The sequence below is a fragment of the Nicotiana tomentosiformis genome, chromosome 6 (assembly GCF_000390325.3).
Source record: "Nicotiana tomentosiformis chromosome 6, ASM39032v3, whole genome shotgun sequence".
Classification (NCBI taxonomy): Eukaryota; Viridiplantae; Streptophyta; class Magnoliopsida; order Solanales; family Solanaceae; genus Nicotiana; species Nicotiana tomentosiformis.
The window spans coordinates 118,517,006-118,661,184 of record NC_090817.1 but is presented as its reverse complement, the minus strand read 5'-3'; the positions used below and the strand labels follow the sequence as shown (position 1 = coordinate 118,661,184).

The 144,179-nt window shown below is 37.0% G+C and overlaps 7 protein-coding genes across 11 annotated transcripts; 2 read left to right on the top strand and 5 right to left on the bottom strand.

Moving 5' to 3' along the window:
• Positions 1–31,097: 31,097 nt before the first annotated feature.
• On the top strand, positions 31,098–40,963 carry LOC104111347 (cyclin-A2-2-like). Its single transcript, XM_009621028.4, has 13 exons — positions 31,098–31,249; positions 32,529–32,610; positions 34,059–34,411; positions 34,604–34,880; positions 36,011–36,144; positions 36,479–36,571; positions 37,945–38,078; positions 38,513–38,588; positions 39,588–39,664; positions 39,755–39,788; positions 39,872–40,021; positions 40,112–40,246; positions 40,515–40,963. Exons 3-13 carry the CDS (start codon positions 34,097–34,099, stop codon positions 40,566–40,568), a joined length of 1,479 nt encoding a protein of 492 aa, XP_009619323.1. The 5' UTR covers positions 31,098–31,249; positions 32,529–32,610; positions 34,059–34,096; the 3' UTR covers positions 40,569–40,963.
• A 1,138-nt stretch (positions 40,964–42,101) lies between these two features.
• Positions 42,102–46,229, bottom strand: LOC104111346 (serine/threonine protein phosphatase 2A 57 kDa regulatory subunit B' kappa isoform). The gene is made up of 2 exons (XM_009621027.4): positions 44,200–46,229; positions 42,102–42,781 (listed from the first exon to the last, which is right to left on the bottom strand). The coding sequence occupies exons 1-2, from the start codon at positions 45,337–45,339 to the stop codon at positions 42,422–42,424; spliced, it is 1,500 nt and encodes a 499-aa protein (XP_009619322.1). The 5' UTR covers positions 45,340–46,229; the 3' UTR covers positions 42,102–42,421.
• A 41,894-nt stretch (positions 46,230–88,123) lies between these two features.
• On the top strand, positions 88,124–101,159 carry LOC104116802 (transcription initiation factor TFIID subunit 5). Of its 3 annotated transcripts, none has more exons than XM_033661456.2 (20): positions 88,124–88,424; positions 89,333–89,414; positions 90,899–90,977; positions 91,055–91,152; positions 91,237–91,293; positions 92,147–92,234; positions 92,768–92,874; positions 94,470–94,577; positions 94,765–94,913; positions 95,664–95,774; positions 95,863–95,932; positions 96,032–96,071; positions 97,775–97,939; positions 98,078–98,154; positions 98,632–98,748; positions 99,723–99,988; positions 100,108–100,203; positions 100,285–100,360; positions 100,439–100,551; positions 100,842–101,159. In XM_033661456.2, the coding sequence occupies exons 1-19, from the start codon at positions 88,267–88,269 to the stop codon at positions 100,490–100,492; spliced, it is 1,998 nt and encodes a 665-aa protein (XP_033517347.2). In that variant the 5' UTR covers positions 88,124–88,266; the 3' UTR covers positions 100,493–100,551; positions 100,842–101,159. The 3 variants fall into 3 exon arrangements, with proteins under 3 accessions (XP_033517347.2, XP_009626034.3, XP_070033840.1); XM_009627739.4 differs by having other exon boundaries at positions 88,125–88,424; positions 94,762–94,913; XM_070177739.1 differs by lacking the exon at positions 89,333–89,414 and having other exon boundaries at positions 88,126–88,424; positions 94,762–94,913.
• Positions 101,160–101,583: 424 nt separating this feature from the next.
• Positions 101,584–104,823, bottom strand: LOC104116800 (sister chromatid cohesion protein PDS5 homolog C-like). 2 transcript variants are annotated; one of them, XR_011408821.1, is made up of 7 exons: positions 104,696–104,823; positions 104,391–104,439; positions 104,217–104,303; positions 104,106–104,140; positions 102,746–102,817; positions 101,985–102,654; positions 101,584–101,836 (listed from the first exon to the last, which is right to left on the bottom strand). XR_011408821.1 is itself a non-coding variant. In XM_018777868.3 (6 exons), exons 1-6 carry the CDS (start codon positions 104,806–104,808, stop codon positions 102,174–102,176), a joined length of 837 nt encoding a protein of 278 aa, XP_018633384.3. In that variant the 5' UTR covers positions 104,809–104,823; the 3' UTR covers positions 101,584–102,173. The 2 variants fall into 2 exon arrangements, 1 of the variants encoding a protein (XP_018633384.3); XM_018777868.3 differs by having other exon boundaries at positions 101,584–102,654.
• Positions 104,824–109,634: 4,811 nt separating this feature from the next.
• On the bottom strand, positions 109,635–112,938 carry LOC138891378 (septin and tuftelin-interacting protein 1 homolog 1-like). Its single transcript, XM_070177738.1, has 2 exons — positions 112,772–112,938; positions 109,635–112,613 (listed from the first exon to the last, which is right to left on the bottom strand). The coding sequence occupies exon 2, from the start codon at positions 112,602–112,604 to the stop codon at positions 110,022–110,024; it is 2,583 nt and encodes an 860-aa protein (XP_070033839.1). The 5' UTR covers positions 112,605–112,613; positions 112,772–112,938; the 3' UTR covers positions 109,635–110,021.
• Positions 112,939–116,307: 3,369 nt separating this feature from the next.
• Positions 116,308–122,131, bottom strand: LOC138891421 (sister chromatid cohesion protein PDS5 homolog C-like). Its single transcript, XM_070179367.1, has 8 exons — positions 122,090–122,131; positions 121,312–121,425; positions 120,473–120,546; positions 119,880–119,928; positions 119,706–119,792; positions 119,595–119,629; positions 118,235–118,306; positions 116,308–118,143 (listed from the first exon to the last, which is right to left on the bottom strand). Exons 1-8 carry the CDS (start codon positions 122,129–122,131, stop codon positions 117,663–117,665), a joined length of 954 nt encoding a protein of 317 aa, XP_070035468.1. The 3' UTR covers positions 116,308–117,662.
• LOC104098550 (septin and tuftelin-interacting protein 1 homolog 1-like) lies at positions 119,705–128,417 on the bottom strand. 2 transcript variants are annotated; one of them, XM_070177736.1, is made up of 7 exons: positions 128,246–128,417; positions 124,244–128,087; positions 121,892–123,470; positions 121,312–121,425; positions 120,473–120,546; positions 119,876–119,928; positions 119,705–119,792 (listed from the first exon to the last, which is right to left on the bottom strand). In XM_070177736.1, the coding sequence occupies exon 2, from the start codon at positions 128,076–128,078 to the stop codon at positions 125,496–125,498; it is 2,583 nt and encodes an 860-aa protein (XP_070033837.1). In that variant the 5' UTR covers positions 128,079–128,087; positions 128,246–128,417; the 3' UTR covers positions 119,705–119,792; positions 119,876–119,928; positions 120,473–120,546; positions 121,312–121,425; positions 121,892–123,470; positions 124,244–125,495. The 2 variants fall into 2 exon arrangements, with proteins under 2 accessions (XP_070033837.1, XP_070033838.1); XM_070177737.1 differs by lacking the exon at positions 121,892–123,470 and having other exon boundaries at positions 125,324–128,087.
• Between the last annotated feature and the right edge of the window lie 15,762 nt (positions 128,418–144,179).

The window sequence follows — 144,179 nt, the reverse complement described above, 5'->3', positions numbered from 1 at the left end:
GTCTTCCTCTGTGAAAGTGATGTTGTCTTCAGCGACTTCTCGGAGCCTCTTGATGTGGGTTACTGTTACCTTCGCCTTTTTTGTTGCCAAGAAGGTAACCCCATTAATCTCGTTCCCCCAGAAAATCACGTTGATCTTCTGGCGCGGGGGATCTTCTCCTGCTGTTGAGGACTCCGTGTTATCACGGTTTCGACCATAATTATTTTTGGTCCAGTCCCTTAAAAATTCCCTGAGATAGCCATTTTTCAATAGTGTTGCCATGTCACAACCCAAAATATTACTTGTCATGATGGCGCCTATCTCAATACTAGGCAAGCCGACAACCTCAATAAAACACAATATCTTTTAAGTTTGAAAAACATAATACTTGAATTCAATAGAAAGCCTCACAATTATAGATACAAAACACTCTCAAAATCCGGTGTCACTGAGTACATGAGCATCTAAATGAATACAAAGTCTGACTGATATGAATACATGAGCATCTCCCAAAATGAATACAATAACTGAAAGAAAGAGAGTCAAAGTCAGTGCACACCAAGCAGCTACCTTGAAAGTCTCCACCGATAACACTCTAAGATCTAATAGTCGCCGTGTCCGGAAGCACCTGGATCTGCACACGAGGTGCAGAGTATAGTATGAGTACAACCAACTCAATAAGTAACAAGACTAACCTTTGGGCTGAAAGTAGTGACGAGCTCCGCAGGTACAGTCTAGTATATAAATAACGGTACAGAAATATAGGCATGCTTTCAAGTTCAACAGTTAAACTCAGTACAAGTAAGATAGATCAATACTGCATGATATGAGGAGTATGACATCTCAGTGGAAAACCTCGTGTACTCCTGATCACTAATCGCTCGTCACTCGGTACTGTTTATGGCCAATCCAACACATAGATATTTCATCCCATATATATATATATATATATATATATATATATATATATATATATATATATATATATATATATATATATATATAAATATATATATATATACGTATATAATATTCACACACACACACACACACACACACTGATAGTCAATCATTTAGTACCGTATAAGGCCAATCCAGCCCTGGGGTAATTTATCCCCAAATATAAATGTTTCGGACAAGATCCATGTCCGGGGAAATTCATCACAATTATAAATAAGTAAGGCAAGTCCATGCCCTCGAAAATTCATCCCGTATATATAAATCATCTACGCTCACTGTGGGGGGTGCAGACTCCGAAGGGGCTCCTTCAGACCAAGCGTGATATAAGCCTATATGGCCTGCTGTAGAGGGCAACCCCGATCCCATAAATATCCTCACAATGGATGAACATGACTAAGTATGAAATATATATTTTTAAAACAATTAAATTCAACAGCAACTCAATCCTAGGGTCCCAAAAATATCGGCACGTAGCCTAAACATGATCTTTAATAAGAGTCTCAGCTCAATTTCCTAACACGTGGAGAATATTCGGATAATAACATGATTCTTTAAATTTACAACTTCGCAGAATTTACTTAAGTCACAATTTCTATGGTGCACGCCCACACACTCGTCACCTAGCATGTGCGTCACCTTTTAACAATTGATATAACACCAAATTCGGGGATTCATACCCTCATAACCAAGTTTAGAAGTGTTACCTCAAACCGTGTAATTCTTTAACCCGTTATGCCTTTGCCTCGCGAATTGGTCTTCGAAAGCCTCGTATCTAGTCATAAATAATTCGATTCAGTCAATACAAATTATTGAAATTAATTCCATATGAAAATACTAATTTTCCAACAAAATTTAAAATTTAACTCAAAAATCGCATGTGGGACCCATATATCAGAACCCGATAAAAGTTATAAAATATGAACGCCCGTTCAACCACGAGTCTAACCATACAAATTTTACTAAATTCCGACATCAACTCAACCTCCAAATCATCAAATCTTATTTCCAAATCCCTTGGTCCAAATTCTTGATTTACACCTCTAAAACACGTAATCTAGTCGGATTATTCGATGATAATTCAATATTATGGAGTATAAATGATCACAAGTCACTTACCTCAAGTTTTCCGTAAATTCTCTTTGAGAATCGCCTCAAAAGTCGTGCTTGAAGGTCCAAAAATGGCAAAACTCGGAACCCTTTCGAAATGTATACTATCCAGGGGTTCCACACTTGCGACTCACTTAGCCGCTTCTGCGGTCTAGCAGGTGCGAGAAACCAACCGCGTCTGCGGACTCGTTTCTGCGGTTTTACCCAGCCTCCTTTGCCTCCTCGTATGCAACCTTGGTGTCGCTTCTGCGGACTTGCTTCTGCGAGATTATGTCCGCTTCTGCGGATTCCCCGATTCTTTGATGCCAAGCTCGCTTCTAAGAGCTCGCACCTGCGAGCAGGTGCGATTGCATCAGAAGACAGAAATTTTCAGATTTCTTCCAAGTCCAAAATTTAGTCTATTAACCAATAAAAACACACCCGATACCCCCGGAACCTCAACCAAATACACCAACAAGTCCTAAAACATCATACGAACTTAGTCGATTCCTCAAATCACATCAAAAACAACACTAAAACCACGAATCATACCCCAATTTAGGCTTAATGTAATTAAGAAATTTCAACTTCTACATTTGATGTCGAAACCTATCAAATCAAGTCCGATTGACTTCAAAATTTGCACACAAGTAATAAATGATACAACATACCTATTCTAATTTCCTAAATCGGATTTCAACCCCGATATCAAAAATTCAACTCCCCGGTCAAACGTCCAAACTTAAATTTCTATTTTAGCCATTTCAAGCCTAATTTAACTACGGATTTCCATATAATTTTTCGGACATACTCCTAAGTCCAAAATAACCATACTGAGCTACTGAAATCATCAAAACTCTATTCTGGGGTCGTTTATACATAAGTCAATATCCGGTCAACCTTTTCAATTTATGTTTTAAATCTTGGAACTAAGTGTTCCAATTTATTCCAAAACCTCACCGGACTCGAACCAATCACTCTGGCAAGTCACATAACAACTGTAAAGCATAATTTGAGCAGTAATTGGGGAAAACGGGGTTGTAATACTCAAAATGACCTGCCGGGTTGTTACACGCCACCTCTTCACGTATATGTTGGCAGTCCTAGTCCGGTGGTCGTTCGTCTCATGGTATTCGCACCACAAATTAGGATCCCTCTGGCTAGGATCGGACCTCATCGGCTTCGGGAACCGTTCTTCTTTAATATTCCTCATAGCCGACACCAACTCTGTTATACTAACATTAAAGTTGTATTTTGAAAGTCTGGGGTAGGAAGGATCTCGAGAACCTGATGCTTCATTGTCTTGTAGTGATCTGTTGTTTCGGCCACGATCATTTCTTCTATCGGTATCGAACCTATCTGCCGACCGAAAACCTCTGCCGCGTCCTTTGGCCCGTTCATAGGGCAAAAGCTGGCCCCTAGAAGATCGTCTATATGTGTCGAAATCGTCTTTTGATTTCTCTTTATTCTTCTCCCGACCTTTAGCTGATGCCGAGAAGCTAAGCTCATCATCCTCAATCCTTATCTTTGACTCATACCGGTTGTGAACATTCGCTCAAGTCATCGCTTGGAATTCGAGCAAGCTTTTCTTCAACTTCTAGGAAGCATCGGAACTTCTCAAATTCAAACCCTTGTTGAATAATTCAGCCGCCCATTCATCCGGAACAACCGGGAGCAACATCCTTTCCTTCTGGGACCGGGTTATGAATTCCCGCAGCAGCTCAGACTCTCCTTGTGCAATTCTGAATATGCGGCCTTCAGGGCATGCACCTTTCTGGTCCCGATATGAGCCTTAATGAAAGAATCCATGAGCATCTCAAAGGAATCTATGGACTGCTCAGGTAATAGTGAATACCATATCAAGTCTCCCCTCGTGAGAGCCTCTCCGAATTTTTTCAGCAAAACTGATTCGATCTCGTGGGGAGCTAAATCGTTCCCTTCACCGCCACTGTATAGGTGGTAGTATGCTCTTGAGGGTCCGAAGTCCCATCATATTTTGGCACGTCAGGCATTTTAAATCGCTTCGGGATCAATTCTGGTGTCGCGCTTGGTTTGTACGGCAATTGAGTATACTTCTTTGAGTCTGGCCCTTTCAGCACCGATGGTGTACCCGAGTTTTGGTCCATGCGGGCATTCAATTCCCTTATAAACCGTATGAGTTTGATTTTGAAGGGATAGCTCTCATTGTTATGATCAGATCTGCTCCCCTTGGCCTCATCAAAGCTGACCTTTCCCCTTGGGATGTTGTTGTCGACCCTCTGCGTTGTTTGATTTGCGGGAGCACCGGGAGGAACTGGACCTCGTCCATTCGCGTTATTGGAAGCATTCGATAACGCCTGCTTTAGTTCTGTCATAACATTATCATGTTGTGTGAGATGGCCTAGAATGACCTCTTGTTTCTTATACAGGACCCTCACCGCTTCAACAACATGCTCATCTTCAGCATCATCAGGAGTCGCCTCTCGAACATGTCACGAGTACCGCCTGCTGTGGACCGGCATGGCATCGTTCCCCTCATTGCGGGTATCACTGATTGAATCCTCATACTGAGGCTAGTTTCCTTGGGCCTCAAGATTGTGTGTATTGTTAACACCATTATCTGCCATTTTCTGTGATATTTTGCTAAAACAAATAATCAAAATACGCTAGTAAAATAGGCAAGGACCAACTTAATTACACGATTGTCCTTACCAATGAGGTCCTATCGATTAGTATTACACAGAAGTGGCCTCACCGCTGGCTGTCCCTCTATTAAAATGTTTGGTAGGTGGCGGGGAATTACCTGTATTCAGTACGAGCAGAGTGGAAACTGCTCATACCTTTTGGACTTTGGCATTCGCATGTCACCTGTAATCCAAAAAGACTGACCTCAATAATGTTCGCAATCATACCTTAGTTCAGTCCCCACGGTGGGCGCAAAACTGTTTACCCGTAAAACGGTACAATTAAATTTATACGTAATTTTTTTAGACAAGTGAATTAATTTGATCCTGAAATAATAGAAGAATGAGGTAAATATGCAATACTTACTCTTAAGATGGAGACGAAATAGCAGAAACAATAGTTCCGGGAGCAGGGCTTTCAGGCACAACAGCAATGAAATCAAAAAGCAAGAAGATAAAATTATATTAAGCTTTGAATAGAGTGTAGCGTAATTTTGTCAGAAAATTCGTGTCCTTTACAATAATAATAATAGAGCTCACTATTTATAGCTACATCTAGGGAACAAGGTCCTAGGATCAATCCCTTCTTTAATGTCAATTATGAGGGCCATTGAAGAATGTGTAACGGCGGACATGAATATCATATTCTTTGTAACGGACAGTGTACTAAATATTGTAGAATATTCTTCTTTAAATTATACCGGGTGGCAGGCATTTATTTCATCTTTTTGAGTGTCATTCTTTCCGGCAATAGACGAAATAATTGCCTTCGGTTTTAGCTATCCTCTACCTTCGGCTCCACGTGTTACTTCCTTATCTGATCATTTAATATAACATATTTTACGCTATACAGACGACGATGCGGAGAGTGGAAAGATGATTAGCAAAAGAATCATGTGGCTAATGTGAAATGTGGTGAAACTAAGTGGATTAGTGAATATCATAATAATTGAAATTTGACATACATCTTACAGCTTGTTTGGATATGGTTGTTACCTATTGTATGCATTGTATTTATTACTTTAAATACAAATATTTATTTTAATTGTTATTTATATTTTATTGTATCATATCATTAAATTCGTTGTTACGTAACGATGAAAAGTGCCATTTTATGTAACAACCGATTTGATGTGGTCGTGTCATTACTTTACTTTTTCCTCCCATCTTGCCTTTCCTTATTATTAAATAATCGTATTTTATCCTTTATCCTACCTTTTTATACAATAAATTTACCTCATACCTTACTTTTTCTTTGTAAAGTTACAAGTTTATTATTCATATTATTGGTGCATGATATTATCAAATGATGGCAAACAATACAATCTATCCAAATATTGTATACATCGAAATGATACAATACAATACAATACGATATGACTGTGGATTGGCTGAAAGAGAGAACCTTTTTACATTTACAAAAATTACAAGTGTGCATAATAGGCTTTGATAGATTATTAGAAAAATTACGGGACACGTCAAACATTTATATTGTATTTACTATTCGTTGCTTTACTTTTAGCAAATTTACCATTCATAGCTATATTTGAATTTTATAGTAAATCCATGAAATAAGAGATTAATTATTTTGAACTGAAACAAGAGAGTAACAAGCTCTCGTAACTTAGTTGGTTAGAGCGTTTGTTTAATTAGTAAAGGTCTTGAGTTTGACTCTCAATAAGAATATTTTATTTTTCTGTATTTCTGTATTTTACTTTAATTGTATTCGTTGCGCGAACAAATACAATCGATACATGTTGTATACTTTGTATACACCTGTGTATACAGTAGATACAAGTTGTATCCATTGTATACACCCTTGTATTTCGCATTGGTTATAGTTGATACATATTGTATTTGTTGCACGAATGAATACAATTGCGCGAATGAATACAGTTGATACATGTTTTATTCGTTGCGCGAACGAATACACTTGACACATGTTGTATTCGTTGCACGTTTGAATACAAATGATACAAATTAGTAACAATTGAATAGTAGCTACGAATGGCAATTAGGCAAATTATAGTTACTATACTCTAAATTATAGTGGTTTATGAAAATTTCTCTAGATTATTTAGGTAAAAATTGCACGGGCGCCCTATTTGGTCGCCCCCATTTAGCCTATACTAATTTTTTAAAAAGGTTTTAACTTGTACCCACTTTTTAAACAATTTCGGGCCTCTTTCTCCTTTCTCCTGCCTTCGTTTTCTTATTATTATTATTATTATTATTATTATTATTATTATTATTATTATTATTATTATTATTATTATTATTATTATTATTATTATTATTATTCGGTTGACAATAATTTTATATGGTGGTTGTGAACATATTTTAATGTAGTTTATGATATTTTATAATTGTGAGCTATTATGTAGCTTTATTTTTTACTATTGCTTAGTGTTTCTTCTTCTTCTTTTTCTTAATTGCACAATGAATTCATTAGATTTATTGTTGTTTTGACAAATTGATGATTAGGATTTGTTCCTGATGATATTTGGAGGTTATGTTTCTAATTTGAGCTCATTTGGAGTAGATTTAGATATTAAATCGTATATTGGATTGTTATAATTCGAAAAATAAATTTCTGTTGTTGGGCAATTTGCACTTCGGGCCTGTTTGGCCTAAAGTGCATAAAATGTTAGCTGCACTTCAGACCTTTTGGCCTTAAGTGCATCTGAAGTACAATTTTTCACTTCCGACTTATTGGTCTTAAGTGTAGCAAAACGTTTGTTGCACTTCAGACCTTTTGGCCTTAAGTGCATCTGAAGTGCAATTTTTCACTTCAGACTTATTGGCCTTAAGTGTAGCAAAACGTTTGTTGCACTTCAAACCTTTTGGGCTTAAGTGCATTTGAAGTGCAATTTTTCACTTCCAGACTTATTGGCCTTAAGTGCATGAAACCATTGGTTACACTCCAGACCCATTTGGCTTTAAGTGCATCTAAAGTGCAAATTTTCACTTCAGACTCATTGACCTTAAGTGAATGAAAATGTTTGTTGCATTTTAGACTTTTTGGCCTTAAGTGCATCTGAAGTGTAATTTTTTACTTCATACTTATTGGCCTTAACTGCATCTGAAGTGCACTTTTTCACTTCAGACATATTGGCCTTAAGTGAATGAAAATGTTTGTTGCACTTTAGACTTTTTGGCCTTAAGTGCATCTAAAGTATAATTTTTTACTTCATACTTATTGGCCTTAAGTGCATCTAAAGTGCAATTTTTCACTTCAGACTTATTAGCCTTAAGTGCATGAAACCATTGGTTGCACTTCAGACCTATTTGGCCTTAAGTGCATTTGAAGTGCAATTTTTTCACTTCACACTAATGTTTTTTAACTTCAGACCCGATAAGTCTGAAGTTGATCGTAAAATGGGTATGCTTGCAAATATTTTTTGCAAAATAGATATAGGTTCAATCGTAACCCCAAAACCGGGTATAGATTGAGTTTGGGCTGCACTACTTAACGATTCAGACTTGGGTCGGGCCAATAATTTATTTTGCTAACCAACTTATGAAGTATTGCACTTCAGCATGCAACAGCTACATGAACTATTGAATATCCTAAGAAGAAATCAACGAAATATATTGTATTATCTGTTGTTTAACAGGAAATATAATAATAAAAATAGATTAAGAAATCAGAAAAAACGCAAAGCTAACTAACCTATCTTCCCATTAGTCTCGTTTTTTTCCGCCACTTCCTTGAGCATTCAATGTTTGTTTTCGGTGGAGGAATCATTGTATTCATATTGGTCCAAGGGCGATATATTGATTAATCCCTTTTAGCAGAAAATTAATCTGTGCATAGACAAAAGTAAATGTGTGTGTATGTGTTGATTGTACAATTTCATTAAACCAGTTGAAAGCTTCCAATGGAGTTGATAAAATGGCATTTAAGAATGTCAAAATAATAATAATAATAATCAGTTCACGACAATGACATTTTAGCATTTTAAAAATCCCCTTGTCACAAATCTTGCTTCTGCCCCAGTATATTTTCAATTTATCGAAATAAATCATTGCAGTAATTTCCATCAAAATATGAGTCTAAAATCACATAAATCACAGATTATAAAAATAAAACAAGATAAGAGAGATAACCCGAACTTCGTTGAAAATTCATGGTTATAAGATTATATATAACCCAAAAAATATATCGACGTAATTCTAATTCCTCTATAAGGGAATTATTTTGTCAATATATAACCGTCCATGCCCATGTTTCTTTAGTCCGTTCCTTCTACCACGTACATAATTTCCCTCAATTCACCGTATGGTAAAAATTTAACTCGTGCCAAATATGTATATCAAATGAATAAATACATGTTAATATATATACTTGGCTCACTTAACCATGAGAAATATGTATTTTTACTCTATTTAATTACTTAATCATAGTAAATTGATATAGTTTATCGCGAACACTCGATAAAGATTTTTACCCACGATCCCTATGGCTTGTTTTTTTCTCAACATCCCCTATATTTTATAATGACTTGAATTGTCACGATCCAATTTCACATATAGGTCGTGATGGCGCCCAACATTACGGCTAGGCAAGCCAACTTAATAAATTAAGCATTCATTGATAAAATTTAAAACCAAGAGAAATAATAAAACCCAAATTCTACCAATGTGTGTGCCAAGACCTGATGTCACAAGTATATGAGCATCTAGTAAATTATACAAAAACTCAAATATTGTCTGAAATAAAAATAGACATAATAAAAAATACAAAAAGAGACACTAGTAGCTGCAGAACGGGTCAGAGAAACAGCTCACCACTATGCCCCTGGATAACGTGGGTGTAAGACGATAGGTCCCCCGCTAGTACTTGCCTCAGTTCCTGCACAAAAAGTGCAACAAGTGTAGTATGAGTACGTAAACAACGTGTACCCAGTAAGTATCAAGCCTAATCTCGAAGTGGTATAGACGAGATGACCGACTTTGACACTCACTATGAGTCAATAATAATAATTGAAATACAACTAGGATATTTAAATCAGCATGATTTACAGAATTTAAAATAATTTATTTAATCCGCGGAAATAATCAAATTCCTTCAAATGCAACAATTCTCAATATATTAATTAAATTTCTTCAATTCAAATAATTTTTAATTTATCAATTAAATATCATTTATAGGAATAACAATTAATTCTTTAACAAGCAAGAATAATAATTCATTAAATTCCAAGGATTTTTCAATTAATCAATTAGTTTCGCAAGCTGAAATAAATTATTAAAGTATCGTGTAATTATTATTATTAAGCACGATTTCTGCCGAGGATGTATGGCCCGATCCAGAGTGTTGTGTACACTGCCGAGGGACGTGCGGCGCGATCCATAGATGCATCTATCATGCCGAGGCGTTCGGCCCACTCCACAAGAAAGGAGGACATTTTCTTATGTACCTCCGGAAGGAGAGTATATTTGTTATAAGATAAATTCAGGAGGAAGAACAATTTCTCTTAACAATTAATTAATTTAAAAAGAAAATCAAGTATATGAGATTTACATCCTTTAATATTTTTAGCAAATAATATATATATATATATATATATATATATATATATATATATATATATATATATATATATATCAAGTAATATTAATTAAACAAGGAATATAATTTACACAATTAATTCATGCTTTGAGTCCTAAACTATCCGGACTTTAGCATTAATAGTAGCTACGCACGAACTCTCGTCACCTCGTGCGTACGTAGCCCCCCACAATTAGCAATAATTATTTAATTTTAATCACCTATGAGATAATTTCTCCCTCACAAGATTAGACAAGAGACTTACCCCGTCTTGCTCCAATTTAATCTACTAGAGGGCCTTTTCCACGATTATCCAACTCTGTCTGGCTCGAATCTAGCCAAAAATAATTCGATACAATAACTAAAAATTATAGGAATCAATTCTATAAGAAAATACTACATTTTCAATAAAAATTTCGAAATTAATTAAAAATTCGCCTGTGGGACCCACGTCTCGGAATCCGATGAAAGTTATGAAATATGAACACTCACTCAATCACGAGTCTACCCATACCAAAATTACTAAATTCCGATAATAATTCGGCCCTCAAATCCTCAAATCTATCCAAGAGGGTTTTCAAACTTTTCCAACTCAATTCACCAATTAAATGATAAAAATAGTGATGGATTCGGGTAATTTAATCAATATTATGTTAAGAACACTTATCCCGTTATTTTCTCTGAAAAATTACCTAAATTCGAGCTCCAAATCTTTAAAAATAAAAAATAGGACGAAGTCCCATTTTCATAACTTAAACTCTCTGCCCAGTGATTTCTTCTACGTGATGACGAACTCCTTCACGCGATCGCGTAGCATAAATTTTTCTGCCCAAATATTAACCCTACGCGATCGCATCAAGTCCCACGCGATCGCGATGCACCAGGTTCTGACTCTACGCGATCACATCCCTCTTCACGCGATTGCGTAGCACAAATGCGGGGCCCAGCTTTATCTCAAATTTTTCCTACACGATCGCAAACAATGACACGCGATCGTGATACACACACTGGCCAATCCTACGTGATCGCGGACGTGTCCACGCGATCGCAGTGAACAAATTTCCAGCTGCCCAAATTAACCTTACGCGATCGCAACCCCATTCACGCGATCACGTAGAACAAATCCACCTCTGCCTAAATTACTCTACGCGATCGCAGACCAACTTACGCAATCGCGTATAAAGATACCAGAAGAAAATACCAGCAGTTATAAGTAGTGTTCCAAAGGCCAAAGGTGATCCGTTAGTCGTCCGAAACTCACCCGAGCCCCTCGGGACCTCGACCGATTATACCAACAAGTCCCAAAACATCATACGAACTTAGTCGAACCCTCAAATCACACCAAACAATGCTAAAACCACAAATCATCCCCCAATTCAAGCTTAATGAAACTTAAAATTTCTAACGTCTTCATTCGGTACCGAAACCTATCAAATCAAGTCTGATTGACCTCAAATTTTGCACACGAGTCATAAATGACATAACGGAGCTATAAAAATTTTCAAAACTGGATTCCGACTCCGATATCAAAAAGTAAACTCCCCGGTCAAACTTCCAAACTTAAATTCCTATTTTAGTCTTTTCAAGCCTAATTTAACTACGGACTTCCAAATAAAATTTTGAACACGCTCCTAAGTCCAAAATCACCATACGGAGCTGTTGGAATCGTCAAAATTCTATTACGGGGTCGTTTTCTTAAAATGTTGACCGAAATCAAACTTAGCACTTTAAGGCCAACTTAAGGAACCAATTGTTCCGGTTTCAACCCAAAAACTTCCAACCCGAACCAACCATCCCCGCAAATCATAAATCATTAAAAGTAAATACATAAAGTTTTATTTTAGCGAATGGGGTTCTAAAAGTTAAAATGACCGGTTGAGTCATTACATGAATTTTAAGGTCAAAATATTTAAAGAAAAAAGAACGACGCAAGTGCAACCCCACATGGCCACATTCAACCTATGAGTCAAATTATCTAATGCCATTTATCTAAACCCCTCGTTATTATCCCATTGATCCAATCTAAATCTAATAATATAAAAAGACCCTATGATGTTTAAATAATGATTTGAACTCTTAAAAACGTAGAAATTGAAACGACATGAATATAAATAAAATAAATAAATCAAACTTTATAAAACCTAAGATTCTGACGGTTTAATTTAATGAATTTAAACAATGTATGGAATTCACTTAGTCTTAACTTAGGTTGGAATTGGATCCAAATACCCACACCTAAACAACACACCATGGCTATAAATGAAAATAGGAAAATGGTAATCTTTTGTTTGATGATAATAGAAATGACAGTTGAATGCAACAATTCTTCGATCTATTGGCAACTAGTTAGACGTAATTGTATGGAAGTCAATATTTCATTCCTACTTCGAGAATAAAAATCTGTTAGTCTGTTAAGTTTGGTGCACGAAATATTTCGGGTTCACGCAGTATTCGGAAAAGGGCAGTACTCCAAAGAGAGTGATGTAGGCAGTCAACTATAATATAAGTATCAATTATTAATTCTATGACTCGAACTCGTGACTTGTAGGTTATACGAAGACAATCTTACCATTACTATAGGTCCCAAAAATAATCAGCTAGTCTAGTTTAGGGGCAGAAGGGTGTTATCTACGGGTTCAGACGAACCCAGTAAATTTTTGCTTAGACTTTATATTTATACTAAAAAATCTATTAAATATATATAAATACTTAATTACGAATCTAGTAACTAACGAGCTATGGATTCAATTATAAATTCAAAAATCATAAATTTTAAATTATGGATCCGCTTCTATCTAGTTTAAACAAAAAATGTTAGTCGTGGGGCTGCTCTTTACTTTGTGTCCGAAGCAATTAATACGACTGACAGGATAAATTCAAATAAATAGACGATATCGTCAAAGAAAAAATTGATGAGTTGGAAGCAAATAAGCAATATCGAGCTAAGATCAGATGCCAAGTGTTAGAATTTAATGTGACCCTCACATTAAAAAGAAAATAAATTTCATGAAGAATGAGAACATCAGTTTTTTATCTAAAAAAATATGTCAGACTACCTATCCTTAACATTAGTTTAATGCAAGAGATAGAATTATAAATCTTTTAGCAGCCACCCTTAAGAACATGCAGTTCCAAAAACAATCACCTGGTAAAATTGCCTTTCCCCGAGATATTGATTTTAAGCTTCTGCGGGTGACATTTTATCTTACGACACGGTATGATAATTGATCGAGTGTGCTTTCCTTTCTTCTACTTCCACTTCGGGAAGGGAAGTGCTAAAGGGTGGGTCATGCTCGACCGGAAAAAAAGGAAAGCTTATTCACTTTTGGCACGAGCGCGGACTCCGCGATCTCTGGATCGCCGAGGTTCCTTTTCTTCCGCCTCTTAAGATCCGCTATCTCTATGATTTGATTATTCGCGTATCGATTTTATTCACATCGAATATTTTTATTAATCTAATAATATATGATATGTATTTTTATAAATATGATCATCACTGAATCATAATTAATTAATATATATTCTTACCTTATTTTATTACTTATAATCATAAATAAATAAAAGTCAGTCTGGTGTATAAAGTATCTCGTATTCACGCGGGATCTGAGGAAGGCCGTACACCCAAGGGGATATAAGGTAGGCAGTCTAACTTAATATAAGTATTAGTCGTTGCTTCCACAGCTCGAACTTATGACATATATATCTTGCGGAGACAACTTAACTATAGATTAATACAATTTGATGTAAATACCTATTACATGTAAATTTTCATCCACGACACTTTCCCTAACAAAGGCAAAAGAGAGGGAGAAAAAACAATAGAGAATTAGGGGAAAACATGTGACAATATGGTCAAAACCCTAGACTAGAAGATAATGTGGTACCACTGGTCAGATAAAGTAATACACTATTTTATTCTCTTCCAATACAAATTCCAATAGCTAACAAACCTTCACTGAAGAAAGGAATTCGACTTGTACTTAAACTATAAAGCTATGCTTTTGTTTATTCAATACTCCAGCCTAGCGAGACAGACTTTGTTTTAATTTTTCCTTTTGGGTCAACATCGTTTCGAGAAGTCCGCGCCTATGCCCCCTGCATTTTTCAAAAATTTGAAATCTGTCACAATAATATTGTTATTGACGTTTTTAGATCTTGTTGACTTCATTTGAATCTTTGAGGGAGTGAAAGTGAAGTAACTTCATCACTTTCTTTGCCAATTGTTTCAGTTTTGACCTCTTACTATCGACAAATTATATTGGGACCTTTTCTATTAATTACTTAAAGTGGAGACGGATTTGAAATTTCTAGAATATGGGTGCACTATTAAAAAATAAAGAAAAAAAGTACTAAGTGAAAATTGATACTTGTTCCTTGGGATAAATAATTAAGCATGCAACCAAGTGAATAGCTCAACCTTTTTATATTATTGGGTCAACATATAATATTAGATTAATTTTACGAAATATCTACATAAAATATCTAGTTTGATGGAAAGACTATGAGTTCGCATGGACCATAAATATAGCCTAAATCCGCCCCTGACTTAAAGGGCTTTTCTCTATGAAGTATTACAGGGTTGTTCTCGATAAAATTTATCTGCATCATATGTTTACATCAAATTAAGCAATTTAACTTTAATAGTTAAAAATTAAAGTGAAAGTACAACAACAACAACAACAACATATACAATGTGATTTCACGTGTGGGGTCTAGTGAGTAGAGTATACGCATACTTTACCTCTACCTTGTGTAAGGTAGAAATGTTATTTTCGATAAACCCTCGGTAGTGAAAGTACATATCACTTAATCATTAAGTGATACATATGTGTATGCATTCATTGGTTTAAAAATTAAGAAGGATTAACTTAAATAGCCATCAACTTAATCGTTTAAACTTAATTAAGTGATACATATGTGTATGCATTCATTGGTTTAAAAATTAAGAAGGATTAACTTAAATAGCCATCAACTTAATCGTTTAAACTTAAAATAACCGATGGATGTATAATATATGAATAATCTATATACTATATATATAACTATGTATAATCGGTGTATATCTATATATGTACAACGGCTAAGAAAAGTAATAACGAATATGATTGATTATTTGGATAAAGATCCTCTATCATCACAAGGTTGGGGTAAGGACAACATACATACTATCCTCCCCACACCCCACGATATGAGATAATACTTGGTATGTTGTTGTTGTATTTGTGCAAAGATCCCTTAAATTAAATACAATGCGGGTAAATTTTTATCATTATTCTCCATCGATACACGATAGTAAGGGGTATTTGCACATATGCCTACTTTTGGGACGTCGTTGAAGTAATACCTGCATTGCACAAAAATTTATAAATTTTACCCATCGAAATTTGAAGCAGTTTAATCTCTTCAATGCAACTTCAAAAATCAAATTTTAAGTTCTTCTATCTTTCAAATGCAGCTTCGAGAATTCAATCTCCTCAAAAGCAACTTCATATTTCAAATCTTAGGTTCTGAAACATAAACTTGTTCTTCGAATTTCAACAATCCAACACATGATTCAACGCCTGAATCTACTCTAAATGAACTCAAATTTGAAACATAACTTTCAAATATTATAAAGAACAAACCTCAATCATCAAATTATCATAATAATAACAAATCTAACAAACTCATTTTGCAACTAAGAAGAAGAAGAAGAAGAAGAAGAAGAAGAGAAGAAACTCTAAGCACAACCTACAATAGTGTTTTGCAACTAAGAAGAAGAAGAAGAAACCAATAGGCTCCTCGATACACAGGACATGAATACATAAGAGAAGAAAGCAATAGCAAAGCTCTTGGATACATGTGACATGAATACAAAAAAGAAGAAACAACAACAAAAAAATATGTATATGAAGTTACCAAAAAATTAGATATCAGTTAAACTTTTTTTTAAAAATGGGTACATGTTAGAGTTACCGAATAGGACGGCCCATGAAAATTTTACATTTATTACCTGCAAACTTAGTGACTAAAAACAAATGTTGGACATTATTATGGGCGTTTTGGCTATAAATAATATTTATTAGTAGTATTTAAATTTTAAACTTCGGTATTCATAAGTCTAGTGTGTCGTCAGTATTTGTACAATCGAACTTCAATATTTCAAATATTGAAATGCTAATTTTGAGGAGTATTTAAACGAAATAATAATTTTCACTTATAAATTATTTATTTTATTTTTCAGCTGAAGTTATGCCAAATACAACAACATGCCAATTTTCACGAACTTAATTTTTTTTCTAAATTCAACCGCAAATATTCCTTTTTTGCAACTTCAATCTAATATTTATTAAAACACCTTTAACATCTACCATTTCTTTCTAGTTACTGCAAAAAAAAAAAAAAAAAAAAACCTCTAATAAAGGGTTGACAGAGAACAACCTCGCAGTAGTTTAGGTCTTTTAAATGAAAAAGAAAAGGAGGCTCATAATTTCTCTTAAAGTTAGAGGTAAAAAACGCAAAAAGAAGTGACAAATTTCTTTTTCCTCTTCGACTTTCACTCTTAAAAATATTTTCACTTTCTCCCTTAAAAATTCAATTTTTAAGTCAACATGATCTGAAATTACTACAACAGTAATGTGACAAATTCAACTTTCGAAAATAAGGGGTCATTATGACCTTTACTTGAAAAGGATGTGTGAAAGTTAAAGATTTGAGAGTGCAAAGTGCAAACCATTATTTCACTAGAAAAATTCTTTTAACCAATATTTCAATATTTTACTAATACTGTTTTATATTTAGTTTATTAGTTTCAAATACTAATTCGTGCCATCAGTAATTAAAACACTGAAGTTCAGTGTTTGAAATACTGAAATATTGTTTTGATGGCCAACGGTAATGTGATGGCCAATACTAATTATTCAAATAAAAAGAAATTAATTAATAAACACCGTATACTCATTTTAAAGTATTAATAAAGAAAACTTCAGGACTGAAAATATAAGATTTTATATAAAAAATAATAATGACCAAAGAATTAGGATTAGATTTTAGATTGAATATTGGTCTGATTTCCATATTTAATGGCCTTCGATAGATATGGACCTTTCTATCAAATTCTATGCATAAAAAACTATTTCATGATTGCCACTTAAAATGCTCATTAATTCCCTTATTTCCTTTTTAAACATTTTCTTCTCGCTGGTTAGCTTGTAAAAAATTAATTCAGCTAATTACGAAATAACAGGATAGAGCAAAAAGGAAAAAAATGTTCAATGCATCTGGGTTGAATTTGAATAGATGAAATTATTAATTAAAAATTACTGTCCATATTTCAAATCCGAAAGTACGGAAGTACCTAAACACAATCAAATATCATATCTTTAATTCTTTACAATTGGAATAACAGCGGTGGTACAAAGTTTTTGAATTGAATAGTCGTTTCTAGATAGATTTTGAAATGTGAAATAACTGAGCTTCCCAAAACAAAACTGAAATTTCATTAAGAATAATTGAATTTTGGATGTGCTTTAAAAATCATATATTTGGTTTTATAAACCAAACAAACTTGATTCGTATTGATAAAATGTTCCATGCACTCCAACTTCAACTTCAAACACTTTTTTGCGTTAAAAAAATGACGACTAAAACTTCGAACTTGGTCGTAATATTTGATGTAAAATCTCCAATTTCGTTAGATATTTTTGCATGATTCATTTTTTCTTCCTCCTGTTTATTAGACTATATTTTATATCTTATTACTAATAGAATGTAAAGACCCAAGCCCATGTCATGTATTATTGAACTTGTCTAACAGCGTGCTTGGATTGTTGTTACGTGTCGTTTTATAATGTATCATATTGTATTGTATTGTTTCATGAATATAACGTTTGGATAGATTATACCGTTTGTCGTCGTTTCATGATGTCACGCACCAATAATATGAAGAATAAACTTGCAATATTACTAAGAAAAGATAGGATACGATGTAGAATTATTATATAAAAAAGTAGGGCATAAAATATAATTATTTAATAATAAGGAAGGGCAAGATGAGGGGAAAAAGCAAGGTAACGACGCCACCACACCGAATCTGTCGTTTCATAAAGTGACATTTTTCGTCGTTACGTAACGATGGATTTAACGATACGATACAATAAAATTTAAATAACAATCAAAATAGATATTGTATTTAAAGTAATAATACGATACAATACAATACAATAGCTAATAACCATCCAAACAAGTTGTAAGGTGACATGTACACTTATTCTTCAAATAGCTTGCTAGAAGCACGTTAGTCCTCCGTTGTACTATTCGCTTTGGCCTAATAGACCTCACAGATTTGTCCCTTGGTCTACACCATCATCAAGTTCAAAGCGCGCATATCATGTAAACTTGCATAATGCCTTATAAATTTATTTACTTTCCTCTCTCATTTCAATTTGAGATTCTAATAAGGTGACATATGCGCCCCTTCTCGAGAAGTTTGTCAGCCTAGAAGTCTGTCAGTCCTATTGACCCGTCCTTCAACATGAGTGTCACATAAAATTTCAAAACATTTTTACTAAATATGTATTCCCGACGGACAACTGAAAAAATAGATAACGCAAAAGAAAAACAATAGAAAAAAAAAAGTAATTATCACGCATTGCGAAAGGTAATGAAGTTATTGTTAATCAATCCATAAGGAGTTCCTTTTGAAATTGCAAGGAAAAATGAGTCAGGTCCCAACTAGCTATATATTTGAATACACGAAACCGAAATAATTGAATTAATTTAATTCAAAAGAAAATGAAGACAAAAAAATTCCAACAAATATTCAAGAACAAAAAAAGTCTAAGACCTTATTAGAACATCTACAATAATCGGTATATCAACCAATCACCTCGAATAGGCGTGTATATGTAATGACCCGACTTGTCGTTTTAAGAATTAACACCCCGTTCAGTGATTTAAGGTTTCGAACAGCTTCGCAATATGTATTATGACCCGCGGGTGTGGTCGAGTTTGATTTTCGGAAGATTCGGAATTTAATTAAAAGAACAATTCTTATTTAGAAGCTTAAAATGGAAAGAGTTGACCGGAGAGTTGACGTTTGAGCAAATGACCTTGGAATAGAATTTTGATGATGTCAACAGCTTCTTATGGTGATTTCGGATTTCGACGTATGTCCGGATTCGGATTTGGAAGTCCGTAGGACAATTCGACGCATTTTGGCGAAAGTTGAAAAATAGAAGATTTTGGAAAGTCCGACCGAATAGTGAACTTTTGATAACGAGGGCGGATTTCGATTCCAGAAATGAGAATAGCTCTATTTCGTTAATTATGACTTGTGTGCAAATTTTAAAGTCATTCCAGATTGATTTGATACATTTCGGCGCAAAATATAGAAGTTGGAAGATTTGAAAACTCAAATTTTGATTTAATGCACGATTCATAATTTTGACGTGGTTTAAAACCTCGACTAAGTTTGTTTTGTGTTTTAGGATGTGTTGGTATTTTTGGTTGAGGTCCCGAAGGGCTCGGGTGAGTTTTAGAGGACCTTTGGATCAATCAGAACAATTTGGCAAAAGCTGGTGTTGGGCAGTGTTCTGGTGTATCCGCATCTGCGTAGATTCAATCACAGATGCGGAGCCGCTTCTGCGAGGTTCAAGGTCGCTTCTGCGATGTATGCGGCAGTCATGTTGCGTCGCTTCTGCGAAAAGGGGAGCGCAGGTACGCAATCGCACCTGCGAAACATGGATCGCAGATGCGATGTCCAGCATTTTCGTCGTCCGCTTCTGCGGCATTGATGCCGCTTCTGCGAAAGCAGATGCAAAAGGCCCCTCGCAGGTGCGCAAACTGGGCAGGATGTTAAGGACCAAAAATGGTCATTTTGCCATTTTCGTTTTGGGATTTTTGGAGCTCGGATTTGGGCGATTCTAGAGGGATTCTTCACAAGCTTGGTTGGGGTAAGTGTTCTATATCCTGAAGTGATTATATTTCACGAATCTATGATTATATTCATCGTTTAATTCGGATTTAAATGGAAGAAATCAAGATTTTTACAAAATCTTCCCAAAACGAAAATTTAAGATTTAGAGGTCGAGTTGTTATTGGAATTCGATAAAATTGGTATGGTTGAACTCGTATCGGAATGGGTGTTCGAATTTCATAAAAATTATGTCGGGTACCGAGGGGCGGGTCCCGCATTGACTTTTGTTGACTTTTTGGAATAAAATTTTAAGTCGACGTATTATTATCCGGAATTATTTCCAATAAATTTTAATGAAGTTATGCAATTAATTTGGATAGATTTGAGTTATCCGGAGGTCAATTCAAGCAAGAAGGCTACTTTGGAATATCGGCCTAATTTCAAAAAGGTAAGTGTCTTGCTTAACCTCGAGTGAAAAAATTACCCCTTAGGCATTGAATCGTATGTGCAATTTGTGTAACTAAAAACTAAGTACGCGAGGTGACGAGTACGTACTTGGGTTATATGTGCAAATTACATTGGTTAAATTCCTTAGCCGCCTTATGTATAAAATTGAAAATTTTTGGCATTTATTAAATTCTCTACTTGTCATGCCTAGATCCTTATTTGTTGGAATTGTTTTTACATAATAATTTGGTGGGATTTCCACTTTGATTCTTATGTGAAATATTATTTGTTGAGTTGTTCATTCCCGGATATAATTGTTAAAATTTTGTGCACACTTTGGTCGAGCCATGGGCTCCTTATTATAGAAATTTATGGATTATTGAATGTTGTGGCAAATTATAATATTGAGCATTTGATGTGCAATCTGTGATAAATTGTAATAATTGAGCACTTGATGTGCAAATCAGTGATATGTTGTAATATTTGAGCACTTGAGGTGCAGTTTATGAGATGTGATATTGACACGTTATTTTGTTGGAAAGTTTTGTTTCGGGTGTTTGCACGAGGTTTCTGTCGTGCTATTATTACTATTGATTTATGCACATGCGGCGTGACAAGGCGGGCTATGTCGGTGACTGAATTGTGATGACTTGTGATGGCCTGGGGGCATTGTTGTTGTTGCATATTTACTTTTGGGACTACGAGACAGTATCTCGGGAGTGCCTTTGTTGACATTCTCTGTGGTTGCACTTGTCTTCGGTTATTTTTGTATTTCGGTGATAGGTAAATTGTTGTATTCTTCTGTGATGTAATATTCGATTTTATTATGTGTTTGTATCCCTTGTTGTAATATGTTATCTTTGGCTCTTGTACGAGACTCTGAGGATTTGTGGTTCTAGTCTTTATTAGTTTTCAAGGTTAAGTTGTTTTGAATAAAACAAATTGTTGTGTGCTTTAGTTCTTATAAGTTTTACATCCAAATCAGCAGTTATGGGGTGCTTCGTTTTAATTGAAATGTTATTTTCTTTACCCAAATGATTTCTAAAATAAATTCATTTCTTTGTTATTTTTTTACTTGATTTAAAAGATTTAAACCAACTTTATCGGAAATAAATTGATCGTGTGGATCTTATATGCATTGATAATGATATTTGGCATGTGAATTGTCCGTGCAGTTGTGATATGAAATGAGGGCACGAAGTGTCGGGGAAATATGATGATTTAATAATTGGCATGAGGTGCCGTAGAAATATGAAAATGGACTGAGACTCGTGTCTACGAATTATTTGGAAGGATTTTTATTTAGAAAGTATTATATGAAAGAATTGTATTTGAAAGATATTTATTTGAGAAAATTATATTTGAAAGAGAGTTATTTGGAAGAATTATATGTGAAATATATTTATTTGGAGGACTTGATTTAGTTGGGTGTAATTGTATTTATTAATTGTTGAGCGATATAAATGGTGTTCTTGTTGTCTGCTGTGCATATCACTGGTTGTTTTATGTTATCCTTGTTGTTGTTTGTTTCCTATTATTTTGTATATTATACTGCACATGCTATTAGATTAGTGAGTGTCTTGACTGTACCTCGTCTCTGCTCCACTGAGATTAGTCTTGATACTTACTAGGTACCGACCGTGGTGTACTCATACTATACTTATGCACATTTTTATGCAGAGTCAGGTATTGGAGATATCAGACTTGAGCAAAATTAAAGCGGGATCATAAAAATTCAAGGTAGAGTTGTTTGGTCGTCGCAGTCCCTTTGAGTCTTTTCATTTCATTGTACTGTTAATTTTTAATCAAATAGTATTATATGTTCGGTCCTCGCGATCATTCTATGTATTCAGTTAGATTTCGTGAGTCAGTACTACCAGTCTTGGGAGGTTGTATATTCATATTTATTCTGTTGTTAGTTTTGGTTACTTATTTAATAAAAAAATTAAAAAAAATTGGCTTCAAAATGTAATAGAAATCGGCTTACCTAGTGGTGAGATTTTGGGTCGTGACAAGTTGGTATCAGAGCTCTAGGTTCATAGGTTCTACGAGTCACGAACGAGTTTAGTAGAGTCTTGCGGATCGATACGGAGACGTCTGTACTTATCTTCGAGAGGCTATAGAGCTAGTAGGAAAAATTCTACTTCTTTCATTCCTTATCGTGCAACATTTATTCAACTTGAAGCATATATCTTATGTCCTTTTTGCATCCACTCGTGTATGAAATTGCGCACTCGGTATCAACTATGTGCCAACAGTTCGTGATACTATAAAGTTGACCAGGGTTGCTCAACCATTATTACAACATGTCATCCAGATCGAGGATGCAGAAGTATTGAGAGATCATTCAGTTGTGCACATGGGGGTGCAGCAGATTCTGACACCTAGTTGATAAGTACGATCTTAAGAAGGTTTAATTAGTTTCTTAATCATCACAATCGTGGTTGGGTCACGAAGTGGATGTAGATATGAAGATAGTTGGTGGTATTAGAGACTATGTAAGTCGTATGAGACTTCTATTTAGCGAAGGGTACATACTAGCAACCAAGACACTAGAGGAAGCGAGTTTAACTGTCACGAGGATGACATGCACCAAATAAATGGTTTGAGATGTCTTATGACCGGAGTCGTACGAGCGATGGAGGTTAGTATTGTGAATCATCAGAATGTGTCCTATGGCTTCACGCCAAGTGAGGGGAGTATACTATCAACGATCAGATTGTGGGGTCATGTATTATATCAGTTTTGGCCTGAGATGTATTTATGTGGTATTGAAAGGTTCTCCGAAATTTGTATATGATTAAGAGCTAAGATTGATATGGGATGATGCTGGGACTTGCGGTATTCCCGCTTCCTTAATAATTCTACATTTCAGTACCAGCGAGGGCATAGAAACAATTTCAGAATACTCGGGGTACTACAGTAAGTTCTTTTAATGCACCACCGACACCGGGTTCCTATAATGGTTATTCCAGTTATCCGACAGAGACTCGGTATGAGTAGCCGAACCCGCAGAGGGGTTGTTATCAGTGTGATTGTACTAGACACATCAAGAGGAATGTCCCAAACTTGGGAGAGACGGAGTTCATCAGAATATCTAGGCTACAAGCTTTATTCTAGTTAATACTCCACGTGCACAATCAGCTAGAGGTGGAGGAGAGGACATGCGGGTAGTGGGCACCTAAGAGGTAGAGACCCGACCCATTGATATAATCGCTATGATTTGGTTGAGGCCAATATACCATATGGTGACGTTACAGGTACGATCCTGATTTTGTTATAAAAGGATATTTTTCCCTTAATTTGATTTGGTTTTTAAATATTGAGGTGAGTCCTCCTATTATGCTCTGCTTATGGGTGAGCTTCGTAAATTTGTGACCCACTTATATGTTTATCCCTGTTGGGAGATTTGAAGATGTGAGCCTGTGTCTGTCATTTTATTTTTGTACACCATTGAGGGCTATAAGTCCAAATGTAATTGTTATTATTCATTACAGTGGTTTTAATGTGTTTCAGAATAATTGATTCTATTTTTTATGAATTATATGCCCTACCAGTATGAGGATTCATTATGTGTTGTGAAAACTGTTTATGAAATATATTGAAAAGAAGAAAGAAAGGAAATTGAAAATTTCAGTTGGCACAATGTGCAAAATACTTGTGATTCGGAGTTGAGGACGAGATCCTCATATTTTATATGATGTGAAATATTTAAACCGGGGTGCGAGCCGCGGTGAAAGTTATATAAGGACGAGGTCCTTGTGGTGAAATATTTATGAGTTTAAAATTTGCCCTTTGTGAAATTTAATTTGTACAATAATATTAATAGGGAGTCATGCATGTTAGGCTTATTTGATAATTCTTGTATATTTTCTGTGCATATTCACTCATTTTCGTAATGTAAACATTGAGTTTTAACCTATGAGATTAGTACTCAGGTGGCGTTAAATGTGACTCATTGACCCAAGTAAGTAATCATGAGGTTTTCATGCCTCACATTCTGTTGTCAGTGTTGTAAAAATTCGAAATGAGGTGGTGGTTAATATGAGATTAATTGATGATGCTGAAATTAATTATGAACAAATTTTAAGACCAGAGATGTGGTGATGAGCATACATATGATGTGCTTCATGTTCGGATATCATTGTGATAATGCAGTACTTGTAATGCTAAGATTTATGTTATTGATATATACATTGCGGTATTTTGTGGGGTTGTGGATGTGTTGTTAGGAGTTGTTTTGGTATTAGTCTGACAGGTGGATAGGCCCAATTACAGGGGAGACTCTGCCAAAATTTCTAAAAAATTTGAGAGTTAGTAAAAATTTGGGGGATTGAGACGTGCAAAAGAAGAGACAAATTATTTTATGTGTTTGAGGGCGAATCATCCTAAGCGGAAAAGAAATAATCTAAAAGGAGATGGTGTTGTCGAGCTTATCTCAAATACGGTAACGTGGGATCAACCGTGAGTATATGTGTAAAAGTAAAATCATCAATTTGGTAACCTCAGAATAATTCTTAGCACGTTCGATGACAAACGTTTGTTTAAGAGGTAGAGAATATAACGACCCGACTTGTCATTTTAAGAATTAATACCCCGTTCAGTGACTTAAGGTCTCGAGCAGCTTCGCAATATGTATTATGACCCGCGGGTGTGGGCGAGTTTGATTTTCGTAAGATTCAAAATTTAATTAAAAGAACAATTCTTATTTAGAAGCTTAAAATGGAAAGAGTTGACCGGAGAGTTGACTTTTGAGCAAATGACCTCGGAATAGAATTTTGATGATGTCAATGGCTTCGTATGGTGATTTCGGACTTCGACGTATGTTCGGATTCAGATTTGGAAGTTCGTAGGACAATTCGACGTATTTTGGCGAAAGTTGGAAAATAGAAAATTTTGGAAAGTCCGACCGAAGGGTGAACTTTTGATAACGAGGTCAGATTTCGATTTCGAAAATGAGAATAGCTCCATTTCGTCAATTATGACTTGTGTGCAAAATTTGAAGTCATTCCGGATTAATTTGATACGTTTCGGCGTAAAATATAGAAGTTGGAAGATTTGAAAACTCAAATTTTGATTCAATGCATGATTCATAATTTCAGCGTTGTTTGACGTGGTTTAAAGCCTCGACTAAGTTAGTTTTGTATTTTAGGATGTGTTGGTATTTTTGGTTGAGGTCCCGAAGGGCTCAGGTGAGTTTCGGAGGAGTTTTGGATCAATCGGAACAATTTGGCAAAAGCTGGTGTTAGGCAGTATTCTAGTGTATCCGCATCTGCGGAGATTTGATTGCAGATGCAGAGCCGTTTCTGCGAGGTTGAAGGCCGCTTCTGCGATGTATGGGACATTCCTGTTGCGTCGCTTCTGCGGAAAGGGGAGCGCATGTGCGCGATCGCACCTGCGAAACATGGATCGCAGATGCGATGCCCAGTATTTTCATCGCCCGCTTCTACGGCACTGATGCCGATTCTGCGAAAGCGCAGATGCGAAAGACCCCTCGCAGGTGCGCAAACTAGGCAGGATATTAAGGACCAAAAATGGTCATTTTGCCATTTTTGTTTTGGGATTTTTGGAGCTCGAATTTGAGCGATCCTGGAGGGATTCTTCACAAGCTTGGTTGGGGTAAGTGTTCTATATCCTAAAGTGAATATATTTCACGAATCTATAATTATATTCATCGTTTAATTCGGATTTAAATGGAAGAAATCAAGATTTTTACAAAATCTTCCAAAAACGAAAATTTAAGATTTGGAGGTCGAGTTGTTATTGGAATTCGATAAAATTGGTATGGTTGAACTCGTATCGGAATGGGTGTTCGAATTTCATGAAAATTATGTCGGGTTCCGAGGGCGGGTCACGCATTGACTTTTGTTGACTTTTTGGAATAAAATTTTAAGTCGACGTATTATTATCCGGAATTATTTTCGATGAATTTTAATGAAGTTATGCAATTAATTTGGATAGATTTGAGCTATCCGGAGGTCAATTCAAGCAAAAAGGCTATTTTGGAATATCGGCCTAACTTCAAAAAGGTAAGTATCTTGCTTAACCTCAAGTGGGGGAATTACCCCTTAGGCATTGACTCGTATGTGCAATTTGTGTAATTGAAAACCAAGGACGCGAGGTGACGAGTACGTACTTAGGTTATATGTGCAAATTACGTTGGTTAAGATCCTTAGACGCCTTATGTATTAAATTGAAAATTTTTGGCATTTATTAAATCCTCTACTTGTCATGCCTAGGTCCTTGTTTGCTGAAATTTTTTTTACATGATGATTTGGTGGGATTTCCACTTTGATTCTTATGTGAAATATTATTTGTTGAGTTGTTCACTCCCGAATATAATTGTTAAAATTTTGTGCATACTTTGGTCGAGTCATGAGCTCCTTATTATGGAAATTTATGGACTATTGAATGTTGTGGCAAATTGTAATATTGAGCACTTGATATGCAATATGTGATAAATTGTAATAATTGAGCACTTGATGTGCAAACCAGTGATATGTTGTAATATTTGAGCACTTGAGGTGCAGTTTATGAGATGTGATATTGGCACATTATTTTGTTGGGAAGTTTTGTTTCGGGTGTTTGCACGAGGTTTCTGTCGTGCTATTATTATTATTGATTTATATATATATAGGGGGGTGTTGCGCATGTGGCGAGATAAGGTGGGCTATGTCGGTGATTGAATTGTGATGACTTGTGATGGTCTAGGGGCATTGTTGTTGTTGCATATTTACTTTTGGGACTACGAGACAGTATCTCGAGAGTGCCTTTGTTGACATTCTCTGTGGTTGCACTTGTCTTCGGTTATTTTTGTATTTCCTTGATAGGTAAATTATTGAGTTCTTTTGTGATGTAATATTCGATTTTATTATGTGTTTGTATTCCTTGTTGTAATGTGTTGGCTTTGGCTCTTGTACGAGACTCTGAGGATTTGTGGTTCTTGTCTTTATTAGTTTTCAAGGTTAAGTTGTTTTGAATAAAAAAAATTATTGTGTGCTTTAATTCTTATAAGTTTTACATACAAATCAGCAACTATGGGGTACTTCATTTTAATTGAAATGTTATTTTCTTCACCCAAATGATTTTTAAAATAAATTCATTTCTTTGTTGACTTTCTTACTTGATTTAAAAATTTTAAACCTACTTTATCGGAAATAAATTGATTGTGTGGATCTTATATGCATTGATAATGATATTTGGCACGTGAATTGTCCGTGTAGTTGTGATATGAAATGAGGGCACGAGGTACCGGAAAAATATGATGATTTAATTATGGGCACGAGGTGCCGTAGAAATATGAAAATGGACTGAGACCCGTATTTACGAATTATTTGGAAGGATTTTTATTTAGAAAGTATTATATGAAAGAATTGTATTTGAAAGATTTATTTGAGAAAATTATATTTGAAAGAGAGTTATTTGGTAGAATTATATGTGAAATACATTTATTTGGAGGACTTGATTTAATTGGGTGTAATTATATTTATTAATTGTTGAGCGATATTAATGGTGTTCTTGTTGTGTGCTGTGCATATCACTGGTTGTTTTATATTATTCTTATTGTTATTTCTTTCCTATTATTTTGTATATTATACTTCACATGCTATTAGACTAGTGAGTGTCTTGATTGTACCTCGTCTCTACTCCAGTGAGGTCAGTCTTGATACTTACTGGGTACCGACCGTGGTGTACTCATACTACACTTCTGCACAATTTTGTGTAGAGCCAGGTATTGGAGATATCGGACTTGAGCAAAGTTAAAGCGGGATCGTAAAAATTCAAGGTAGAGCTGCTTGGTCGTCGCATTCCCTTAGAGTCTTTTCATTTCATTGTACTGTTAATTTCTAATCAAACAGTATTTTATATTCGGTACTCGTGATCATTCTATGTATTCAGTTATAGTTCGTGACTCAGCACTACTAGGAGGTTGTATATTCATATTTATTCCGTTGTTAATTTTGGTTACTTATTTAATAAAAAAATGGCTTCAAAATGTAATAGAAATCGGTTTACCTAGTCTTAGAGACTAGGTGCCATCACGACGTCTGTGGTGGGATTTTGGGTCGTGACAATATAAGTATAAGAACCAAAGATATAAAGATTAAGGAAGAAAATAATTACCGACAAAAATCATATCTGAAAGAAATTTTAAAGTTTAATTAAAATAATAAGATTTTCGGCGTCTCAAATATTTATCAATCTCAAAATATTCATGTGTGTGTATGTTTAAACGTTCATTGTTTGTAGAGTCTATACATCAACATTTTTCCATAATGAAAGATAACTTTGTCTCTGTATTTGTATAGAGTGTTGATTTTCAATTTTTATAATCATATGACACATTAGTAATTTCGTTACGAGAGGGAGCTCAAAATTAAAAACACATGTAACACACTCGGAGAAAATCAAGCTTGTAATTAGTTGTAACCTTTTGCTCTTATTCCCAACATTTAAAATTTGAATTAGACATTGATGATATAAATCTCTTCACATTTGACTATGTCATAGTTATTCGAACGAGGCCCGTTTTGAAATGTATATCTGCTAATCAATTACTAGACTAACTAAATTTTTTGCATATTACATTACCTATGTGGATTAATTTTAATTTGTTCACATTTAAATGTTTATTAAAATATTAGATTATTGAAAAATCAATTACGAGTGATAATATTAATAAAAAAGCAATTAACATACTACAAGCGATTAAATTATAGTTATCGTAAAAAAATACTTCGTGCTGTCAAAGGAATTAACTTAAATACTTAAAACAAATAGATTTTTTTTGAATCTCATGCTTTGACAATTTAAATGTGAAAATTAGCTCATGCTTAATCACTCTTTTGACTATCATATATTTTCCAATCTGTCAATGTAATAGGATCTGATTTTCCATCTTAACAAATCCCCGACCCCATCCAAAGAACCTTAATCCCCAAAATTGAAACAGAAAAGGAAAAATGATTATGATGATGAGACAGTTATTTTCCTACTAATACTCAAAATATATAACAAATCTTAACAATATATTTTGTTCAAGCATAAAATCGCAAAAAGGTTCATAATTATAAAGTGATAGTAAAAAACAGTAACTCTTTTCATTTCATTTTAATTTAACAATGTTTGATTTGGATACCAGATTTAAGATGTTAATGCTACTATATTAGTGGGAGTAGGAAAAAAACTCAAAATAATGGTTAAAAGTAAGTGTGATATTGAATATCATATCAAATTTTATAATGTAATAAGTTAAATATTGTAAAATCTTAAAAGTTGTGGAAGTGTAGAGATTTTAAAAAATTTAGAAGGACAAAATTTGAAAAAATGGAAAAACGACATGGTATAGTCTCTCTCAAAATAATAGCGAAAACAATAAATATTTTTTGTATATATATATATATATATATATATATATATTCTGTATGTTATATACAAATATTATATAAATTTTATACATTTTTTCGACTACCGAATGTAAATAATTTCTGACGCAGGCTAAAAGTGAAAAGAGCTCAAAAAATGCCATACAAGGCTCTTTTGGGTGAACTTCTAAAATATACTTATTTTTAGAAAGAAATTTTAAGAGAGTACTTTAGAATATTAGTACTTAGCTTGTATTTGGTTAAATCATTTGAGAAACAGTTTTGTTAATGTTAGAGTTATAATTTTGAGTTTGGTCAATTTTCAAAAAACGCTTTTGACTGTCAAATTATGATTAGATACTTTAGAGCCCGTTTGGACTTAAGAAATTTTTATTTTTTTTCGAAATCAACATTTGTTCATAAAATTTCTAATTTTTACTTGAAAATATATTTTGAAAATTTTTAAAAATTTGAAAAACTCCAAAAAGTCGTTTTTCAAAATTTTCACTCAAATCACTCACAAAACTTCAAAAACAATCCAAAATTATATTCATGTCCAAACACAATTCTAAATTTCAAATACCATTTTCACTTAAATTTTTTTTCCCCCTATTTTAAAATTTTATAATTCTTATGTCCAAACGCCCATTTAGTTAAGCATCTTAAATACGTATGAGACAAGAAAGGAGAGTGTGCGAGACGTATGAGATAAAATTAAAGAAAAATATTGTAGTAAACATAAATTTTTGGTAAGATTATTTTTGTCATGAAACAATTAATTATTTAATTTTGTCTCTTTCTCAAAGATAAACGTCAATTTTTTGGTGGTTTCAACTATTATTCAAAATCACTTATTTTTAAAAATTCGGTTAGACCCTTTTAACTCTCAAAAAATAAGATTTGTTTTTAGAAAAGAATAAGCAATTCTAATTTCTTAAAATCTTGACCAAAATAGTATAATAATGAAAAGATGGACCCGACGGAGTAGTTAGAAAAAATCTTTCATTTTCTTTTTTCTTTTTAGCATTTCAGAATCAGAAGTTTGAACTATGGACCATCCCGCTCTCACTCACCCCCCACCCACCCCACCTTCACTACCTACCCTACCCCTTCCACATCTACAGTGTTATATATGTATCATGACTCTCTCACTCTCACTCCCCCTCCCCCCACCCCGCCCCCCTGAAACCACACAGACGAGCTACATTGATTGATCGGAGAATATAGAAACCCTAGCTCTGCTATCGAGGCACCTCCATTTTAACGGTGTCGTTAGCTCATAAGCTATTAACAATGCAGAGTAAGCTCAACGTGTATATGTACAAATGGATATGTATATTGTACTAGTTGATTAGCTGCAATGTGCCATAACATCGCAGTATTTTGCGACGAATGATAAATTGATTTTGAATTTTTTAAAAATTTTGAGCTCTATTTGTGAAATCCTGGAGGATTTGCTTTCGGATCTGTGAGCTTAGCGTTTTTCCTGAATTTTCCTAATTATTCGGAGTTTTGGACTCTGGATTTATTTATTTGATATTTTTGGTTCTTGGTTGTAGTTTTTTTTTTAAAATAAAAAATTTATGGTGCATTTTGTTGGCTTTTGAGGTTGAAAAACTGTTTAATTTTCATTTTATGGTTACTTATAAAAATGATATAGATTATTATTTTCATTTTTTATTTTTGTTCTTAGTTGTAGTTTTTACTTTTTAAAAATTTTATGGTGTATTTTGGTTATCTTTTGAGGTTGGAAAGCTATTTAATTTATTTCTTTGGTTGCTAACGAAACAAATTTGATTTGAATTTTTTAATTTGTACTTTCCTATTTGTTGTTCTCAGTTGAAAAACAATTTAAAATTTCTGGTGCATATTTTGTTTTGAGATCTTAAAGCTATTTAATTCTATTTTTTCAGGTTGCTTTTGAAAAAAAAGAATCTTCTAATACTTTTGCTTTGCTTGTGGAACTAGAAGTTAGAAGGAAATAGAGTTTTGCAGTGGACTTGAATTTCCAATTGAAGAACATTGACGGATCTGTCGTGCCATTCTCAGAAAATTTAGGCTAACTTCTTATGTTTGAGTTTATTTGTGGATTTTTAGGAAAATCTTCTGAGTAGATCAAATTGAGTGATTTTTTAGAATTAAAAATTATCTGTTGCATTCAAAAGGGTAATTAAATTGAATAAACATTGACTGAGATGAATGATATCTCTTGATTATTTGCTTTCTGTTTAATATAATACTAATATTTTAAATTTAGCATCTCATTGGTTGTCATTATAAAAAAAAAAGTATCTCACTTGTTGTCACCCTACATGTATGTATGTTCCCTCAAACTTGTAGTGGACCATAGAGGTGGATTATACACATATAGAGTCAAAGTCCAGCATGCACCAATTGCTTATATGTAGGGTCTACCTTTGAATGGATAGGTGCTAAATTTTGAAACTGAATGACTTAATCCGCAGCAACAATGTATGAGTAGGTTACTTTGCATTTGTAGAACTTTCCGTGCGAATGCTATGTGCTATCTTTCCTTTTTAGACCGTAATGCTTAACTCATAAGTAAATGTTTGATGCAGGCTTGTTCCCTGGTTCAAGAGTACTATGACTGTTGCTTCTTATTTATATAAAACTCTAGAATTGTGGTGGAACGCAATGCAGGTGAATTTCACTCTTTAAGATATAGGTGTCTGTCCTACATATGGTGTCAATTTTAAGATATTCCGGTCCAGTTAGATCACACTTAGCAGGCGCCCTTTATTCTTTCCTTGTAACAAAAAGAAGAAGTTAGAATCACGCTTAACTAGAAGGTAAGAACATAAAAAGAATATGAGTCTCGGCAGTTTGTTGTCGAATAGAGCATTAGATAAGCTCTTATCAATGGTTAGATGTTAGCACAAAGATATTTCGGTTATTAAGTTTGTAGCACTTTTTCATCTTTTCTTCTCTCCAGATAATTTCCTTCTGCTTTAATTTAGAATATATGATTGTATATACGCTTGTTATAGTCAAAGGGGGGTTCTTTTGCCTGCTGCATTTGAAGATCTAGATTTCTGTTTTGAGCTCTCTTACAGTCTTGGACCTCTTTACTTTAAGTGTCTTTTAGTAGATTGTTAGTGGGTGCTGGTGGTCATGCGAAAATGTAATACCATCTTTCATGGAACAGTTTAAAGTGAATAAAGAAAGTCGGGAAAAAGATAGTCTGTATGAAAAGGTGGGTCTTTTACTGTTTGTCATGGGAAAATCTACAAAACATAGTAACAAAAATAGCATAGTTTGAAAATATTGACCGCACCTGACGAAAAGAAGAAAACAAAGTAATGACCGGCTTGTTCCTTTGTAGCTTATTACATTGTTTTGTTTTTGGTATGACTGACTTGCATTATCTAAGTTAATGAAAACTCCTCTAAATTTTTCACTTGTTCTTTACTTCCTTTTCCTAATCAATTTTATGCTTAAATGAATGCTACAATCAAACTAACATTATGAAGTTATATCAATAGTGTTGGCTATTCTGACTGTGTGTTTGTAGATGTTACTTGCTGCTTCTATATCAATAGCTCCATCTGGCATAAGATGAATCCAAGTTCAAGTTACTGTACCAGTTCATAGTAGTTTCATGTTTTTTGATGAAAAGCTTCTCAATTCCCATTAGATCACATGCTGGTCATGTCAAAAACTGATCATGCACTAGTCATCTTCTTATCATGGTACCTGGGCACGTTTATTTGCTTTACTTTAATGTACCCGAGCTTGCTGGTGAATGATATTGTCAAAGCCCTACATATTTATCTATATAACTGCCGTTCCTTTTTATTAGTTGTGTTTTCTTGCATTACATATATATTCTTTTTTCGTCTTGGGGCCCTTTGCTAAAGCCCCAAGACCTTCGACACTCTCTTGCTTTTCACCTTTGACAACACTTCTGAAGAACTGTTTATGCTGTTTTATAAAGTTCTATGATATGTCTTTTGAGATTAATGTTAAGTTCCCGCTTATAGGTCCATGTTAAGCATTTGTTTCTACAGAATCGTTTTCTTAACACTTTTATGTGCCATTTTTATCTTTGGCTATTGAAAGTTTATGATGATGTAATGTTGGCTGTGCAGTTGTAGCCCAGATAATAGGCATATCACCACCTGGATCAATGAGGAATGCAAATATGACAATTGGATCTTCTAATCTTAAAGAGCCCACTATGCGAATCACAAGATCACGGGCAAAAGCCTTGGGTTCATCAGGAGGATTACCACCTCGACACCCATCTGTCAGACAGGATAACAAACAGGGACTGGGAGCAAAGGGAACTAAGTACAAAAGATCTGCCTCGGATGAGAATAATCCAGTTACTAATGCTAGTACAGCCTGTCAACAGCCTAAGCGAAGGGCTGTTCTCAGGGATGTCACCAATGTGCTTTGTGAAAATTCATATATGAATTGCATCAATAGAAGCAAATTTCAGGCGAGTTGTTTTTTTCTAGATTCATTATATCATATTCGCTCTTTCGAAATGAAATCACTTTGCTGGACATAATATTGGTTATTGAACTAGTGCCTTTGTTTCATCGAATGGAGCTTCAGTGGTGAATCTATCTCTTTGTTTCAATATTTATCAAAATGTGGCCAATGATGTCAACTTGTCTAATGGTGATAGGTTAAGAAATTCTCTGATAAGAGGAATTCAAAGGTGACACCTGCTATTTTGGCAAAAAGACCGCATCATGAAGATACAAAAGAGAACACGATTGAAGAAGCAAAAAAAGTAAAGATCGAGAAATCACAAGAACACTGTTCACAAGCACGCTTCAAGGACCATACATTAACTCAGCCAAGTAAATATATCACTCCAGCACAGTGTGGTTTTGTTGATCTTATGCCTGTGAATAGGAGTTTACCTACAGCCATTGCAGTCCTGAATACAACAGAAAAAGGTACGATATTGTGTGCTATCATGCAAGATTTGAAACTTCCGAATATTCTGATTTATTCCCTCTTTTGAAGTAGTCTGAAGTGCAACTATCATGACTGAGCTATGTCTGCTCCTTTTAAGTTTGAAAAAAAATTCTGGTTTCTGTTCAAATCTGTGATAATTGTTGCCTGCTTGTTCATAGGGACCAACAACTAATATACTTGTTAAGTGTAACTTTTCTGGAAACTTTATCATTTTGAAGAGTTCTACCAAGATCGCTGGGACTGCCAAAAAGTTTATATTTATATGAAACACCGTTGAATCTGATCCTTATGTGAAAGGTTCTGATGGAACCACATGCAATTCTCTAAGAGCGCGAGAAGTTCTGTAATGATATATGTTTTCGTTAGTAGTACAAAACTGCTTATGTCCCTTTGTCTAACTCAGATATCTCATCATCATTACATTAGGTATCGATTTGAATTCAATGTTAAAATTTCGATCGCAATCTCTTGAGTAGAAGTTTGTAAAGACTTTATTCACTGCATTTTGCATTATATTAAATCTCAATTCAGTAAACTGTTTCTTTTCCCTGTTCCTCATGAGCCCTTGTTCTGTATGGCTGCAACCTTAATTGCTCTCACAGATAAATTCATAGAATTAAACTGTAATAATATAACTATGCAAAAAAGAATGAGTTTAAGATAATTAACTTGTAAAGAGAGATCTTGCTCACTTGAATGTGTAGTATCTGACACGTAGCACCATCAGAAGAAATGGATATCTTAGAATAACTGGAAGTAAGGAGACAATGTAATGCACACAACGGAAAGGGTGAAGAAACCAATTGAGCGCATACCTTACGAGTGACATGTGTTTGTGGTTTTAAGGGAATAGGTATTTTATGTATCCAATATAAAAGGCGTAATGTGTCAGTTCACAAATGGATAAACTGCAGAAACCTTTTTCCAGAAAGGTAAAAAGCAAATTGTTGGCAGGAAAACTTATTAATCTGGCTGATCATCTGTCATTGCTTGCAACATTTAATCATCTAATATTTGCATGAAAGCATTACTAGTTCTGAAAGGATATCTTTCTATTTGATATGTTTTTGCTGGAAGGGCCTTATTTTGTTTCTGTTCCATCGTGCAGATGAAACCAAGGTTTGCCAGAAACAAGAAGGCTCCGATTCTCTTGGTATAGCAGATATAGATTCAAAGCACAAGGATCCACTAATGTGTAGTCTATATGCTCCTGATATATATAGCAATTTGCATGCCATGGAGGTTTGTATGCTTTCCTGTCACTACTTTGAAAATGACTGACGCACTGCTGATAAGTCTAGTGATAGCATCAGCAACTGTAACCATCTAAACAACATCAACATAGTGTTGCCTTTAGTATTTGATTAAAAAAATATTATCATGGATAATAACAATGAAATAGTTTTATCTTTTAAGCACTTTTTTCTGGCAATGGAGTGAAATAGTTTTTTATACTTCTGAACAAGTTTAAGAGATGTACCCTTCCCCTTTCTTTGTCAACCTAAGGAGGACCACTTGTTAAGAAAAAAGCTTTCTATTTCTCAATTACTCAAAGACATTTTCTTCTCACGAACAGCTTGACCGGCGGCCTTCATTTAATTACATGGAAAAGCTGCAGCGGGACGTTAACAAGGGTATGCGAGGTATTCTAATTGATTGGCTTGTGGAGGTCAGTTAGCTTACTTGATGTTTTTACAATGCTTAATATTATGTGAAAAAGTATCTTAAGCAGTATTTTGTTGTTCTTAATAAACAAAATGTTCTCTCATCTTTTTCCCCTACTTAAGTTTGTGATAGTAGATAACCTTTTTGTTGATTTCTTTTACTTCGATCTTTTGATGAATGGTTCCTTTTCCAAATGCTTTTGGGATTTTACTGGGGTGTTGTTGTTGTTGGTTCCTTTTCCAAATGCATCATCAACTGAATATTTGCTTTACATTTGAGCATTATTATCTTGTTCAACTTTTATGTTTTACTTCTCCTTTTTTCTCTTTTGAGATATTTCCTGAAGATCACATGTTTTTTTCTTCCTGAAAGCATATCATTGGATGTTAGTTATGACAGGATCTTTCATATTTGGTTTGGTTCACTGATAAGTTGTGTTGCGATTGTAAGCGGTAAAAAGTAATAACTAAATTATTTAGTACATATATATATTTTGGATTTTTTCGTTTATTGAATCATAAATTAGATGCGAGATTGTAATATGAAACATGTGTATGGTTTTATACTTGATAAATGTTTGTTCCAGTAATACCCTTGGAGGTTGTTTGGTTGGAGGGTTAGGAAAAATAATTATAGCATATTATCACATAAAATAATACTCCCTCCGTTCACTTTTACTTGTCTAGTATTCTAAATATAGATTTTCACTTTTACTTGTCACTTTTAGCATATCAAGAGAAGACACTTTCTTTTTTCCTGTTATACCCACAATATTAATTACTAATTTCAAATCATTTTCTCAAATCCATTAAAAATATGCATCAATTAATATGGGTGTCATGGTAAATTATGCACTTCATTTATTATTACTTTAGGGACGTGAAAAGTCCAAAGTGGACAAGTAAAAGTGAACGGAGGGAGTACAATGTTTGGTTGGGGAGATTAGAATAAGTAATTTCTGCATAACAAATGTAGTGTTTGTTTGGCAGTATAATAATCCCTGCATAACTTATGTTTGATTGACGGTTTTAAATAAGAAATATAGATAGGTGTCTTTGGAACAAATTAAAAAGGAAATAGTGTCACATAAGATGGAATGGAGGCACTTTTGTTTATGCAAGAGACGAAAATGGCAACCAAAACATTCTATTAGTAATCAGAATTTAATGCTGGAATTATTTTTTTTACTGGGAATCAAACGAGCCTTTACACATATTGCCAGTCATCTATGCATATTGATAATAGCACTGGCCTATGGAATTCAGACTTACTTTTGATTAGCTCTTTTCCTACTTGTCAAGTGTTTGTATATGTTTTTTCTTGCATCACGGTGAAAATTGTATCTGTTGACCATCAATCTTGTTCCCTCTCTTGCAGGTTTCTGAAGAATATAGGCTGGTTCCGGACACACTTTACCTGACTGTACATCTCATTGATCGGTTCCTCTCTGAGAATTACATTGAAAAACAAAAGCTGCAGCTGCTCGGAGTTACCTGCATGCTAATTGCTTCGTAAGTAATTCTCGTTTGTGACAATCATATCAAGGATGACCATTGACCAATCATGAAGGCCTTTGCACTTCCTTTATTCATGTTTTCCTGTTGAATATTTTCTTAATGTAGTCTAGTTTTTGTATAATGAATGATTGGTAGATTTTAAGGTTACAGGGTAAACTAAAATGTTTTTACATATTTGAATTTGTCGATCACATAGATATCCCTATATTTTCCATGGGAACTTGTGGGAAATAGAGCCTTCTAACTTAGTTCTTTTATTCTTTTAACTTGTATGTGCATGTGCTTTACAATAAGGTGATGAGCTCTTCCGAATTTTAAGAAATTCTTTATAGCTTCAGAAAAGAGAAACTAGCTGAACTTCCATCTGTATTTTTTCATTGGATTTTTTCTGCAGCATATAATCTTTTATCTTGTTTTTGTGCTTCCAGCAAATATGAAGAAATTTGTGCCCCTCGTGTGGAAGAATTTTGCTTTATTACAGACAACACTTACTCAAAAGAAGAGGTATGCTCATTCAAATGCTGTAATATTTTTAGATTTATTTATCATTATGGAGAATGATGTACATGAAGATGGGCTATGTAATAAAGGCAGTTAAATAACCTTAGTTTTGATTAATGTACGAGGCATGTGTCAGTTTTTTTTTTTTTTTTTTTTTTTTGCTTATTTGAGTTTATTTTCCTGTTTGCATATAGGTCATTAGTAACCATCTCCAATGTTTGGTTACTCAATGTTGGGCTCTCATGTTATGTTATCCTGCTCCTGATGTCCATCACTGGGCGTGCTGGGAGTGTTAGAGGCCCATATTGGTTGAGAGTATAGGTTGTAGTCTCTTATGTTATCCTGCTCCTGATGTCCATCACTGGGCGTGCTGGGAGTGTTAGAGGCCCATATTGGTTGAGAGTATAGGTTGTAGGCCCATATAGGTCATTAGTAACCATCTCCAATGTTTGGTTACTCAATGTTGGGCTCTCATGTTATGTTATCCTGCTCCTGATGTCCATCACTGGGCGTGCTGGGAGTGTTAGAGGCCCATATTGGTTGAGAGTATAGGTTGTTGTCTCTTAATATGGTTTTGACAATCCTCAACTCATGAGTTAGTTCTTGGGGTTAAGCCCTAGGTCCGATATATTATTCTGTATCGTTATGAATCCCAACTATTCTTTCAGAATTTATCCTGGTAAATCAATAATAGTAAAAAACCTGCTCCTTCATACTCCTGCGCTAGTTCGTTTGACTGCCATTCCAGTAAAGTCACTCATCCTACAATTTTTTCTTTTGCTGGTTTGAACTAAATTGACTAGCCTATTCTGTTAGATGAACTAGCTAGATTGTGTCATCTAGCTCTTAGCTTTCCTTTTTTTCTTTTGACGATATATTGGATGCATACTTGTTCCTACTTGAGCAATTATCTGAACATTTTCCAGAATGTTTTTTTAGGTCTTCTGTGATATAACTTAAAGTTCCTTCTGGATGTGAAAAGGCTAATATATTGCATGTCAGGTAGTAAGAATGGAAAGTCTAGTATTGAATTTTTTGGGCTTTCAACTTGCTGCTCCGACCACTAAAAAGTTCCTGAGGTACCTCCTACAGCTAACATTATATGCAAATTTTACTCATGTTGCTCGTGAGAGCAGGCTCCTTATTTGTGCCATTGTCCTTTGTTTTAGGAGATTTGTTCAAGCAGCACAAGCTTCATATGAGGTAGATGAGATAGCATTCTTGCTTTGGTTGAGTCCTAGAAAATGATGCTTATATGACCAAGTAAATATTGCTCCAACCTGCAGGTTCCCTCTGTTGAACTGGAATTCATGGCAAACTATTTAGCAGAGCTAACACTTGTTGACTATAGTTTTCTTAAGTTTCTTCCGTCTATTACTGCTGCATCGGCTGTATTTCTAGCCAAATGGACACTTGATCAATCTAACCACCCATGGGTATGCAACTTTTTTGCTCCTTTGATCCTATGTGTCATTCTCTTTGCAATTGTAATGCAACCACGAAATGACTTTGGAAATGGTTTGCAGAATCCAACTTTGGAGCACTACACTAGGTATACAGCGCTAGAGCTGAAAACCATAGTTCTTTTGCTGCAAGATTTACAGCTGAACACCAGCGGAAGCACCCTGAATGCCATTCGTGAAAAGTATAGACAACCAAAGGTAACTGTATCACAATCTTTCTTATTCGTTTTGCTAAAATAGGATATGCAAAGATGTTCAAACAAATGGGGGAACAAAAAGGTCCACATTTTCAGCTTGAAACATAATAGAACCTCATTCTTTTCTCAATGAGTATGAGTTTAAAGAAAGCATCAACAATTCGTTTGTTATAACAAAAATACATATGATACACCTCTCCTTTTTGTACATTCCACATATATCAGCTGTTTATCATTTTAGTGTAATGAAGCTTTCGTTTGTATTTCAGTTCAAGTCCGTGGCAACTTTATCGTCTCCGCAGCCAGTCCAATCACTGTTCTAAGAAATGCTGAAATTAACTCCAGTTGGCCAGTTCAAGTTCAGCATATCCATTGTTGCTTTTCTCATGCGAAAAGACTGATCTTTAACATACAATAAACTACCATTCCTGGAAATTGACTCATTCTTCTGTTCATTCCTCTGTCAACTTTCAACCAGTATGTATCGTTCTACCATGTACGGGCACTAGCAGACTGCAGGTGCTACAGATACATGGAGACTTCAATGAAGCGAAGACAGTAAGTTAAAAGAAATGGCAATTGTAAGAAGTAACTTAACAGCATTTCAGGTTAGCTACTTGCTATCATGTATTTGGAGTTGTTTGAAAGCTCCTGTTGTTAAATGGTTCCACCTTTGACATTTCTATTCTTTCGGCTTAATAAATCCGTTTTCATACTAGATACAAGTTTTATTTTTGTTAACGTGGCTGTTAGGTGTTTAGGGGTAGTTTGCAACGGGGGTTGGGTTGGTGCTTTTAAAACTGCATGATTGGACCCTTTCGAGCAAACAAGAATGTGAATCCTGAGGGGTCATATTGGTTTGCTGACAGTTATGCATAGATTATAGTGCATGGCATGCAATACAAGGATTAATAATCACGGATTATTTAGCGCATATGCTTTTCTAATGAATGTTTAGTTCACTGCAATAAAAATTGAATATACATTAAATATAATGTAAAAGTTGACAATTATACCTTAGTTCTCACAGCAAATAAAAAATAGAAAGACAAAATCAAGGTTATTTTGGTTGTTTAGGTGTTTTATTCTTGTAAAACTAATCCATGTAGAAGTTGTCTCATGTTGGATTCGGTCTAAATTATATCAGAATTGCAGTATCAAGTAATATTGGTATTATTTATACAGAAAATGAGATGCCTATCAAACACGTGTAAAATGTTGAGAATGTGAAAAAAGCAAAAGCATTCTTTCTGTTTTTAGTAGTGAAAGAAGATTCGATGTCATTATCGTGGTTGTGGATTATGGTCGTATTCTTCCATGCTATTGTTGAAAGTTCAAATTTGTTTTGCTGTAAAGTACTCCTTTACAACACAGAATAGTATAAAGAGGACAAGCATGGTGTCATCTCTGCTCTGTTTTATTCTCTAATAAAAGGTCTGGAAACCCAATTGCAGCAGCTTCTTTTCTTTGTCTTTCTATTCTTGTAATTTAACCAATTCTCATTGGCGTTTATTTCAAAAACAGGTGCAAAAAAAATCCTCAATTTTTGGCAGAATATCACTACAACCATTTTTAATAGATGCAAACTTAGTACAAATATTTTGTTGGAGGCAAAATGAAATGGTAATATAGAAGCTTCAAAAATATACAAATGAGTCCATCTTTCTGGTAAGAACAAAAGAAAAGGAAATGGTGTCAAACAAATTTTCACAGTGGGAGTCAAAAAAGGCTACAATCCAGCTACTTTAAGAGAAACCTCTCCATTTTTCCTTTTTCTTCTTTTCCATATTAAAATGATATGAAAACACACTGATCCAACTAGCAAAGCTGAACAGTGAAGAAGCCAGCCAAGAAGGTGATGAAAATATCAGCCAAATTAGATAAAAATAGGCCATGACAAAATGTTCAAAAAGGAAAATAAAGAAACAGACGTTAGTTAGCCCATTACCAAGCCCCCTTCCCGTGCTCCTTCAGGGAAGAAATTTGATGAAACAAACACAGTTGTAGTACTAAGTTACAACAGTTAAGGCTGTCATCGGATTGATCTTCAAAAACCTTCTGCACCAATCAACAGCCATTTCCCATCCTATGATGACATTCTGGTTTCCCCGTCACTCCAAAACTGGGAGGAACATACACCGAGCAACATGGGGACAAGGATAGAGTGATGTGCCTCTTAGCAAGTGATTGAAGTTGCTAAAGGCATTACTAGAACACCGATGTTTCCAGCTATAGGTGGACGTAGACTTGCTGCACTCTCTAGCCGTTCCCATGCTTCCTTCCGTTTTTCAGCTTCCAAGTTTATTTTTTCCTGTTCTTCCTTGTAGTGAGAATGGCAAGCCATGAAAAACACATCATCCATTTCGGAGAACATCTTTCTTACATTTAGACTCAAGTTCTGCACAGCATGGTTCCAGTGGTTCTGAGCATTGTTTTCCACAGCTGGGAATATAATAGGGAGAATCACATGCCGGTTATGTGCAATCAGATTGATAATTTGGTCATTATTCCAAAGGAACAGAGCTCTTTCAGCTACCTGGACAATAAAGGTTCAGTTATTAAGATGACAAACAAGCGGCTTTGAAGTTCCAGAAGTGGTATAGTAGAAACCTTTTTGGAAATGCAATTACGACAGAGAGAGAGGGAGGGAGAGTAAGAAAATAGCCGAGGAAATTGAGACATATTAACATCATGGCTGTTAAGCATCACAACATGGACTAACAGATAATACTGAGCTAATGCAACATCAAAAAAACTCATCAAACACGGCAACCTTTCCAACAGAAGGGAATTCAATATACAGGCCTGAGGTGTATACCCATCACACCACCAGAGGCTTTCAGCGAAAATTTAAGAGTGAAGAGCGAAGCGAGAAAAAAGATAAAGGTTTTCAGAAATAAACCAACAACTAATTAAATTTTCTTTTGACCAATTAATCATTTTAATTCTTCTGTCTCCCTTCCCCTCCACCACAATCCACCCACCCACCCTCAACCACCCTCCAAATATGGCGTGGTGTCACTCAAGTGCAATGAATAATCTAGGTAGCAAAACTGGTCCAGAATTTCTAGGTTCTGTTAAATTAAATCCATAAAAGATCCAATTAAGTGTTCAGCTGGTCTCAGCCTCTGGAACTCCAATTTTTTAGTCTAAGAATGACCACAGATAAAAGGGCCACTTCAAACATCATCTTTTTCTTCTTACTGACAAGTTCTCTCGTTAAATTTTTTAACCTGATCCATAAAAATGCCCTTGCAAACAATATTAAAGTTTCTTCTTCAGCACTCTTCTATTTACTATCAATAGTGGTGAAACCAGAAATTTTACTCAAGAGTGTTCAAACTTGAAAGAGGTGAAAAAAATTCCCCGACGCAGTGTAATTCGACTTAGGGTGGTCAATTGACCAGCCTTTAAGACATGTAGCTTCGCCCCTGACTATCAGCCCTTTGAAACCACTTGTTAGTTCATTTAACAAGACTGCTGTTTCAAGTAGCCTAGAAAGACAAAAACTCATGAATACTTTCTTGGAGTTGGAACAAATCCTTCTGGCTCGTAGATCTTAAGCTTTCAAATCATTGCTCAAACCATCTCAAATTAAACGAAAAATCCCAGCCTGCGATCTAGAAATCTATTAGAGGCAGTTGAGATATCCGTTTTGAATTTTTTCATGTCACAAATCCTCACAACTAAAAAATGCATGTAAATCTGGAAGGATCCTGTCAAACAACTGGATGAAGAATATATGAATCAATCATTTTTTTTCATCCCAGTTTAGTTGGGATCACTGTAGGAATCCTCTGTATACATTAGAAAGAGAATTCTTTTCACAATATTTGCTAATAGATCCTTGAGCGAACCATATCTGACCAACTATTCAGATACAATAAACAAAGGTAAAGATATAATTTAGTACACACACACACACACACACACGTCTAGCGACATAATTGTTACCTGAAAATGGCAACTATTGATGCAGCAACCAATCCGCCAGAACAAAGGAACCATCAATCTTTGGAACTCAGCCATGTTAATAACTTCCAAAATTTCTTCCAACTCACTCAAGAACATCACCTCTTTTTGGGTATTTGTGATGGGCCAGTACTTCAACAAGCCCCTGATCACAGTGCTAGCCAACTTGGGATCCTTCTCTATAAACTGCATAACACAATATGATAACTGTTGAAAGTAAATACCCAATGATTTTGGCTTGTGCAAAGGAATCAAAGCCCTTGACAAAAAGATCTTATGCTCCTCTTTCAATGGCAGAGCAAACCCCGTAATCACACTTCCGAATATCTCCAACAGCTCAGCAATCCCATTATGTTTCTCAGTCTCAAATACAAATCTATAGAACAAATTGCTTATACTCTTCCTTATAAAGGGCCTGTGGACCATGAACTTGCCATAAATCCTATGCAAGATAGCTTTCAAACAGTCTCTTTCCCTTGGATCTTCAGAATCAAACAAGTCGAGCAGTTTCAATATGAAGTGATGATTTATATACTTTTTTGCAACCTTAGCTTCTAGAGAAGAAGATGTTACAAACTTAAGCAATAGATCATACACAATTTGCAAGTGAGGCCAGGCAGGGTCAAAAGTAGGCTCATCATCCTCGTTTTCACTGGCGTGGGAATTGCTAGACCGATAATTAGGAGGGAAAACCCGAAACAAATTAACAGCACAAGTTTTACACATTGCAAGAATTGCAGGTTCTGAAAATTTGGGTGGATTAGAAGATACAAAATCCAAAAGCTCAAACAATGTGGCTCTTTTAAGTTCCTTTTCTGCTACATTCTTAGTTGGGTCCCTGAAATCAAAGTCTACACAACAGAGGCTTAACTTACTGATAAAAAGATTCATTTTTTCAGAGCTGGGCACATCTTTGAAGGAAATTAGAGGCTCAATCCCTGCAATCACACTTGCTGGGAACACAACTGAGGAGGTCCTCCTTAGAGCACTACTATTAGGCCTTCCAGAACCCAAATTCGGGCTTGCATTCGGGCCGTGAGAGCCCGAATTGCCTCTTGCTGAATCTACTGACTCAGATTTCAGTGCTTTCTTAGGAAGCTTACTCAGGAAATGCTTCCACATGGTGATTTTCACAATCTATAACACAGCAATAGACTCAAAGAGATACAGGGGGGGAGGAACACACTCAAATCAAGATATTACTGGTAAAGGGCAACAACCCTAGAGCTGTACCATGTCTAGTACAGGTCCAAGATCTAAGCCAAAACCCCATTGACCAAAAAATCAGTAAACTTTGAGTTATATAACGAAAAGGGGTACTATATTCTTCATCAAGAAGGAAGAAAAATCAAATCTTTCCTCAAAATGAGCAAAAGGGTGTTCAGATCTTGATTACAAAGAGGCAAAAAAAGGTTGTAGAAAATGCAAGAATGATGTAAAGCTGTAACCTTTTTGCTCAATTCTACAGCCTTGGATTCTTTAGAGAGAGAGGCTGGATCTCATTCACATTCATTAGAAGAACTATTTATATAGACATATAAAAAAAGATTCAGATATTACAGAGAGAGGAGGTGGGTGGTTGTCAGAATTGTGAGGTGGGTGGGTGGTGGGGTGGTGGGGGTAGGGGAGGAAGGAGATTCAGATGCTGATAACAAGGCTCAAGAAAACAAAACAAAAATGCCATTCATCATTCATGTCTGCATGCACTTAGTACTATGTATATCTATACATGTGTAGATATAAATACATATAGAAAAACAAGCTGTAATAAAGCTTTCTTCTTCATTAGGAAATTTTTGGTTTGGGGTGGTGGGTGGTGGGGTAAAAGGGTAGGGGTGGGTAGGGAACAAGGTAAGGTAAGTGGGTTTCAGAGCTTAATTATGAAGCTTGGCGAAGATGCATGGTGGCAGAGGAGAAATGGTGAAAGTCCATCATTGTTTGTTTGTATCTTTTTGACATTAATTTTATTGTAATAAAAGTGAAAAAAATAAAGGCAGTAATTTGAATGACTGGCTTACTTTTTATTTCTTTCACAATAATGTTCTGCTTTTTCTTCTCGATTCGTGAGATAGTTTTATTGCTTACTTATTTATTCTGAGAGAATACAGGTGGGTCTCAGCCTCTCAGCTTTGGCCTTCTGGAAGAAAAAAGAAAAATGTAAATAGAGCAAAGTAACCACACAAATTTGAAAAATATCCTCTCTTTTTAAGCTTATTTTTTCTTAACTTTATTTCTTCTTCGATCTTGCCATTTTTCTTTTGTTGAAAAAAAAAAACGTACCAAATTTTATCCAAGAATTATTTGTTTAATTTTTTGAATAATAGATTCTAAATTATTTTTAAAAGTGGTTTGAGGGTGTTTTCCGAAAAAAATTAATACAAAAATATTCATCAATGTTAAAAGGAAAACTATAACGAACCAAAAAAATTATTTTTCACACAAACCTTTCCTTCAAAAACCTTTTTAAAAAATTCTCCTAGATGTTGTTCAAACTGCTAATGCTCTTTTTTTTTTAAAAAAAAAACATAATGATCAAGAAAAAGGAGAGAAACGGTAAAAAATAAACTCAAGTATATTTGTGAGGAAGAATATCATTGACACTAGACTATAACCTTAGGATTCGTTTGGTACGAAAGATAAGAAATAATTAATTTTGAGATTAAATTTAAGATGAGTTTATTTCATATTTGATTAGGACAAATTATGGTATAACTAATCCTGAAATTAATTATTCCGGGATTATAGTATTATTTTTATTTATATGGGAATGTGAGATAACAATATTGACTAACTAATCCCGCTATAATTAATTATGAAATAACGTGTTTCCAATCAAACGATCCCTTAGTTGTTTAATGCTTTCCTTTCTCAATTCATTTGTGTTTTTACGCAATGTTGTTTACTTTTTAAAAGAAAAAACTTTTAATATATGCATATGACTATACGAGACTGATGTTGCATATCCGAAAAATAAGTACAGACAATTTTTACATAGAAAAGGGTATCAAATGATGATAAAGCACAATATATTGATTTTAAAGTAGCTACAATTAGACCATCTACTATTTGTATGATGCAATTTGATTACAAGTGATATCAATAATTACTCCTGAAATGTGAAAATAACATACCATATCGTACAAATCGACGCACGTAACAAGACGTACAAATAATTCTTTATCTTTTGGCATAATAATAGTTCTCCCTCTTGTTGCATATAGTATACATACAGTTCACAAAAGATATAGCCAATCTAACTTTTTATTATGATATATTATTTTCAAAAGTAGCACATGTAATTCTGGTATTTTTTTAGTTTAGAATACTATTATGTTTATGACAGACAGTGTTCGGAGTAGTTTGCGTGTACCTCAATTATTTAATCAGTTATAAGACGAGTTGGAAGATGAATACATATTTCTTGCACGGATGACACTGATCACGCATGATAAATTTTGAAGTATCGATTATCTCTCGCCACTACATATAACGAATAACTCTGTTCACTAAAACCACCTCAGGAAAACCTACTTTTTTCAATCTGCTTATTTATTAATAGTTAAACGTATAATATTTACTATTTTAATTTCTTCTTCTTAAAATTGATTTATTGTTTAACCTTTCATTACTGGTATTGAGGGAAGAAGAATTTGAATGTTTAATGCGTTTCACACCTATTTAGGAGTAAAACAATTACAGAGAATTATGCTAAGGAGAATAAAAAGATTATAAATATATCGCTAACTTGCATGCATTTAGTCATTTACAAAAACGGCATTTTTAAACTTATCTCAAATTAGCACATTGTGTACGGTCAAAATCGATTAAGTCAGTCGTACGGACTGATCGAGGTGATAATACTTCGATCAAAGGGTATCTGCGTGATGACGGGTCGAAGTCCGAAGTAAGGGCGTCGAGCTTCGAGCTCTAAGATCGATCAACGACAAACTCGGTATCATTATCGAGCTCATATCCAAATCGAACTACGAGGCAAAGCGGAGATTATCGAAGATGCATAGACCAACCAACACTCACCCCGAATATCGAGACTCCGAGTGAGAGTCGAGCTCGAACCAAGGCCGATGGCTCGATCCAATACCGAGCTCGAGCCGGTATCGAGCTCACAGACAAGAGCCGTTGCAACCGCACTAGGGGAGAGAATTTTGGCAGGAATCGAGGAAAAGACAATTCATTATGCGTTCTCCACTATATATTTTTTATAGATAAAGTAGGATCCCTCTACTATAAAGGGGGAATTTTTGTAAGTATAATGAGGACAGATGGTAAAAAAGACAACTTCAGAGAGATTAACATTTTTGGGCTCATTTACTTTGCCTTGTTCATGAATATTTCCTTTTTTTCTGCTTTATATTTTATTCCATCTGTCAAAGAATATATATATTTCTATTTCACTCTGCAATTTGTATCAAGTTATATCACGTAACCTTAGAACCATATACAAATTTAACTCTATCTAATTTTTCGGGTAAACAGTTTGGAGCCCACCGTGGGGCTAAGGATAACAGTGGTTATTTGATACGAATCTGCAAAAACACACCGTTGTGTTTTGCGCTTGTTTCCGAAAATATCTTGGATTTCGAATTAGCAACGACTAACTATCGGTCAAATGGCCACGCCGATCGACAACGAAGCCGGTCTTCAAGATGAGAACAATAACTTGACACCCAATACCGAAAGACCACTTGTCAACGTTGTTGGAGCCTGAATCGGAGCACCGATATATATCAATTCGCATGTGGACATTGAGGCGAACCTACATTCTGAACCCGAAAATAGCATCCATGGAGGCACTCGATCTGCAGCTCGAGATACCCATAACGTCGAGGAAAACGGCATTAGCTTGCGTATGATTTTCGAAATGTTGCAAGCTCAATAGGCAGCAATAGCTCAGTTGCAGAGCCAAACCCCAAGTACAAATCAGGTCGGAGCCCAATCTATCTCGAGAAATCACCCACAGAACGGAGCCAGCCATAGTGAAGTCAAATGAGCAAGAATCGGGGACTGCTCCCGAATTTACTAAATTGCTCGAAGAACTCACAAAGTGAGTCGAAGCCAATGATAAAAAAGTAGAAACATATAACTCTAGGGTCGATCAGATCCCGGGAGCTCCACCAATGATAAAAGGGTTGGATTCAAAAGAAATCGTGCAAAAGCCTTTCCCCCCAAGCGCGGCTCCTAAACCGATCCCAAAGAAGTTTCGCATGCCCGATATTCTTAAATATAATGGAATGACCGATCCCAACGAACATGTCACCTCTTACACATGTGTCATCAAAGGGAACGATCTAGAGAACGATGAGATCGAATCTGTATTATTGAAAAAATCGGTGAAACCCTGACAAAGGGAGCAATGATATGGTATCATAATTTACCGTCTAACTCTATCGATTCTTTTGCTTTACTTGCAGATTCGTTCGTAAAAGCACATGCTGGGCCCATAAAGGTCGAGACCACGAAGTCGGACCTATTCAAGGTAAGACAAAAGGATAACGAAACGCTAAGAGAATTCGTATCTCATTTCCAAATGGAACGAATGGATCTACCTCAAGTCACAGACGATTGAGCTGTTCAAGCTTTCACTCAAAGACTAAACGAACGAAGCTCGACGGCTTCACGGCGGCTGAAGCATAACCTGATCGAGTACCCAGCTATTACGTGGGCCGATATGCATAATCGGTATCAATCCAAAATAAGAATCGAAGATGATCAGTTGGGTTCTGGGTCCGTTATTAAAAGGGTTGCCAACCGAGAACGGAGATCGATCAAAAATCGATACCGGCCCTATAATGGAAATCCTATGAGCTTGGTGTGATAAACGGCTAAAATGATACTACTACTACTAAGGTACGACTCCCTCCCCCCCCCCCCCCCCCCGCGTTCAATTATATTTCAAAACTAACCAATGCAGGTGTTCGACCAAAGACGAGGAATAATGAACTCGATCAGGAACAAAGATGGATTATTCAACACGAAGCCTTAGGTTTGAAAGCACGCGTTGCACTCTTTTTCCCCTTAGACCAGTTTTGTCCCAAATGGGTTTTTTGGCAAGGTTTTTTAATGAGGAAACTATTGATCGTGCTAACTCTGAAAAATTCAACAATATTCGAGGCCTCCTTACAATCAACCTCGAATACCGGGGGCATACCATCGTCATCAAACATATCAACGACAATTATCAAGTACGATGCAAAGGAAGTTACTTCATTATTTCATGACAAACAGTGTCTCGATAGAAAACATTGTAAGAGCCAAATGGTCAAAATGAACCATACTCATGTAATTGGCTCGAGCCCTGACGCAAAACATGAACACATGTATAATGACTTGCAAAGAAAGCTCTCTTCGTTCTTATATCCAAAATTTATTATGCAAACATGATCGAGTTCGAGTAAGCACTCACTCGACCATTACGCCTATGGGCTACATTATTTCGAGTTCAAATCATTCACTCGACTACTAATCCTACGGGCTACTTTTATTTTGAGTTCGAGCAAGCACTCACTCGACCATTACGCCTACAGGCTACATTATTTCGATTTCGAATCATTCACTCGACTACTAAGCCTATGGGCTACTTTTATTTCGAGTTCGAATAAGTACTCACTCGACCATTACGCCTACGGGCTACATTACTTCGAGTTCGAATCATTCGCTCGACTACTAAGCCTACGAGCTACTTTTATTTCGAGTTTGAGCAAGCACTCACTCGATCATTATGCCTACTGGCTACATTATTTCGAGTTCGAATCATTCACTCGACTACTAAGCCTACGGGCTACTTTTATTTTGAGTTCAAGCAAGCACTCACTTGACCATTATGCCTACGGGCTGTATTATTTTGAGTTCGAATCATTCACTCGACTACTAAGCCTACGGGCTACTTTTATTTCGAGTTAGAGCAAGCACTCACTCGACTATTACGTCTACGAGCTACATTACTTCGAGTTCGAATCATTCACTCGACTACTAAGCCTACGGGGCTACTTTTCTTTTGAGTTCGAGCAAGCACTCACTCTACCATTACGCCTACGGGCTACATTATTTCGAGTTCGAATCATTCACTCGACTACTAAGCCTATGGGCTACTTTTATTTCGAGTTCGAGCAAGCACTCACTCGATCATTATGCCTACGGGCTACATTACTTCGAGTAACATTACTCATTACTTCGAGTTCAAACGAACACTTAACCATTTAAAGGTTGAAGGTTGTTCGAGCCCGATAAAGCAAAGGGGACTACCCATAAGGACCGAAGGCAACAGAGATTAAAATTCAAACTATCTATTTAGCTTAAAAGGCTATTTTGCTTCAAAAGGAAGAAAGATTTTTATTTACAAATTTTTGTACAAAGGCGGCAACTCAGCCAAAAGGAAGTTCTTTATACAAAAACTAAAAGCGGTATCAAAAGAAAGCAGCAAACGAACTAAGGCCCTAAATGATTCAATCTTCATCAGAGGCCGTGTTCTCGGCATCTTCCTCATCTTCAAACTCCCCCGAGTCATCGGAATCCTACTCAGGAAAGGCCAACCTTCGAGCTTTGTTCTCCTCCGCCCTGGCGACTTCAATCTCGGCCCCAATATCGAAGCCCTAAGCTCTGACCTCCTCAAGAGCTTATCTTCGAGCTTGCCATTTTGCATGTTCGACCATGCTCTTAGCTTTGGCTTGGTTAACCTCAACATTGATCCTGAACTGAGTCACTTTTGCATCGGCCCTTTTATTGGCCCCGATCACCTCAGATCCGGCCACTCAAGTTCTTTAGCCAAATCTGCTTTATCTGAAGTGGACAAATCCAACCGATACTGAAGCTCTTTCATCTTTTCAATCAGCCCCAAAGCATTTTCTTTCGCAGATAAAAGTTGGGCATCAGACAGCTCCAACTAAGCTTGAACAACTTCCTTTTTTGAGGCAAGGATATCCATACACTTTTTAAATTCTTCTGCCTCGGCCAGTAGCGCATCTACCTGTGAGTTAAGTCATCCAATCTGCTCGATCCTCTGTTGAACCTGTAGAATTGGATCGTTAGTGTTTATCTCTTTTTCATCTTCACTATCATGGAACATTCGAAATACCTGCTCAACCATCTCTTCATTCTCCTCCCGAGCCGCTGTCAAATCTGCTCGAAGTTTTTCATCAAGGAGCTTGTACAAGTCACTCTTCTCAGTGAGGCTTCGAACCTTGGCATCATGCTCCTCCCGGATTTGAAGAAAGGCCTCGTGATACAACACTGAACCCTATAAACAGAAGGAGAAACATTAGAATTACCTACAATTCTAAAAAAAGTGGCAAAAATGCCATCAGAGTTACCCGATTTAAAGCATGTTGGGCCTCGTTAAAGAGACAGGCGGGCCCCACCACATTCATCACTGATTGATCTTCTGATTGATCTTCTTCGGTCACCAAGGACCGAAGGTAACTGGCAATCCCCACAGGGGGAAAAAATCTGGGTATCCTCAAGTACGGAGAGCACTATCTTCCGCCTTCGGTCGGGATCGATACTCGGGGCTGGGAATCGGTCCACCAGTTTGTGAATAGATGAAGGCTCGATAAAACCCGACCACGATGTTTTTTTGGGTACCGGCATTCCACCAAAACCGGTAACCTCCTCCGAGGCACTTGACTTAAGCCCCTCCAGAAAACCGTGGATATCGGCCGACTCCTGAATACCCTCATAAGACCGATCCTCCAACATGTTGGCTTCTCGAATCATGTCATCCGAAATCTGAGGGGATCCGTTAATGTCAACTATCCCGAACTCATCCCTTGAAATATCTTCTACTGCCGAGAAGACCCACTCTCGGTATACCTTTCAATCATCTTAGCTCGAGAAGGGATAATCTCGGCTTCTTCTTGTTATGAGATTATGTCCAGGGTTCCCTGATTTGCTTCCACCAAATTAGAAGACCGTTGAATCACAACATTAGCCCGTACGCGGGCTAAATTCTCCTCTCCTTCTTTGGGATCGTCCCTGTGATGACCCAAAATGTCATCTTTAAATTTAATAAGTAATTCTGTGTTCTAACTCTATCCTTGATTTCTCAATTGTAGAACTACAAACTCCAAGACACCATCCTTGAGTTCTCAATTATAGAACTACAAACTCTATGATGCTATACTTTAGTTCTCAATTGTAGAACCACAAATGCCATGATTCCATCATTGAGTTCTCAATTGTAAAAGCACAAGCTCAATGACTCTATCCTTGAGTTCTCAATTGCCGAACCATAAATTCTATGATGTTATTCTTGAGTTCTTAATTGTAAAATTTTGAAATCCATGACGCCTTTTTTGAGTTCTCAATTGTAGAACCAAACACTCCATGACTCTATCCTTTGAGTTTTGAATTGTCGAACCATAAAATCCTTGACTCTATCTTTAAGTGCTCAATTTTTGAACCATGAACTCCATTATACCATCCTTGAGTTCTCAATTTTAGAACTACAAATTTCATTATGGCAATCCGATAGATAGATTATGGCTTCATCACTATCAACAAGCTCCCATAGGCGATGAACTGCTTCCGACTTTTCATTGGGTTTGTAGCCATGTCGTATAGAGATAAAAGTTCCTTTTATTAGGAGTAGCTATATTCAAGCAAACATTCCAATGAACCGATCCTTTGACAATGGGGAACCACGAATTCTATGACACTATTCTTGAGCTCTCAATTGTAGAACCAGAAACTCCATGACTCTATGACTCCATCTTGAGTTCTCAATTGTGGATCCACAAACTTCATGATCATCCTTGAGTTCTCAATTATAGAACTATAAAATCTATTATTCTATCCTTGAGTTCCTAATTTTAGAACTACGAACTTCATAATCTTATCCTTGAGTTCTCAATTATAGAATCACGAACTCCTTGACTTCATCCTTGAGTTCTCGATTGTAGAACCACAGAATCAATGACGCTATCCTTGAGTTATCAATTGTAGAATTACGAACTCAATAACGTCATCCTTGAGTTCTCAATTGTAGAATCACGAACTCCATAAATCCATCTTTAAGTTCTCAATTGTCGAATCACGAACTCTATGACTACATCCTTGAGTTCTCAATTGTCGAATAACGAATTTCATGACACCATGCTTGAGTTCTCAATTGTAGAACCACGAACTCCATTATCCATCTTGAGTTATTAATTGTAGAATCAGAAATGCCATGACTCCATCCTTGAGTTCTTAATTGTAGAACCACGAACTCCATGATTTCATTCTTGAATTTTCAATTATAGAACCACAAACTCCATGACATCATCCTTGAGGTTTCAATTGTAGAATCACAAAATTCATGATGCCATCCTTGAGTTTTCAATTATAGAATCACGAACTCAATTATGACATCTTTGAGTTATCAATTGTCAAACCTCGGACTCTATGACTCCATCTTTGAGTTCTCAATTGTCAAACTGCGAACTCCATGATACCATCCTTGAGTTCCTAATTGTAGAACCATGAATTCTATGATGCCATCCTTGAGGTCTCGATTGTAGAACGACAAAACCCATGACGTCATCTTTGAGTTATTAGTTGTAGAACCACGAGCTCAATGACGCCACCCTTGAGTTCTCAATTATAGAACTAAAACTCAATAATTCCATTATGGACTTCTCAATCGTCAAACCACAAACTCCGCGAATCTATCCTTAAGTTCTCAATCGTCAAATCACGAACTCCGTGAATCTACCCTTAAGTTCTCAATCGTCAAATCACGAACTCCATGACTCCATCATTGAGTTCTTAAGTGTCAAACCACGAATTCCATGATGCCATTCTTGAGTTCTCAATTGTAGAACTACAAACTCTATGACTCCATCCTTGAGTTCTCAATCATAGAACCACGAAAATGACTTCATCCTTACGTTCACAATTGTCAAACTATGAACTCCATGATGCTATCCTTGAGTTCTAAATTGTAGAACCAGAAACTCTATGACTCCATTCGTAAGCTCTCAATCTTAGAATCATGAACTCCATGACTCCATCCTTTAGTTTTCAATTGTAGAACTACAAACTCCATGACATCATCATTGAGTTCTCAATTGTAAAATCACAAACTCCATGACATCATTCTTGACTTCTCAATTGTAGATCCACGAACCCAATGATGCCATTTTGGATTTTTAATTGTCAAATCACAAATTTCATGACTTATTGGATTGGACGAAATACATGTATCTAAACTAAAAAGTAGTCCTTTACGCTAGGAAACGCTAGACAGACTGACCTCTGCTAACTACGGTTTATATAAAATGTATTTTGAAAGCTCTAAAAGTAAAACAACTTAATTAATTATAACCAGTATTTTAAAAAGCGCACATGCGAGGCGAGGCATTTTACCTAATAAGGGGCGAGGCGTAAGCCTTGAGAAATTGTGCATAAGCCTCGTGGATCTTTCATTATAAATATTTTATAAACTAATACAATAAAAATAAATATTAAAAGAAGTCAAAACTATATAAAAATTATAGAAATTCTTAAAAAATATAAAATATAAAATAAATAAAAATATACATAAAATTGCTTCTTCTTAAAACGCTCTAATTGACTAAAGATCATAACTTCTTCGTCCAAAAAACCTAATTAGTTTTTTGTTTTTTTTTGAAATGATTAGAATTTGTAAACTAACTTGAAAGATCAAACGATTTTGAAAAGAAAGAAAAGCAAAGAAGAAATTTACAATCAAAAGCCGAATCACAGCAAGTGATGAAGAATGATGCGTTTTGGCGTTGTAGTTTGTGAATTGATTTTTTTTCCTTTACCTAGTGTAAGACGAAGAAAAAATTAGGGCTAAGAACATAAAAATATTTTGACTTTTAAGTTTTTTAACTTTTAAAAATCTAATAACAAGCTAAATTTTGTGATTTTTATATTAAATTAAGAATTTTCAATTGTTTAGTAATTTTAATTCTAATTTGGAGAGATTTTCTTGGCTTACTCCCCAAAAGAAAAAGAAACTCGCCCCAGAACAATGGGGCTTACGCCTTGCAATACTTTCATCTCACTCATCCGCAGGAGCATTCTTACTACGCCCCACCTCGGAGCTCGCCCCCAGAGGCGTATCTAGGGGAGGGGGGGTTCCATGGAGCACGTGAACCCAAGCTCCCCACCCTAAATCATGTATAGTAATGTTATATTTTTTTCAAAATATATTTAAATATATATGTGTGCACCCATGCTCAAAGTATAATTGTTATTGAGTGTACCTCTCTAGGTGAGGCTGTGAGTTCAAATCTTATGTCAATCTTGTTATTTTTTCCTATTTTTTCTAGAAGTAGACGCTCACGGGAGAAGGGCGTGTCTGGTGTTATTTTTTGCATATTAATTAAGTATATTTTCTTTTTATTTATTTATTTGTTTGGTTAATTCTTTCAAAATTTTCATACATTGAAATTTCTATTCTTCTTTTGTCGCTGTAAAATCTTATATGATTAAACAAAATGTGTATATTAAAACTAATAGCAGTGTATGATGTAGCATATAGTCAATGGGTTCAACTGATCTCAATATTTTCAACATGGAAAATGGATATTGAAAATTTGGCGTCATTATTTGTATAGGGTTCATTGTGAGATCTATACTGATCACCGAAGTCTGCAGCATCTGTTCAAGCAGAAGGATCTTAATTTGCGTCAGCGGAGATGATTAGAGCTTCTTAAGGACTATGGTATCACTATTTTGTACCATCCGGGGAAGGCCAATGTGGTGGCCAAAGCACCATTTATCATTTCTCGACTTGTGTGCGCAGTCCATAAAATTTTTCGGAAAGTTTTCATATGAAAAAATGGATTAAAATTGGAAATAGAGCTTTAAAACTCAACTAAGTTGACTTTGGTCAACATTTTAAGCAAACAGATCCGGATCAGTATTTTGAAAATTTCGATAGCTCCGTATCGTGATTTGGGACTTGGGTGTATGCTCGGAATTTAATTTGGAGGTCCCTAGCTCAAGTTATGACCATTTAACGGAACTAGCAATTTAAAGGCTAAATATTCCAAGTTTGACAACGGGGTTGACTTTTTTATATCAGAGCCGGAATCCAATTCTGGAAATTTGAATAGCTCTATTATATCATTTATGACTTGTGTGTCAAATTTGAAGTCATTCTGGATTCATTTAATATATTTTGGCACGAGATTTTAAATTAAAAGTTTAAAACTCAAAGTTCGAATCGGGGTGTGAATTGTAATTTCAGTGTTGTTTGATTTGATTTTACACCCAGAGTCAGTCCGTATTATGTTATGGGACTTGTTGGTATATTCGAGCGGGGTTCCGAGTACCCTGAGAGTGAAACGGATTGAAATCGGAACAAGAATTGAACTTAAGCAAAAATCTGAAATTTGGGTTCTAGTATAATCGCACCTGCGAAATTTTGACCGCAGGTGCGAGCTCGCAGAAGCGAGACATCCATCGCAGATGCGGCCTTCATAGGTGCGACATTTTGTCCGCAGATGCGGAACCTCGCCTGGCAGCCCCTTTTCGCAGATGCGAGATTTTTCTCGCAGATGCGAGCTCGCATGTGCGAGCCCAGGCACCGCAGATGCGAAAATGTTGGGCAGGATACATAAAATCGGGTCTTAGCTATTTTTACTCATTTTTGAGTTTTAAGTCTCGGATTTGGGCGATTTCAAGGGGAATTTTCATGACTTTGAACTGGTTAACTGTTCTTTATCATAAAGTGATTGTATTTCACAAATCTATGTATATATTCATCATTTATTTCGGATTTAGATGGAAGAAATTGAAATTTTTGTAAAACTTTCCAAAAATAAAAATTTAAGATTTGAAAGTCCATTTGATATCGGAATTAGACAAATTTGGTATGGTTGAACTCGTATCGGAACGAGTGTTCGAATTTCACGAGTTTTTCCGGGATTTGAGATGTGGATCCCACTGCCGAATATTTTAATGAATTTTAGATTTTTATCCGAAAAATTTATAAATTTATATGGAATTAATTCCTATGATTAGTATTGAATATATTAAATTATTTGTGAATATATTTGAAGCTTTCGGAAGCAAATTTAAAAGGAAAAGTTGTGGTTGAATAATTGATTGTAATTTGCAAAGCGAGGTAAGTGTCGGGGTTAACCTTGACTTGAGGGAATAGAATCCTTAAATTGTTTGTTATGTGAATTGCATGTAAACGACGTATAGGCAAGGTTGCGAGTGTCTATACGTCGTCAAATTAAATGTTTGCCTGCTTATTTAAAAAATCATAAATTATTTTTAATCATAAATCAATTATTATAATAATTATTTCTCTCTTATTCTTTGTCAAATATTAATTCTTGAATTTCTGCATTAATTGTTACATGTTATTTAAATTATGTGCCTTAATTGTTATTTGACATTTAATATATAAAATATTAAACTGCATATTTGCTCCCTGATTTTCATAATAATTTGCTATTTATCATTGTTTGCTTCATAATTAAATCATAATTATTGTATGTTTGTTGTCTTATGATTTTATATTAATTGTTACGTTTATTGGGGAATTTCTTCTATAAGAATTGATTGGTAAATAAATATGTTGGAGGAGCGGGTTGCACGCCGCAACAGGATTGATTATAATGAATATATTGGAGGATCGGGTTGCACGCCGCAACAGACTTATTAAAAGTCAATATTGGAGGATCGGGTTGCACGTCGCAATAGACTTATTAAAAAGTCAATATTGGAGGATCGGGTTGCACGCCGCAACAGACTTATTAAAAAGTCAATATTGGAGGATCGTGTTGCACGCCGCAACAAACTTATTAAAAGTCAATATTGGAGGACCGGGTTGCACGCCGTAACAGACTTATTAAAAGTCAATATTGGATGATCGGGTTGCACGCCGCAACAGACTTATTAAAAGTCAATATTGGAGGATCGGGCTGCACGCCGTAGCAGACTTATTAAAAAGTCAATATTAGAGAATCGGGTTGCACGCCACAACAGACTTATTAAAAGTCAATATTGGAGGATCGGGTTGTACGCCGCAACAGACTTGATTGAATGTGAATATATTTTGAGAGCGGGTTTCACGCTGCAACAGAATTGAATGTGAATATATTGTGAGAGCGGTTTGCATGCTGCAACTGAATTGATGGACTTGATAATTGGTTATGACTGCTGAGTTGGCTTCAATTATTCTAAATGAGTTGCTTGATTTATTTCTATTATTGTTATTGTATCTAATATTGCGTACATGTAATGTAAGTGACCCGCCTTAGCCTCGTCACTACTTCGTCGAGGTTAGGCTCAGCACTTACCAGTACATGGGGTTGGTTGTACTGATACTACACTCTGCACTTCTTGTGCAGATTTTGGAGTTGGTCCCAGCGGCGTACCATAATTTTGCTCGGATTTCAGCTACTCGGAGGAGACTTGAGGTATAACTGCATGGCGTCCGCAGTTCTGAAGTCCCCGTCTATTGTACTTTAGCTGTGTGTTTATTTTCAGACAGCTTTATATTATTCAGACCTTTATTTGTATTTATTCTAGAAGCTCGTGCACTTATGACACCAATTCTGGGATGGTATTTTGACACGTTATTATTACGGATTATTTCAAAATTTCTTCCGCATTTGCTTCCTTGTTATTGATAAATTTAAAAATTATTTTAAAAATGGATAATGTTATTCTAACATTGGCTTGCCTAGCAAGTAAAATGTTAGGCGCCATCACGGTCCGGAGGTGGGAATTTCGAGTCGTGACAGTTGGTATCAGAGCACTAGGTTACATAGGTCTCACGAGTCACGAGCAAGCTTAGTAGAGTCTGAAGGATCGGTACGGAGACGTTTGTACTTATCACTCAGAGGCTATGAAGTTTAGGAACAATATCACTTCTTTCTTATTCTGTCGTGCGATTTTATTCTATCATCGATGATTGAACCATTATATGCTTATTCTCTCGCAGATGGTGAGAACACGTGATACTTCTACCGATGGACAGGGACCAGAACCCCCGATGGCAACTATGGCCAGGGGTATAGGTCGAGGCCGAGGTCGTGCTAGAGGCCGAGGCAGAGGCCGAGGTAGAGCTCTGTCCAGAGCTCGAGCAGCTGCAGCTGTTGAAGAACCTCAGGTAGACCTTCAGGAGGAGGTCCCAGTTCAGAATGTACCAGTTGGACTAGTTCAGGTCCCGGAAGGATTCATAGCCACTCTAGTGCTTCAGGATGCTCTAGTCCGATTGGTAAGTCTTATGGAGGGTGTGGCCCAGAATGGTACATTTCTAGTGGCACCAGCCGTCTTACAGGCTGGGGGAGGAGCACAAACTTCCACTACTCCCGCCCCAGAGCATATGGCTCCCTAGAATCAGGCTCCAGCAGCCCCGCCAGTTGGGGTAGTTCAGCCAGTTGTTGCAGCACAGACCAGCGATAGGCCCGCCATGTCTTTTGAGGCCTTATTGAGCCTGGATAAGTTCACTAAGCTCTTTCCAGTTCACTTCAGTGGTACACCTTCTGAAGACCCACAGGATTATCTTGAACACTGCCATGAGGTGTTGCGGAACATGGGTATAGTTGAGACCAATAGGGTTGATTTTGCTGTATTTCAGATGATGGGTTCCGCCAAGAGGTGGTGGAGAGATTATACATTGACCCGACCAGTCGGATCACCTACACTTACCTGGGAGCAGTTCTCTCAGCTATTTCTGGAGAAGTTCCTCCCTATCACACTGGGAGAGGAATTCCGCAAGCAATTTGAGCGTCTACAGCAGGGCAGTATGACCGTTACTCAGTATGAGTCCCGTTTTGTGGATTTGGCTCGTCATGCTATCCTTTTACTACTTACGGAGGGAGAGAGGGTGAGGAGGTTTATTGAGGGACTCACTCACCCTATCAGACTTCAGATGACCAAGGAGACCGAAAGTGAGATTTCTTTTCAGGCGGCTGCTAATGTCGCAAGGAGGATTGAGATGGTTCTTACACAGGAAAGAGGGCATAGGTCTGATAAGAGGCCTCGTCAGTTCGGTGGTTACAATGGTGCCTCGTCTGGAGGCAGGGGTAATTTTGGTAGGGGTCATCCTCCCAGACCGTTTCATTCAGCACTTCATGTATCTCCTGGTGCTTCATGGAGTCACGGTCCTATTATGCCTTACTCTGGGCAGCCAGTATTTAGTGCACATTCAGCTCATATCAGTGCACCACCACTCCAGAGTTACTACAGTGGTTATCCGGCCTATCTGGGTCAGCTTCAGCTTCAGCAGCCACGATATCAGGATGGGTGTTATGAGTGTGGGAACATTGGTCACATCAGGAGGTATTGCCCTAGATTGGCAAGTAACAGATCTCGGCAAGATTCTCGTACCATTATACCGGCACCGGTTGCTTCACCGCCTGCTCAGCCAGCTAGAGGTAGGGGTCAGGCAGTTAGAGGTGGAGGTCATGCCATTAGAGGTGGAGGTCAGGCCATTAAAGTTGGAGGTCAGACCGTTAGAGGTGGAGGCCAGCCAGTTAGAGGTCGTCCCAGAGATACAGTTCAGAGTGGTAGGGCCCAGCCTCGATTTTATGCTTTTTTAGCTAGGCCTGAGGTCGAGTAATCTGATGCTGTGATCACAGGTATTATTCCAGTTTGCCATAGGGATGCTTCAGTTCTATTTGATCCAGGATCTACTTATTCCTATGTGTCCTCCTATTTAGCTTCATATTTGGTTATGCCTTGTGATTCTCTGAGTGCTTCTGTGTATATATCTACACCGGTGGGAGACTCTGTGGTAGTAGATCATGTCTACCATTCGTGTGTGGTTACTATTGGTAATCTTGAAACTATTGTGGATCTTCTACTTCTTGATATGGTAAATTTTGATGTCATCTTGGGTATGGATTGGCTGTCTCCTTATCATGCTATATTGGATTGTCATGCCAAGATAGTGACCCTAGTTATGCCGGGGTTACCTCGATTAGAGTGGAAATGAACTCCTGGCCATTCTGCCAGCAGGGTTATTTCTTATATGAAAGCTCGGCGTATGGTAGAGAAAGGGTGTCTAGCCTATTTGGCTTATATTCACGATACCAGTGCAGATGTCCCTTCTATGGACTCAGTACCAGTTGTTCGTGAATTTTCAAAAGTATTTTCCTGTAGATCTGCCAGGGATGCCACCCGACAGAGATATTGACTTATATATTGATTTGGCTCCGGTTACTCAGCCCATTTCTATTCCACCATACCGTATGGCCCCGCCAGAGTTGAAAGAATTGAAAGAGCAGTTACAAGACTTGCTTGATCAGGGATTCATTAGACCTAGTGTCTCGCCCTGGGGTGATCCAGTATTATTTGTAAAGAAGAAATATGGCTCGATGCAGATGTGTATAGATTATCGGTAGTTGAACAAGGCCACTATCAAAAACAAATATCCGTTGCCAAGAATTGATGACTTATTTGTTCAGCTTCAGGGTGCCAAGGTATTTTCGAAAATTGATTTGAGATCTGGTTACCATTAATTGAAGATTAGGGCATCTGATGTCCCTAAGACAGCTTTTCGGACTCGGTATGGGCATTACGAGTTCCTACTGATGTCATTTGGGTTGACAAATGCTTCAGCAGCATTTATGGATTTGATTAATCGGGTGTTCAAGCCTTATTTGGATTCTTTTGTAGTTGTATTCATTGATGATATCTTGCTTTACTCCACCAGTCGAGAGGAGCATGAGCAGCATCTCCGAAGTGTGTTTCACACCTTGAAGAATAATCAGTTATATGCCAAATTTTCAAAATGTGAGTTTTGGTTAGACTCAGTTGCCTTTTTGGGACATGTTGTATCGGCAGAAGGCATAAAGGTGGATCCTAAGAAGATTGAGGCTGTTCAGAATTGGCCTAGTCCTACTTCGGTTACAGAGATCCAAAATTTTCTGGGTTTGGAAGGTTATTATTGTTGGTTCGTGGAACGATTTTCATCTATAGCAAGCACATTGACCAGACTAACCCAGAAGGGTGTTCCATTCAGATGGTCAGACGAGTGTGAGTTGAGCTTTCAGAAGCTCAAGACCGCTTTGACTACGACGCTAGTATTGGTATTACCCACAGGCTCAGGATCGTATACGGTATATTGTGACGCATCTCACATTGGGCTTGGTGCAGTATTAATACAAAATGGCAAGGTAATTGCATATGCGTCGCGGCAGTTGAAAGTTCACGAGAAGAATTATCTTATTCATGACCTAGAATTGGCAGCCATTGTTCATGCGCTAAAGATTTGGAGGCATTACCTCTACGGTGTCTCGTGTGAGGTATTTACTGATCATCGTAGCCTCCAATACCTGTTCAAACAAAAGGATCTTAATTTGAGGCAAAGAAGATGGATGGAGTTGTTGAAAGACTATGATATCACCATTTTGTATCACCACGGAAAGGTCAATGTGGTGGCCGATGCTTTGAGTAGAAAGGTTGTGAGTATGGGCAGTCTTGCGTATATTCCGATTGGTGAGAGGCCATTAGCTACAGGTGTTCAGACTTTGGCTAATCAGTTCGTGAGGTTAGATGTTTCAGAACCCAGTCGGGTTCTAGCTTGTACAGTCGCTCGGTCTTCTTTATATGAGCGCATCAGAGAGAGGCAGTATGATGATCCTCACTTACTTGTCCTTAATGACACGGTGCGGCACGGTGATGCCAAACAGGTTGCTGTGGGGGAAGATGGAGTTCTGCGAATGCAGGGCCGTATTTGTGTGCCTAATGTGGATGGGCTTCGTGAATTAATTCTCGAAGAGGCACACAGTTCCAGGTATTCTATTCATCCAGGTACCGCTAAAATGTATCAAGATTTGCGGCAACATTATTGGTGGAGAAGAATGAAAAGGATATAGTTGCACATGTAGCTCGGTGTCTGAATTATCAGCAAGTTAAGTACAAGCATCAGAGACCGGGTGGTTTGCTTCAGAAGTTAGAAATTCCTGAGTGGAAGTGGGAGCGTATCACTATGAATTTTGTTGTTGGGCTCTCACGGACTCAGAGAAAATTTGACGCAGTTTGGGTCATTGTGGACAGGTTGACCAAGTCAGCCCATTTCATTCCAGTGGCAGTTACCTATTCTTCAGAGAGATTAGCTGAAATTTACATTCGTGAGATTGTCCGCCTTCACGGTGTGCCCGTGTCTATTATTTCAGATCGAGGTACGCAGTTTACCTCACATTTTTGGAGGGCTGTACAGCGTGAGTTAGGCACGCGGGTGGAGTTGAGTATAACATTTCATCCACAGACAGACGGACAGTCAGAGCGCACTATTCAGATATTGGAAGATATGATTCGCGCTTGTGTTATAGACTTTGGAGGTTCTTGGGATCATTTCTTGCCACTTGCGGAGTTTGCTTATAATAACAGCTACCAGTCGGGCATTCAGATGGCTCCATATGAGGCATTATACGGAAGGCGATGCCGATCGCCAGTTGGTTGGTTTGAACCGGGAGAGGCTCGGTTGTTGGGTACCGATTTGGTACAGGATGCCTTGGATAAGGTCAAGATTATTCAGGATCGACTTCGCACAGCTCAGTCTAGGCAAAAGAGTTATGCCGACCGTAAAGTTCGTGATATTGCATTCATGGTTGGAGAACGAATATTGCTTCGGGTTTCACCTATGAAAGGTGTAATGAGGTTCGGAAAGAAGGGCAAGTTGAGCCCTAGGTATATCGGACCCTTTGAAATTCTTGAAAGGGTGGGTGAAGTAGCCTACATGCTTGCATTACCACCTAGTTTATCAGCGGTTCATCCGGTGTTCCATGTGTCTATGCTCCGAAAATATCATGGTGATCCGTCCCATATGTTTAGATTTCAACTCAGTCCAATTGGACAAAGATTTGACTTACGAGGAGGAGCCGGTGGCTATTCTAGCCCGGCAGGTCCGACAGTTGAGGTCAAAGAGTTATCCTGCAGTAAGGGTGCAATGGAGAGGTCAGCCGGTAGAGGCATCTACCTGGGAGTCCGAGTCAGGCATGCGGAGTAAATATTCACACCTTTTCTCCAGCTCATGTACTTTTTCTAACTCCGTTCGAGGACGAACGTTTATTTTAGAGGTGGAGAATGTGATGACCCAAAATGTCATCTTTAAATTTAATAAGTAATTCTGTGTTTTAAGACCTCGAAATGCACCATTTATCATTCCTCGACTTGCGTGCGCAGTCCGTAAAATTTTTCGAAAAGTTTTCATGTGAAAAAATGGATTAAAATGGAAAATAGAGCTTTAAAACTTAACTAAGTTGACTTTGATCAATATTTTGAGCAAACAGATCCGTATCAGTATTTTAAAAATTTCGGTAGCTCCGTATCATGATTTAGGACTTAGGCGTATGCCCGGAATTTAATTTGGAGGTCCCTACCTCAAGTTATGACCATTTAACGGAACTAGCAATTTAAAGGCTAAATATTCCAAGTTTGACAACGGGGTTGACTTTTTGATATCGGAGTCGGAATCTAATTCTGGAAATTTGAATAGCTCTGTTATGTCATTTATGACTTGTGTGCCAAATTTGAAGTCATTCCGGATTCATTTAATATGTTTTGGCACGAGATTTATAAATTAAAAGTTTAAAACTCAAAGTTCGAATCCGGGTGTGAATTGTTATTTCAGTGTTGTTTGATGTGATTTTAGACCTCGAGTCAGTCCATATTATGTTACGGGACTTGTTGGTATATTCAAGCGGGGTTTCAAGTACCCCGAGAGTGAAACGAATTGAAATCGAAACAAGAATTGGACTTAAGCAAAAATCTGAAATTTAGGTTCTGGTATAATCGCACCTGCGGAATTTTGACCGCAGATGCGAGCTCGCAGAAGCGAGACATCCATCGCAGACACAGCCTTCGCAGGTGCGGCCCTTGTGCGCAGAAGCGGACGTCGCAGGTGCGACATTTTGTCCGCAGATGCGGAACCTCGCCTGGCAGCCCCTTTTCGCATATGCGAGATTTTTCTCACAGATGCGAGCTCGCATGTGCGAGCCCAGGTACCGCAGATGCGAAAATGCTGGGCAGAATACATAAAATCGGGTCTTAGCCATTTTTACTCATTTTTGAGTTTTTAGTCTCGGATTTGGGCGATTTCAAGGGGGATTTTCACGACTTTGAACTGGGTAACTGTTCTTTATCATAAAGTGATTGTATTTCACAAATCCATGTCTATATTCATCATTTATTTCGGATTTAGATGGAAGAAATTGGAATTTTTGTAAAACTTTCCAAAAACAAAAATTTAAGATTTGAAGGTCCATTTAATATCGGAATTGGACAAATTTGGTATGGTTGAACTCATATCGGAACGGGTGTTCGGATTTCGTGAGTTTTTCCGGGATTTGAGATGTGGGTCCCACTGCCGAATATTTTAATGAATTTTGGATTTTTATCCGAAAAATTTATAAATTCACATGGAATTAATTCCTATGATTAGTATTGAATATATTAAATTGTTTGTGAACAGATTTGAAGCTTTAGGAGACAAATTTAAAAGGAAAAGTTGTAGTTGAATAATTGATTGGAATTTACAAAGCGAGGTAAGTGTCGGGGTTAACCTTGACTTGAGGGAATAGAACCCTTAAATTGTTTATTATGTGAATTGCATGTAAATGACGTATAGGCGAGGTGACGAGTGTCTATACGTCGTCAAATTAAATGTTTGCCTGCTTATTTGAAAAATCATAAATTATTTTTAATCATAAATTAATTATTATAATAATTATTTCTCTCTTATTCTTTGTCAAATATTAATTCTTGAATTCCTGCATTAATTGTTACATGTTATTTGAATTATGTGCCTTAATTGTTATTTGACATTTAGCATATTAAATTTTAAACTTCCTATTTGCTCCCTGATTTCCATAATAATTTGCTATTTGTCATTGTTTGCTTCATAATTAAATCATAATTATTGTATGCTTGTTATCTTATGATTTTATATTAATTGTTACGTTTAGAATTACTTCTATAAGAATTGATTGGTAAATGAATATGTTGGAGGAGCGGGTTGCACGCCGCAACAGGATTGATTATAATGAATATATTGGAGGATCGGGTTGCACGACGCAACAGACTTATTAAAAAGTCCATATTGGAGGATCGGCTTGCACGCCGCAACAGACTTATTAAAAGTCAATATTGAAGGATCGGGTTACACGCCGCAACAGACTTATTAAAACTCAATATTGGAGGATCGGGTTGCACGCCGCAACAGACTTATTAAAAGTCAATATTAGAGGATCAGGTTGCACACCGCAACAGACTTATTAAAAAGTTAATATTGGAGGATCGGGTTGCTTGTCGCAACAGACTTATTAAAAGTCAATATTGGAGGATCGGGTTGCACGCCGCAACAGACTTGATTGAATGTGAATATATTGTGAGAGCGGATTTCACGCTGCAACAGAATTAAATGTGAATATATTGTGAGAGCGGATTGCACGCTGCAACTGAATTGATGGAAATGATAATTTGTTATGACTGCTGAGTTGGCTTCAATTATTATAAATGAGTTACTTGATTTATTTCTATTATTGTTGTTGTATCTAATATTGCGTACATGTAATGTAAGTGACCCGCCTTAGCCTCGTCACTACTTCGTCGAGGTTAGGCTCAGCACTTACTAGTACATGGGGTCGGTTGTATTGATACTATACTATGCACTTCTTGCGCAGATTTTGGAGTTGGCCCCAGCGGCGTGCCATAGTTTTGCTAGGATTTCAGCTACTCGGAGGAGACTTAAGGTATAACTGCTTGGCGTCCGCAGTTTTGAAGTCCCCGTCTATTGTACTTTAGCTGTGTGTTTATTTCCAGACAACTTTATATTATTCAGACCTTTATTTGTATTTATTCTAGAAGGTCGTGCACGTGTGACACCAATTCTGGGATGGTATTTAGACATCGTTATTATTATGGATTATTTCAAAATTGCTTCCGCATTTGCTTCCTTGTTATTGATAAATTTAAAAATTGTTTTAAAAATGGATAATGTTATTCTAACGTTGGCTTGCCTAGCAAGTGAAATGTTAGACGCCATTACGGTCCGGTGGTGGGAATTTCGGGTCGTGATAGTCCCTTAAATGGCGGGCCACTTCCGAAGACATAAAACCAGAGCCCCCCTTCGGCTTTCGAGATCTCTTGGCCGATTTCTTCTTTTCCGAGCTTGGGGAGCCCGATACGTCTTTTTTTCCCTTTCTTTTACCTGCCTCAGGGCAGGAACTTCTTCACCACCAGATGGAGGCCTCGTGACTACATCTTTCTCGAGTCCTACAAAGGGGGAAAAGGGAGATTTACCATACAAACCGATAAAGAGACAAATCGATAAAAAGATTTACCATCACTGTGGGCCTCCCATCGACCCTTTGATAATTCGACCCAAGCACGCTCAGAGTACGGTCTCTGCAACACCAGACCTTCGACCCATTGTTTAAGATCCGAGATCGGTTCCGGCATCCGAGCTACGGCTGTGATAAGAAAAGATAAATTGATCAACAAAATGAAAGGTAATCACAAAATCAAAATGGGCAAAAGGAAACGTTTACTCACGACTCATATTCCATTTCTCGGGAAATGGTAAGTCATCGGCATGGATCAGGTCAGAGGTTTTGATTCAAACAAAATGGCCCAACCAAACCGGATCCCGAGTCTCATCTATGCTCGAGATTAGAGCTTTGGTTGCTCGGCGAGTAAGCTTGATCAACCCTCCTCGATAAAGTTGGGGATTGTAGAGGCGCATAAGATGATCGAGGGTGAAGATACGCCCCTCGACTTTGCTCGAGAAAAATCGAAGAAGAATCACTATCCTCCAAAAGGAATGGTGGATCTGGCCGAAGGTCATATCGTACCTCTTACAGAAGGCAACGATGACAGGGTCTAGAGGGCCCAACGCAAAAGGATAAGTGTAAACACTTAAGAACCCTTTGACGTGGATAGTAATTGATTTATCATGCAATGGGATTACTACGAGTTTATTATCCCTGTTGCATTCTTGTATGACTTTATCGAAAACTTTCTCGGTAATTGAACATTAGTACCTCGACATCGGCTCACACCGACCCGATATCGGAGAAGGCTTTTCAATTTTAAAATCACCTACAGTCGAGCACCCTACCGGAACGAATTCCTCAGGGCGGGGCTCTTCTACATCCTCACCACCAGCAGGTCGAGATGAAGAAGCGGTCTCTTTTTGCGGAACTATTTTAGATGTTTTGGCCATTTAAAATTTCGTGAACAAAGAACGAGAGTATTTGGTGTTTTAAGAAAGAATTTGCAATAAAACTCACAGATTTACAGGCAGAAAACTCAAAAAAGACAAAAGGAAACTTAAAAAATTTGGAAGATTGAAGACGCAAAAGTGATGAGTGGTGGAAGGAAGTGTTATTTATAAATTGAAGCAATGAAGATTCAATATCAGCGGTGGCTGACCACCGTCTGACACACATTAAATGCCTTGGTAAAACTGAACCGATGGGACATTTATCACGTACGTCATGGTCGGGATCGATGCACACGTCAGCATATATCTGATCGAGCTGTTGGGAAATCATATCGTTTCTCACCACATCCTTTTTTGAGAAACGATGAGACTATCTGTGTACGGTCAAAACCGATTAAGTCAGTCATATGGACTGGTCGAAGTGATAATACTTCGATCTAAGGGTATCTGCATGACGACGGGTCGAGGTCCAAAGTAAGGGCGTCGAGCTTCGAGCTCTAAGACCGATTAATGACAAGCTCGGTATCATTATCTAGCTCATATCTAAATCGAACTACGAGGCAAATAGGAGATTATCGAAGATGCATAGACCGACCAACACTCACTCCGAATATCGAGACTCCAAGTCAGATTAGAGCTCAAACCAAGGCCGAGGGCTCGATCCAATACTGAGCTCGAGCCGGTATCGAGCTCACAGACAAGAGCCGTTACAACCGCACTAGTGGAGACAATCTTGGTAGGAATCCAGGAAAAGACAATTCATCATGGGTTCTCCACTATATATTTTTTATAGATAAAGTAGGATCACTCTAATATAAAGGGAGGGAGGGGAATCCTTGTAAGCATAAGGGGACATATGGTAAAAAAGACAACTTCGGAGAGATTAACATTTTTGGGCCCATTTACTTTGCCTTGTTCATCAATATTTTCTTTTTTTTCTGCTTTATATTTTATTCCATCTGTCAAAGAATATATATATTTTTATTTCACTCTGCAATTTGTATCAAGTTATATCATGTATCCTTAGAACCATATACAAATTTAACTCTATCCAATTTTTTGGGTAAACACACATATACTTGTTATAACCCGCATAATAAACTCCTTTGACCGTTCATCATGTGTATGTGTATATGGCAAAATATGTATGAATACCACAAATTAGAAGTTTGTGAATGTGTGAAAAAACTCTTATTCAAGTCTTCCTTCATCTCACCTTTCTAAGCCTTACACCATTGTTGATCTACGAACTGTGCGGATTCCATGCTGAATTAGTAAAAATATAGAACACAACAACAAAAAGATCTATACATGCGATATCTATTAGTCAAGAATATATTTTTAACATGCTAACACTTTTATTGTAAGTCATGTGGTTTCTATAAGTGATTTAGCCTTTTAGCGGTCGTTTGGTATGGTGTATTAGAATAATACCGAATAGGGTAATGTTGGAACTTGGAATTAGTAAAATTGAGATTAGTTTTGTGCGAAGATTAGTTATGCTGGAATTATATATTTCTTATCGACTGTTCGGTTTAGTATATTAAAGGTTTTTAAATGACAGTTAGGTCTTTATACATACTTATCCGTGTATTAAAATTATGAAATTGATAATGTAATGGTTTGTTATGTATAGAAATATTACTAAATATGGTGTACAATTAATACAAGTATTAATTATACATACGTAAAACACTACCAAGCTAGGGGTTATAAGAATAAGAGTAAAACACAAAAGCTTATATGTTAATTGAATCAAAGCAGCCTTTAAATACAAGAGTGAAAAATCAATTCCCTAAAATAACTCCTCTGGTAGAGGAGGACTAAACTACTTGCTGAACAAACTCCTTGAATAAGGAGATTTACTTAAGAAAATAAAGGACTAACAAAATTCTAACTACTAGCTAAAGAAGTGGTCAAAGCAGTAAACTAGTAGGCAGTTAACTTGTGCTCTAATACGCCCCCCCCCCCCAAGGCAGGCAGTGTGTAACAATGCGTGGCTTGAATAGTGTATGTCAAAGGTTGGCTTTGGAAGCGCTTTGGCAAGACTATCCGTGAGTTGATCTGCAATATGAATTTGAAGAATGTCAACTTGATTCTGCTGGAATTGCTTGCGAACAAAGTAAAAGTCCACCGCAATGTGTATCATACGGCTATGGAATACTGGATTTTCGCACATTATTTTGAAATTAAAATAACAAATAGATAGATATATTAGTGGAGAAACTAGTGGGAGCCAAGAGAAAAACTTATTTATAAGAGGTAGATCCAATAAGAAAAATTTAAGTAATAAGAGGCCTAAATCAAGGTCAAAATTCATATACAGAAATGTCATGTGCAAATAATTTCATAATAAAGGTCATATTATTTTGAATGCTTTAAGTTGAAAAATAAATAAAAGCATATAGAAAAGAAAAATGAGCACAAAAATATTGACACTGCCGAAGTAAGTGTAGTTGTTGATGAGACTAAGGGAACTATTTTTTTAGCAACTAATAATAGTTTTAAATCTAACAATGAGTCGATTTTAGATTCGGGTTGTTCTTATCATATGTGTCTCAAATGGGATTTATTTACCACATATGATCCATTGGAGGTGGGGTTGTCTTGATGGGCAATAATGCTGCCTTTTTTAAGTTATTGGAAAAGGTATTGTCTGAATCAAAATGCACGATGGTGTGGTGAGAACTATCACCAATGTTAGACACGTTCCTGACTTAAAGAAAAGTCTCATCTTTTTAGGCACTCTAGAATCTCTTGGGTGCAAGTACACATGTGAAGGCGGAGTTCTGGAAGTTTCTCATAATGCTCTTGTGATCATGAAAGTACGCAGATCTGGTACATTGTATTTTGATCTACTGTTACAGGTGTTGCTGCAGTTTCAACATCAGATAAATCTGATTCTGACATCACCAAATTGTGGCATATGTGATTAGGGCATATGAGTGAGAAAAGTCTTTCCATCCTTAACAAAAGAGGTCTCTTATGTGGCCAAAGTACCGAAAATATAGAGTTATGTAAACACTGTGTGTTTGGGATGAAGAAAAGAGTCAGCTTCAAATTTCCAGCAATTCATAGAACAAAAGGTACTTTGGATCACATTCATTTAGATCTTTGGGGTCCTTCATGTACCCCATCAAAAGGTGGTTCCAGGTATATGTTAACTTTCATCGATGATTATTCTAGGAAAGTTTGCGTTTATTTCTTGAAAAATAAAAGTGATGTTTTCTTAACTTTCAAACAATAGAAAGTTTTGATTGCGAAGCAAACAAGAAAACAAGTTAAGCGGCTTAGAACAAATAATGGTGTAAAATTATGTAATGATGAATTCAACGAATTTTGTAAAAATGAAGGAATTACTCGACATCGTAATGTGAGAATGACACCTCAACAAAATGGTGTGGTGGAAAGGATGAATATAACTCTTTTGGAAAGGGCTTGTTGCATGATTTCAAATGCTAGGTTGAGAAACGCCTTTTGGGCAGAAGCTATCTCTACAACTTGTTATATTGTCAACTGTGCTCGTTCTGCACCCTTGAACTTTAAGACTCCAGAGGAAATGTGGTCAGGTACTCTTGCTAATTATTCTGATTTAAAGATACTTGGTTGCCCTGCATATATGCATGTAAATTATGGAAAATTAGAGCCAAGGGATAAAAAGTGCATTTTTCTTGGTATGCATCTAGGGTAAAAGGATACCAACTATGGTATTCTGATCCCATGGCACCAAAATTTATAATTGGCACATATATAACCTTTGATGAATCCTCTATGTTACATCCCAGAAAAGAGTCTTCTAGTTCTTGTAATAATAATAAAGGGAAGAGTACACAGAAGCAGGTGGAGTATGAGATTGACATTCCTTCTAGGCCAAGCTTACCAACTTTGGAGCAAAATACAGTTGAAACTCCTAAAGTTGATCCAGAAGCTTAAATTCCTAAAGTTGAGACACCTAAAGTGGAACCGGAAGAAGAGAAGTATTCTATAGCCAAACATAGACCAAGAAGAGAAAGTAAATAACCATAAAGGTTTGGATATTATGTTGTATTTGCTTTTTCAGTTGCATAGGAAACTGAAGAAATTGGAGAACTATCAAAATATTCAGAAGCAATTTCTGATACTGATTCAGCCAAGTGGCTGATTGCAATGAATGAAGTAATTGAGTCTCTCCACAAGAATGGTACTTGGTCTCTTGTGAAGCCGCTATCAGTAAGAAAATTGTTGGTTGCAAATGGGTTTTCAAGAAAAAGGATGGCATTTAAGGGGTTGAAGGTGCGAGGTATAAGGCACGATTAATAGCAAAGGGCTATAGTCATGTACAATTACAAGGAGTTGATTTTAATGATATTTTCTCACCTGTTATTAGACATAGTTTTATTCGTGTCTTGCTTGCCTTAGTTGCCATGTATGATTTGGAATTAGAATAGGTTAATGTTAAGACAAATTTCTTACATGGCAAACTTGAGGAACAAATATACATGAATCACCTCGAAGGATTTGAAATTAAAGGAAAAGAAGATTATGTTTGCTTGTTGAAGAAATCCCTGTACGGATTAAAACAGTCTCCAAGACAATGGTGCAAAAGGTTTTATTCCTTTATGTTGGGTCATGGTTATTCGAAGAGCATGTATGATAGCTGTGTTTACTTCCGGAAGTTAAATGATAGTTTATTTGTGTATTACTATATATTGATGACACGCTCATTGCTGCTAAGGATTTTACAGAAATTCACAATTTGAAAAGTCAGCTTAAAAGTGAATTTGATATGAAAGATTTAGGAGCAGCTAAAAAAATCTTTGGCATGGAGATCAAAAGAGACCGAAGAGCCAACAAGCTATTCCCCAGAAAAATACTTGGAGAAAGTCTTGGAGAGGTTTGGCATGAAAGATGCTAAACTAGTTAGTACTTCTTTTGCTGCTTATTTTAAGTTATCAGCTGCTCGGTCACCGCATTCAGAGGAAGAAGAGAGGTATATGGAACATGTACCTTATTCCAGTGCAGTCGGCAGTATTATATATGCAATGGTGTGCACACGTCCAGATATTTCCCAGGAAGTAAATGTAGTGAGCTGATATATGGCTTGCCCTGGTAAAGCACATTGGCAGGCTGTGAAATGGATTCTCAGATACTTGCAAGATACTTCAAACACATGTTTGGAGTTTGGGTGATATACTAACTATTTGGTTGGTTTTGTAGACTCAGATTATGCAGGTGGTCTTAATAAATAAAGATTACTAACATGCTATGTATTTTGCATTGGTAGTTGCACTATAAGCTAGAAAGCTACATTACAACATATAGTAGCTTTATCTACTACTGAAGCAAAATATATAGCAGTGACCGAGGCTATCAAAGAAGCATTATGGTTGAAGGGTCTATTTGCTGAACTATTATATCCCGTACTTTTGTATGTTGGATTAGTCGTAAGATAATTGGCATACGTTCAAGGACAAGATTATTTTTGAGGTTATAAATATTTATGCTAGTTTTAACAAGTGATAAGTGTAGTGAAGGCCAGAGGGTAAACAAATCAAAGAAAGCTAGTTTCATTGATGTTTTGTATTTTGGGATAAAATACGATCCAAACTATAATACCCTGTATTTATGGACTAGTGCTATACTATATGATCATGATAGTATGGTATATAAAGTATGTTAAAAGTTATTAGTATTTAAGTGAAACGCGATCTAGGAAGGAATTATGTGTAACTAATTAAATTGGAGATTATAGTAGGAAGATGAGAAATAAATCAAGATTATTGAATAATTATTATATGGGCATGATTCACATGGGTTAGGAATAGGTGGTAGCCAAGGGATGGAGACATGAATGCATAAGGTAGATGGGATACTTATTTTGTCTATAAAAGTTGCATGTGATTTAAAAGGTGTATTGCATCTTATTAAAAGGATGACTTGTGATTGACACGTGTATAGATAAAGTTATTACTTAATAAATTTAGATGACTTTCTTAACTTTTCATTTAAGCAAGATACTTGCTCAAAACGTGAATGGAGATACATACCTCATTAACGTAATATTTCAAGGGATTAAGGCCATTCATGAGATTATAGAGGATTTGTGACTATGTTATTGTAAGACCCTGTAAGTTTAACAACCTTGATATCGTTAGATACATTTTGATATGGTATTTATTTTGAGTGGAATATTTTTTTGAAAAATATAATTTTATATAGTTATTAATATTACTACTTCTGAATATGCTTTAAATTATACACATAATATGAAAAAGTTTGTGAGATTTTTTTTATTGTAAAGATAGAAGTTATTTTCTCACAAGAAAAGAAGGTTATATTTTTACCATTTTAAGAATTAAATGTACGAAAAATTATACTCTTTATACGAGATTAGCAAAATTAGAAGTTGATAATATATATATTTTTTACATGGATATTTTAATAAAATAATAGTATATGTATTTATTTTATACGGTACCATAATTTATTAATATTTTACTATTTTAATAGTAGTACTTTAGGATGAGGACAAGATCTCTAAGTTTTCTTGATATTATCCATGCTAGCTCACGTGATAATTTCTATTCAATTAGACATCCATATATTAATAAAATTACTAGAGGAGTCAAATAACTATGTGAGTGGATATAAGAGGGGTTATCATCTTATATATATCATTATTTTATTTTATTAGATGACCATGTGTCATCAATTAAGGAAAGAGTGGGGGGTGGGGGGGATCCCACGTGTAAGAAGGAGGAAGTGATATATATATACATATGTATCTTATTTCACTTTAGGAGATGGAGGGCTTAAGGGACGCATATGTAGTACTTGGTATTAGGTAGTGGAAACGTGAGTTTATAGAGGCATCACCATTTAATTTAATCTTCTTCTATTCAATTCAATATTTTATGATTTGAGATATAGTAGCAACATTGTTTCCTTTCCAACATAATAGTAGCATTCTCTTTCCATTTATAGCAACAACATGAAGTCGTCCAAAGATTGATTTGAGGTATGTTAAGGCTATTCCTTATTTCCTTTTGGCATGATCCATATGATATAAACGAAGCGAGCAAACACACAACTTTTATAAATGACTCTATTCATAGAAGTACTAGGGGTCTCAGAAAAATATGTAGTTGATAAAGTTTATCCGAAGGTATAATGATCTTATGACATTCCGAGAGATCTTATTGACTTTCTTCTTATGCATTGCATTCATTTATACATGTACATTGACTCATGAACAAATGGAGTTATATACGCATATATTATATGTATATGGGGTACGGGAAAAGGTTATGGCATTATATATGCACCACCGCCTGATCAGTTGGTATACGTTGATGATTTCGCCCACAGAGGCCGAGATGATATAATGGGATGCCCTCAGAAGCTTGATGATGTTATGTACGCATATACATATGCATGATATGATATTTATACGCATATGCATGACATTATAAATATTTTATGATTTATAGAGCTATCCAGACTTATAGGTTGGGTCCTTTATTCCATGTTTCTTTCATGTCCTTTATATAGTAGTTTATATGCCTTACATACTCGGTACATTATTCGTACTGACGTCCTTTTATTGTAGATACTACATTCATGCCTGCATGTATAGATAATCAGTTTGACGAGTCCTTATAGTAGACGGGGTTAGCATTCAGCGAAGGATCGGTAAGGCTCCACTTCATTCGGAGTGCAGCCGAGTCTGTAAGTCATCATGTCACAGTTTTGCTACAGACTTATGGGTGGGCCAGGTCCCTGTCCCGACCATATTTTGATGTCAAATACTCTTAGAGGCTTTGTAGACACAGGTTCATTATGTACAGTATGTCAGAGGCCTTGAGGCCCATATGTATTCATATTTTAAGTACGATGGTTCATTGATACAACATTTGCCCACTTATAGTTACACATTTTTGAGTTGTGGCCATGTTGACCCATGATAATTACAAAAAAATGAGTTTATCCAACTCAACCTATGTATGCTCTAATTTTGGTCTAACGATCATGAGTTACATAGTGATTCGCTAGGACCAGCACGGCCCGGGTTCCAGCCACGCCCCCTAAGTTTGGGGCATGACATGAACTCAATTCACACCAAAGTGGTATTACTATTTTTTGTGATAGTCAAAGTGCCATTCATTTGACTAAAGACCAAATGTATCATGAGAGGACGAAGCATATTAACATCAAGTATCATTTTATCCGGAAAACCATTGTTGATGGAAAAGTTTCTGTTCAGAAGATCAACACCAAAGACAATCTGCTTGAACTTGATTGCTATTTATGAAGAATGCTTTAGCCCATATGGTCTTTTGCGGAGAGTGTGGAGTAAATTTACTATATCAGCCAAAATTAGGCCAAGGTAGAGATTTGTAATATGGCCAATAGTCTGGCTAGTAGAGTCCATCTCACATAAGCATAAGCCTATTTGCAAGTAGACTTTGCTCGCAATATTCTTTAGGGCCAAAGTATTGCATTGTGTGTTGGATACCATTTGCAAAAGTTGTATCTTTTCTTTTACAGCTTGGAGGCCAAGGCTTTTTTGCCTATAAAAGGAAAGGCCATTCATTCATTTTCAACACACCAACAAGATTTGAGTATTCATTTCTTGATTCTTCCTCTCCTCCTTTATTTATTGAGAGTTGTTTGTAAGAGAGTTGAGTGTTGGAAAACACTTGTGTGATCCCCTTTCTCTGGAGTGATCTTGAGAAGTTATTCTTTTAGGAGTATTTGGGATTAATTAGAGTATTTACTCTAATTCTGTACTCTTATTGCTATAGTGAATTTGTTCCTCTTTGCTCGTGGACGTAGGTCACTTTGGCTGAACCACGTTAAATTTGTGTCTTCTCTATATACTTTAATTGTCGTTGTTATCAACTTACATTGTCTTAGTTATTGTCATTATAACATTGTTCGACTAAATTTCACACTACCCAGGTTCCCGATCCTAACATAAACTAACTTCTCTGGAAGAGGAGGATTAAACTACTTGCTGAACAAACTCCTTGAATAAGGATATTTATTTGAGAAAATAAAGGACTAACAAAATCCTAACTACTAGCTAAAGAAGTGGCCAAAAATAATAAATTAGTAGGTAGTTAACTTGTGCTCTATAGGGATTACTAATACCAAAGCTAATATATATATATATATATATATATATATTATTTTTGTTATACACCCTACCAACTGACCCCTTAGAGGTTTATATGTTCGGACAATATATATATATATATATATATATATATATATATATATATATATATATATATTACTTCTTATTATATTCTCGTAAATTTGGCATAAGATGAGTTTAGATATATAGAACAACATAATTAGTGAGGATTCATCTTGACCTCAAATTGTTTGGAGTGAAGCATAGTTATTGTCTTGTATTGTTGAGTTCCACGTTTATTTGCAATTTTCTTCCACAATTTTTCAGATCCCGATTCAACAAATTTTAATTTCTTATTTACTCGTTATATTGAATTGTGTTTCAGTCAGATACATGGAGGTAAGTTATACACCATTCTTCATGTCTCTCATATTTAGATATCCTTTCGATGTTACATTCTAAAAGACTACATTATTATTTGCTATCAAATATTTATTGGTTAAATAGTACTATTCTTCATTTTAGTTATTTGTCTTACATTTAGTCTGTTTAAAAAAGCCATTTTCTATATTTAAAACCCTTTTATAACAACATTCTCATCTTATTCTCAATGACACTCTTTTATAGCAATGATATGTCATGTTGGAGACAAATATTCAATAGGTATTTTAGTGTGTTATCCATACTTTTAATTTAAGATCACGAGATTTAACATTTTTTTTTATTCTTAAGGTTTGAACCCAATTATATGAAATCATATAAAATAAAACAGAATAAAAGAGTAACCTTTAGTAAAGATTCAAAATGTAGTTAGTGATAGAGGTGTTTTCAACATAGCCATCTTGATTTTCCTAACATGGACGACTTCAAGGCTATATTGTAATGGGCATAATAGTGCCATTGCTAAAGTTTTATGAGAATGATATGTTTCCAACATTAGTTTTAGAGAAAGAAGTTCAAAAGGAGAAGGATTAGATTTTAGAAGAAGTATGATAATCATAGAGAACAAGAATGGGAAAGAGAAATGTCATAGTTGCATGCTAAATATAACATGTAGAGTTTGTTAAATATTTGACATGCCAAACATACTGTCATACTTAGTGGGGTTTGGACATAAGAATTGTAAAATTTCAAAAAAACTAATATTTTTTTCAAGTGAAAATGATATTTGAAAATTAGAGTTGTGTTTGGATATGAATATAATTTTGGGTTGTTCTTGAATTTTTGTGAGTGATATGAGTGAAAATTTTGAAAAATAGCTTTTTAGAGTTTTTAAAATTTTCGAAAAATTTCACAATTCATCTTCAAGTGAAACTTTGAAATTTTATGGCCAAACACTAATTTCGAAAAAAAGTAAGAAAAAAATCAAAAAAAGTGAGAAAATTCTTATGTCCAAACGAGCTCTTAAACTTTTGGTAAAATAAAGGACTAAAAATTATCACGACCCAAAATTTCACTAATTGTGATGGCACCTAACACAACCCGCTAGGTAAGCCAATTAAAAACTATCCAATTCAAATGATATAAGACATTTAAGTAAAGAAATTATCTGAATTTTATATATTTTTCAAGGACTAGTAGTATAAATCATGAGATTCTAAGAATAGAATTTATAAAGTTGAAATGAAATAAATACATCGTATGTTTGAAAAGTACATAAACAAAGTTTTATAGATCTAAAGCTACCACGAACAAGGGGCAGCTACAACCGGGACGCAGGTACATCTTCAATCCAGCTTCCATCGAACACCGCAACACAACAACCAACATTAGCACGCAAGGTGCAGAAGTGTAGTATGAGTACAACCAACCCCGTATACTCAGTAAGTAACAAACCTAACCTTAGGTTGAAAGTAGTGACGAGCTAACACAAGGTCGGGTCCAATACCAATATCCCACAATTGTTCATAACAACATAACACAAGTAATAAAAGATATATCTCAGAAGTAAAATGCCCATTTCGTTCACAGTTCCAAAAAAATAGGCATTTCTTTTCAAGTGTCTCAGTGAAAACCCAAATCTTTTACCGAAAAACCCAAAATACGAGTAAATTTGAAAACTGTGATTTTTCCCAAATGTTCTTTCAACAATAAGTAAGATGTTTCTTTTTCCTTTCAGATAGCAAGTGTAAGATATCTCTCTATGCCCATATGTCAAAATGTATGAGAGGTCATAAATGACGTGATACTATACAACATGAGGAAAAATGTATCTTTATGCATGTATGTCAAGTGCGCATGCCAAATGCGATGTAAATCAGTGATAAAGATCATATGCATACTCTTAGAGTATCAATTCACTCTGTCCTCCTAGTCACTCGGCACTCGCACTCGGCACTCGACACTCGCACTCGGCACTCGACATTCGCACTCAGTAAGTACCTGCGCTCACTAGGGGTGTGCAGACTCCGGAGGGACTCCTACAACCCAAGCGCCATAATTCTCACGGACAACTCACATGCCATAATATCAATATCTGGAATCGCACGGATAACTCACGTACTGCACGGACAACTCACGTGCTATAGTAAGCCAATCTGACCTGCTACGGCGTGCGGTCCGATCCCATAATCATCCTCACCATCAGGCCATTGGCCTCACTCATTCATCAATCTCTCCAGTCTATCGAGCTCACAAATAAATAACAAAAGAGACTGGGATATGATATGCATGTGAATGCGTGTGACTGAGTATGTAATGCAATGAAAGCAGATTACTCAACAACAGAAATGACCTCAGTGGGTCCCAACAAGATAAGCAAGTAGCCTAGACATGGTTTCTAAAATAATCACAGCTCGATAACTCTAGTACGTAGAGATTTTATGATTTCAAACAAGTTCAGGTAACTACACAGTACCACAAAAATAACGAAAATCACAGTTTACACGGTGCACGCCCACATTCCCGTCACCTAGCATGTGCGTCATCTCAAAAGCAAACACATAACACGTATATTCGGGGTTCATACCCTCAACTCCAAGATTAGAAGAGTTACTTACCTCGAACAAGCCAATACCAATACCAAGCAAGCCAAACGATGCTCCAAAGATGCTATCATGCGCGTTCCGACCGATGAATGGCTCGAAACTAACTAAAAGTAACTCAAGAACATCAAACAATGCTAAATGAAGCAATCCTGATCGAAAAAGATTAAATCTTGAATCAAAAGTCCAAAATCGGCCAAAAGCCCAACCCAGGCCCGCACCTCAAAATCCGACAAAATTTATAAAATTTAATAACCCATTAAATTACGAGTCCAACCATACTAGTTTCACTCAAATCCGACTCCAATTCGATGCTCAAAACTCAAAAATTCGTATTATGAAACTTTAGGTCAAAACCCCTCATTTACTCTTTAAAATTTACAATCCAATTACCAAAAATGAAGATAGATTAAGGAAATATAACCAAAACCGAGTAAAGAACACTTACCCAGTCCACAAGATAAAAATTGCTCCAAGAATCGCCTCAATCTGAGCTCCATAGCTCCAAAAATGTAAAAATGGTTGAAACCCCCCAAATAGAGTTCTTATAATTTGCCCAGATGTCCCTTTTTCGTGAATTCGGAAAACCAATCGCGTTCGCGATGAACAAAATATCCTACCACCAAAATACTCTATGCGTTCGCGATACACCCCATGCGAACGCGCCGAACACTGCTGCCAAAGTTTCGCGAACGCGACTAACCTTACGTGATCGCATAGAAGAACGCTCAAATTCCTAGTTGCCAACCTCAACACTACGTATCCTCCATACGCGAACGCGAAGAGGACTTGCCCCAACTCTACGCGAACGCGGGACATACTTCGCGATCGCGAAGAACAATTTGCTATTGCCATCAAAATACACTACGCGTTCGTGACACTTGCCACGCGAACGCGATGAAGGACTGAGACACCAGAAACCAGCATGACAATACAGTGTAAACATGAAGGAAAATGATCCAAAATCAATCTGAAATACGCCCGAGCCCCTCGGGACCACATCCAAACATACCAACAAGTCCCCTAACATAACACTGACCTACCCGAGGCCTCAAAACTCACGTAACAACATCGAAACGATGAATCACACCTCAATTCGAAATCAATGAACTTTGAAACTTCAAGCTTCCACAACCGATGCCGAAACCTATCAAATCACGTCCGATTGACCTCAAATTTTATACACAAGTCACATTTGACATTACGGACCTGTTCCAACTTCCGGAATCAAAATCCCACCCCGATATCAAAAAGTCCATTCCCGGCCAAACTTTTCAAAATTTCAACTTTCGCCATTTCGAGCCAAATTCAACCACGGACCTCCAAATCACAATCCGGACGCGCTCCTAAGTCCAAAATCACCCACGGAGCTAACAAAACCATCAAAATTCCAATTCGAGGTTAAATGCTAAAAAGTCAAACTTGGTCAACTCTTTCAAATTTAAAGCTCCCTAGTTGATAATCATTCTTCCAAATCATTCCCGAATAACCTGAAAACCAAAATCGACGATTCACACAAATCAAAATACATCATACAGAGCTACTCACGCCCGTAAACTATCGAGCGAAGTGCAAATGCTCAAAATGACCGTTTGGGTCGTTCCATTCTCCCTCACTTGAACATACATTCGTCCCCGAACGTGTCTAGGGTTGTTCTCAAAGCCGTCAAACCGTCGTATAACCTTGCCATGCACATACCCGGGGGTGATCCCACGTCACCCTATCCCATATAGGTCCAATAACACAACATAACTGATATTTCTCAATTCAACCTAGCCGACAAGCCTTAGAATCTAACTTCTAACATCCGAAATTTCTTATAAGATCTGAATCTCGCAACATACACCTTGTATAAGTCTGAACAAGCTGTACCAAGCCGCAACTATAACCCAAGATACAATCGCATGATATACCGTATAACTCAAATACTCATAGCAATGATTTTTAATCACAACAGTTGTCCAAAATAATCCAATTCCAGTAATAAACCTCATATCAAACAAGACTCCATTCTGAAAGCTTCATACACTACCGATGATGAAAAGAACATGCAGAAACTCATAACTATTCATCAGATCAACCAGTCATGGAACTCCCTCTCCTTCGACAAGAACTATAGCAAATTTCTAAGCCGACTTTCGATATTATCCTTCTAACCATGCTGTAGTCTATTCCGATAGTATCCATTCTAGGTCCAATGACCCCATCCTCGATCTCTACCTCTGCAAGTCATAACTGATTCACTAGTATACCCCGAATCGAAACCAATACAACATATAACCGTGCAATCAACTCGTCGATAGCAGACTCCCCCACTTGGCTCAAAGCCACATAACAAAAGACTCAATAACATCATGATACCCATACTCTATTACTACCAGAATCCCGCACAGAAATTCAACTAAATCCTTCGTAATCTCATGTAACACAAACCATATAATACCTCAAATCTCGCATTCATCCTCGTGATAGTCAGGTCAACTGTTACAACCGATCCAAACTCAAATCGCACAAATATACCCCACTGGTAGAAAAGAAAGCCCCCACACAATGTTATAAAAAACACACATCCGTAGATTACCTCGCAGGTTATAACCCATATGCTTAGCCTCAAACTGACATCTCTTTATACCCTTTCACAGCCACAACTACTAAGCAATCACTTAATCTCCCTAAGTCTGATCTCGACAATAAGACATGAGAACATATTTCGTTCTAGCATTAAGCAACAGAAAGGATCCTTCAATGCACTTATACTCGAGGTTGTACGTCACATCAAAACGAAAATCAAGCACCCAATGGCCCCTCATTTACATTTCAAGGAAACACTTCTCGTCGCATTCAAATCGTCTTAACACATCCCGCAGTCACATCATACTCTTCACAAGCCATTCCATCGCACATCGAGCCACAAATTCCATTCGTAGGTACATTACCGGACATATGAATCAAAATGTAAAAGTTACAACTGAAGCTACCGAGCTTAAGATGCGGTCTAACCATGGCCTCAAGTCCTCCAGACTGGCCCATCACCAAAACACAAAATACACATCTCGAACCTCGTTCATAGAATCACAAGCCGGCGATGCACAGCCGATACCGAGCACTCACATGCGCATACGAATGCGTGGAAGTAATTCAAAGAGTTACACTTCAAGCTGAATCAATGCCGCACGATAAAGAGAGAAAGATGGGAAGTATATCCTAAAAGTCCTGTAGCCTCTCGAAGTTAGGTATGGACATCATCATACCGATCCACAAGACTCTACTAGACACTTGCTCATGACTTGTAGAACTTATGAACCTAGAGCTCTGATACCACCTGTCACGACTCAAAATCCCATTAGTCGTGATGGCACCTAACTCAACCCGCTAGGTAAGCCAATTAACAACTATCCAATTCTAATGATATTTAATAAGACAATTAAGTAAAGAAATTATCTGAATTTTATACATTTCCCAAGGACTAGTAGTACAAATCATGAGCTTCTAAGAATAGAATTTACAAAACTGAAATGAAATAAATATATCGTTTGTTTGAAAAGTACATAAACAGAGTTTTATAGATCTAAAGCTACCACGAACAAGGGGCAGCTACAACCGGGACGCAGTACATCTTCAATCCAGCTCCCATCGAACACCGCAACATCAACAACCAATATCAGCACAGAAGGTGCAAAAGTGTAATATGAGTACAACCGACCCCATGTACTTAGTAAGTAACAAACCTAACCTTAGGTTGAAAGTAGTGACGAGCTAACACAAAGTCGGGTCCAATACCAATATCCCACAATAGTTCATAACAACATAATACAAGTAATAAAAGATATATCTCAGAAGTAAAATGCTCAGTCCGTTCACAGTTCCAGAAAAATAGGTATTTATTTTCAAGTGTCTCAGTAAAAACCCAAATCTTTTACCGAAAAAGCCAAAATACGAGTAAGTTTGAAAACTGTGAATTTTCCCAAAAGTCCTTTCAACAATAAGTAAGATGTTTCATTTTCCTTTCATATAGCAAGTGTAAGATGTCTCTCTATACCCATATGTCAAAATGTACGAGAGGTCATAAATGACGTGATACTATATAACATGAGAAAAAATGTATCTCTATGCTTGTATGTCAAGTGCGCATGCCAAATGCGATGTAAATCAGTGATAAAGATCATATGCGTACTCTCAGAGTATATGTTCACTCCGTCCTCCTCGGCACTCAACACTCGGCACTCGCACTCGGTACTCGACACTCGCACTCGGTACTCGACACTCGCACTCAGTAAGTACCTGCGCTCAATGTGGGTGTGCAGACTCCGGAGGGGCTCCTACAACCCAAGCTCCATAATCCTCACGGGCAACTCACATGCCATAATATCAATATCTGGAATCGCACAGATAACTCACGTACTGCACGGACAACTCACGTGCTATAGTAAGCCAATCTGACCCACTGCAGCGTGCAACCCGATCCCATAATCATCCTCACAATCAGGCCCTTGGCCTCACTCAGTCATCAATCTCTCCAGTCTATCGAGCTCACAATGTCATGATACTAGCCAGAAAATAATGATATAAAGCATCAATAAATAACAAAAGAGACTGGGATATGATATGCATGTGAATGCGTGTGATTGAGTATGTAATGCAATGAAAGCAGATTACTCAATAACAGAAATGACCTCAGTAGGTCCCGACATGATAAACATGTAGCCTAGACATGATTTCTAACATAATCACAGCTCGATAACTCTAGTACATGGAGATTTCATGATTTCAAACAAGTTCAGTTAACTACACAATACCACAAAAATAACGAAAATCACAGTTCACAAGGTGCACGCCCACACGCCCGTCACCTAGCATGTGCGTCACCTCAAAAGCAAACACATAACACGTATATTCGGGGTTCATACCCTCAGCTCCAAGATTAGAAGAGTTACTTACCTCGAACAAGCCAATACCAATGCCGAGCAAGCCAGACGATGCTCAAAAGATGCTATCACGTGCGCTCCGACCTCCGCACGACTCGAAACTAACTAAAAATAACTCAAGTACATCAAACAATGCTAAATGAAGCATTCCCGATCGAAAAAGATCAAATCTTGAATCAAAAGCCCAAAATCGGCCAAAAGCCCAAACCAGGTCCGCACCTCGAAACCCGACAAAATTTACAAAATCCAACAACCCATTAAATTACGAGTCCAACCATACTAGTTTTACTCAAATCCGACTCCAATTCGATGTTCAAAACTCAAAAATTCGTATTATGAAACTTTAGGCCAAACCCCCCAATTTACTCTTTAAAATTCACAATCCAATTACCAAAAACGAAGATAGATTAAGGAAATATAACCAAAAATCGAGTAAAGAACACTTACCCCAGTCCACAAGATGAAAATTGCTCCAAGAATCGCCTCAATCTGAGCTCCATAACTCCAAAAATGTAAAAATGACCAAAACCCTCGAAATAGAGTTCTTATAATTTGCCGAGACGCCTTTTTTCGCGAATGCGGAAAACCCATCGCGTTCGCGATGAACAAAATATCCTGCCACCAAAATATTCTATGCGTTCGCGATACACCCCACGCGAACGCGACGAACACTGCTGCCAAAGTTTTGCGAACGGGACAAACCTTACGCGATCGCATAGAAGAACGCTCAAATTCCTAGTTGCCAACCTCAACACTACGCGAACGCGATCCTCCATACGCGAACGCAAAGAGGACTTGCCCTAACTCTACGCGAACACGGGACATACTTTGCGATAGCGAAGAACAATTTGCTGCTGCCATCAAAATACACTACGCGTTCGCGACACTTGCCACGCGAACGCGATGAAGGATTGAGACACGAGAAATCAGCAGGACACAACAATGTAAACATGAAGGAAAATGATCCGAAATCAATCCGAAACACGCCCGAGCCTCTCGGGACCACGTCCAAACATACCAACAAGTCCCCTAACATAACACGGACCTACTCGAAGCCTCAAAACTCACATAACAATATCGAAACGATGAATCACACCTCAATTCGAAATCAATGAACTTTGAAACTTCAAGCTTCCACAACCGATGCTGAAACCTATCAAATCACGTCCGATTGACCTCAAAGTTTACGCACAAAGTCACATTTGACATTACAGGCTTGTTCCAACTTCCGAAATCGGAATACGACCCCGATATAAAAAAATCTACTCCCGGTCAAACTTTTCAAAATTTCAACTTTCGCCATTTTGAGCTAAATTCAACCACGGCCTTCGAATCACAATCTGGACGCGCTCCTAAGTCCAAAATCATCCAACAAAGTTAATGGAACCATCAAAATTCCAATTCGAGGTCAAATGCTAAAAAGTCAAACTTGGTCAACTCTTTAAAATTTAAAGCTCCCTAGTTGAGAATCATTCTTCCAAATTAGTCTCGAATAACCTGAAAACCAAACCGACGATTCACACAAATCAAAATACATCTTACGGAGCTACTCACGCCGGTAAACTACCGAGCGAAGTGCATATGCTCAAAACGACTGGTTGGTCCTTACAAAAATGCTCTAAAAGTATATATTTGAATACTATCTTAAACCTTCCTCCAATCATTAGGGATCATTTTTGTCATTCTCTCAAAGTTCTAAAGTATTTCCATATTTAAATGTTAGTGTCTCGACTTAGCTTTCTTGAACACAGACCCACAACGACGCCGTATTACTCCCTCCAGAAAACCCAAATCAAACCTCTTCATCTTACTTGTGAGCCTATAAACCCCAATTTGCTGCTTCACGAGTCCTTATATTTTTTCGCCATGGACGAAGAAGAAATAGAGAAAGCAGTGGTAGCGTATTTGAAGAAGAAGGGTTTCAAGCAAACTGAGCTTGCTTTTCAAGAAGAACAGCAACTTAATAAAAACACAAATTCCCAGGTTGACCCTGACGTTACCAAAAAAATCCTCTCTTTCTCTGAGTAAGTCTCTTCTTTTCCGTAAATGTTACTGTTTGACTGCCTGGATTAAGTTGTAAACTCAATATGCTTTATCATTTTAATCTGAGGTAAACAATAGGACAATGTAGACTCTAAATTATACGCTGTTTGTCTCATATAGTGGTTAGAAGATTTGTCAAATAGTGCAATTCAGCTGTACTTTTTTCATATACCCGTAGGGTCCGGGCCAGCTTGCGCGTACCATGGGGTATCTGCTGCACGCCAAGGATCGGACAGATGGGAAGAAATCATCTCGTGTTTTTGCCTCTGAAACTGAGACCTCATGGTTCTCAACCCCAATTCATTTTAATAAACAATTTTAAATGCTGTTTATCAGGACCTTTTTACCAAACACATATGACTGCTTATTTTCAGCTTCAACATTTCTATCCTGACATATAATTGCTTATTCATGAAATCAACTCCAGCACTTAGTGCTTAAGAGTACTTTTATTCAATTAAGGCAAAACAGCTTCTTAGTTGGTTGATATATAAGGGGTCTGCTAGTTGTTTTTACTGGTAAGAAACTGCAACATTATGATCTAGAACCAATCCTCCAAGTAATGACGTATCCCTTTCATTTTGAACTTTTCTTGATACTGCTTCACAATTTTTCTGTTGACATGTATCATAATATGTTAGTGATAACATTGTACCATTTTCCTGATTCCTTTAGGAACTTTGGATTTTCAATCTAGTGATTGTGCTCGCTAAATGAAACGAACACATGGAAAGGGTTGTTTTACTATAAGACTTGCGAGAAGATTTTCGGTTTAACGCTCACCGACTCTAAGTGAAAGTCTTGGTTGTTGTAATAAAGCAAAGCTTTTCTGGAATTTTTCCTACATGTATCTTTGATAGCATTCTGAATCTAATTTTCATGATTTCAGATTTGAAACTGGTCCTGAACGGTACCAAGAAGAATATAGCAAGCTTCGATCATGGGCTTATAGTTCACTGGATTTATATAAGGTTGGTCCCTTGAATTGTGCTGAACAGTATACATAGGAGGTATTTGATGTAGTATAATGATGGATGTTTCCTTGATCAAATCACATGTGATGCACTAATATAAGGTCTGTCACCAATTTAACCCCTATGTACACTCTTAAAGCTAGATGTTTAGTTAGTTTTTTTTGCTGGAACAATTTACCCTGTTAAATAGTCCTGATGAATTTTTGTACTTTATTAGCTCCCTGGTCATAGCATAGTTTTTTTGTCCTCATGTATTGGAGCTAACTTTTGCCTATCTTTTGTACTCATTTGCATCTGCTTGATGCCTATTTATGAAACACCTTTACTTCATAAAAAATAAAAATAAATAAAAGGCCTGTCAGCAGTAAAAAGCATAGGCAATAAACACATATGGAAAAGACCTATCAAAAAAATTAAAGTAAAATAAATAAAAAATGAACACATATGGAAAGTAGAGGCCCTCTGTTATTTAAGTATTTCTATTCCTCAATTTAATGTATTGGGGCGATTAAGTGAGCATCTTGACCTCTTAATTCTTCAGGTGCTATGCCTTTCTGGCAGTGAGGTCTTTGGAATTGAGTTCACATATTTCCGATTCTCATCTCTGGTTTATTGCCTGTGCTATAAGCGTAGCAGTGAGTCAATTTAGAGTTTAGGTTAAACATAAGCATTCCAAGGCACCCAAGGATACAGCTTGGTGGTTAATGAAGTAGATTGAGAACCATGAGGTCTTAGGTCAAGTCCCAGTGGAGGTAAAAACACAAGGTGTTTTCTTCCCATCTGTCCAAGTATTGGTGGATAGAGTTACTCGGTACCTTTGCTCCAGAGCTAGCAGGTACCCAGTGAATTAATCAAGGTGTACGCAAGCTGATCCGAACACCGCGGTTATCAATAAGAAAAAAAAAGCATGACAATTCTGCTGTTTTTGTACATGTTAGGCTGTGTGATTGTACAAGGATGATCCTTTCTGTTGAATTAATCTCTTTAGGCTTCACTATTCTGTGTTTTCCGGTAATCATTGAAGCTACCTTCAATTTATTGTCCCTTTTTGTTTACCTTTTAGGGTTTGTTATCAGCTCTTTCTGTCATTCATCCATCTCTCTCCATAAAAGCCTTTCTGTTCAAATGGAAGGAATTTCATATCCTAAAGAACCATAGGAGCTATTAGAGATACACATGAAGCAATGTTAATGGCGAGTATTCTGTTTCCTTTTTTCCTTTTGGTCTTTTCTCTTCCTGCAGTGCGGTTACGGGTTACAATACCTTTCTGATTCGCAGAGTTGATATTTAACCTTTGTTAATTCTAACAGGTTGACCATTGTTTCCTATATCGGGATTGTCAGTCTTTATCTTTCAATATGTAGACTCAGTTTTTTAATGTGTAGGCTCATTTAAGATAACCTTATTTTTGTTGATTATTGTTATCCTCTTTCACTCGTTAATGAGGGATTCATCTGAACATTTATATTTCAATCTTGCAGCATGAGTTGCTTCGTGTTTTATATCCTGTGTTTATTCATTGTTTCATGGAACTTGTCGCTAGAGGTCATATTCAAGAAGGTATACTTTATCAGTTACGTTTTGGTTGTTTCTGGATCATTGGGAGAAAAATTATAACACAGTTCTTCTATTACCAGCTCGAGCCTTTTTTGATAGTTACCGTGAAGACCATGAGATGATGCATTTGCGTGATCTGCAGAAGTTAGAAGGTGTTCTCTCACCGTCCCATCTAAAGGTACATCACTATTCTAGCACCTATACAGACGTCCTTTTGCATGCTTAAGTGTGTCATATGCTTACTGAATATCTTAAAATGCAGGAAATGGAATTTGCTCATTCTATACGGCTTAGCAAAGTGAACATAAAGATGTGTCAGGTACTCTCTAGATCCCTCTGCTTTTTCAGGCTGAAATTATCATATGCTGCTATTGTGCCTGCTAATGTCTCAACTGTGCAAGCCAAGCGTGTCTGGGGTTGTTAGCAATTGGTGACAAATGCATATTGTATTAAAAAGGAGGGAACAAAACGAACTTATGTGATATTTTAATTTAGATTGTGTTCTCTTTTGCTTCCTGATTTGGACCACCTTTATTCTGCTATGAAACAACTTGATTTAAAGATCTGTATCTTTTTTTTTTTTGGAACATTAAAGCATGAAATTCATAACAACTTGATTTAAAAAGAAAGAGCTTGAAATTGTAACATTTGCCATATTGTCCTTCTCCTTTAATTTTCTCACCATTTCTCCTTTCACATAAAATATTCCTGGTTGGTGCAGTAGCAAAACTCCTATTCATTAAGTTGATAACATAGTGAAGGCCACTACTTTGACTTAATGAGAAATAGGATGGGGGGGTTGGGGTGGGGGTGGGGGGGGGGAGGGACCACTTCATCTCAAGGTCATGTATGTTTGTGGAACTGAACTATGATATTTTATGTGCTATTCTCATGACCAAGTATAATTGTCATTATGCACATTAAAGGAGAAGTCATCTGCCTAATAGTTTGTCTAGTGTGGTGGTTTTACACGCAGCTTGATAACTGTTTCTTGGCGAATGAGACAGATCTAACACCATTTAATATTTAACTTTAACTTCTTGTCCAATTCAAAGAAAACTCTTAACTTCTTGTATGTAGTGTAACACCTTAAACATTTCTGCCTTTGCACCATGCACACATGTAGATTTTAACTAGATTAACTTTTTGATTTGCTTTGCTACTCTGAACAGTACTCTTATGACCTTTTGCTGCAATACTTGCACAAGACAGAGTCTATTACAATGCTTGGAATCATCAATGAGCGCATAAATTTTCAAGGTGCAGTTCCCACTTCGTCTGACAAACAAAGTTCCCACCTTTTCTGCACAGCTGCATTCAGCCTTTCTATTTTCAGCTGTTTTAAATTGACCATTTTCATTTAGTTTAAATATTTATTTCACCATTAAATTTATAAAGAGGAGCAATAACATCTTTCCATCTTCTTTGTTAAGATAACCCAACCGGATGAGAAGGAAGAAGAGAAAAAAGTTGCGAGAGAAGCTGAAGCCTTCCACATATAACCCCTCTTTTCTCTGATCCCTTTCCCCTGATACAACAAATGCCCATTAGTGCATCCACTGAAGAAAGACAGGGAAAAGGAAACGTACCAATTCCAAGTCCCCTCCTTTCTTTCAAATCATTGTTTGTTTTGTCCCTCCAATGATCATTAACCATCTTTACCCTCGAAAACCACACATGTGACAGAATCCTGTACCTTGTTCCTCAATCATTATATAATCATCTGCTGTAGTTTGGAGTTATGTATTTATTAAATTAAGTACAATATTAAGCTCATTTATGTCAAATGGCAGTTTCTCCTGGACAGCCTGGCTCCATATCTGATGATGCAGAAGTTGTAACTCTCGTTGGAAGTGGCCCTGATGCTAGCCTCTTAAATCAGAAAGAAATTCATTGGGGGGTAAGCAAATGATCGTACCAATAAAGCAAGCTTATGCTTTTCGATGGAGGATGTAGTACTATCAGCTTAGACTATTTTATCTGTCAATACCTCAAGCTATTTGATGAATATTCTTGTTTGTTGGTTAGCTGCCCATGAAACAATAGCTGAAAAATCTTCTCATGCTAATGTGGAAGATTGAAATACAAAAAACCAAAATAAAAAATAAAAAATAATCAAATTCCCTTACCAGCAGATAGTGGAGGGAGTGCATTGAGTTGTTGAGAGAGGAGGGTAATTAGTGGGAGAATAGCAAAACCAGCAGATAGTGGAGGGCTGAGTGCATTGAGTTGTTCTTCCAGGATTCGTTTGGAAAAAAAGGTGCCCTATAGTTCATCAAAGTAATCAGAGACCATTTGCATTCGGATCCGGACCCATTATCAAATTCTTTTTGGTAAAAACCGTGAGAGATTAAAGTATAAATCTGGACAGAGACAAAAATACTTGGTGATTCCATCACATCTGCCTAAGTATTGATGTATATGGTTACATGAACATGTGCTAGTGGGGGGTAGTAGATACTCGGTGGAATAGTCGTGATGTGCGCAAGTTGGCCCAAATAACATCATTAGTGAAGGGGAAAAGGAGAGAAAAAGTAGAGGGTGGAGCACGTGATTTTTCTCATCTATTTAAGCTTTGGTAGATAGAGTTATCCAGTGCCGGTGGGAGGTAGCAGGTACCCCGTGGAACTAGGCGAGGTGCGCACAAGCTGGTCCGACACCTTTTTTATATATAAAAATGAGCTACTAGTTGTTGACATGTGATAAGCTTACTCCTTTGCGTATCAACTAATATTGGCTAATGAGAGAAGTCCTGGGTGATCATTGCTCCGATGCTTCGGGCGAAACCAATTCCCAAGGTGTGACAGGCGGGCGTGTAAAAGACCCTGGGAAATATGGCATGCTGATTGTAGCCATTCTAGTTTCGTGTTTTGTGATATTGAGGATTGCTTGGGTTATGCTTTTGAAAAGTATTGGCTTAAATGAACTGTTAAGAGAAAGTGTTAGCTTAAATGTGTTAGTATCTAGTGCTGCTATGTTACTTGGACTAAGCGTTTTGGCCAAATGGCTGGTGTTGACATGACACCTGGTGCGGGTGGAATTCATGTTGGATCTGGTCAAATAACGTGGACAGTTTGACTTTAATTTGGCAGATGAAGAGACTGGAGAGATGGGTTTTCCCCTTCTCTTTTTCCTCATTCTCTTTTTGTTGTTATTACTTATTACAGAGTGAGAAGGAAGGAGGGGGGGGGGGGGGGGCAATAGTAGCTTTTTCTTCCTATAAGATGGGCTTTTTACATAACTTTTGGCTCAAATATGTGATAGGCTGAATATGTAATGCGAAAGTATGGTAGCAGGCCTAATGTGATGATGATTCATAACATGACCTACCTTTGATATTCTATTGGTATCCACATATCCTAGACAGAACTTTTCGAGCCTGACACCTTGACATGAATCATATATCACGCTCTTTCAAGAATCTGTGTACTGTAGGTCTTCTGTGTTTTAAATTTTTATTCCCAGGAGATGTGTTAACAATTTAACTTGTGGCAGCTGCTTGAAGACTCTTTAGAAGAACGGTTAGAAAAGACAGGAGGTATGGTTCCAGATTCGGAAAAGTTTGATGGAGATCCTAAGGAAGGAGAAGTGGAAGAAAACAAGGTATTGAGTTCCTGTCAGTTCATTTCCCACTTAAATTAATTGATAAGTATTTCCCACTTAAATTATTGTTTATCTTCTATTTCATTATTGGCGTAAATTTAATTTGGTGCACATCCTTCCACATTTTTTTTCTGAAAAGATGACATCCTTCGTCATTTACTGTTTGTATCTGCTTTCTTTTCAGAAGAAGTCAGTTGAAGGTGGAAAACAAGGTGCATCTCTTAAAAAGCAAAAGAAGGACAAAGTTGGGGTTGCAACAGGGAAATCTTCTCGTACAGAGGGCAGCACAGTGACAACTGCACCACGTGTCAAACCGGAACTTGCTTTACCTGCTATGTATTCCTCACAATGTCCTCTTATTTTACTTACCAAAAGAAAAAAAGAGAATGCCCTATTATTTTTCTCACTTCTACATTCCCCTTCCCACACTTGGAAAAGACACTCTTTTGGAGGTGTAATTTTATTTCAAATACTGTTATGATCTGTTAGGGAAACATGCCAGTAAGGATTCATATAGTTGACTCCAACTTGTTATAATTGAGGCGTAGTTGTTGTTGTTGTTGTTGATCCGTTAGGGAAACATTTATACTGCTAAGGAGTTGTATCAAAAAGGAATATTGCATAGGATGAGAAAAATAGGATTGACCAGCAATCCGCTGCAGCATGTCATGCTCATAGTATATTTCCGTATGTTCACTCACATTCTCTTCCAATATATTGCGGTCTTTAAGCATGAAAAATATGGATGCAAGAGAACAGATAAATAAAGTATTTTCTTGTATGCTTGTACCAACAATATTATTTGTCATATCTTTGGGAAGGGGAGCATGTTTTCATGAAATGAAATTATATTTTACGTATGTTATCATTCTCTAAAAAATGAAATTATATATTAGATGGCTTTTGCTCTTGATTCTTTCTCTTTGTTTTCTTTTCCCAAAAATCCTACTTTAGTTAAAGCTTTCTCTGAGACTTTTCCTTGATTTGAAGTTGGTAAATCTTCGACAGTATTGATCTAAAACATATGCTGCTTCCTATTTCTAGGATCTTGGATCATTCTTATAACTGAGAAAATATTTGTCACAGTCCTGCAGAGGTAGAACATTCTATTCTGGAAGACTTGAGGAACCGTGTGCAGTTGAGTAATGCAGCATTGCCCTCTGTTAGCTTCTATACATTTGTTAATACACATAATGGGTAAGTTTCAGGATCTTGAATCTTGTAGGTGTGGAATTTCTTTCCAGTTATCCTGTTCTTAGTTGAGTTTACCTGTAAATCTTTGTAGACTAAACTGTGCATCAATATCACATGACGGATCACTGGTGGCTGGTGGATTCTCAGACTCGTCTTTGAAGGTGTTTGTAGCTTCTGAATAGCGTCGATATTTTGTTATCACAAACTAATGTATCTGTTGATCCTTGAACACCTTCTAATCTAAGTCCCACATTTTACAGGTTTGGGACATGGCAAAGCTTGGGCAACAAACTGGTCCATGTAAGTCCAACATGATAGTCCTTCCCAATGCTATTGCTCTTTTCATGTTTCAAGATGTATATTAGTCAATGAGGTGGTATGGGTGCCTTGTAATACCTCGGCAAGTCAGAGTACAACTGGCAAACCAGACAGCAATTTTTCTTGTCCTTTTTTTTAGTTTCCTTTGATAAGTAGATAAAATATTATTTCACTGTAAAACTGCAGTAGGGTTGTGAAGTTAGTTACATCACAAAGACTGTTGGTGGGAGGGATAGGGGACAGTAAAGCTTAACTACCTCTAAGCTACTGGATTTGATAGCTCTTATTCACCTTGCAGAAGGGATATAGACAGATATCTCATAGTTCCCTACAAAATCCTGTGAAATCAGCTGATACACTATTTCTTTATGTCATATCAGCAGTTGAGATTAATTCTTAAACTGATCTCCACTAGATAAGAAATTACGCTCTCCAGCCCATAGGGCTTTGGTCTAAGTGGTAAGAGTGTTGCGCGTCATGTGTCAGTTAGACGCACGTCACGAGTTCGAACCATAGCAGACAAAAGCCTGGTATTTAAGTCGAGAGGGGGAGAGGGATGGACCCATTATCTACCGAGTTTCGAACCGGGCTTCAGCTAGCCCTCAAGGATTTCTCGGTTAGCAGAAAAGCAAAAAGAAAAGAAAATACTATCTCCATGCTAATTGTTTTCTGAGGGCGAATCTAGGCCCCTTTAAAGGCTGCTAACTTTGAATAATTCATCCATCAAAACTAGAATCTACATATTCAGAGACTATATGAAAGGCTACTGTTTTTGATTGAGGGAGTAGTCGTCGTTGTTCTTGCCATCAAAACCATTTGAAAGATTACAAGTTGCTCTTCTTTCATTTCAAAGCTATGAAAATATATAAAAGTCTCAATCAAGGATCGATTTGTTTGACTCTCTAGTAGCAAAATAAGACAACTACTTTCGGGCCAAGGTAGTATTGTTCTAGGTGCCTTTGCGGCCCAACTTTTTCAAGAACAATTAAAAAGACTTGGTCACAAACTACCCATTGACCATTGTTCTCCACTTTGTCCCCTGCTTCCATGCGTAATGTCTAGCAACCTTCTGGAACGGGATTAATGTTAGATATCACATGCTCAACCCCAAAATATTAATTGAACAACCTTCTGGTCTAATAGATGTCCCACTCTGTCTTGCTGGTTCTATAACCAAAGACAGTCTTACTTCTTCCTTAGACAAGCACGCATACCTGTTTGCAGCTCTTACCTGCTTTGCCATGAGCATTATCATGTATAGTCATGGTAATGTAGGGTGGAACTCATTTTACACGTGCAAGCGCATGTATTAACTTGTGACACTCAAGTCTTGACCATGCTAACGCCATTACTTGGTGATGATTAAGATTTCTTTTTGAGCTGAAAATGTACTCATGCATAGTTGATTACGTAAAAGTAGTATTTAGATGCCAGGAAGGGATTCTTTTGTGGAGCTCTAGTTATGCTAGCTATAATCGAAACTTGGAAGTGTTTGTGTTATTCTCAACTCTATGATGTCCTAAATTAAAATAAGTAACCTTGTCTCTTAGTAGAGTGTAAACCTGTACGCATTTAATATCTTACAAAAGAAATCATTGTTAATGTCCCCCCCCCAAAAAAAAAAAATACACCCCCCCCCCCCCCCAAATGAAAAAGGAATAGTTGATGAACAGTACTAGAACCAGCTTTTTTGCAGGGGGAAACTGATTCACCTTCTAGTGAGCATGTGCTTGGCTCAAGTGGTGGAAGAAGATGTTATACATTATTTCAGGGCCATTCTGGGCCTGTTTATTCTGCGTCCTTTAGTCCGTACGGGGATTTTCTTCTATCTTCTTCATCAGATTCAACAAGTATGATATCATACGACTCTTCTTGCTATTTGCTCTATGTCATTTTTTATTCATTTAGATTCTGATAGTTACTGCAGTTTTGGTGTGCACACTCTAACATGAGCTCGTATGACCCTTTTGCTAAATATTTCTATGCAGTTCGCTTATGGAGCACAAGGTTAAATGCTAATCTTGTTTGCTACAAAGGCCACAATTACCCAGTATGGGATGTTCAGGTTGGTGGCTAGTTTGTCATTTGTTAAGTTTGGTATGATGATTCCTTTTTTGACTGTAAATGTGGTAGTAATATATTTGCAATCACTTTGAGTAACTCACCTAAAAGACTATATTCTTCTGGGCATGTCTTATTCCACTTTGTTTTATTGGTCGTCAAATGAAATACAGCCCAAGTTTAATGGATTTTTTATGCATTATTGAAGCCATTTTCTAATGTCAAAAAATTATAAGTTTTCCCTTGGAGATAAATGACAGGGAACCCATGTTCTAATGTCAAAAAGAAGTTTCATAGTGTTATAGCTACCGCTTATTGCAGCTTGAGCTAGCTAGATTACCATATTTCTATTGTTGACATATTTTAGTTGTCTCCTCTCTTGAGCAGTTGGTGCTTGCTCATGGTGAGTATAGATAAGAGTCCTCAAGAGTCAAGATGGGCAAATAAATGTTATGGTTTTCACTTCACATTTTGTGTGCAGTTTAGTCCAGTTGGTCATTATTTTGCCAGTTGTTCACATGACCGCACTGCAAGAATCTGGTCTATGGACAGAATACAGCCTCTGAGAATAATGGCCGGACACTTATCAGATGTGGATGTGAGTACCTATTTTGTGCCCCATTCACTGGACGACTATTTTCTAATCTGATCTATGTAGGCATCGATATCACTCCATGTGGCTGGTATTATACATCTTAAGTTACTTGACCCACTTTCATATTTGTCCCCCATAATTACTTGGCTACTTCTATAAAATGGCAAGCTTTACATGTTCAAATATCCAAGCTAGTACTCCCTCACGTCCCAATTTATATGATATCTTTCCGTTTTGGGATGCCCCAAAATGTTCGACATCATACCAATGCTAATATTGCTTTATACAACTTTTACAAATTACAAGAATCCAAGTTTGTTTAACTATTCTTATTTTAATACTTTTTTTATGATGTTTTCTAATGGGACAGAGGTAGTATAATATTTCTTTTCGCGTTGATTTGGTATATTTTCAACAATAATTGACACTTCATCATGTGAACTGTTATTTCTAATGTATCTCTAACTCCAATATGATAATCCGTCGATCTTTATTTTTAGAATCTCTGCAAATGGAACGGGGAGAGTAACTTTTACCTTGGTATCAAGTAGCTTGCTAACTGGAATCTTTATAAACAAGAGCAACCTTTTTTTTTTAAACTTGGATAACATTTGGGTAAGTGTTTACAACTCTTTTTCCTTCTCCGTTGGTGGAGACCACCACTATTATACTAGAAAAGGAATGAAGGTTGAATATTTTATTTGGAGAGATTGGGCACTAATAAAATGCTCTTACTATAACCATAACAGAATATTCTGAATTTGGATTTAAAACTATATTTTATTGAATGATATCATTCAAAAGTTTCTAGCATAATGAATTTACAATTGATCATTAAAATGGTCTAAGAAGGTATAGTAAAATACCGTTAGGATAGAACTGTTCAGTTGCTCTGCGATGTTGCTTGGAAGCATTTTCAATTGGTACTTTCCTTTCAATGAACATAAATCTAAGAACATGTTGAATTCACCATGTAGTGTGTGCAATGGCATGCAAACTGCAATTACATTGCAACTGGATCAAGTGACAAAACTGTACGCTTGTGGGATGTCCAAAGTGGCGACTGTGTCAGGATTTTCATTGGTCATAGGAGTATGATCCTATCATTGGCAATGTCTCCTGATGGTCGATATATGGCATCAGGTGATGAAGATGGAACAGTCATGATGTGGGATCTCTCAAGTGGACGTTGTATTACTCCTTTGGTTGGACACTCCTCCTGTGTATGGTCACTTGCTTTTAGGTAGGGAAGGACTTTCAGTTATAGAACTAAACCTTTTCTCCGTGTACTTTCAGAGGTGCACTCAAGTATGAAGTTCATGAAAGATGGTTGATATTTCAAGCTTATTTGTCCTATTTCAGTGGTGAAGGTTCACTTCTTGCATCTGGCTCTGCTGATTGCACTGTGAAATTATGGGATGTAACCACAAGCACAAAAGCGCCACTGAAAGAAGAGAAGTAAGTTTGACTTAAGCAAACATATACTCTGGCATTTACTTTCTTTTAGATTGCTAATACCAAGTGCTCTCTCTCAAACAGCAAACCTGGAATTAACAATAGACTACGATCATTGAAGACCCTGCCTACAAAAGCTACTCCAGTCTATGCTCTGCGCGTAAGAGTTATTATGATTCTCTCTCTATGGTTTTATTATGGGATCCTCTAAAAGTTGCATGTTATACTCTGTGAGCAGTTTTCTCGAAGAAATCTTCTATTTGCTGCTGGAGCTTTCTCGAAGGGTGCATGAATCCTTTGCTTTAGAGTTTCTTGATGTGAGATCACATCATGGCGGCCTTGCAAAATTTGGTATGTCATCAATGGCAAGCCATCCTTCTCACACCTCAGTTCTAATAAACTTCTGTTAGAGGAGCAAGTCATATTGGTGATACCTGTATCTCACTTGCAATCTTGCGTCGCTTAGTGTATTTTAAGCATGCGGTGGGGAGTTAAGAAATCTTGTGTTTTCTATGGTGGATAAACATTAGATATGTAAATGCAAGACATCTTTTATTTGCTGTGGTGGATAAACATAAGTAAACTCTAATCTAGTATATTGTTCTTAAAATACTAATGGTCCTTTTCTATTGTAATTTCAGAGATGGAATCTTGGAATCATGGCTAGTCAAGTCTTGCAATTGCCGATAATCATAGTTTCAATCTGCTAGAGCTCTCTTTGTGGTGTGACTGCTCAAGCATTTGTAGTCTAGTGTGTGTTCACCATGGTAGTTTACAGACCCTTTCCTAGTTTCTACTTTTGTGGATTATATTTAATTTTTTGCTGAACTAGAAAGTGTTTCGCGCATTATAGCTTGTGAACACTTCTTCGAAATTTTCTGTATTCAGGGGTTTTAATGAGTTTTACTGATTGCTTCTACTATTTGAATGAAGCAACTACAACTGCCAGGTTTCAGAGACTTGATCTTTTTCGGTTTAAGAGCACATTTCTCTCTACACGGGTCAAGGAATATTGAATTTAATTTGCAAAGATAGTAGTTTTTTAATTATAACAAGCGATTACAAACATAGCCACCATAAGAAGCTGGTTTTGTATTTTTAGGAAAACCAAAAATAAAACAGAAAATGAAGGGAGATTAGACCAAAACATTCATAAAAGACCAAATACATAGACAGCCCCTTATAGGCTTTTACCCATTTTCCTCGGCGACTTAGTCATGTGAAAAGGTATTAACATTTGATAGAAAATAGATATAAAGGAGTTGATTAACAGGAATTATTAGTGGTGATTCTGGACAACATCTTATCGCATGTTTCTTCTAGTAGTATATGGAGCTCAAAAATTTGGCGACTCCAAGATATGGAACTACATAGTACACAATCTTAGAGGAGTTTCTTTTTTGATTAACTTAGCTGCAAATATACGTTAGACATAAAAGGTAGCAGTACCAATTCAGAAGAACTTGAGAGGAAACAAAGTAGAGGAACTCGGAGAATATTGTATCTCCAACACCTCTTGTCATAGAAATTGAAAAGTCTTTTAGCAACAGATCCTTCACTTTCGTACTTTGACCAACCCTGTATAGCACTTGGTAAAAGGGGATAATTTCCAGATGCTACTCATGCAATCACACTTCTGCAAATATTACAACTCCCAGTGAATTCCTCCAACATTGATAGAACTAAATATTTTGTAGCTTTGAGCGTGCAAGACATACGTGCAGCAAGGAAGTGTGAGTAGACTTAAACCAATATATCAACTCTTTAGACTGGGAAAGATATACCTTCTGGCAAATAGTACAGACGTGTTATAAGACACATTTGCAAGCTGCGACTCCAGATTGTGCCAGACAGCAAATAGCATACAAGGCATACTTGGGCTCTATAGCCTCTTCAGTGAGCTGTAACAGGTCCAAGAATGTAGCATAGGCACTAACAAAGCAACTCCACTATTACAGATGTGCATCAACTAATCAGCTCTTTCCTCTCTTTGGCTCACTTTCTCGTTCCTTAGACGCACTAGAGAATTTTCCCTTAGAGCTGCTATCAGGGGTTTTTGCCAAATTCCCGCTTCCTTTAACCTTTGACGAACTAGATTTTAGCTTCTCCATGCCATTGGCACTGGGCTTGCCGCCACTTTGAGGTGTTTTATTTTTGGACTTGACGGCAGCTGTAACTGTTTCTTGCTTGGACTTGTTGGCAGTCGTTGACGGGGTATCTTGCTTGGACTTGGATTTGGGAGTACTACTGCTAACATCTTTAGACCGAGCAGATGGCTTTTCAGTATCATCAACAGATTTGCCACTGCTTTTTTTAGATTGGGCCCTAGATTTACTGCTGGTTGTACCGTCAGTTCTCCCGCCAGATTTTGAGGTGCCATCTTTTAAGTTGTGCTTAAGCTTACCATCATCCTTGGATTTCTGTCCAGATTTTGTTGCCGTGTCTTTTGACTTGGTGCAGAAAGAGACCCACCACTGAAACCGTTAGGCTTCCCAACAACATGTTAATACATCACACAAGCACACGGTTAAGGAGAGTATACAACCTTTTAGGTGAAGCCTCCACTCTTTCATGCTTCGCTGATGATTCAGCATTTCTAGGTTTTTTCTTCTTCTGCCTGGCATAGCGAAAGCAGAGTCAAAGAAACACAAAGAATTGTCGTACTGCTAGATTATGAAGAAAAGATCATTTTTATAGAGGATTAACACCAAAAGTTTGTGGTGGAGTGGTAAATACATCCCTATCCTTAGCCATGAGGTAAATACTTCCCCATCCTTAGCCATGAGGTCACAGGTTCGAGCCCCAAGTACGGAGTTTCCTTTGGTAGGGAGAGCTTTACGCCCCAAAGTGGGACTTCCCGGCACGAATCCAGGTTAGTCGGGTCCCAACACGGGTAAAGGACACCAGGTGGAAACATTAAAAAAATATTTTTGTAATATATAGTGGTTGAGAAGAAAAAAAGCTAATTTTCATTTAATTATTTAGGTTTCAATTTCTTTTTAAGCATAGGTTATACATTCTGCTTCTCATATTGCCCCATCCGTGTAGCAAGATCAATATAGGCCAGAGAACCAGGGAAGGAAGCAGACAAAAGAATGAATATGACATTTCCCAAAACATAATCATTAACAAATACAATAACGCAATGAGTACAGACATCAAAATGAGTACGGTCTCACTTTGCTCATCCTACAGTAAAAAGAACAACTTCCATGGAAAAAAATCACAACCACCCCTATCATCATACCTACCACTTTTTTCAGTTACCAAAAAAGCAGAATAGCTGCAAATAGAACAAGGAAATCAAGAACTTGCATAAACCAGGCCAACAAAGCCAAACCATATAGACACAAGTTAAAATAAAACAATTTATACTAGCTAACCATGTGCTCAATAAGACTTGAAATCAACAACCTTTAACAGATTTCAAAGTTGGTCAACCAAGCAACTAAAAGGTTTCGAAAGAAAAGGTAGCCATCCCTCCTGTAGACAAACTATTATCGCTTCTCATCACATAGAATACAACAAAATTGGATTGTAAGCTAGCTTTGTATTCCATATGAAACAACTTCATTAAGAAACACATCATGAATCAGCAAAAGTTGAAGTGATAGACTTGGCCAAAGATCTCTAACCCTTTTAGCAACAAAGGTTCACAGAAATATGAAATAATAAAACAGCAATGAGAATCTCTTATTGTTTTCTTCAATTAAGATGTATTTGTAAGTAGTTATAGCGTAAAGAGACAGTTGAAGGACAATCTTAGATAGAAAATGCAGAAGGGTTCCAGAAAGCTGGACAATTAGGATGCTCCTAGCTCTACCATGGTCAGTAATTATAGCTTCAGGTGTGAATAAATGCCTTGAAAACCAAATAAGAATAAGGTGATAAACGGCTATGCTTACCTTTCGGAAGCTGCATCAGCACTTGCTATTTGTTCCTGTCAACAGAGGAACATACAAATGTATCAAAGAGAAACAAAATCATAACAATGCAAAATACAGCCAGTAACTAACCCCTTCTGACATTGGATCATCTTCTACTAACTTCCAGCGTTCCTCTGTGAGATTTATGTTTTCTACATCTCCATCAATGTAGACAACCTAATAAGAAATTATCATTCAAATATAGAAGGCTTAGTGCAAACGAAACAATTCAGTTTTACGCAGCAAAAAACAAACTGCACTCACTCTGTACTTTTTGGCAGAATCAAACTTCTCAACAACACCTTCATAAAATCTGTGACAACAAAGGAATATCAGCATAAATTCTACTCCCTCCGTTTCAATTTATGTGAACCCATTTGACTGGGCACGGAGTTTAAGAAAAGAGAGAACTTTTGAACTTGTGGTGTAAAATGAGGCATATATATTTTGTGTAGCTATAAATCATTGCATAAAAGTAAATAGTTTCCAAATAAGGAAAGAGGTCATTCTTTATGGCACGGACTAAAAAGGAAATAGGTTCACATAAATTGAAATAGAGGGAGTAATACAATATCTTGAGGTATCCCAACACTCGCATCCTCATTTCCCAAGACGCAGGCATAACAATGGTTAGCACCCATATTGACGCTGAAATGGGAATATCATTTCTAAGATGTAACATATACTAATGCAGATAAAAAGGTTCAAGATAAAATAGAACTGGAAAAATTACTCAGCAATTTCAGCGAACTCAATATGATAGTAATTCCAAACTATCAGAGTCAGTTATGAGGGGAAAAACATGCTGGACAGAAAAACATATCGGGCAGCAGCATAATAAAGTAAGAAATACTTACACTTTATCCAATGGCCACCAAACTTTGATTTTTTTACAAACCAGGCTCTCGCCATGTTGCACAGTCTCGCTCACCTGACAAGTAGAAGCAGTACAGTGGGGCAGTGTGGTTAGGTATTAATCTCCCAGGCAAACAACTTGTTAATCACACAGGAGTACTGTAGAAGCTAAATGAATTTAATCTAGAATAAAGCAGTTTGTCAAGATAAAACATGACTAACGATAACCGTCATCCTAAGTGAATTCAAGTAAACATAAGCAATCAGAAATGAGTGCCAACAAATGTCAGTTACACAGAAGAGGGACGGTTGGAGAAAGAAGGGCAGTAGTCCCCTTCCCATAAGAGCAAAAAAAAAATGCGCATTCATCAAGATTAAGGTGACATTTGCATTTGGCTTTTGTTGTTTCCTAACACAAATGTTAGGTTATGAAACAAACAGCTATTTTAAAGAACAGGCAAAATATATGTGTGTGTGTGTGTGTGTGTGTATACAAGCACTTAACAGGTGACATTTGCATTTGGCTTTTGTTGTTTCCTAACACAAATGTTAGGTTATGAAACAAACAGCTATTTTAAAGAACAAGCAAAATATGTGTGTGTGTGTGTGTGTGTGTGTGTGTGTGTATACAAGCACTTAACAGGTGGCAACAAATGGTAAGTCTATACTACTTGCTAACCACTATCGACTTTTATAACAAGAATCAGTTGGAAGAATTGCAGCATAAAGACACAATTTACATTTGCAAAATAGAACAAGAATAGCACAGAGCATTAGTATGATAGAAACACACAGAATACGAAAGGATTAAACAACATGAACAACGATTTAAAATGCTTACCTTGTCCTTGCCTGAAGAATGCTGCTTTCTCTTTGCACTTGTCCTGGGTGTTTCCTCTTCATTACTTTCATGTTTAGCAGAGTTATCAGGAGACTCTGGCGAAGGTACTATTTCCTGCACAACAAAATGATAACATGAGACAGGCATGGAGGGTCATGGCAAGTCTAACAGGCTCGGTTGTAATAACTGCACAAACACAGGACAAAATCCATATTTGTAAACCCCAGCTCTCATGCTAATGGACTTGGAAGATACAGACAGACTACATTAAAAAAAATAATATATATATATATATATATATATATATATATATATATATATAATAGGATACCATGTAGCACAACTGCATGAGTAAACAAAAGCATGAATGACATGCCCCAAAAACAATTGAAGCATGACAAAAACAAACAGCTCAAAAATAGCTGCTGTACACAGTTCTCAACATATATAAACAGAAAACAAAATCAGAAAAATGTTGAAGAAACAGAAGAAGATCATTTAGGCCTGAGGTTGATGAAATATGGAAGTTACATCACCCAGTGAGGATTTAAAAAAAAAAGGCGAGTTGTAGTTCTGGAGAGAATAAAGCTGTACCGATATACTGACAGATTGCTATCTATTTAACTCCTAAAAGAACAAAATGGACCCTTCCATGTCATTTGACTGATGTGCTAAAAGATCGCCTACACAATAAGGAGAACAAATGATGAGAGATCGCCTATAAGAGAAACATTTAATCCTATTCAGAACTATTATTCCTAAGACAAAGCGGCTAAGTATAGCAAAGTCAACCTTCACTTCTACAACTTCAACATCAGAACCCTCAATTGCCATGAATCCAATAGATTAGTGATGTTTCATACGGAAAGATCTAGATTCTTGCAAAAGTAAGACAAACCACCACAAGTTTTCGTATGCTTTATCACTCATGTAGTAAATAAATATTGCAATAAGTGAATCTCTTCATGAAACTAATTTCTAGAGTTCCTTCTCGAACAACAATAGAAGGAATTCACTGGCTTTGTTGTTGTTGTTATTGTTGTTGTCTTCTCGAACAACAGATTTTACTGAGCTGAATCTCTACTTCTGTCCCCAGACCTGTAGCACTGAGACCTAAACCGGAGTTTGTATCTCGTTACAGTTCCAGCTAGTTAAGGACAGAGAGGATCTGTGAATCCTTCCTTCCTGCATATCTGGTTTCAATTTCAGCTAGTTAAGGACAGAGCAGAAATTTGGGATCATTGTGACAGCAAGTTAAGTATCAGCATTGGACTGTCAAACACTACTGTACTAAATAAGCACTTTATTAACTTTAATTGTTACATTTGCTGGCATAATTCCTTCACTATCTTGAAGCTAACTTATGGCTCAAGAATAGCTACAAAATACAGCAGGGAGAAATGTGCAAGCCCAGTAGCTGGTCAAGCAAAGAAAACACTGAGCAGTGTAGAGGGGAAAAAGAAAAGAAAAAAGAAGTAGCAAAACAATTACCACAAATATAGAAAGGATTAAGTTGCAGAAGTGGAGCAGAAAAAAATAGAAGAAGGGGAGAAGGAAAAGTGGTGCACCAGTGGAAATACCATTCAGTTTTCATAGAAACCCACCTTTCACAATGGATCAAGACAACACAATCAAGTAAAACATAGTGCCATTCATAATTTGCTCAAGAGGCTGGATAAAGTGCAGGACTTACAAGTAGAACGACATAGTTGAATGATCACCTGAAGGCCAATTATAATAAGCTGGAAATAATTACTCACTTGGCAAAATGACTGAGTATACTCATTGAAATTTATTAGACTTCAGACTAGCTGTTCTGATCAATTGGAAAAATTCGATGAAAATAGATTGTTCTAGGAGAGTTTTTCCTGTACCCAAAAATTGAACTGCTCCGTTCTTAGTTACGGTTCTTGCTTAATGAGGAGTTCCTTCTTTGATCTTGGATAAGGAATTAAAGACACACTAAGACCACATGAGCTTCTGATAGACACTTAGACTAAAAATAAGCTAACAGTTTACTAGAATTAAAACAGACAAATAAATTTACAAAATTAGAATAGACATAAATTAACTTAAACACAGCTCCTGAGGCATGGAGAAGTTTTGCTGATCGTCGTGAACCCATAACCTCACTATAGACCTCCAACAGCTACTCTCTATCAGCTACTAGCTTCTGCCTCACGTGGGGATGCAGAAATATCAGTTTACACCTTAAAAACAGTAAGAAGGCCTAGAATATGAGAACCCGATTTGTGCTTGCACATTCTACTTTCTAATTAAAACAATATCTGACCAATAATCAGGAAAAATGGGCAGAAGAACGACAACTGATGGGGAATCAAAAGATTGTGTCACGTGTCTAAAGAAAACTTTTAAACCTGTATCATTACTCGAATGGCCACGATATAATATGCCAGAAATTCCACTTTAGGATCAAAGAAATACATTAAGATCTGATCCTACCTGGACAAAAAACTAATTGTTCAGACAAGCTTCTTTCCTTCTTTTTCCTTCTTACATTTCTGTCTAAAGCAAAAGAAATTCATAGAAGGGATAATTGTGCTTTTATTATGGCAAATTCTAGTTTTGATTTCTGGCATACTTGACACTAGAAACATTTAGATCCTTTTATTAATAATACCGTCAGCTATTGGTCCCCTCCATTACCAAATTTCTGCAAATGCAAAAGATATTATCATAAAACAAAAGGTACTAAAAGTTCTCCAAGGCATAAAATGAGTAATCTCATGATATAATAATTAAAAACATTGAATCTTGAAACATTTATCTGTAGTAGGACTAATAATTGAGGGACCAAAACAGCAACCTTGCACCACAGGAGCTTTTAGATACTATACATAAATTTAACTTAAAAAAAATTTGGGAACAAATTCAAAATCTAGAACAGTAAGAAAAAGTTAAGAGAAGAATGATTGTACATCCTACCTCCTTGCACTTCTGCTGAATGAAATGAACAGGTTGGGGTCAGCCCAAACCTCCCCCACCAACACTTGGTTGCTTCGACCCAAAAAACAAATTATACAGAGGAAAGTGAATTGTGCAAAGCTCTAACTCTATCGAACCCTAATAACTCCATCACACACCCAAGTTAATAGCAGAGACTAGACCGTCAGATACTGAAGCAGCTAGCAGAGATTGAATTGAATTGCAATGGCTCTGCTGCAGCACCTTAATATTCATATCATACTGAGCAGGAAGTCTATTTCTTCTCTTTTGACATTAGCTCGAGTAAGAGCTCCTAACAAGAAAGAGGAGAAAGAAGAAGACAACATGGTTTGGGGTTTTTTTTTTTTTTTTTTTTTTTTGGGGGGGGGGGGGGGGGTGATATACGGAGGTTTAAACTCTAATCTTTCGCAAATCTTCTATCTTTACACCTTAATAGCTTGTCTTTGATCTTTCACTATAAAGTAATGGACATATAGAGGTCAACTCTTAGAGCAAGGGGTTCATTTTTCAATTCAATTCATTAATCTTTCTCTAAGTCTAAGGAGCAGCTGTCCTAATTGAAGAATGGAATTTTCTCGACAGCCTCTGATGCATTCCTTAGTTTCTCTCTTTTTGTTTTCTTTTTTACCAGTACAAGCCCGCATGCATCAACTATTCACAGATAATAAGCACCCTTCTTCTCTGGTTTGCATCAGATAAGACTTAAAAGGAGTTAGGTAACTCCTTTGCATTCAATCATCATTATTTCTAAATCAACCCGCCTTTAGCCTCCACAGAATAAAACAGATTAGTGGCCGATCAAAATAAATCTATGAAACAATTATAATATGGCTGAACACTAAGTGTTGATAGGAAAATCTAAGTTAGGATTAACATTTATATAATTAAATAGATATTGAACATGTAGTGCTTCTATATAAAGAAATTCACGAATAAATACAATATGAAATCTATGTAAAAAATTTGAAGGGCTGCTATCTGAGCCAGAAAGACTGACACTCACGTCTCTCTCATTTCTAGTGATTTTGCCAAATGCCAATGTAGGACGAAGGAAACTTACAACTTAAAATCTCACTAAAGAAGCAGTAAAATGCCACTAGGGAGAAAAGAAGCACTTCATCTTCTCATGACTTGCTGCAGCACAATGAAAGATCCCAGTGCAGAAAGGTACGTGAAGCCTACACATTACTTGGAGTTGCTTTCGTACTGAGAAATTCAAGAACTTAAGATGCTTATCGGCTCTTTAACTTTTGCAGGTCCAACAGCTGCTCAAGTGACACCAAAGACCACCTGTCCTCTACTTGTGCAAATACCTTCTGATTGAGAGAATCTATAATAATGCTGATTTTACCAAAACCATATATCTGATGACCATCTTGCATTCGCCCGGGCTTAAGCTGGAACAACAAATCATTCTGTTGTGCATAAACTTCAATAACTCTTTTCAAGTTCATCTCATCCCCGCCACCTGTACCGTCCATTTGGATTCCACTGTTCGAGCCCACAGAAGGACGGGATTGAGATTGCGCTGCTGCTTTTTTCTGAGTCTCAAACTGCCTTTGTTCAAGAACCCTAAGATAACTTATGTTCTCCCTCAGACCAGGTTCAGCCACCTCTGAACCTTCAACAGCCTGGTTCATCATGTCTAGACCGACATTAAGTCGATAGCGAACGTGTTCATTTGCCAGAAGTTCAGGTGGAATGAGTACCTTCCAACCCAAATACCATTTTGTCACTTCTTCAAAGTTCGGGTTTTTTGAGCATAACCAGTGATACAAAACTACTTCCCACTTGTTGAAGAATATATCCAGTATTGGAAGCATGTGATGGATGGGAATAGCAGTAGCCCAAGTACGGACCCAATAGAACTGATCAAGGTTCTGATTTGCTGGATTTATTTGGAATTCATGCATTACATTTAACAACTTTGGAACAATAAATCTGACCATCAGTTTTTCCCAGTTAATTGCATCAAACACGGTCTTCCAAGGAGACAATATGTAGTATGCAGACATATCACTTGGGTGCCAAGCATGCAGTACACTTTCCAATCTGTTACGTATAGTGTGATAGCAGCTTTCCAACCTTTGACCCAATAAGGGCAGCCATGGATGAACCCAGGAATGGATTGGAATTGTTTCTCGACGTGGATCCCAGGAGTCCACAGCAGCTGATAACTTGGGCAAGACAATGTTTTCCAATATTGTCTGAAGGACTGCAGGAGGCAACAGCTTCTCCCAGGACTCCAAAAAACGAAGCATTGGTTCAGGGTCCCTTGCCTGCCAGGTATTGGTGCCAGATATTCTAATGGCAGGGAAAACAACTTCCATGAATATTTGAGTATAAGGAGATGCAGCATCAGAGATAGTAAAAATGTCATCGCCTTGCAAAAGATACTTCCACCTGGAAACCACCTCCATTCCATGTGTTGGAGTTTGAAGTGGATCCCATCCTTGAAAAACACGTATAAATAAAGGCTGAGCATATGAGCATGCTATGCTTGACAAGTTGCAGAGTTTGTATTCCTCAGAATACTGCTGCTGCAAGTCTGCAAATGCTGCTGCAAGGGAGTCTAAGGTCAGAGTACCAGATGTGCTCTCTTGCCCAATCCGGTCCAATACACTGACAATCTCTTCCATATTATCAAGCTGCCTTTTCTGGCGAGCGGCCTCAGCTTGAAACTTCTCCTTCTCCTTCTGCAAAGCAACAACTGTTTCTCTCTCATTTCTTAAATCACTGTCAATTTTCTGTATGTCAAGTTCCGCCAAATCCACAATCAACCTAATATTATGCTGAAGTTCAGGCATTGGAACATCATTTTCCCTTGCTTTATCTTCCGCGTTCAAGTTCTCCAGATTCGCCAAGACTCGAACCTGTGGACCCCTCATATCAAAGACCTTCTGAACAACTTCCAGGCCCTGCTCCTGCTTTTTGGCTAACAACTCTTCAGCTGTAATGTAAACCTTCTTCAGTTTTTTAGCTTGCTTTGACCAAAGCTTCTCTTTTGAGTGGCCTTCCACAGGTTGAGCAGGACGAGCAACAGGCTTTCCCTCTGATTCTTGAAGAGTTGGTGCACTAGTCTCCTTATAGTCGTTGAAGCCCATTCCCATATTCTTGGGCCTAAGCTTTGCCTCGACCGGAGCCAAAATTCCTTGCTCATTTTTTCCCAACCCACCTCCCTTATAACCCATCTTCTCAAGCAACTTCATCCCAATCCCCTTGGTATGCTTCTCAAAGCCACCAACATCACCACCAGGTTCCCTTCTCCCTGATTCAGAAGATTTCTTGGCCAACATAGACTTCTCCTTTTCCCTTTCCTTCTCACGTCTTAGGGCACCTTCTTTAATCTTCCTCCCAAAAGCAGTGGGCAGAAAGTTTTCCTCTTCAATTTCAACCTGGGCCTGTGTTTTGGTGTATTCATCAGCAGCAATATTCTTCGAGGAACTAGTACCAAATCCAAGGCCAACAGATGCTCCAGATCCCAAACCTTTGCTCTCTTCGGACATTTTCTGGTTCTTCTCCTCTTTGAAATTGCGATCTATTTCTTGGTCGGGCATGACAGTTCCAGTTGAAACAAAGTTGACAGGTTTGGTGAGGTCAGCCTTCGTGGAAAGGCCTTTTTTCCGCTTCTTGGAGGATCCCTCGTAGTCAGAGTCACTATCGTCGGAAGCAAAAACACCATAGAGGACATCATCTTTGGTTTGAACATGCTTCTTTTCTTTGCGCTTCCGGTAGTAGAACTCGCCACCGATCCACTGACCATCTTCAAAATCGTTCTCCATCCCAAACCTTTCCATTTCCTGATGATCATCCATGTGGTGGAACTGCAGAAAATATGATTATCATACAGTGTCAGACCACCTACAAAACAATGATCTCTATACTGGAAATTCCTTTATGGAAGCCCTGAATGAGGAAAAAACTAAGTTGACCAAAATTTTGGGGAAATTTTGAGAATTGATTTCCCTGGCAAACGAATTACCTTCAATTTCACTGCTATGTACTAATTTATATTAGTCCTTTTGCCTCCTTTGAAGCTTTTTATCTTGGTCAATCTTCTTGTTCATGCTGCAACTAGAAGCTGAAGATGGGTTGTGGACTACTGGACTGACTCTTATTGGTAAGTTGTCGAATGGGTCGTGTTGTACTGGGAAAAAACACGGGAGTTTTTCACATGAACTTATTAATTTATTTTCTGTTTTGCAGTTTTCAAAAAGTATATATATTTTTCTTATAAATTTTATACATTTCTCTTAAAAAAAACTCTCACTCTAGTCCTCTCATTAATAACTTCAATTAAAGAATTCAATTATATCATTTCCTCTTTTCACACTTCTCCTCATTTCATGTGTCCTAATTTTTTTAATGCGCAAATCTCCTCTTCTCTCTCTTCGATAGTTGCATGTCTTCAACAAGAAGCTAGTAATTTTACTTCAGTTGTTAAATGATTTTGGTTGGAACCTTCAAATACTGGATATAATGCCATACTACATATTCTATGTTCCTATTATCCATATAATGTTAGGAAAGTGATACTTAATCTAACAAGTTATACTTAGAAATCTATACACACGGCATAGAATATCATGAGATGACAAAAAAAAAACAGTTGCTAAAAGTTTCTTTAACAATTCAAAAATTGTTAAACTCTAGCAAAATTATTACTAATAGGATAATGACTCATACACAATCCAAATGTGAAATTGGTCACAAACTTACAATTGCTCATCACCATATACAATTATCATACATTTGTAATACAATTTCTGCAACAATTATGATACAATCGTGATACAATTCTGATCTTCATCTTTTTACTGATCTTCATCTTTTTCAAGTTTCAATCACAACTCTAAACTTAAATTCTGATACAATATTGTAATATAATTGTATTAGTATTGTATTAGGTATTAATTTAGATACTGATATATCAGATACAAGTCAAATACAACTTTGATATAATTGTGATACAACTAGAAATAATTATGATACAATTATCATACAATCATGATACAATTCAGAAACTTTTCTTCTTCGAGTTTCAATATGAAATTTTACCTAAAAATAACTCTAAACTTAACCAATCTCCCTCAAAATTGAGATATAAACTCCAAGTTATATTCTCAATCGTTTGCAAGAGCACCCAATCCAAACAAATCACAAATTCGTAAAATCCAAATGTTGAATTCAGAGATTCAAAGTTTTTTAATAGTTGTCAGTGGAGAACTCTTTGCTACTGCAATTTTAGAGATAATGTCGATGAATTTGTGTGAAGAGGATGAGAACAAATCACAAATTCGTAAAACCCAAATGTTGAATTCAAAACTTCGAATTTTTTTAATGGTTGTCAATGTAGAACTCTTTGCTACTGCAATTTTAGAGATAATGTCGATGAATTTATGTGAAGAGGATGTGATTTGGATTAATTTGAATGAAAGAGAGAAATATTTCAAATTTTTTTTGAAAATGGGATGAAAGCATTATTTTAGGGTCTTTGTATAACTCATATACATGAGAGTGAGAGAGAGGGGGCTGACGTGGGGGAGAGGAGAGGGAAGGGATGTATTAGTTATCCTAGTTTTAAGGATGCTCTCTTTATTAAGGTTTTGTATATAAATAGTAAATATAGATAGAGAATATAATTTTTAAGAAACCTAAAGAAAAGTGGTAAATAAGTTTCTACTATAGTATAACTAGGTAAATTTTTCAAAAAACACATGCATGGAAATTTTATTATTTAACCTAATTATACTATTTAATTTAGAAATTTTTACTTAATTACCATTCCTAATCAAGTTTTAACTTAGTTACGTGGTCATATACAATTTACCAATTATATACAAATTAGTTTTAAACGAGTATCCCTTGATTGTAGCCTTTTAATTTAGTAAATCCCTAAAAATCCTCACAATTTCTTAATTATCCACATAAACCCCAATCTTTCTAAAGGATTTTCTTCTTTCTCTCCTTGAAATCAACCCTCTTTCTACACCGATTTCTACAAGGTTTTTTCTTCTAAAGCTCATTGGTAAGGTCTCGAATGAGTCGTGTTGTGCTGGGAAAAAATAGAGACATGGAAATATTATTAATTAACCTATTTATACTATTTATAAATATATTTTTCTTGTAGAAAAGAAGGATAATTTCTAAATTAATTATTAACATGTAAATTATGATCGTGCCCAAGCAAATTTATAAATTGTATATAATAAAACTGACCCTTTTGTTCTCCATTATATGTTATGTTGTGACACATTGTTTACCATCAAAATCGGATAACAATTAAATTTGTAAGTGGTTTTAAGGATACGCGGATTAACTTGACACAAAACGATAAATTAGATTGCAATTGAAATAAATAATGATAAAGTAAATGCAAGCCACATGAATTGAACAGTCTCAACCTTGGAAGGTTAATCGCCCTTGAGCCGGACGTACTTCGATCGGTATCAAGACACAAAAAAATAAGAGATTAAAGAGAATAATAATGTATTTCTTTGGAATACGTGTTACCATCCCTTTTACAAGTAACTAGACCCCTTTTATATAGTAGGGGAGTCCTACATTAGTTACAACTCTATAAAAGGTAAAAAAATCTCTTGATTTACTGTTTGTCGGTTCCTTATTGATACATGCCGAGATTCCCGCCGTAATATCCGACCGGTCACAGATATTTCGGTCATCTGTTATGCTAATAATGTTTCTTCGAGGTCGTTTGAACAAGGAACGATTACGGAGTCACGGCCTCGGTGTTATCAAAGGCAGGTGTTTGATCCCGGTTGCTAACCCGGTGTGGCTTGGGGCCGATCTTCAGTCCTTTATTTCCATGTCTCGAGTCCGACCTATTACTTTTCATAAAATGGAAAAAGATAAAATCAAAAAAAAAATGAGGGAACGGGGATGTGATACTCAAAACGACCGGTCGGGTCGTTACACCCCCACTCCCTCTATTTCTTCCCAAAAATCCTTCCTTCCCTTCAAAGTGTTGTCCCCCATGATAAAAAAAAATTAAAAAAAATCTTTTGCTATGTGCTTGTGTGCATGTGTGGGGACAAGTTAGTTGGGATAAGAATCCCAAGAAGGAACTCCTCTAAGATTGTGTACTATGTAGTTCCATATCTTGGAGTCGCCAAATTTTTGAGCTCCATATACTACTAGAAGAAACATGCGATAAGATGTTGTCCAGAATCACCACTAATAATTCCTGTTAATCAACTCCTTTATATCTATTTTCTATCAAATGTTAATACCTTTTCACATGACTAAGTCGCCGAGGAAAATGGGTAAAAGCCTATAAGGGGCTGTCTATGTATTTGGTCTTTTATGAATGTTTTGGTCTAATCTCCCTTCATTTTCTGTTTTATTTTTGGTTTTCCTAAAAATACAAAACCAGCTTCTTATGGTGGCTATGTTTGTAATCGCTTGTTATAATTAAAAAACTACTATCTTTGCAAATTAAATTCAATATTCCTTGACCCGTGTAGAGAGAAATGTGCTCTTAAACCGAAAAAGATCAAGTCTCTGAAACCTGGCAGTTGTAGTTGCTTCATTCAAATAGTAGAAGCAATCAGTAAAACTCATTAAAACCCCTGAATACAGAAAATTTCGAAGAAGTGTTCACAAGCTATAATGCGCGAAACACTTTCTAGTTCAGCAAAAAATTAAATATAATCCACAAAAGTAGAAACTAGGAAAGGGTCTGTAAACTACCATGGTGAACACACACTAGACTACAAATGCTTGAGCAGTCACACCACAAAGAGAGCTCTAGCAGATTGAAACTATGATTATCGGCAATTGCAAGACTTGACTAGCCATGATTCCAAGATTCCATCTCTGAAATTACAATAGAAAAGAAACTTGATCTTTTTCGGTTTAAGAGCACATTTCTCTCTACACGGGTCAAGGAATATTGAATTTAATTTGCAAAGATAGTAGTTTTTTAATTATAACAAGCGATTACAAACATAGCCACCATAAGAAGCTGGTTTTGTATTTTTAGGAAAACCAAAAATAAAACAGAAAATGAAGGGAGATTAGACCAAAACATTCATAAAAGACCAAATACATAGACAGCCCCTTATAGGCTTTTACCCATTTTCCTCGGCGACTTAGTCATGTGAAAAGGTATTAACATTTGATAGAAAATAGATATAAAGGAGTTGATTAACAGGAATTATTAGTGGTGATTCTGGACAACATCTTATCGCATGTTTCTTCTAGTAGTATATGGAGCTCAAAAATTTGGCGACTCCAAGATATGGAACTACATAGTACACAATCTTAGAGGAGTTTCTTTTTTGATTAACTTAGCTGCAAATATACGTTAGACATAAAAGGTAGCAGTACCAATTCAGAAGAACTTGAGAGGAAACAAAGTAGAGGAACTCGGAGAATATTGTATCTCCAACACCTCTTGTCATAGAAATTGAAAAGTCTTTTAGCAACAGATCCTTCACTTTCGTACTTTGACCAACCCTGTATAGCACTTGGTAAAAGGGGATAATTTCCAGATGCTACTCATGCAATCACACTTCTGCAAATATTACAACTCCCAGTGAATTCCTCCAACATTGATAGAACTAAATATTTTGTAGCTTTGAGCGTGCAAGACATACGTGCAGCAAGGAAGTGTGAGTAGACTTAAACCAATATATCAACTCTTTAGACTGGGAAAGATATACCTTCTGGCAAATAGTACAGACGTGTTATAAGACACATTTGCAAGCTGCGACTCCAGATTGTGCCAGACAGCAAATAGCATACAAGGCATACTTGGGCTCTATAGCCTCTTCAGTGAGCTGTAACAGGTCCAAGAATGTAGCATAGGCACTAACAAAGCAACTCCACTATTACAGATGTGCATCAACTAATCAGCTCTTTCCTCTCTTTGGCTCACTTTCTCGTTCCTTAGACGCACTAGAGAATTTTCCCTTAGAGCTGCTATCAGGGGTTTTTGCCAAATTCCCGCTTCCTTTAACCTTTGACGAACTAGATTTTAGCTTCTCCATGCCATTGGCACTGGGCTTGCCGCCACTTTGAGGTGTTTTATTTTTGGACTTGACGGCAGCTGTAACTGTTTCTTGCTTGGACTTGTTGGCAGTCGTTGACGGGGTATCTTGCTTGGACTTGGATTTGGGAGTACTACTGCTAACATCTTTAGACCGAGCAGATGGCTTTTCAGTATCATCAACAGATTTGCCACTGCTTTTTTTAGATTGGGCCCTAGATTTACTGCTGGTTGTACCGTCAGTTCTCCCGCCAGATTTTGAGGTGCCATCTTTTAAGTTGTGCTTAAGCTTACCATCATCCTTGGATTTCTGTCCAGATTTTGTTGCCGTGTCTTTTGACTTGGTGCAGAAAGAGACCCACCACTGAAACCGTTAGGCTTCCCAACAACATGTTAATACATCACACAAGCACACGGTTAAGGAGAGTATACAACCTTTTAGGTGAAGCCTCCACTCTTTCATGCTTCGCTGATGATTCAGCATTTCTAGGTTTTTTCTTCTTCTGCCTGGCATAGCGAAAGCAGAGTCAAAGAAACACAAAGAATTGTCGTACTGCTAGATTATGAAGAAAAGATCATTTTTATAGAGGATTAACACCAAAAGTTTGTGGTGGAGTGGTAAATACATCCCTATCCTTAGCCATGAGGTAAATACTTCCCCATCCTTAGCCATGAGGTCACAGGTTCGAGCCCCAAGTACGGAGTTTCCTTTGGTAGGGAGAGCTTTACGCCCCAAAGTGGGACTTCCCGGCACGAATCCAGGTTAGTCGGGTCCCAACACGGGTAAAGGACACCAGGTGGAAACATAAAAAAAATATTTTTGTAATATATAGTGGTTGAGAAGAAAAAAAGCTAATTTTCATTTAATTATTTAGGTTTCAATTTCTTTTTAAGCATAGGTTATACATTCTGCTTCTCATATTGCCCCATCCGTGTAGCAAGATCAATATAGGCCAGAGAACCAGGGAAGGAAGCAGACAAAAGAATGAATATGACATTTCCCAAAACATAATCATTAACAAATACAATAACGCAATGAGTACAGACATCAAAATGAGTACGGTCTCACTTTGCTCATCCTACAGTAAAAAGAACAACTTCCATGGAAAAAAATCACAACCACCCCTATCATCATACCTACCACTTTTTTCAGTTACCAAAAAAGCAGAATAGCTGCAAATAGAACAAGGAAATCAAGAACTTGCATAAACCAGGCCAACAAAGCCAAACCATATAGACACAAGTTAAAATAAAACAATTTATACTAGCTAACCATGTGCTCAATAAGACTTGAAATCAACAACCTTTAACAGATTTCAAAGTTGGTCAACCAAGCAACTAAAAGGTTTCGAAAGAAAAGGTAGCCATCCCTCCTGTAGACAAACTATTATCGCTTCTCATCACATAGAATACAACAAAATTGGATTGTAAGCTAGCTTTGTATTCCATATGAAACAACTTCATTAAGAAACACATCATGAATCAGCAAAAGTTGAAGTGATAGACTTGGCCAAAGATCTCTAACCCTTTTAGCAACAAAGGTTCACAGAAATATGAAATAATAAAACAGCAATGAGAATCTCTTATTGTTTTCTTCAATTAAGATGTATTTGTAAGTAGTTATAGCGTAAAGAGACAGTTGAAGGACAATCTTAGATAGAAAATGCAGAAGGGTTCCAGAAAGCTGGACAATTAGGATGCTCCTAGCTCTACCATGGTCAGTAATTATAGCTTCAGGTGTGAATAAATGCCTTGAAAACCAAATAAGAATAAGGTGATAAACGGCTATGCTTACCTTTCGGAAGCTGCATCAGCACTTGCTATTTGTTCCTGTCAACAGAGGAACATACAAATGTATCAAAGAGAAACAAAATCATAACAATGCAAAATACAGCCAGTAACTAACCCCTTCTGACATTGGATCATCTTCTACTAACTTCCAGCGTTCCTCTGTGAGATTTATGTTTTCTACATCTCCATCAATGTAGACAACCTAATAAGAAATTATCATTCAAATATAGAAGGCTTAGTGCAAACGAAACAATTCAGTTTTACGCAGCAAAAAACAAACTGCACTCACTCTGTACTTTTTGGCAGAATCAAACTTCTCAACAACACCTTCATAAAATCTGTGACAACAAAGGAATATCAGCATAAATTCTACTCCCTCCGTTTCAATTTATGTGAACCCATTTGACTGGGCACGGAGTTTAAGAAAAGAGAGAACTTTTGAACTTGTGGTGTAAAATGAGGCATATATATTTTGTGTAGCTATAAATCATTGCATAAAAGTAAATAGTTTCCAAATAAGGAAAGAGGTCATTCTTTATGGCACGGACTAAAAAGGAAATAGGTTCACATAAATTGAAATAGAGGGAGTAATACAATATCTTGAGGTATCCCAACACTCGCATCCTCATTTCCCAAGACGCAGGCATAACAATGGTTAGCACCCATATTGACGCTGAAATGGGAATATCATTTCTAAGATGTAACATATACTAATGCAGATAAAAAGGTTCAAGATAAAATAGAACTGGAAAAATTACTCAGCAATTTCAGCGAACTCAATATGATAGTAATTCCAAACTATCAGAGTCAGTTATGAGGGGAAAAACATGCTGGACAGAAAAACATATCGGGCAGCAGCATAATAAAGTAAGAAATACTTACACTTTATCCAATGGCCACCAAACTTTGATTTTTTTACAAACCAGGCTCTCGCCATGTTGCACAGTCTCGCTCACCTGACAAGTAGAAGCAGTACAGTGGGGCAGTGTGGTTAGGTATTAATCTCCCAGGCAAACAACTTGTTAATCACACAGGAGTACTGTAGAAGCTAAATGAATTTAATCTAGAATAAAGCAGTTTGTCAAGATAAAACATGACTAACGATAACCGTCATCCTAAGTGAATTCAAGTAAACATAAGCAATCAGAAATGAGTGCCAACAAATGTCAGTTACACAGAAGAGGGACGGTTGGAGAAAGAAGGGCAGTAGTCCCCTTCCCATAAGAGCAAAAAAAAAATGCGCATTCATCAAGATTAAGGTGACATTTGCATTTGGCTTTTGTTGTTTCCTAACACAAATGTTAGGTTATGAAACAAACAGCTATTTTAAAGAACAGGCAAAATATATGTGTGTGTGTGTGTGTGTGTGTATACAAGCACTTAACAGGTGACATTTGCATTTGGCTTTTGTTGTTTCCTAACACAAATGTTAGGTTATGAAACAAACAGCTATTTTAAAGAACAAGCAAAATATGTGTGTGTGTGTGTGTGTGTGTGTGTGTGTGTATACAAGCACTTAACAGGTGGCAACAAATGGTAAGTCTATACTACTTGCTAACCACTATCGACTTTTATAACAAGAATCAGTTGGAAGAATTGCAGCATAAAGACACAATTTACATTTGCAAAATAGAACAAGAATAGCACAGAGCATTAGTATGATAGAAACACACAGAATACGAAAGGATTAAACAACATGAACAACGATTTAAAATGCTTACCTTGTCCTTGCCTGAAGAATGCTGCTTTCTCTTTGCACTTGTCCTGGGTGTTTCCTCTTCATTACTTTCATGTTTAGCAGAGTTATCAGGAGACTCTGGCGAAGGTACTATTTCCTGCACAACAAAATGATAACATGAGACAGGCATGGAGGGTCATGGCAAGTCTAACAGGCTCGGTTGTAATAACTGCACAAACACAGGACAAAATCCATATTTGTAAACCCCAGCTCTCATGCTAATGGACTTGGAAGATACAGACAGACTACATTAAAAAAAATAATATATATATATATATATATATATATATAATAGGATACCATGTAGCACAACTGCATGAGTAAACAAAAGCATGAATGACATGCCCCAAAAACAATTGAAGCATGACAAAAACAAACAGCTCAAAAATAGCTGCTGTACACAGTTCTCAACATATATAAACAGAAAACAAAATCAGAAAAATGTTGAAGAAACAGAAGAAGATCATTTAGGCCTGAGGTTGATGAAATATGGAAGTTACATCACCCAGTGAGGATTTAAAAAAAAAAGGCGAGTTGTAGTTCTGGAGAGAATAAAGCTGTACCGATATACTGACAGATTGCTATCTATTTAACTCCTAAAAGAACAAAATGGACCCTTCCATGTCATTTGACTGATGTGCTAAAAGATCGCCTACACAATAAGGAGAACAAATGATGAGAGATCGCCTATAAGAGAAACATTTAATCCTATTCAGAACTATTATTCCTAAGACAAAGCGGCTAAGTATAGCAAAGTCAACCTTCACTTCTACAACTTCAACATCAGAACCCTCAATTGCCATGAATCCAATAGATTAGTGATGTTTCATACGGAAAGATCTAGATTCTTGCAAAAGTAAGACAAACCACCACAAGTTTTCGTATGCTTTATCACTCATGTAGTAAATAAATATTGCAATAAGTGAATCTCTTCATGAAACTAATTTCTAGAGTTCCTTCTCGAACAACAATAGAAGGAATTCACTGGTTTTGTTGTTGTTGTTATTGTTGTTGTCTTCTCGAACAACAGATTTTACTGAGCTGAATCTCTACTTCTGTCCCCAGACCTGTAGCACTGAGACCTAAACCGGAGTTTGTATCTCGTTACAGTTCCAGCTAGTTAAGGACAGAGAGGATCTGTGAATCCTTCCTTCCTGCATATCTGGTTTCAATTTCAGCTAGTTAAGGACAGAGCAGAAATTTGGGATCATTGTGACAGCAAGTTAAGTATCAGCATTGGACTGTCAAACACTACTGTACTAAATAAGCACTTTATTAACTTTAATTGTTACATTTGCTGGCATAATTCCTTCACTATCTTGAAGCTAACTTATGGCTCAAGAATAGCTACAAAATACAGCAGGGAGAAATGTGCAAGCCCAGTAGCTGGTCAAGCAAAGAAAACACTGAGCAGTGTAGAGGGGAAAAAGAAAAGAAAAAAGAAGTAGCAAAACAATTACCACAAATATAGAAAGGATTAAGTTGCAGAAGTGGAGCAGAAAAAAATAGAAGAAGGGGAGAAGGAAAAGTGGTGCACCAGTGGAAATACCATTCAGTTTTCATAGAAACCCACCTTTCACAATGGATCAAGACAACACAATCAAGTAAAACATAGTGCCATTCATAATTTGCTCAAGAGGCTGGATAAAGTGCAGGACTTACAAGTAGAACGACATAGTTGAATGATCACCTGAAGGCCAATTATAATAAGCTGGAAATAATTACTCACTTGGCAAAATGACTGAGTATACTCATTGAAATTTATTAGACTTCAGACTAGCTGTTCTGATCAATTGGAAAAATTCGATGAAAATAGATTGTTCTAGGAGAGTTTTTCCTGTACCCAAAAATTGAACTGCTCCGTTCTTAGTTACGGTTCTTGCTTAATGAGGAGTTCCTTCTTTGATCTTGGATAAGGAATTAAAGACACACTAAGACCACATGAGCTTCTGATAGACACTTAGACTAAAAATAAGCTAACAGTTTACTAGAATTAAAACAGACAAATAAATTTACAAAATTAGAATAGACATAAATTAACTTAAACACAGCTCCTGAGGCATGGAGAAGTTTTGCTGATCGTCGTGAACCCATAACCTCACTATAGACCTCCAACAGCTACTCTCTATCAGCTACTAGCTTCTGCCTCACGTGGGGATGCAGAAATATCAGTTTACACCTTAAAAACAGTAAGAAGGCCTAGAATATGAGAACCCGATTTGTGCTTGCACATTCTACTTTCTAATTAAAACAATATCTGACCAATAATCAGGAAAAATGGGCAGAAGAACGACAACTGATGGGGAATCAAAAGATTGTGTCACGTGTCTAAAGAAAACTTTTAAACCTGTATCATTACTCGAATGGCCACGATATAATATGCCAGAAATTCCACTTTAGGATCAAAGAAATACATTAAGATCTGATCCTACCTGGACAAAAAACTAATTGTTCAGACAAGCTTCTTTCCTTCTTTTTCCTTCTTACATTTCTGTCTAAAGCAAAAGAAATTCATAGAAGGGATAATTGTGCTTTTATTATGGCAAATTCTAGTTTTGATTTCTGGCATACTTGACACTAGAAACATTTAGATCCTTTTATTAATAATACCGTCAGCTATTGGTCCCCTCCATTACCAAATTTCTGCAAATGCAAAAGATATTATCATAAAACAAAAGGTACTAAAAGTTCTCCAAGGCATAAAATGAGTAATCTCATGATATAATAATTAAAAACATTGAATCTTGAAACATTTATCTGTAGTAGGACTAATAATTGAGGGACCAAAACAGCAACCTTGCACCACAGGAGCTTTTAGATACTATACATAAATTTAACTTAAAAAAAATTTGGGAACAAATTCAAAATCTAGAACAGTAAGAAAAAGTTAAGAGAAGAATGATTGTACATCCTACCTCCTTGCACTTCTGCTGAATGAAATGAACAGGTTGGGGTCAGCCCAAACCTCCCCCACCAACACTTGGTTGCTTCGACCCAAAAAACAAATTATACAGAGGAAAGTGAATTGTGCAAAGCTCTAACTCTATCGAACCCTAATAACTCCATCACACACCCAAGTTAATAGCAGAGACTAGACCGTCAGATACTGAAGCAGCTAGCAGAGATTGAATTGAATTGCAATGGCTCTGCTGCAGCACCTTAATATTCATATCATACTGAGCAGGAAGTCTATTTCTTCTCTTTTGACATTAGCTCGAGTAAGAGCTCCTAACAAGAAAGAGGAGAAAGAAGAAGACAACATGGTTTGGGGTTTTTTTTTTTTTTTTTTTTTTTGGGGGGGGGGGGGGGGTGGATATACGGAGGTTTAAACTCTAATCTTTCGCAAATCTTCTATCTTTACACCTTAATAGCTTGTCTTTGATCTTTCACTATAAAGTAATGGACATATAGAGGTCAACTCTTAGAGCAAGGGGTTCATTTTTCAATTCAATTCATTAATCTTTCTCTAAGTCTAAGGAGCAGCTGTCCTAATTGAAGAATGGAATTTTCTCGACAGCCTCTGATGCATTCCTTAGTTTCTCTCTTTTTGTTTTCTTTTTTACCAGTACAAGCCCGCATGCATCAACTATTCACAGATAATAAGCACCCTTCTTCTCTGGTTTGCATCAGATAAGACTTAAAAGGAGTTAGGTAACTCCTTTGCATTCAATCATCATTATTTCTAAATCAACCCGCCTTTAGCCTCCACAGAATAAAACAGATTAGTGGCCGATCAAAATAAATCTATGAAACAATTATAATATGGCTGAACACTAAGTGTTGATAGGAAAATCTAAGTTAGGATTAACATTTATATAATTAAATAGATATTGAACATGTAGTGCTTCTATATAAAGAAATTCACGAATAAATACAATATGAAATCTATGTAAAAAATTTGAAGGGCTGCTATCTGAGCCAGAAAGACTGACACTCACGTCTCTCTCATTTCTAGTGATTTTGCCAAATGCCAATGTAGGACGAAGGAAACTTACAACTTAAAATCTCACTAAAGAAGCAGTAAAATGCCACTAGGGAGAAAAGAAGCACTTCATCTTCTCATGACTTGCTGCAGCACAATGAAAGATCCCAGTGCAGAAAGGTACGTGAAGCCTACACATTACTTGGAGTTGCTTTCGTACTGAGAAATTCAAGAACTTAAGATGCTTATCGGCTCTTTAACTTTTGCAGGTCCAACAGCTGCTCAAGTGACACCAAAGACCACCTGTCCTCTACTTGTGCAAATACCTTCTGATTGAGAGAATCTATAATAATGCTGATTTTACCAAAACCATATATCTGATGACCATCTTGCATTCGCCCGGGCTTAAGCTGGAACAACAAATCATTCTGTTGTGCATAAACTTCAATAACTCTTTTCAAGTTCATCTCATCCCCGCCACCTGTACCGTCCATTTGGATTCCACTGTTCGAGCCCACAGAAGGACGGGATTGAGATTGCGCTGCTGCTTTTTTCTGAGTCTCAAACTGCCTTTGTTCAAGAACCCTAAGATAACTTATGTTCTCCCTCAGACCAGGTTCAGCCACCTCTGAACCTTCAACAGCCTGGTTCATCATGTCTAGACCGACATTAAGTCGATAGCGAACGTGTTCATTTGCCAGAAGTTCAGGTGGAATGAGTACCTTCCAACCCAAATACCATTTTGTCACTTCTTCAAAGTTCGGGTTTTTTGAGCATAACCAGTGATACAAAACTACTTCCCACTTGTTGAAGAATATATCCAGTATTGGAAGCATGTGATGGATGGGAATAGCAGTAGCCCAAGTACGGACCCAATAGAACTGATCAAGGTTCTGATTTGCTGGATTTATTTGGAATTCATGCATTACATTTAACAACTTTGGAACAATAAATCTGACCATCAGTTTTTCCCAGTTAATTGCATCAAACACGGTCTTCCAAGGAGACAATATGTAGTATGCAGACATATCACTTGGGTGCCAAGCATGCAGTACACTTTCCAATCTGTTACGTATAGTGTGATAGCAGCTTTCCAACCTTTGACCCAATAAGGGCAGCCATGGATGAACCCAGGAATGGATTGGAATTGTTTCTCGACGTGGATCCCAGGAGTCCACAGCAGCTGATAACTTGGGCAAGACAATGTTTTCCAATATTGTCTGAAGGACTGCAGGAGGCAACAGCTTCTCCCAGGACTCCAAAAAACGAAGCATTGGTTCAGGGTCCCTTGCCTGCCAGGTATTGGTGCCAGATATTCTAATGGCAGGGAAAACAACTTCCATGAATATTTGAGTATAAGGAGATGCAGCATCAGAGATAGTAAAAATGTCATCGCCTTGCAAAAGATACTTCCACCTGGAAACCACCTCCATTCCATGTGTTGGAGTTTGAAGTGGATCCCATCCTTGAAAAACACGTATAAATAAAGGCTGAGCATATGAGCATGCTATGCTTGACAAGTTGCAGAGTTTGTATTCCTCAGAATACTGCTGCTGCAAGTCTGCAAATGCTGCTGCAAGGGAGTCTAAGGTCAGAGTACCAGATGTGCTCTCTTGCCCAATCCGGTCCAATACACTGACAATCTCTTCCATATTATCAAGCTGCCTTTTCTGGCGAGCGGCCTCAGCTTGAAACTTCTCCTTCTCCTTCTGCAAAGCAACAACTGTTTCTCTCTCATTTCTTAAATCACTGTCAATTTTCTGTATGTCAAGTTCCGCCAAATCCACAATCAACCTAATATTATGCTGAAGTTCAGGCATTGGAACATCATTTTCCCTTGCTTTATCTTCCGCGTTCAAGTTCTCCAGATTCGCCAAGACTCGAACCTGTGGACCCCTCATATCAAAGACCTTCTGAACAACTTCCAGGCCCTGCTCCTGCTTTTTGGCTAACAACTCTTCAGCTGTAATGTAAACCTTCTTCAGTTTTTTAGCTTGCTTTGACCAAAGCTTCTCTTTTGAGTGGCCTTCCACAGGTTGAGCAGGACGAGCAACAGGCTTTCCCTCTGATTCTTGAAGAGTTGGTGCACTAGTCTCCTTATAGTCGTTGAAGCCCATTCCCATATTCTTGGGCCTAAGCTTTGCCTCGACCGGAGCCAAAATTCCTTGCTCATTTTTTCCCAACCCACCTCCCTTATAACCCATCTTCTCAAGCAACTTCATCCCAATCCCCTTGGTATGCTTCTCAAAGCCACCAACATCACCACCAGGTTCCCTTCTCCCTGATTCAGAAGATTTCTTGGCCAACATAGACTTCTCCTTTTCCCTTTCCTTCTCACGTCTTAGGGCACCTTCTTTAATCTTCCTCCCAAAAGCAGTGGGCAGAAAGTTTTCCTCTTCAATTTCAACCTGGGCCTGTGTTTTGGTGTATTCATCAGCAGCAATATTCTTCGAGGAACTAGTACCAAATCCAAGGCCAACAGATGCTCCAGATCCCAAACCTTTGCTCTCTTCGGACATTTTCTGGTTCTTCTCCTCTTTGAAATTGCGATCTATTTCTTGGTCGGGCATGACAGTTCCAGTTGAAACAAAGTTGACAGGTTTGGTGAGGTCAGCCTTCGTGGAAAGGCCTTTTTTCCGCTTCTTGGAGGATCCCTCGTAGTCAGAGTCACTATCGTCGGAAGCAAAAACACCATAGAGGACATCATCTTTGGTTTGAACATGCTTCTTTTCTTTGCGCTTCCGGTAGTAGAACTCGCCACCGATCCACTGACCATCTTCAAAATCGTTCTCCATCCCAAACCTTTCCATTTCCTGATGATCATCCATGTGGTGGAACTGCAGAAAATATGATTATCATACAGTGTCAGACCACCTACAAAACAATGATCTCTATACTGGAAATTCCTTTATGGAAGCCCTGAATGAGGAAAAAACTAAGTTGACCAAAATTTTGGGGAAATTTTGAGAATTGATTTCCCTGGCAAACGAAATACCTTCAATTTCACTGCTATGTACTAATTTATATTAGTCCTTTTGCCTCCTTTGAAGCTTTTTATCTTGGTCAATCTTCTTGTTCATGCTGCAAGTAGAAGCTGAAGATGGGTTGTGGACTACTGGACTGACTCTTATTGGTAAGTTGTCGAATGGGTCGTGTTGTACTGGGAAAAAACACGGGAGTTTTTCACATGAACTTATTAATTTATTTTCTGTTTTGCAGTTTTCAAAAAGTATATATATTTTTCTTATAAATTTTATACATTTCTCTTAAAAAAAACTCTCACTCTAGTCCTCTCATTAATAACTTCAATTAAAGAATTCAATTATATCATTTCCTCTTTTCACACTTCTCCTCATTTCATGTGTCCTAATTTTTTTAATGCGCAAATCTCCTCTTCTCTCTCTTCGATAGTTGCATGTCTTCAACAAGAAGCTAGTAATTTTACTTCAGTTGTTAAATGATTTTGGTTGGAACCTTCAAATACTGGATATAATGCCATACTACATATTCTATGTTCCTATTATCCATATAATGTTAGAAAAGTGATACTTAATCTAACAAGTTATACTTAGAAATCTATACACACGGCATAGAATATCATGAGATGACAAAAAAAAAACAGTTGCTAAAAGTTTCTTTAACAATTCAAAAATTGTTAAACTCTAGCAAAATTATTACTAATAGGATAATGACTCATACACAATCCAAATGTGAAATTGGTCACAAACTTACAATTGCTCATCACCATATACAATTATCATACATTTGTAATACAATTTCTGCAACAATTATGATACAATCGTGATACAATTCTGATCTTCATCTTTTTACTGATCTTCATCTTTTTCAAGTTTCAATCACAACTCTAAACTTAAATTCTGATACAATATTGTAATATAATTGTATTAGTATTGTATTAGGTATTAATTTAGATACTGATATATCAGATACAAGTCAAATACAACTTTGATATAATTGTGATACAACTAGAAATAATTATGATACAATTATCATACAATCATGATACAATTCAGAAACTTTTCTTCTTCGAGTTTCAATATGAAATTTTACCTAAAAATAACTCTAAACTTAACCAATCTCCCTCAAAATTGAGATATAAACTCCAAGTTATATTCTCAATCGTTTGCAAGAGTACCCAATCCAAACAAATCACAAATTCGTAAAATCCAAATGTTGAATTCAAAGATTCAAAGTTTTTTAATAGTTGTCAGTGGAGAACTCTTTGCTACTGCAATTTTAGAGATAATGTCGATGAATTTGTGTGAAGAGGATGAGAACAAATCACAAATTCGTAAAACCCAAATGTTGAATTCAAAACTTCGAATTTTTTTAATGGTTGTCAATGTAGAACTCTTTGCTACTGCAATTTTAGAGATAATGTCGATGAATTTATGTGAAGAGGATGGGATTTGGATTAATTTGAATGAAAGAGAGAAATATTTCAAATTTTTTTTGAAAATGGGATGAAAGCATTATTTAGGGTCTTTGTATAACTCATATACATGAGAGTGAGAGGGAGGGGGCTGACGTGGGGGAGAGGAGAGGGAAGGGATGTATTAGTTATCCTAGTTTTAAGGATGCTCTCTTTATTAAGGTTTTGTATATAAATAGTAAATATAGATAGAGAATATAATTTTTAAGAAACCTAAAGAAAAGTGGTAAATAAGTTTCTATTATAGTATAACTAGGTAAATTTTCCAAAAAACACATACATGGAAATTTTATTATTTAACCTAATTATACTATTTAATTTAGAAATTTTTACTTAATTACCATTCCTAATCAAGTTTTAACTTAGTTACGTGGTCATATACAATTTACCAATTATATACAAATTAGTTTTAAACGAGTATCCCTTGATTGTAGCCTTTTAATTTAGTAAATCCCTAAAAATCCTCACAATTTCTTAATTATCCACATAAACCCCAATCTTTCTAAAGGATTTTCTTCTTTCTCTCCTTGAAATCAACCCTCTTTCTACACCGATTTCTACAAGGTTTTTTCTTCTAAAGCTCATTGGTAAGGTCTCGAATGAGTCGTGTTGTGCTGGAAAAAAATAGAGACATGGAAATCTTATTAATTAACCTATTTATACTATTTATAAATATATTTTTCTCGTAGAAAAGAAGGATAATTTCTAAATTAATTATTAGCATGTAAATTATGATCGTGCCCAAGCAAATTTATAAATTGTATATAATAAAACTGACCCTTTTGTTCTCCATTATATGTTATGTTGTGACACATTGTTTACCATCAAAATCGGATAACAATTAAATTTGTAAGTGGTTTTAAGGATACGCGGATTAACTTGACACAAAATGATAAATTAGATTGCAATTGAAATAAATAATGATAAAGTAAATGCAAGCCACACGAATTGAACAGTCTCAACCTTGGAAGGTTAATCGCCCTTGAGCCGGACGTACTTCGATCGGTATCAAGACACAAAAAAATAAGAGATTAAAGAGAATAATAATGTATTTCTTTGGAATACGTGTTACCATCCCTTTTACAAGTAACTAGACCCCTTTTATATAGTAGGGGAGTCCTACATTAGTTACAACTCTATAAAAGGTAAAAAAATCTCTTGATTTACTGTTTGTCGGTTCCTTATTGATACATGCCGAGATTCCCGCCGTAATATCCGACCGGTCACAGATATTTCGGTCGTCTGTTATGCTAATAATGTTTCTTCGAGGTCGTTTGAACAAGGAACGATTACGGAGTCACGGCCTCGGTGTTATCAAAGGCAGGTGTTTGATCCCGGTTGCTAACCCGGTGTGGCTTGGGCCGATCTTCAGTCCTTTATTTCCATGTCTCGAGTCCGACCTATTACTTTTCATAAAATGGAAAAAGATAAAATCAAAAAAAAAAATGAAAGCAAAAATGGAACGTTGCATCTCCTTCTTGGGATTCTTATCCCAACTAACTTGTCCCCACACATGCACACAAGCACATAGCAAAAGATTTTTTTGATTTTTTTTTTATCATGGGGGACAACACTTTGAAGGGAAGGAAGGATTTTTGGGAAGAAATAGAGGGAGTGGGGGTGTAACGACCCGACCGGTCGTTTTGAGTATCACATCCCCGTTCCCTCATTTACTGCTCTATTTATGCCATACAGTTGATTTATGACTTATCTGGTTAGTTGGTTTGGGTCCGGAGAAAATTCGAAGTGAACTGAGACACTTAGTCTCTAAAGTAGAAACTTAAGTTGGAAAAGTCAACCAGATGTTGACTTATATGCAAACGATCTCAAATTTGAATTTTTGATAATTTCGTTAGCTCCGTTAGGTGATTTTGGACTTAGGAGCGCGTCCAGAATGTGTTTTGAGATCCGTAGTGGAATTAGGCTTGAATTGGCAAAAGTTGGAAATTTGACAATTTTGGTCGCCAGTGGAAAATTTGATATAGGGTTCGGAATAGAATTTTGGAAATTGGAGTAGGTTTGTAGTGTCATTTTATGACGTGTGTGTAAAATTTGAGGTCATTCGGACGTGGTTTGGTTGGTTTCGGCATCAGTTGTCGATTTTGAAAATTTATAAGTTCTTAGGCTTGAATCTGAGGGTAAATTGGTGTTTTGATGTTGTTTTGAGTGATTCGAAGGTTCGACTAAGTTCGTATGGTGTTTTAGGATTGGTTGGTATGTTTGGTTGAGGTCCCGGGGGCCTCGGGTGAGTTTTGAGCGAGTCCGGGCATTTCCGAAACTCAGGTATGGTTCTGGTGCTTGGAATTTCGCGGACCGCGGCAGAATTTCGCGGACCGTGGCAGAATTTCGCGGCTGCATTTGGATGTTCTGCAGATCCGCTGGTCCGACTTCGGAAGCCTATATCTTTTGATCTACAAGGAATTTCCCTTCGTGTCTAGTTTCCAGAAAGGTAAAGAAGTCATCATTTGGAAATCTATAGAGAAAGTTATGGCCAAAATACTAAAGCATGGCAGTGCAGCCCCAAGAATTTCGCGGACCGCACCAGGACCCGGGGCGCCGTCGCGCTCAAAATTTTGCGGACCGTGAAGTGGGATATCAGAGGTGCACTATATAAACGGGTTTTAGGGTATTATTTCACATTTTGGATCTAGGGAGCTCGATTTGAGGCGATTGTTCGTGGGTTTTTCAAGAAATTCATCGGGGTCAGTGATTCTAACCCGAATTTGATTAATATACATGAATATATCAATGACTTCATCATCTGATTAGTACTTTGAGGTGGAAATTTGGGAAAAATTGTAGAAACTTCATAAAATGAATTTTGGGGATTTGAATGTCGATTCGAAGTCGGATTTGTGTAAAACTAGCATGGTTGGACTCGTGAGTGAATGGGTATTCGTAATTTGTGACTTTTACCCGATTACGAGTTTGGGTCCGGGGGCCGGGTTTGAGCCAATTTCGGGTTTTTGGTCTAAATTAGTAGTTTTTCTTGTGGAATTCATTCCATTAGCGTATATTGATGGTATTGTACTGATTGTGAATAGATTCGGAGCATTTGAAGGCCGAGTCGAGAGGCAAGAGCATCGCGGGGTAGAGATTTGACCGGTTTGAGGTAAGTAACGATTATAAATCTAGTCCCGAGGGTATGAAATCCCGGATTTCGTATCATTCTACTATTTTGAGGTGACGCACATTCTAGGTGACAGGCGTGTGGGCGTGCATTGTTGGTGATTGTGACTTGGTCCGTCCCGTAGCAACTGTAAAGTTGCATATTTTGTTGAAACTATGTGATACTTATATGTTTTAGAAAGAGTTTATGTAAATTGGGTTGAATGCCATGTTTTGGGCCTTGTGCCAGTGCTGTGTGGAACCTTAGGGGTCTTTTCTTACTATCCTCTCACTATTTTCGATTTGAAATCTATACTCGGTCATGGTTATACCTGTTTACTGCATAACTCATTTTTTATTACTCGATTTTGATGCATATAAATGTTGTTTTGGGTTGAATACCCCGTTTTCACTGAAATGCCCGAGTGGCTTGAGAGGTTTATGACTGAATGAGGCCGAGAGCCTGATTTGTGAGGATATTTATGGGATTGGGATGCACGTCGCAGCATGTTTGATATTGGCCGAGGGCCTAAGTTATTTATGTCATGATTTGGCTTGATATAGCGCTTGGGCTGAAGGAGCCCCTCCGGAGTCTGTACACACCTCCAGTAAGCGCAGGTACCTACTGAGTGTGAGTGCTGAGTGTCGAGTGCCGAGTGTTGATTGACTGGGAGGCATGAATGATTGTGAGGTATGCCCGAGTGGCATGAGTGATTTTGAGGTATGCCCGAGAGGCATGAGTGATTGTGAGGTTTGCCCGAGGGGCTGTATACGAGTGATTGTGAGGTATGCCCGAGGGCTGTTTATGATTTCATCATTTTTGTTCACCTTTGCATTGAGCCTCAGTTTGAAAACTGTTGAAAAAATATCTGTAAATGATTTTACTGGAACTGGGTTTAAACGAGATGATTTGATTCAAACACTGATTTATTTTTTGTTGCATGTTGTATTTTACTGAGATTTCATGATATGAACTTTATATGCTTTATTGCTCATCACTACTGCTCAGCCTTTATTTATTGTTGTTACTTACTGAGTTGGCATACTCACGTTACTCCCTACACTTTGTGTGCAGATCCAGGTGTAGCTGGACATGGTAGCAGTTGTTGACTATTCATGTTGTAGATTTTTTCGGAGATAGCAAGGTAGCTGCCTGGAGATCGCATCCCTGCTTTTCTCTCTCTAATCTTCCTTTAGTTGTATTTAGCTATTTTCAGACTATATTAGTCTTGATATTGTCAGACAAATGGTAGTAGATGCTCATGACTAGTGACACCCCGATGTCGGGCTTTTCTTTTCTGCACTTTTGTTTTAATTTGAACTCCTTTACAAATGCTTTTATATTAAATGGCCTTGAAATTATCTTTGAAATGAAAATATCGGTTTGTTTTGGAAATGGGTCGGCTTGCCTAGTTCCACGATAAGCGCCATTACGACAGGGTTAGTTTGGGTCATGACAAATTAGTATCAGAGCTCGAGGTTACATAGGTCTCACGAGTCATGAGCAAGATTAGTAGAGTCTTGCGGATCTGTACGGAGACGTTTGTATTTATATACGAGAGGCTGCCGAACCCTTAGGAAAATTTCACATTCTTGTATTCTATCGTGCGAAATTGATTCAGCTTGAAATATAACTCTTTGAATTCCTTACACACATTCGTATGCGCACATGAGCGCTCGATATCAGTTGTGCATCGCCAGCTTGTGATTCAATGAACGAGGTTCGAGATGTGTATTATGTGTTTTGGGGATGGGCCAGTCTGGAGGACTTGAGGCCAGGTTTAAAATCGTAGCTTTGGCTTGGTAGCTTCAGTTGTAACCTGTACATTTAGACTCATATGTCCGGTAATACCCCTACGAGTGGAATTTGTGGCTCGATGAGCGGTAGAATGGATTTGTGATGAGTATGATGTAACTATAGGATGTGTTAAGATGATTTAAATGTGACGAGAGATGTTTCCTTGAAATGTAAAGGAAGGCCATTGGGCGCTTGATTTTCGTTTTGATGTGACGGTACGATCTCGAGTGTGAATGTTTTGAAAGATCTTTAACGCTGTTAAATTTTGGGAGAAATTAAATTCTCATGTCTTGACAATCAGTTTGGACTCAAGAAGAGTAAGTGATTGTGTAGTAATTGTGGTTGCGAATGGATATTTCTGATGTTGATGGCTCGAGAAAGATGATCTTCGAAGAGACTTAAAGTCGGTAACATTTTATTGGTTCAGGTGCGACAGAGATGCATTTCGATTTGATGCAGCAGTTGGGTAGCAAAGTATGAGGGAAGACATGACGGGAAGTGTTTCGTGGTGGTTGAAGTACTAGCAGGTCAAGTAGGAGAAGTAAAGGTTGAGAAGTTTCTTAAATGAGATGATTTAACCGAAGTAAGAGTGGCAGATTGGCATATAAATTCAATGGTAGGGTAGTCGTGCGCCTTGAGAAAGTGTAGAATGGTTTGGAATCATGTTAGTATGTGATTTGGCCTGCAGACTCTAGTTGGAGTGATGGTTACTGTACAAAGGAAGATTGAATATGGCATAAAAGAGTGTATTTGAAATGAAGAGAGGCATGAAGATCTGATTATCGTGTCAGGTGCAATATGACTTGAGTTCAGAAGGTATTGTTGAACGTACAATTGATGTCAATAGGGAAAGTGCAGACTTGTACAAATGGTGGGCGAGCATGAGCTCAGGAGAATTTACTGATCACGTAGTCGTTGCACCCAGTGCAGCGTCGTTGGAAAATGTCGGTAAGAAATTCCACAAGCGGGTTATCTCCTGTGAGCAGTTAACGGTGGTGTGATGTTGATGAAGATTTTGCGAGGAATATTACTTTCTATCCGGTTAGAGATCGAGTGTGTGATTATGGCTGGTGATTCAAAATGTTCATGAAAAGCTTAACAAAAGACTTCGAGAAGTCTGGCGGGTTAACTGTACGAGATCTTGGTAATTAAGAAGGAGAAGTCCTTGTGGGGTTCTAATTTTATATAATTGTAGCTTAAAGCTAAGTGGGGGAGCTTGCTATTGAAAATTTGATTTAATGGTTATGTGTTAAATTTTATTCTTGGTATGAGGCATACTGGTGAATCAGTTATGACTTACAGAGGTCGAGATCGAGGATGACTCGGGTAAAGGAAATTCTGGACACAAGTTGTATTACACTCTATGGTTATAGGAGGACCGTACAATAATTGAGTGATTATTCACGAAGAATGTAGTATACATGGAGCGGGAATTTGTTCGATTGCGTAGGAGTGTGGGTTACTCTTTATTTCCCTTGGGTGTTGTTGTGCTAATGGGATACATGTCTTTTCGGTCCATTTGGTCGGTTTATTCGAGATTTGAGTAGAGTGGATGACTCTCAAGAATGGTTCCAATAGATTCAAGATTTATATATATGTCTAGAAAATTGGAGTTGCATTGAACGGTGTCGAGAGTCGTGGCATTTTATATCATTGTGAATTATGCGTTTCAGTATCAAGAAGGTGAAGGAAACAATTTTAGGTTCACATAAAGTCTCTTCGGAGTAAGCATTTTTAGTTGTGGAAACTTTGGGATACATAAAAAGGGAATTCAACGGCTTATAAACCTTAGGGCGGTGTGATTCTATGCTAGAGATCGTGGGGCAAGTTTTAGTTAAGGATAATAGTGTCCTAACAAGGAAAAAGTAGCAATTTGAAGGCAATTTGGAAAGGACTTGGAGAAATAGGACAACTTGGTAGTAGGTTGGGTTAGCACAGTAATGGGTATGATCGGTTCTTTGGGTACTTATGACGTGGCTAGTATCTATAGGTGTTTTTTGGCAATGCTCTCGGATTTGGCAACCCGTGTGGCTGGTTTGAGTTAGAGAGATTCAGTTCTAATAGCGTGGTGGTGTGCAAATGGGTTTCGAAGAGTTCTTAATGGTTTTTACCACGGTTCGAGGAGTATATTTCCTGTCGGCGTGAGGAATATGTTGCGTATTGGGATTTTCTCCGGGAGGAGATCAAATGGAAGGTTTCTGATTGATCGGGTATGTATTCTGCTTGTGACTCAGAGTGAATATGAGATTCTTTTACTCTTCACAGGATAGCATGGTAGACGCGGTGTATTATGTGGGATTGAGATTTACATATGCAAGGTCACAATTCAGTTTTGAAGGGAAGGACATAAATTCGTAGGCAACATGGACGATTTCAGATGACTAGGTAAATGATTTTACTAATCGGTATGGCGTAATGAGAATATACATTTCAGAAGGGGCAATGTGTTTTGATTTATGGATACTTCATTGATATTGCGACACTCCCCTGGTTGATCGACTGTGTATATTCAAATATTGCTATATGGCACGGGAGAATTTTAGAAGTATTGCTCGTGGGATGATCGTGTATGAGAGATGTATTAGACATTCGGCAGTGGAGTTAGGATCAGATATGGTGATTCGTGTGTGATATGGATTTGGAGACTGGTAGTTCTCAGGAGCAGATTGTTTCATGGTTGTGGACTATGAAGTCATTGACAAAGCTAGCCAAATGATGGTATGTGTTATGATTCAGTCATTGTTGACCTTCAAGGGATTATTTATCTATTTGTGGGTAACCAGAGTTGATTTGGGGTCCAATGGTAGGCCAATTAGGATGTGTATTCTACACAAAGTCTGACTGGTTAGATCCATACTGCTATTGTTGAGTAATGTGCCATTCGGTTGATGTTGAACTTATTCGTGGTCTGAAATGACCTGTGAGTTACTCTTCTATGCTATGAGAAGTTGTGTTTCATTGGTTATATGCACACATGGTGCGGTTCTATTGGGGGCCTTATGGCAGAATTTGAGCGAGATGAATATTTAGGTATTGCATGATCGATTGCATATTGGTTATGTTCTTTCAGGTTTTGTGTGCATTTTCATCATTTGTATCTCTGTCGTTATTGATTTTGAGCAGGGTGGCTCGAGGTAGATAATATGGACCAGCTTTTGGATGGGGTCACGCATTGCAGCAGAGTTATGTTAAGGTATGAACCTTGCGATTAGAATTGTGTGATGGTTCTTCGGTGTGTGATGGATTTTCAGCACTTCTTTGTGGCGGTACTTGTTAATCTAGCGGGGCAGTTCTCTCATTTGAGTCATTTTCCATAACTGAATACATTTGAATTGTTGCGTAATGGCACACGGATGGCACGGTTTGTGGCTCTGAGTTATATTGGTATGGCATGTCTATGGGATAGTTGTATTTAGTAATATAAGGTCATTGGAACCAGAATGAGTACTGTCAGATTTGATTACAGTATAATTGGGAAGATGACACTGAAAGTCGGCTAAGAAAGGGATTATGGTTCTAGTTAGGACGAGAGAGATCCGTGACTTGTTGATCTGATAAGGGGTCATGAGATTTCCGCGTGTTTCTTTTATTATTAACAGCGTACGAAGGTGTTGGGATGAGGTTTTGTTCGATATGGGGTTTAATGCTAGTACTTGGTTGGTTTGGAGTAGTTACTGTGATCAGGAATGGTGTTAGGAGTGGGCGAGTGTGTAATATGCTGGGTGATTATATCTATGATTATAGTTATAGCTCGATGCAGCTTGTTCAGACTTATACAGTGTGTAGATGTGAGATTCGAGTCTTGAAAAAAATTCTGGATGTTAGAAATTTGGCTCCAAGATTTTTGGGCTAAGGCTAAATTAACGATTTTCAGTTATGTGGTGTGGCCAGGCCTATATAGAATAGGGTGATGTGAAATCACCCTGAGATATGTGCATGGTAAGGTGGAATAGATATTTGAAGGTTAAGAACAACTCTTGGCACGTTCGAGGACGAACGTATGTTTAAGTAGGGGAGAATGTAACGACCCGACCGATCGTTTTGAGTATCACAGCCTCGTTCCCACATTTACTGCTCAATTTATGCCTTACAGTTGATTTATGACTTATCTGGTTTGTTGGTTTGGGTCCGGAGGGAATTCAGAGTGAACTGAGACACTTAGTCTCTAAAGTAGAAGCTTAAGTTAGAAAAGTCGACCGGATGTTGACTTATGTGTAAACGATCTCAGATTTGAATTTTTTATGGTTCCGTTAGCTCCGTTAGGTGATTTTGGACTTAGGAGCGCGTCCAGAATGTGATTTGAGGTCCGTAGTAGAATTAGGCTTGAATTGGCAAAAGTTAAAAATTTGACTATTTTGGTCGGCAGTGAAAAATTTGATATCGAGGTCGGAATAGAATTTCGGAAGTTGGAGTAGATTCGTAGTTTTATTTGTGACGTGTGTGCAAAATTTGAGGTCATTTGGACGTGGTTTGATTGGTTTCGGCATCGGTTGTCGAATATGAAAATTTAGAAGTTCTTAGGCTTGAATCCGAGGGTAAATTGGTGTTTTGATATTATTTTGAGTGATTCGAAGATTCGACTAAGTTCGTATGGTATTTTAGGATTGGTTGGTATGTTTGGTTGAGGTCCCGGGGGCCTCAGGTGAGTTTCGGGTGAGTTTTGAGCGAGTCCGGGCTTTTCCGGAACTTAGGTATGGTTCTAGTGCTTGGAATTTCGCGGACCGCGGCAGAATTTCGCGCCCGCGCTTGGAAGTTGTGCAGATCCGCTGGTCCGACTTCGGAAGCCTATATCCTTTGATCTACAAGGAATTTTGAGATGATTCAAAAATGCAAGTTGTAGCTCTTTGTGCCTAATTTCCAGAAAGGTAAAGAAGTCATCATTTGGACATCTGTAGAGAGAGTTATGGCCAAATTACTAAAGCCTGGCAGTGCAGCCCCAAGAATTTCGCAGACCGCACCAGTTTTTCGTGACCGCGGGACACAGGGCGCGGCCGCTCTCAAAATTTCGCGGACTGTGAAGTGGGATATCAGAGGTGCACTATATAAACGGGGTTTAGGATATTATTTCATATTTTGGACCTAGGGAGCTCGGTTTGAGGTGATTTTTCGTGAGTTTTTCAAAAAATTTATCGGGGTAAGTGATTCTAACCCGAATTTGGTTAATATACATGAATATATCAATGACTTCATCATTTGATTAGTACTTTGAGGTGGAAATTTGGGTAAAATTGTAGAAACTCATAAAATAAGTTTTGGGGATTTGAATGTCGATTCGAAGTCGGATTTGAGTAAAACTAGTATGGTTGGACTCGTGAGAGAATGAGTGTTCGTAATTTATGATTTTTACCCGATTCCGAGTCGTGGGCCCGAGGGCCGGGTTTGAGCCAATTTCGAATTTTTGGTCTAATTTGGTAGTTTTTCTAGTGGAATTCATTCCATTAGCGTATTTATGTTAAATGGCCTTCAAATTATCTTTGAAATAAAAATATCGATTTATTTTGGAAATGAGTCGGTTTACCTAGTTCCACGATAGGCGCCATCACGACGGGGTTAGTTTGGGTCGTGACAGGGGGACAATTAAAAAAAAGGAACTTCTTTTAGGAAGTTTCTGGACAGAATTTTGGGGGAGAATTTTGGAGATAAAGGCAACAACCAGGATTTTGAGTTTGGGATGTTCCCTCTTCCGATTTTCCATGCTAGTTTTTCCAAAAATTAATTAGTTCTTTCAACTCTTACTTCAAATCCGAAAATAAAAAAATATATATTTTAATGTTTGTTTGATCTTCACTCATGGAGTTTGACTGAGATGTTGTTGAATTGAAGTTGCCAGTTGAGGTTTATTCGAAGATCTTGTTCGCGGTTATGGGTTCAATATGCTATTGCTTTATTGGTCGAATTTTTGGAGTTAAATTTCGGATTTGTTGATTACTTCTATTGTTATTAAGGAAATCTTTCCTTCAACAAGTTTATTTCTCCTCTTTAACGTAATCTGACTTATTATGAGTTAAGTTAATAGATACCATTGGGGTTTACTGATTTTTTCTTAGTCAATTATCTTATTTTGGCTGTTGATTTGATTGTTCGAGTGAACTTGAATTTGGTTGGATTTGTGGCTACTATAGCACTATATGATGAATTTATGCTTCACTGTTTGATACACTCCATAAAAAATGAAATAGTACTCTGCTTATATTTCTTCGTCTAGTTTCAGTAGGAAATAAGTTTAAAGTTGTTTCATTAGTCCTATAAAAGCTTTCCAAGTAAAATGAGTTCATCATATTTGCCGCAAGTTAATTTATCACTATTTGGCTTTCCTCTTCTATTAAAGTTGACGTGAAGTTGGTTTTAGCCTACTATTGGAGTTGAAATATTGAATTCTCTCTATTTTTTTTAAAATCTTAAAGGGATAGAATTTAGAGTTCCTATCAACAACTTTGGATGTTTGGCATGTTTGTTAAAAATAAGTTTCTTTATTAAATTTACAGATTTTAGTGTAGTACCCGTAAGAATGTGAACTTTTCCATTCCCTTTGATGGATTCCAGAAATCATGTTTCTATTTCAAAGAAAATATGAAACTAGGTGCAGAATATGAAATGTAGATGAGTTAAGTTGTATGTTGGAAATTCTAGCTTCTATGTTGCTAAAATGAAAGTTGAAAGTTGTTTTCTCCTTGAATTGGAATCATAGTCTACTTTACTGTCTACATGTTTTAGGAGTTTAGGAGGGGATTTAAAACTAGTAGGTATTTGCTTTTGAGTGAAATTCATGTGCATAGAAGTTAAATTAGGTAAAAGTAAACTGATTAGCTTACGTAATTAATTTGTGAACTCTTTAGGACTTAAACATGAGTAGATATGTTCACCTAAATTTAAGTGTAACGTGATGGAATTACATTAGCCTTGTTTGAAGAAATTAGTTCATGGTTATATTTTAGGTATCGTGGGTCATTGTTGAATTAAGGGATTATCATTTTAAGGTTGGGCATGAGTGTTTTATAAGGGTAGAATTGGTTGATGGGTTTAATAACATGCTCTTATGATACTTGGATCCACCATTTAGTTCTTTTACTTTATTTGTTTCTTTCTTCGGCTCATACACTCTGGACGCCTACTTTTCGTTATTTGAATGGTTGGGCGACTTAGCCCATTAGTGATTAATTTGTTCACATGATTTAGAATTGGGCTTGGTCTAAATATATAAAAATGAAATATTAAAAAAGAAATGAGCATGCCATGAGTTGTTATATTTAGTTTTCCTTTACTTATTTTGCTACTTACCCGCTAGGAGAATGTTTACGCCGATAACACTTGGGTAGGAAATTTAGGGTGTTATTTCCCTTAGTCTATTTTGAGGCAAGAGGTCGTCCCCCTAGTCATTATAGTTTTATCCGGGGAATGCCCCAAAATACATGTAAATGGAGGCCGAGGCGACATCGTGGAGGAAGTGGTGTAGGATAAATTAGAACTTTTAGTATATTTTTTTTAGTACTTTCTTTTCTTTTCTCTTATTTTATTTTATTAGGTGGGGACGAACTCGAGCCTTTTCGTATTTATTTTCGCTTTTGTGTGTTTCCACCTCAACCTGAGTATTCTTTAAAGCCAACTAGATCAAGTATACAACCGTACTAGTTACGGGACTTAGGGAGTGTCTAACACTTTCTCCCCGAGTCAATGAACCCCCTTTCTCTGAATCTTTGGTGCAAATCAGTTTTTGGGGTCAAATATGTTTTAAGGAAAAATTGCTTTAAAATGATGACTTGGCACACCTGGATTATATGTCAAGTGGCGACTCTGAGAAAATCCGTTTTAAATAATATTTTGTCACCTTCAATTTGAAAACCCTTTTGAGTTTTGAAATCACTTTATATCTTTTAAAAAAATGGTTAGTGAGGTAAAAAAAAAAGGGTGTGACACTACGGTATACTACAAGCTCTATTTTACCCGTATACAGGTAGTCCCCTCGTTTTTTGGAGAGTAGATGACGAGAAACGATATGAGCTCATGATTCTCACTTCGATATATCGTGACAGAAACGACAAAATAGTTTAAACGTTCCGTCGGTCTAGTCTTAATGGCATTAAATGCTTGTCATTTGCCGATCGACCACTCCTAGATGTGAAGCATCGTTGGGAAACTATAAATACCCATCCCTTTGTTCATTCAAACTTTATATCCAAGCCTTTTGCCCTCGTGTCTAAGAAATTTCAGTACTTCCAATCACTCATATTCTGGTTACTTTGAGATCTTTTATAAGAACTCTCATTCGTCTTCATCTCGAACCATCAAGTGAAGTCTTTTAACTTCTCCTTTTCCCTCGTTTTTTCTCCATCTTTCAAAGAAATGGCGAAGACTTCAAAATTCGTTCCCCAAAATGAAACTCCATCTACCTCGCGGCCGACTACCGAGAAAATTGTCTCGAGTACTATTGTCGAGGAACCGGTACCAGAATCTTCTCTGAAAATGTTCCTCCTCGGGGGGGTGCCCGGTCAATGTTGATTTTAAGGTCAAAAAGACCTCCTCCGTAATAGGCCGGTGCGAGAAGGTCTCGAGGTACATCCGCTCGATCACCGAGTATATTCTCTCCGAAGTTAAAAGGGATTGCAACTGGGTTGACAAACATGTGGTGATTCCCAAATCCGACGAAGCCATCACCACCCACGTCGAGGGATTTTTAAGTGTTTACACTTATCCCTTCACGCTGAGCCCCTTGGACCCGGTTATCATCAACTTTTGCAAAAGATACGAGGTAACCCTCAGTGAAATTTACCATTCTTTCTGGAAGATCGTAATCCTCCTCCGTTTCTTTGTAAGCAAGATCGAAGGGTGCCCCTTCACTATCGACCACTCATGCATTTATACAGTCCCCAACTCTACCAGGAGGACTGATCAAGCTCGCCCGTTGGGGCAGTAAAGCCTCGTTCTCGAGTATCAATGAAGATCGGGACCGAGGTTGGCTAGGTCATTTCGTCCGAGTGAGGACCTCGAACTTGATCCCGTCCGAGCACATGCCATTCCCTGAGAAGTGGAACATGTCACGTAAGTATAATTTTGCTTTCAAGATTTAATTTATCACTTTTTTCCTTTCTTCTTATCGGTGTTCTGTGGTGGTGCAGTTGTTGCTCGGATCCCGAATACAGTTCCTCAACTCAAGGAGTGGGCCGATGGCATCGTATTACAAAGGCCTTATTCCTAGAGTTCGTGGCACGAGCTTTCAAAGGGCCAATGGGAGGCCCGTTCGCACGGTGAGATCTCTTTCATGAGTAATATTTGGTTTCCATTTTGCATCATTAAGTTCTCACTTGTTTATTACTTTTTGCAAGTTTATCCAAGGATGTCAAAATGAGGTCTCCATCCGGTAGCGATGATTTAACCACCGAGTCCCCTACTCCGAGACAGGGTGAAGAGAAGAAAAGAAAAAGGGCTCCGAGTTTTTCGAGCTCGTAGAAAAAGAACCCAAGGAGAAGGTTGGTGCGTAAATCCAAAGAAAGCACCAGTGCTCGAGCATTGTCTTCGGATTCACTCTATTGGTTGAGGGACGAATCCGAAGGAGAAGGAGAAGCCTTCGATCTG

What these genes read in the sequence shown, in the direction of transcription:
- LOC104111347 (XM_009621028.4), top strand. Translation starts at nt 34,097, where the DNA reads ATGAGGAATGCAAATATGACAATTGGATCTTCTAATCTTAAAGAGCCC. An exon ending in CCTGAATACAACAGAAAAAG is followed by an intron (nt 34,881 to 36,010) that starts GTACGATATTGT and finishes TCCATCGTGCAG; the next exon opens with ATGAAACCAAGGTTTGCCAG. An exon ending in ACCACTAAAAAGTTCCTGAG is followed by an intron (nt 39,665 to 39,754) that starts GTACCTCCTACA and finishes CCTTTGTTTTAG; the next exon opens with GAGATTTGTTCAAGCAGCAC.
- LOC104111346 (XM_009621027.4), bottom strand. Translation starts at nt 45,339, where the DNA reads ATGTGGAAGCATTTCCTGAGTAAGCTTCCTAAGAAAGCACTGAAATCT. An exon ending in TCAATAGTTGCCATTTTCAG is followed by an intron (nt 42,782 to 44,199) that starts GTAACAATTATG and finishes TTTATTGTCCAG; the next exon opens with GTAGCTGAAAGAGCTCTGTT.
- LOC104116802 (XM_009627739.4), top strand. Translation starts at nt 88,267, where the DNA reads ATGGACGAAGAAGAAATAGAGAAAGCAGTGGTAGCGTATTTGAAGAAG. An exon ending in TCTCAGACTCGTCTTTGAAG is followed by an intron (nt 95,933 to 96,031) that starts GTGTTTGTAGCT and finishes CACATTTTACAG; the next exon opens with GTTTGGGACATGGCAAAGCT. An exon ending in CTCCAGTCTATGCTCTGCGC is followed by an intron (nt 100,361 to 100,438) that starts GTAAGAGTTATT and finishes CTCTGTGAGCAG; the next exon opens with TTTTCTCGAAGAAATCTTCT.
- LOC104116800 (XM_018777868.3), bottom strand. Translation starts at nt 104,808, where the DNA reads ATGTTACATCTTAGAAATGATATTCCCATTTCAGCGTCAATATGGGTG. An exon ending in TTGGGATACCTCAAGATATT is followed by an intron (nt 104,440 to 104,695) that starts GTATTACTCCCT and finishes TTGTTGTCACAG; the next exon opens with ATTTTATGAAGGTGTTGTTG. An exon ending in GTGGAGGCTTCACCTAAAAG is followed by an intron (nt 102,655 to 102,745) that starts GTTGTATACTCT and finishes CTCTTTCTGCAC; the next exon opens with CAAGTCAAAAGACACGGCAA.
- LOC138891378 (XM_070177738.1), bottom strand. Translation starts at nt 112,604, where the DNA reads ATGGATGATCATCAGGAAATGGAAAGGTTTGGGATGGAGAACGATTTT.
- LOC138891421 (XM_070179367.1), bottom strand. Translation starts at nt 122,131, where the DNA reads ATGGCAATTGAGGGTTCTGATGTTGAAGTTGTAGAAGTGAAG. An exon ending in ATTCTTCAGGCAAGGACAAG is followed by an intron (nt 120,547 to 121,311) that starts GTAAGCATTTTA and finishes TCTACTTGTCAG; the next exon opens with GTGAGCGAGACTGTGCAACA. An exon ending in ATTCTGCCAAAAAGTACAGA is followed by an intron (nt 119,793 to 119,879) that starts GTGAGTGCAGTT and finishes ATTTCTTATTAG; the next exon opens with GTTGTCTACATTGATGGAGA.
- LOC104098550 (XM_070177736.1), bottom strand. Translation starts at nt 128,078, where the DNA reads ATGGATGATCATCAGGAAATGGAAAGGTTTGGGATGGAGAACGATTTT.